The sequence below is a fragment of the Mustelus asterias genome, chromosome 4, assembly GCF_964213995.1.
Source record: "Mustelus asterias chromosome 4, sMusAst1.hap1.1, whole genome shotgun sequence".
Classification (NCBI taxonomy): Eukaryota; Metazoa; Chordata; class Chondrichthyes; order Carcharhiniformes; family Triakidae; genus Mustelus; species Mustelus asterias.
The window spans coordinates 33,850,379-33,994,557 of NC_135804.1; the positions used below are offsets into that span (position 1 = coordinate 33,850,379).

The 144,179-nt window shown below is 43.7% G+C and overlaps 4 protein-coding genes across 17 annotated transcripts in view; 1 reads left to right on the plus strand and 3 right to left on the minus strand.

Annotated features, from left to right (window-relative positions):
• Positions 1 to 3,430, plus strand: part of LOC144492258 (protein C19orf12 homolog) — a 7,889-nt gene extending 4,459 nt beyond the window's left edge. Inside the window, exon 3 of the mRNA XM_078210244.1 lies at positions 3,165 to 3,430. Within this exon, the coding sequence (XP_078066370.1) occupies positions 3,165 to 3,430 (266 nt within the window). The remainder of the gene's footprint in view (positions 1 to 3,164) is intronic.
• Positions 3,431 to 30,863: 27,433 nt separating this feature from the next.
• Positions 30,864 to 43,194, minus strand: plekhf1 (pleckstrin homology domain containing, family F (with FYVE domain) member 1). Of its 7 annotated transcripts, XM_078210794.1 has the most exons (4): positions 41,810 to 42,111; positions 35,456 to 35,643; positions 33,543 to 33,637; positions 30,867 to 31,948 (listed from the first exon to the last, which is right to left on the minus strand). In XM_078210794.1, the coding sequence occupies exon 4, from the start codon at positions 31,913 to 31,915 to the stop codon at positions 31,097 to 31,099; it is 819 nt and encodes a 272-aa protein (XP_078066920.1). In that variant the 5' UTR covers positions 31,916 to 31,948; positions 33,543 to 33,637; positions 35,456 to 35,643; positions 41,810 to 42,111; the 3' UTR covers positions 30,867 to 31,096. The 7 variants fall into 7 exon arrangements, with proteins under 7 accessions (XP_078066923.1, XP_078066922.1, XP_078066921.1 ...); XM_078210796.1 differs by lacking the exon at positions 33,543 to 33,637 and having other exon boundaries at positions 30,865 to 31,948; XM_078210795.1 differs by lacking the exons at positions 33,543 to 33,637; positions 35,456 to 35,643 and adding an exon at positions 39,021 to 39,121 and having other exon boundaries at positions 30,866 to 31,948; positions 41,806 to 42,111.
• A 4,927-nt stretch (positions 43,195 to 48,121) lies between these two features.
• On the minus strand, positions 48,122 to 96,654 carry LOC144492602 (nucleotide-binding oligomerization domain-containing protein 1-like). 8 transcript variants are annotated; one of them, XM_078210803.1, is made up of 14 exons: positions 96,488 to 96,654; positions 89,784 to 90,122; positions 85,235 to 85,564; positions 82,706 to 82,810; positions 80,534 to 80,962; positions 77,962 to 78,399; positions 71,160 to 72,897; positions 68,242 to 68,328; positions 67,317 to 67,400; positions 66,204 to 66,287; positions 64,951 to 65,034; positions 55,920 to 56,003; positions 53,772 to 53,878; positions 48,122 to 49,311 (listed from the first exon to the last, which is right to left on the minus strand). In XM_078210803.1, exons 1-13 carry the CDS (start codon positions 96,537 to 96,539, stop codon positions 53,794 to 53,796), a joined length of 3,939 nt encoding a protein of 1,312 aa, XP_078066929.1. In that variant the 5' UTR covers positions 96,540 to 96,654; the 3' UTR covers positions 48,122 to 49,311; positions 53,772 to 53,793. The 8 variants fall into 8 exon arrangements, 7 of the variants coding, with proteins under 7 accessions (XP_078066929.1, XP_078066928.1, XP_078066927.1 ...); XM_078210802.1 differs by having other exon boundaries at positions 77,962 to 78,402; XM_078210801.1 differs by having other exon boundaries at positions 80,534 to 81,064.
• A 43-nt stretch (positions 96,655 to 96,697) lies between these two features.
• Positions 96,698 to 119,002, minus strand: pop4 (POP4 homolog, ribonuclease P/MRP subunit). The gene is made up of 8 exons (XM_078210806.1): positions 118,977 to 119,002; positions 114,150 to 114,202; positions 113,479 to 113,699; positions 109,232 to 109,309; positions 105,498 to 105,559; positions 102,124 to 102,225; positions 98,560 to 99,434; positions 96,698 to 98,516 (listed from the first exon to the last, which is right to left on the minus strand). The coding sequence occupies exons 1-7, from the start codon at positions 118,981 to 118,983 to the stop codon at positions 99,298 to 99,300; spliced, it is 660 nt and encodes a 219-aa protein (XP_078066932.1). The 5' UTR covers positions 118,984 to 119,002; the 3' UTR covers positions 96,698 to 98,516; positions 98,560 to 99,297.
• Between the last annotated feature and the right edge of the window lie 25,177 nt (positions 119,003 to 144,179).

The following is a 144,179-nucleotide window of genomic DNA, read 5'->3' on the forward strand; positions in this document are numbered from 1 at the left end:
ACAGACCGGGACTGTGATGCCATGGAAATTGTCTGTTTGGCAGGGAGAACCCGGAGTCCACACCTTTTAGCAGTTTCAGGGTGTATGAAACTTTCGGTGCTCCCACTGTCAAACAGACAATTCACAGTTCTGCCACTAACCTTTACCTCCATCATAGAATGTTCCAGTCTGTAATGCCTGGTCTGATCCAGAGAGATCGACGCCACCGTTGGCCCCTGGGCGTCACTGCATGCTGCCGATGTGGATGCTGAGGACCCCTGCTGGTCGCTGCTGCATGCTGCCGATGTGGATGCTGAGGACCCCTGCTGGTCGCTCCTAGTCGTCGTGGACCATGATGGCCGCCCCCATGAATCGCACGTGGGCGAGGGCGCCAAGCGCAGCGACTTCTGGTGGTCTTCCTCCTCCTCTGTCTGCCACGATGGCGCCGTCCTGAGATCGCACGTGGTCGGACCTCGTGGGTACTGCGACGCCGAAAGAGATGGTCTCCGTTCTGGAGGGTTACAAGCTGCACTGCCGTTTTTAGGTTTGGACCTGCAGACTTTGCCGTAGTGGCCTTTTTTACCGCACTGGCTGCAGATTGCCGTTCTTGCCGGACACTGTTGCCGTGGATGCTTGGCCCCACCGCAAAAATAGCATCGCTGGCCACCTGGAGCTGCCGCCGTCGTCGAATCGATCTGGGAGCGCGGGTTCGCGGGGCGAGGAGGGAGCAGAGCTTGCTCCAACCACGTTGACTGCACGTGGTCCTCGGGGTACAGCGCCAAGCTCTTCGACGCCGCCTCCAACCTCACGGCCATCCCCATTGCCTGGGTCAAGTTGAGTTTCCCCTTTTCTAGTAATTTAAGCCTGATGTACGAGGACCCTACCCCTGCTACGAACGCGTCTCGGGCGAGGTCGTACATATACTGCTCGGCGGAGACGTCCTTACAGTCGCAACCCCTGGCAAGCTGCAGGAGCTCATTGGCATAATCCTCTATGGTTTCGCCCGACTGCCGACGTCGTGTAGCGAGGAGGTAACGAGCATGTATCTCATTGGGTGGCGTAATGTACCTATTCTTTAGGAGCTCGACGGCACCCTGGTAAGTGGGAGCTGCACGAATGGCTAGGTAAATCGTGTCGCTTACCCTCGCGTGGAGGACCTGGAGTCTATCACTGTCCGTAGTGATAGCTACCGAGGCTGCCAGGTAGTCCTCAAAGCACTTCCACCAATGGTCGAATGTGTTAGCTGCACCGACCGCACGTGGGTCCAGTGTCAGACGATCCGGTTTTAGGATCTGTTCCATACTCTCTGTTTACTGTATTAAATTGATGCGCGTCAATGAGCACATGGAATCAAGGCTTTGGTATTGAAGGCTTTAATACAGTAACAATGGAACTACTAACACGAATACACCAGTTCAGACTGAAGGGGTCCTGCCGGAGCAGGGGGTCTTATACCCTGCCACCGGAGGCGGGACCCCACTGGAATGTGCCATGATAACACTTATAACAGGTAAACACCCTAACCCAACAACATAGTACAACCCCCACAGTAATAACACCCTAGCCCAACAGTAACATGGTAACAAACCCCAGTGGTGAACCAACGATGGTTCACCACACAGGGCCTGGGTGGGATTGTTGTCAGTGCAGGCTTGATGGGCCGAATGGCCTCCTCCTGCATTGTAGAGATTCTATAGGCTCCTATACTGTTCATTTTAGAAGGAAACTATTGGAAGCATGCACTGTATGCAGCCTAACTATAGTTAAGTGCATATTTATATATATACAAAATTATCTTAACTTTCCTCTCATTTTTTCTTATAACTAACCCCTCTATACTTTGGATCATTCTTGTTGCCTATCTCTGCATTTTTCTAATGCAGACAAATCCCTCTTAATATCCTAACATTTTAAGTGTTGCATTGAATATCACTCCCAGGTTCCTTCCCAAATTTCCCTGTGCTAATTCTGTTATCTTCAATGTGTCTTTGTGATTTAATCTTTTTCCAATAGGCAATCCTTCACATTTGGCAGCCTTGCATTTCATTTGTCATTTTTCTATCCAACTGCATGAAGGACCCGAGTCCTTCTGCAAAACCTCAACTATTGTTCCCAGTTTTGTTCCTGATTCAAACCCCCACTGTTAATTTAACAAGCTTATGTTTGTATTCTGTATCCCGGTGTGATGGGGCACAGTACATTCACAATCGCTATCTGTGGTTTGACACAGACAATGTGGACCTCCCCCAGAACCTTAGATGGTACCAGAGGGAGATAATGTGAGCTTCTACCACACAGTGCAAAGAGATGATGAACATGTCAGAATTGAGTGACAAGAGTGTTTGTGAGTTAGAAAGGGATGTAGCTGAAAAGAGTCCTACGTTTTGCAGATATTCGCGGCATTCCCTTTATATAAATATCCTGCAGCATTTAAATGCATGTGGCTTCTGATCATTGTGAAACAAATTTGAAGTTGAAATTGGATAAACTCCCTGCCGTGGTTCAGTAATAAATCCACCATTTGAAAAGAGATTGAATCGCATGGGCCAGGAAGAATTTGATCACTGGTTCGTGCTCAGCTGACTGATTTTAGGTGCGTTGTTTTGAACATTTCAATTGCCTTCTGCAGTACAAGCAAGGGAGAGAAAAAGCATACTCTTGCAGAGTTATTGATAAAGAGCAGGGAGGGGACTGATTGGAAAAAGTTCTTTCAATAAGTTGGTGCAGGTAAAATGGGCTGAATGGTATCCTTCTGTGCTCTATTATTCTTCAAACTATGTCGCAACCTTCTGATGTGTGGATGTTTGATGAGAATATGATTGGGCCTGGATGGGAGATCGTTCATGATTTAATCACCTCCAGATATTCTGGCCGAATGTTATGGCCATTCACGCCGGTGGGATTTTCCCATCCCGCTGCAGTGAACGGAGACTTGGCTGGGCGCCAAATTCTCTGACTTTGCTGCAGCAGGAGCGTGGCGTGAATGGCCGACAAGATCACGCCCATAGTGTCCTGGCTCCAGTCTAAATAAAAGCTCATTGGTCAAAGAATTTGAGGACTGCTGGAACTCAGAAGAATGCAGCCAAATATGAATCAACATCTTCAGGAAAAGAAGAGAAATGCATTTTAAACAGTAGAAAATAAACAGTTTTCAAATGTATTCTTTTGGTTTTTATTCTCCCTAGGTGGTGCAGTCGGTGCGTGCCTAGGTGCCTGGATGACTAGTGGACAGTTTAAACCATTGCCTCAGATTATTATGGAACTGCCACCGAATCAACAACAGATATTGTCTAATGCTGTGCACGATTTCATTCAACGTTTGGACTGGACTGATGTGGCACAACTGACATCATTAGTGATGGGAAACGCTGATCTGAAGAGGATGGTGGTGGCAGAAATGAAAGCGTTTTTTCTAAAGCAGCTCAATGCTGAGGTGTGTCACATTGACTGAAACTTACATAAATGACACCTTTTCTAGAAATCTAAATTGGGTTGCAAATGCTGGAACATTAAAAAAAAATTCACTTTTCTGACAGAAATTCAAAGATCTATGGAGGATGTAATTTGGATTATGCTACAATGGCACCGGGGAATCGACGCGGTGAATTCTACTGGCTAAATGTTCATGTATACAATATCTAACTGACTTCACAATTAGGACCTTTTTTTAAAATTTGTTTTAATTTTTCGATGGCCATATCTCTTGCTGTTGAACTGTCAGCAGTCATTTTGAATTAAGTCTGCTTCATCAGCAAAGAATCATTCTATTGGTTATATGGGAAAATTTAATATAATTGGACCTGATTTTCAAAGGCTTGTGATGTAGGAATTGAGTTAACATGATTGCGCTGTATTGTAAAATGAGTTATACTTAAGAATACTGTTCATTTTGCTGTATTTTTCAGTAACCCTTAGCTTTTTTTTCTTGACTTGCATTGCCAGAGGGAAGTGGTGGCCTAGTGGTACTGTCACTGGGCTAGTAATCTCAATACCCAGGTTAATCCTCTGGGGACTTGGGTTCAAATGGCAGATGGTGGAATTTCAATTCAATAAAAATCTGGAATTTAAAATGTCTAATGATGATCATGTAACTGTTGTTGTAAAAACCCATCTGGAAAGGAAATCAGCCCCCCCTTACCTAGTCAAGCCTACTTGTGAGTCCAGATCCACAACAATGGGGTTGGCTCTTAAATGACTCAGTTCAAGGTCTGGCCCAATCAGTAACACCCACATTCCATGAAGGAAAAAGGGATAAAGTTACAGCAGTCGATGTTTTACATTTCTTGCTTTCCTAGTAGTTTGCTTTGTGACAATACAAGATATGCTTGGCAGGGGCACACTGAAGGCCATGGCCAGTCAAAATAAGCTGGGGTATATAGTCAGCTGACATTGTTTTTTGTATAACTGTACGCTATTGTAATTGCTCTTTGAGAGATTCTGGAGCTTGAATCTTTTCCCAGCATACTTGTAATAAAACTTTTCTCTTTAATCATCTCCAGACTCCGAGTGGCATTGTCTCACGACAGTTTGTTATTATAGAATTATATAAACCCTACAGTGCAGAAGGAGGCCATTCGGCCCATCGAGTCTGCACCGACCACAATCCCACCCAGGCCCTACCCCCACATATTTTACCCGCTAATCCCTCTAACCTACGCATCAGGACTCTAAGGGGCAATTTTTAACCTGGCCAATCAACCTAACCCGCACATCTTTGGACTGTTAATGCTGTTTCAGTTATATTGCAATTGGAGAGCAATGAATTAAATTGGTAATGCGTCACAAGCTTGGTTTTTATATCTGTGGTGAACCATAGATGGTTACCACTATGGGTACTTGTACATATGTTACTCTTGTTACTGTTGGGGTTAGGGTTTGGGTGTTCCACCTGTTATTATTGTTTATGTGGTACACTCCGTTCGGCTCCGCCTTCTTTCAGGAGTATAAAGGTCACTGCTACTTCCTAGTAGCCTTTAGTCTGGGATAATATTGTTAAGTAGTGTGCTCCTATTTTGTCGTGAATAAAAGCCTTTATTCCCGGGTACGTCCTAGCCTCCCGTGTGAATCAATCGCGCATCAATATCAAACTGTGATCATTTCAACCACAGTGGATGGATACAGGCTGGAATTCTAGAAGAAAGGATATAATCGAGCCCAGAGTCACTCTGAAATATTGAACTAATGATTCCTCTGACTAAAGATGATGCAAAGACAAGGAAATGTAGATTCTGACCTGAAATCTTAGAGAGCAAAATGTAATTTAAGAACAATATACTGAGTGAGGTATTCCATGTTGCACCAATGCAATTTTAAACAAAAAGTTGCAGGGAAGATGATGCTGACCTTGAAACCAATATCTTCAAGGAAATGAAAGAGTTCAAAGGGCCAATGGAAATTGTTAGTAGAAGCACATTGTTAATGCAGATTTTAAAAATGGGGTTATAACAGAATATCAGGTTACAGTATGAACCAGACAATCAAGTATAACCAGCCAGAGCCACCAATGGCTACTGAATAACAACAGCTTCTAATATTTTTCTGGGTCAGTTGTATATAATACACTGAAAATTTAACCTGAGTTAACAGCAAGGGGCGGGGAGGCTATCATAACAGAAATAAGACAGGATCATATTGAACTCTTACTGAAATTGTAGACAGCGAGAGAGGAAGGTAAAGAGCAGAGAGCACACTCAATACGGAAAATCCTCTTCTCTTTAACACAGAGTTAATGCTGTGGAAATGGAAGTCACATGGAACTTCAATCCAAAGTAGCATTGCTTTCTGGATAGAATTTGGATAAACACAACTAATAAAATGTTCATTGCTTTTGTGATAACTAACATGGAGGTTTGGAAAGTTACAGAATGAGATCTTTTGGCTGTTTTTTCAGTATTTTTTCCTGCCATTTATCTGCCCCATGCTATACGTACTGATACCCGGCTGACACAAGAAGTGGCCTCTGTTTGCGCTGCTCTTTAGTTCACTAGGAGTTAAGGAAACAAGGGCTGGATTTTCAATGCAGGGTTGGTGAATTCTGGTTCCTAACCCCACATCCAAGTTCTGTAGCTCTCGTAACATTATGTTTAAATTCAAATGGCCCAAGGGCAAGCTTGATGCTCAATTAGTGACACCAGGAAGTGGGAACTTTCAGTTGACACCAACAGCAAAAGAAGGTGGCAACTATGTTGGTGGCTGCTGCTGCATTGTGGAAGAGAGCAGGCAGCTGCATAGAGACCAGCAGAATCCATGATGAGGGAGGGACAATGCAGGCTAGTTGACGGTAAAGCATTGGAAGAAGTTCAGCAAAGGTCAATAAATGGTGAGAAGTTTTCAGATGGCCTTGCAACGAACTCAACAGCTGCCCACTAACATGCACCAGAACCTTTGCATTCAGAAAATTAAATATGGACAAATTCTAATTTGGAACACACAGGCCCCTAAACCTCATTAAGGAGTTTTAAATAATTGGCAGCATGTGGGTTGCCTGCTCTCCTCTCCACAATGGCGGTTTGAAATTTCAAATCTATCCTGGAGGATTAGTTGGTTGTCCCAAGACAACCTCTGGGTCTGCGATTAATAAATTCTACCCATACCGAGTTTCAACTCCATGGGTGTTTTGAAAATCCAGCCCAAAGTGTATCTCCTTATACTATTTTTCTGGCCCTTCAATGAGAAATCATTGAGCTGCTAACTTGACTTGTTGCTGTTGTTACATTGTCAAGATTCCCACCTTTGGTCACTGTCTGTGTGGTGTCTGTACTTTCTCCCCGTGTCTGTGGGTTTCCTCTGGGTGCTCCGGTTTCCTCCCACAGTCTGAAAGATGTGCTCGTTCGGTGGAGTGATCATGTTAAATTCTCCCTCAGTATACTAGAACAGCCTACAGAGTGTGGTGACTAGGGGATTTTTACAGTAACTTCATTACAGTGTTAACGTAAGCCTACTTGTGATACTAATAACTAAACTTTAAAACTTAAACTTTAAAATCAGGCACTCATTATGTAGGAGAAATACCCTAAGAATTACCTTAAATTTGTACTCAAAATGTAGTCAACAGTTAGACTGAATGATAGGAAAGGAAATGGTTATTGCTAATTAACCATGAAGGTCTGGATCAACAAAATATTTCTTATCGATGGTAAGGGACTATCATCAGGTCCACCCCCCTGCGATCAGGGGGCGGCATGGTGGCACAGTGGTTAGCGCTGCTGTCCCACGGTGCCAGGGACCCGGGTTCAATTCCTGGCTTAGGTCACTGTCTGTGCGGAGTCTGCACGTTCTCCCCGTGTCTGCATGGATTTCCTCCAGGTGCTCCGGTTTCCTCCCACAGTTCAAAGGGGTGCGAGTTAGGTGGATTGGCCATGCTAAATTGCCCCTTAGTGTCAGGGGGACTAGCTAGGGTAAATGGATGGGGTTATGGGGATAGGGCATGGGCGGGATTGTGATCGGTGCAGACTCGATGGGCCGAATGGTCGCCTTTTGCACCATAGGATTCTATGGATTCTATAAAGATGCCTCTCCTTATATGGATCTGTGTATGGTCCCTTTGTGAGTAAAAACCTGAGAAGTTGGGACTAAAGGGCAGAATTTTCCCATGCCCCTGTTGGGGGGTTCAATGGTGGGCTGGGGGTGGCGAAGAATTTGGCGGGAGCCCAAAAATCAGTTTCATGCCAACGTGAATTTCCCACGGAATCTTCGGCTGGGATGTTATGTTGAGTTTATCTCAGTAGGTAGGCCTCAGCTGGGACATCCAATTCTGGGCACTGCACTTCAGAAAGGATAAAAGCAAAGTAAAGTTTATTTATTAGTCACAAGTAAGGCTTACATTAACATTGCAATGAAGTTACTGTGAAATTCTCCTAGTCGCCACAGACGGCGCCTGTTCGGGTCAAAGCACCTAAGCAGCACGTCTTTCAGAATGTGAAGACATTACAGAGAGTGCAGAAGAGTTTCATGAGAATGATTCCAGGGATGAAGAACTAGATTGGAGAAGTTGCCATTGCTTTCCTTAGAGAAAAGTAGGCCGAGAGGAAAAGTATTCAAAGTCATGAAGGGTCTAGACAGAACAGAGAGGGAGAAACTGTTCCCATTATGGAAAGGATCATGAATGAAATGGCACAAATTTAAAATAATAAGCAAAAGAAGCAAAAGTGGTACAAGCAGAAAGCTTTTTCCGCAGCAAGTGGTTAGGGTTTGGAATGCACTGACTGGGAGTGTGGTCGAGGCATGTTTGAAGCGTTGACAAGAAAATTAAAGTGTTTTCTGAACAGAAAGAATATGTAGGGTTATGGGAAGAAGCAGGGGACTACAATAGGTGAGTTGTCCATGTGGAGAGCCAGCGCAAACATGATGGGTCAAATGGCCTCTTTCTGTGTTACAACTGGCTAGCTCAGCATTTATTGCCCATCCCCAAGTGCTCTCGAGCTGCTGGTGCTGAGCCACCTACCTGAATCGCTGCAGTCCATGCAGTGTAGGTACACCCACTGTGCTGTTAGGAAGGGAGTTCCAGGATTTTGTATGTTTGCATAACAATGGAAATCCTGGGGCCACATAAAGCAGCTGAAGATTTGATGTCTTCAATTCCTATCCCTGAACTCTGCACCAGGGGAAAATAGCTACTATGTATTTGATACAGAATTTCTACAAGCGTTTTGGTAATATTTTCAAATCTGAAACCCAAGTCAGAAACTCTGATCTGTGGGGGCAAAACGTTCACAAACCGTGCAGAATATTTAATGGCCTTTTAATAGTAACAAACTCGTTATTCAAAACAAATTGCTACTTTGATATAGAGGAAATACAATGAACTTGGAGCACTTTCAAGAAACAAATAGTAAAGCATTGTTAATAGACTTATTCAAAGAGACATGGTTTCTTTGATGTGGTCTATTTTTAACATAGCAATACAGGGGAATTAATATAGGTAATAGCATAGAACCTTTATCTGATGGAAATGTATTCTTTTGTACTCAGGTTTTGGATTTGTGTGTTCCTAAAATTCAATCTCTACGATTAAGAACCATGTACTTGTAGATGGCCATAGAGACATAGAAACATTGAACCATAGGAAATAGATGCAGGAGTAGGCCATTCAGCTCTTCAAGCCTGCCCCACCATTCATTATGATCATGGCTGATCATCAAATTCAATATCCAATTCCTGCCTTCCCCACGTAATGCAGATTCCTAAACATGCTTTAAAAGAACAGCAAGCAAGACATATACCAAGCAAATGGCTTATTTTATTTATTTATCGCATTTATCTAATCTTCTGTCGGGTAGCACAGTGGTTAGAACTGCTGCCTCACAGTGCCAGGGGCTCAGGTTTGATTCCTGGCTTGGGTCACTGTCTGTGTGGAATCTGCATGTTCTCCCCTCCAGCTACCTCCCACAGTCCGAAAGACATGCTGGTTAGGTGCATTGGCCATGCTAAATTGCCCCTCAGTGTACCCAAACAGGCACTGGAATTTGGCAACTAGGGGATTTTCACAGTAACTTCATTGCAGTGTTAATGTAAGCCTACTTGTGACACTAATTAAAAATAATTTATGATATGTATGCAAAACAAATCTGATTAAATTCGAGCGCCTTTACCTTTTTCCTCTAGAGATAGCCATGACTGATGTTTTATTCCCAGCCTGTCATCCCTATATCATCCAATTCTTATTCAGTTCCATTTACCTTTGTCAACTGCATTTTATTGTCACCTTCACAACAGTAACATCTGTCTTCCTTCTTATGGTTTCCTTTTGCTTCTCTCTATTTGTCTTGGAATGAATATGTTTATTGTGCAACAACCTTTTTGTCTCTATTTTTCATTTGGTGATATCACAGTTGTATGTTATACCTCTGATCATTTTTAATCTGCATGTGAATGATTTATGCAGCATTGCAAAAGCCTATAAGAGAAGAATGTTTCATTCAAGGTAATCATTCTATAAGCGAAGGGTTGGGCGGAATCTTGAACCCAGACTCTCTGAGGGTTCTCAGATTGGGCAACACTCCAGGTGGCTGTGCCCACTCACACCTCTTATACTTGAGTTGCCCTGCAATGAGACATATTTGGAGAATGTAGGCGGGAGTCCTGCCAGTGCAGATGGTGCGGAGGTTTGGATGGGTGGGACTTGAGTGGGAGTGGGAATGTAAGGAGCAGAACAGTTACAGGGGAAGACAAAGGGGACTGGGGGGAGAGTGCCACGTGATAAGTGTTGGCATCCCAAGAGGTGGCTGGGTGAGAGATCAACTTGGAAGTGCGAGGGATGTGCGAGGAGTTTCACCGGGAGACCGGAGGAAGCAGACTTACCCTGGCTACGCGAAGAAGGTTATTCATCTTCTTGGGGCACTGCTACCCCATCCTCTTCTGCAGCAAGCCAGCACTGACTGAAGCTGCCACTGCCTCCCATCACTTTGCTGGAAGGATGTCTGTGCAATCATGGATAGAAGTTACACCATCCAAGAGTTTGGTCAGGTCTCTCACTGAGAAGCGTGTTGCTGGCCTCCTGGCCGCCATTCACACTAATGGATCTGGAACAACTGCTGGAGAGGCATTAATATGGAGCTCCCCACTGATCGCAGAGATTAGGCTTCCCTGGGGTGAGCAAATCAGCAGGAGGCTACCACGAGTGCAGTTTGAATCAAGTCGGGAAAAAGAAAGTTGTTAAAGAGGGTCAAAATGCCGTGAGAAATCCTGCCAGCACCGTAATCAAGCTTATACCACGTCACTAATATATCTGTGGTATGTTCATTTGATAACATGGCTGGGATTTGTGTGCATTTCTTTTCAACCTATCTTCAAATCAGATAGTCAATTTCACTAAGCCTTTTTGCTTTCTGATATTTTAAAGCCTGAGTGGGACAATTGGTTGTCTGTTCTGTAGCATTTTTTACCTCTTTCCAGTATTTTAATGGCTGTTTACAGGATATTAAATCTATTACCTACTTCTTTGTAGGAGAAGTTAATAAAACTATACTCTTGCCCATGATAGGCTGTTCTACTCATTCTCTTTGCCTTGGCCAGTTCTACAATGAGGTTGCCCTACCAGGCTGAGGAGGTCTTGTGGAGCAGTGGGTAGCGTCTCAGGCTCTGAGTCGGAAGCTCTGGGTTTGAGTCCTACGTCCTAGGCAGATCCAAGGCAGATCTCCCACTCCACCTGACGAAGGAGCAGCACACTCCGAAAGCTAGTGGCGTTTGCTACCAAATAAACCCGTTGGACTTTAACCTGGTGTTGTTAGACTTCTTACTTTGAGACCTACCCCAGGACATGATGGTCAATGATGGTATGCGCATAATATGGCCAAACTGGTTGATAATCAACTGCAAATCCTTCCAACACGTGCCATTGGAAGACAGTAAGAGTGGGAAAGATACCTGATCAGTGACAAAAAAATTAAAGTCGCTCGGTGGCATGGTGGCACAGTGGTTAGCTCTGCTGCCTCACAGTGCCAGGGACCTGGATTCAATACTGGCCTTGGGTGGTGTTTGAATGCTCTCCCTGTGTCTTCTTGGGTTTCCTCCAGGTGCTCCAGTTTCCTCCCACAGTCCCAAGATGTGTAGGTTAGGGGAATTAGTGGGGCAAATATGTGGGGCAACAGGGGTACGGCCTGGGGTAAGAGGCTCTGTCAGAGAGTCGGTGCAGACTCGATGAGCCGAACGGCCTCCTCCTCCACTGTAGGGATTCTATGATCACTATCCATAGCTCCAACCTACAATGTGCATGTGAAAGAACATGTTGCCATAGCAATTCGGACTTCCTGAGTGGTCTGTAATGCACTACCATCTACCAGGCTACATCACTTCAGACAAACCACATCAGATTTTTCTTTCTCTGATGCTAACAGATCATACCAAAAATTCTAAATTATTTTATTTCATATTCTCACACCAACTGTACTTTTTATCTTTTGGGTCTTTCTGACTAAATATTGATACTTTCTCAATATTTTTTAAGGTCAGGTCGTCGGTATCATTTGGAACTCTGAAAACATCCCGACGACAGGACTTTCCATGGGCTGTGAAATCTGATTAGTGCTATTTATAATCCAGTTGTCCAGTGTGAAATGTAATACAGAAAAATACAGGGTATAAATATAGGCACTAAATTGAAAAATACGCATATCATGTGCAGTATGTGTCTATATTTAGTTCTTAACAAGTAAATATCTTTCGAGTCTCATTCAGCAATAATAGATTTGACCTCAGAGGCATTGAGACGTTTCACAAGCGTTGAACTGGTCTTCCATAAGTGCAGCCAGGGGAGGGAAGGACGGGGTGACGGAGACCTTAGGAGAATGAAGGCAATAGTTAAAAATAGCCTTTGCTGCCATTTTCTGGGAAAATGGCAGCGAAAACTATTCATTCATCCTTTCATCCATGAGCCTTAATGTGGGAGGCCAATGTTATGTATTTTATATATCTTCTATAATTGATGTATCTCAGAGCAATGCAGAGATTACACTGGTCCCAAAATTTGCAACAGGTTTATTTAAAATACTTTAAAGCATCTCAGGACTTACATGATTTTCCACATACAATGTCAGGCAAAACACTGGTCTTTTCTCTGTCTAATCTTATTCTGTCTAATCTGTCTAATTGACTCTCTAACCACACCCACAGATTTAAGCAATCAATCACAGGTACATAGAGGTCATTCAGCACATTGAGTCTGCACTGACTTTCTGAAAAAAAATCTTACCCAGGCCCACCCTATCCCCTGCCCTATCCCCCAAAACCCTGTGCATTTACCATGGCTAATACACCTAACCTACACATCTTTGGACAGTAAGTGGCAATTTAGCATGGCGAATCCACCTGACCAGTACAACTTTGTAAAGTGAGAGGAAACTGGAGCACCCAGAGGAAATCCATGCAGAGAAAGAACAAAGAACAAAGAAAAGTACAGCCTAGGAACAGGCCATTTGACCCTCCAAGCCTGTGTCAGTTATTATGCCCTAACTAAACTAAAAAAAATCATTCTGCCCTTAGTCCATATCCCTCTATTCCCTCCCTATTCATGAACCCATCCAGATGCCTCCTAAATGTTGCTAATGTGCCTGCTTCCACCACCTCCACTGGCAGCGAGTTCCAGGCACCTACCACTCTCTACGTGAAAGACTTCCTCTTAAACTTTCCCCCTCTCACCTTGAACCTGTGCCTCCTTGTAATTGACACTTCCACCCTTGGAAAAAGCCTTTGATATCCACCCTGTCTATGCCTCTCATAATTTTGTAGCCCTCTATAAGGTCTCCCCTCAGCATCTGTCTTTCCAGTGAAAACGATCCTAGTCAATTCAATCTCTTCTCATAGCCAACACCCTCAAGACCAGGCAACATCCTGGTGAACCTTCTTTGCACTCTCTCCAAAGCTTCCACATCCTTCTGGTAGTGTGGTGACCAGAGCTGCACATAATACTCCAAATGCGGCCTAACCAAGATTTTATATAGTTGCAACATGATTTCCCAACACTTCTACTCAATTCCCTGGCTGATGAAGGCAAGCATGCCATATGCTTTCTTAGTCACCTTGGTCACCTGTGTTGCCACTTTTAGGGAACTATGGACCTGCCAGATCCCTCTGTATGTTAATGTTCCTAAGGGTTCTGCCATTTACAGTATAATTCACACCTAAGTTTGATCCTCCAAAATGTGTCACCTCGCATTTGTCTGGATTAAACTCCATCTGCCATTTCTGTGCCCAAGTCTCCAATCTATCTATATCCCGTTGTATCCTTCGAAAATCCCCGGCACTATCAGCCCAATCACTATCGTCAAAGCAACTCGGATGAAGGATGATCCAGACTCGAATCGTTGGCTCTATTCTCTCCGCACAGATGTTGTCAGACTTGCTGAGAGTTTCTAGCATTTTCTGGTTTTGTTTTATGACATAGACACACTTTGCTTCTGCTACGAGAATCAGTTCCCCTTGTAAGGCTATATTTACTCATCTGATTGCCGCTAACTTTCGAAAAAGCTTGTTTTTCCACCAGTTATAAAATGAAACTAGTTCATATGGACTGTGGGCCTGCTGAGTTGAAAGGCCTGTTCCTGTGCTGCAAATACCACAATTAATTTCCAGAGAGACAGGAAGTAGGTAAGCTGATCCTGACCGCCCCATTACCAGCTCTCAACATTGAGGATTGGCTCATTGCACTGTCAATCAAAACTCCACCCCCCCGCCCCCCACCCTGCCACCAATCCTCCCTTTGATGGGGCAGTTATGTAGGCATTCTGTAGTTTCCTCTCCATTAAAGCCCATCCTTCAAAAGGTTCTCATTGCATTATAAACTACACAAGTAGTTTGTCAATTTCATCTGAGTCCATAGCTCATTTATTCTCTTGAAATATCTGCACATGTATTTTTTAAAACCTTTCCGTATGTGTACAACAGGTGGTGCAGTGAGTTAGTTCAGCATGCAGGATTTCAATCTGACCCAGCTAACGGATGAAGTATTGGACACCTTCTTTCCCTATTCAGTATTGGGATGTAAATCGCCCAGAAAAATTGGAAGAATGGCTGGTGCGAAAATGGACATGCCTCATTGGTATTGAAAGGGCATTCTTGTAAAGCCAGGTCAGTGTAATTAGAGATATTTAGGAAACATTTATGTGCTTTGCCTGTCCTGGAAGTCCTTGAAACTTGGCCAAAACTAGAAAACTTCTCCTTCTAGGAGGAAATGAGTTGAGAATGTCAGCTATTATTAGCATTTGCATTTGGTCTCATGGCTGAAGTTGAGCACTGTATTGCTTTAACTTCCTGCTTTCAGGTCCAAACTGGTATTCTCAGAGTATATATAACAATGGTGGCACAGTGGTTAGCACTGCTGCCTCACAGCACCAGGGATCCAGGTTCAAATCCCGACTTGGGTCACTGCCTGTGTGGAGTTTGCACGTTTCCCCGTGCCTGTGTGGGTTTCCTCTGGGTGCTCCGTTTTCCTCCCACAGTCTGAAAAACATGCTGGTTAGGTGCATTGGCCATGCTAAATTCTACTTCAGTGTACCTGTGGTGAACCATCGTTGGTTCCCACTGGATAGTACTGAGCCAGGGTCTGGCCAGTACTACAAAGATGTACATATGTTACTGTTGGGTTGTGTTACTTGTTGCTGTTGGGGTTAGGGTGGGGTTGTTACACCTTTGTACTGTAGTGTTGTGGTACATCCCAGTCGGGCTCCGCCTCCTGGGAAAGGTATAAAAGTCCCTGCTCTGGCTGGGACCCCTCAGTCTGGGATCGTGTATATAATTATTGGCTGCTTCATTACAGTAAATAAAAGCCTTTTATTTCCCGAGCATCTAGCCTCGTGTTTGATAACGTGCATCAATTTTATTTACTGTTGTTAAACTCTCGTCGATGAGAAAAAAAAAGGAGAGTATGGAGCAGATACTGAAGCCGGAATGCCTTACACTAGATCCACGTGCGGTGGGCGCCTCTAACACCTTCGACCACTGGCTGAAGTGCTTCGAAGACTACCTGGCAGCCTCCGCAGTGGTCACCACAGATGATGACAGACTCCGGGTCCTCCATGCGAGGGTAAGCGACACTGTCTACCTCGCGATCCAGGCGGCCACCGATTATACTAAGGCCCTCGAGCTTCTGAAGAAGCGTTATATCAAACCGCCCAATGAAATACACGCTCGTTACCTCTTAGCCACTCGACGACGGCAGTCTGGCGAAACGATGGAGGAATATGCGAACGAGCTCCTACAGCTAGCCAGGGGCTGTAACTGCAAAGCTGTGTCGGCTGAGCAGAGCATGAACGACCTTGCCCGAGATGCGTTTGTGGCGGGAGTCGGATCGTCGTACATTCGACTTAAACTATTGGAGAAAGGTAACCTTAACCTTACCCAAGCAATCGAGCTAGCAGAGATGCTCGAGACGGCCTCCAAAAGCTTAGTATTGTATCCGGAGGACCATGTGGAGACAACGTGGCAGGAGCAGTCGCCAATCCCTCCTCATCCCTCGGGTTCGAAATGCTGCGTAATGGCGTGCTCACACTTGGGCCAGACGACGGCAGCAGCTCTGGGCGGCCCGCGGTGCTACTTCTGTGGGGGAGCGAAGCATACTCGGCAACAGTGTCCCGCTAAGGCTGTGTTGTGCTCCGCCTGCGGTAAGAAAGGGCACTATTCGAAAGTGTGCCGATCTAAACCTAGGAACGGCAGTGCGGCCTGCGATTCTTCAGAGCTCGGGTCTTCGTCGTCGAAATCATCGAGGGGTTCGTCCACGTGCGAGGCCAGGACGACGCCATTACGGTCGACGGAGTCAGAGGTGTGTGACCACCAGGGGTCGCTGAGTTTGGCGCCATCACCCACGTGCGACTTATAGGAGCAGCCATGTTGGTCGGCACCGACCGCGAACGACCAGCAGGGGTCCTCCTCGTCGATTTCAGCTGCCTGCAGTGGCGCTCATGAACCAACGGTGGCGTCGATCATCCTGGACCAGGCCAAGCCTCATAGACTTGACAAATCTATGATGAACATACAGGTAAATGACCACGTGATTTATTGTCTGTTTGACAGCGGGAGCACTGAGAGCTTTATCCACCCAGATACTGTGAAGCGGTGTGGACTCCAGATTCAACCTGCCAAACAGACAATCTCTATGGCATCGAGGTCCCGGTCTGTCACCGTGCTAGGGAGTTGCGTGGTAACTCTGAAGGTGCAAGGCACAGTTTACGAGTGTTTCAAGCTCCTAGTGTTGCCGTACCTTTGCGCGCCAATACTTCTCGGACTAAACTTCATGGTCCACTTGAGGAGTGTAACCCTACAGTATGGTGGGCCACTCCCTTCACTGGCAGTGGGAAAACAGCAGCAGCCTCCAAATTGCCCAACGCGCCCCGCCTGTAGCCTCTCGACGCTGAAGATCACCACACCCTCCCTGTTCCAGAATCTTGTGCCAGGCTGCAAGCCCATCGCGACTAAAAGTAGGCGTTACAGCGCTGAGGATCGGATCTTCATTAGATCTGAGGTTCAGCGGCTCCTCAAGGAAAGGATCATACAACCTAGCGCTAGTCTGTGGAGAGCGCAGGTCGTGGTGGTCAAGAGCGGGAACAAACCCCGGATGGTCATTGACTATAGTCAGACCATTAATCGATATACGCAGCTGGATGCGTATCCTCTCCTGAGCATATCTGATATGGTCAATCAGATTGCGCAGTACCGGGTGTTCTCCACCATAGACCTCAAGTCTGCCTACCACCAACTCCCCATTCGCCCAGAGGACCGACAATACATGGCTTTTGAGGCGGATGGTCGCTTGTATCACTTTCTCAGGGTTCCCTTTGGTGTCACCAATGGGGTCTCGGTCTTCCAGCGTGCTATGGACCGAATGGTGGACCAGAACGGGCTGCAGGCTACCTTCCCGTACCTGGATAATGTCACCATCTGCGGCCATGACCAGCAGGACCACGACACGAATCTCCTGAATTTCCTACGCACTGCATCTCGCCTGAACTTGACCTACAACAGGGAGAAGTGTGTGTTTCGTACGCGCCGTTTAGCCATCCTAGGATACGTGGTGGAAAATGGGGTCATTGGCCCTGATCCAGACCGTATGCGCCCCCTTTCTGAACTTCCCTTGCCTGCTAGTGCAAAAGCACTGAGAAGATGCTTAGGCTTCCTCTCTTATTATGCGCAGTGGGTTCCCAATTACGCGGACAAAGCCCGTCCGCTCATTAAGTCCACGACTTTTCCCCTAATGCCAGAGGCCCGATTGGCCTTCGATAAATTAAAAGCCGACATCGCGAAAGCTACGATGCACGCTGTTGACGAGTCCATCCCCTTTCAGGTGGAGAGTGATGCATCTGATTTCGCCCTGGTCGCCACACTTAACCAGGCGGGCAGGCCCGTCGCATTTTTTTCCCGCACCCTCCAAGGCCCCGAAATCCGGCATTCAGCGGTGGAAAAGGAGGCCCAGGCCATTGTGGAGGCCGTCAGGCACTGGCGCCATTACTTGGCGGGAAAACGGTTCACCCTGATCACGGACCAGCGGTCCGTGGCGTTCATGTTTAACAACACGCAGAGGGGCAAGATCAAGAATGACAAGATCTTGCGGTGGAGAATTGAACTCTCCACCTATAACTACGACATCATGTACCGTCCAGGGAAACTCAATGAGCCCTCGGATGCCGTCTCGCGTGGAACATGTGCCAGTATACAGGAGGACCGTTTGCAGGCTCTCCATAATGACCTATGCCATCCTGGGGTCACTCGGCTCTACCACTTTATAAAAGCCCGCAACCTGCCTTACTCGGTGGAGGACGTCAGGTCAGTAACAAAAAGCTGTCGGGTTTGCACGGAATGCAAACCGCACTTTTACCGACCTGATCGGGCACATTTAGTCAAGGCCACTCGTCCCTTCGAGAGACTGAGTGTCGATTTTAAGGGCCCCCTTCCCTCAACAGATCGGAATGTGTACTTCCTCAATATCATTGACGAGTACTCTCGATTCTCTTTTGTTGTTCCCTGCTCTGATACATCCGCTGCCACGGTTATCAAGGCATTCTGTGATCTCTTTACCCTGTTTGGGTACTCCGGCTACATCCATAGCGACAGGGGCTCGTCGTTCATGAGCGATGACTTGAGGCAATTCCTGCTCTCATACGGGATTGCCTCTAGTAGGACCACGAGCTACAACCCTAGGGGTAACGGACAGGTGGAACGCGAGAATGCTACAGTCTGGAAGGCTGTCTTACTGGCGTTGAAGTCAAAAAGTCTTCCAGTCTCCTGTTGGCAAGAGGTGCTCCCTGATGCGCTCCATTCTATTCGCTCCCTCCTGTGTACGGCAACCAATGCTACTCCCCACGAAAGGATGTTTTCATTCCCTCGGAAGTCTTCCTCGGGGACCTCATTACCGTCTTCGTTGACGTACTCAGGACCCGTCCTCCTACGGCGACATCTAAGGGCCCGCAAGTCCGACCCGTTGGTCGAACAGGTCCATCTCCTCCACGCCAACCCTCAGTATGCCTATGTGGCATACCCTGACGGGCGAGAGGACACGGTCTCGATCTGAGACCTGGCGCCAGCAGGGGACGTAGCAACCCCTGTCGCTCCCATACCCCCTGTTACAAAACCTTTAACTTTTGTTTCTCCCCCGGACACGGCACGGGCAGCATCGGGACCATTGCTTAACCCTTTTACTCCCGTGTACAGCTTGCCTGAGCCCAGAAGATGGTCGCCACTGCAGGGCATGTCAGGATCCCATGGACTACCGTCACCTCAGGGTCAACCGGCCTGTGAGTCCGTGGAAGAACAGCTGGACGCCGCCTTGGGGTGAACGCCACCGCAAGTGCCTACTCCGGTGTCACCGCCGGTCTTGAGGAGGTCACAACGATGGTGCGGTCCCCCGGACCGTCTGAACTTATAGACTGATGACACTTTATTCTGTTTTTGTACCCCGCCGGCCTTTGTTCTCAAAGGAGGGGTGAATGTGGTGAACCATCGTTGGTTCCCACTGTATAGTACTGAGCCAGGGTCTGGCCAGTACTACAAGGATGTACATATATTACTGTTGGGTTGTGCTACTTGTTGCTGTTGGGGTTAGGGTGGGGTTGTTACACCTTTGTACTGTAGTGTTGTGGTACATCCCAGTCGGGCTCCGCCTCCTGGGAGAGGTATAAAAGTCCCTGCTCTGGCTGGGACCCCTTCAGTCTGGGATAGTGTATATAATTATTGGCTGCTTCATTACAGTAAACAAAAGCTTTTTATTTCCCGAGCATCTAGCCTTGTGTTTGATAACGCGCATCAGTACCCAAACAGGTGCTGGAATGTGTTGACTGGGGGATTTTCACAGTAACTTCATTGCAGTGTTAATGTAAGCCTACTTGTGACACTAATAAATAAACTTTAAGAAAAATTTAAACTAATTGGCAATCCAGTAAAATATGAACGGCAAGAATTCCTGCATTTTCACATCTAACAATCTGAGGAGTCACAAAAATTACTTTTTCCAACATTTTGATCAGGATTAAAAATAATCTCCCAGCTTCCCCCAGGCAGAGCAAGTGTATTAATGCTGGAAAAAAATAAGTAGGATTCGTTGGTCATCGGAATCTTTGCCTGCAAGTCTATATTCTAGATTTACATCTTGATCACTCAGAGTCAGGGATAAATATTGACATTGAATATAGCTTCATAGTTGAATCTGTATCAAATTGTCATCTTATTTTTAGCTCTCCTGTATATACTCTATGAATGTAGCAGTGTCGTGGGGACTAATAGCATTTGGTACATCTCTGAGAAATGAAGAATTGTGGCCATCTTTGAAGTTTTCTACAGTTAATTTAAAGAGAGGATTTTTGGTCATGCATGAATCTTCCCATAGATTATTTCCCTTTGAGTGGAGGAATTCTTGCAATGATGTGCTTATTTAAACACATTGGGTGGACTTTTCCCGTCCCACCCACCATGGAAATCGTAAAGTGGGGCATGAAGTGATGAGTGCAATTAGAGCCCGTTTTCGCGACCGGTGCCATTTTATGACAATAGGATTTCTGGTGCTGTCAGCCTCTCGCCGGAAATTGCCGAGAGGCAGGTTATTTATCTAAATTTATTTAAGTATGAATTTCCTTGTGATTAGCAAGCCCGGTGCGCAATCGTCCGGATTCACTTGCCTTTATGGCCTCGCTGGGAGAGGTTCCCACCAGTAAGGAATACACCTGCTCCCCATGAATGGGGAGCGGTCGTGTTGGCCTCGCTGGTGGAACTGGAGGCCATTGAGGCCCCCCATGAAGGCCAAGGTGAAGGCAGGGTGCACCTTAGGCAGTGTCATCCTGGCAGTGCCACCCTGGCATCTTGGCAATGCCCACTGGGCACCTGGGCAATGCCCACCGCGCAGTGCCAGGGGGCAGAGCCAGTAGGGGCATGACCTTTGGGGAGGGGCAAGTTGGGGGCAGGGCTAATGGGGGAAGGGGGCCTGCTGTCACTCTACATAGATCGGTGGGGCACTTGAGGCAGCCTACAGTAGCAGGGGCCTCACAGCGCTCTTTATCTGTCGGACCCCTGCTACTGTTAATGCGCATGTGCAGCATTAGAGGTCTGCACATGCGCAATACCTCCCTCTACAGGCTGTCGAGTGCATAAGCCCTGCCCACAGGCTTCTGCAGTGAGCAATGAACTTGCTTAAAGTTTTGCACCCAGAGTGCGTATAGGGGGGGACCTGAGAACACACTCAAAAAATGGATCTGGAACTTTCCCAGTTCCACTTCCACCCGACACTTAGACACAAAGTCGTAAAATACCGCCCAGTATATCCAACACTCTCATGTCAGGTGTAGCACAGCCAGCTATAAAATAAAGCTTCCTCTGCCCAATAATGGGCCTGATTCTCTGAAATCACCCTTGACTGTGATTATCCAGTCCTGCTGCAGTGAATGGAGATTTGGCTGAGTGCCCAATCCCCCATTCTTGCTGGCAGTGGCAGCTTGGGGCGAAGGGCTGGAGACGGGCGGCACGGTAGTGCAGTGGTTAGCACTGCTGCTTCACAGCTCCAGGGTCCCAGGTTCAATTCCTGGCTCGGGTCACTGTCTGTGTGGAGTTTGCACACTCTCCTCGTGTCTGCGTGGGTTTCCTCCGGGTGCTCCGGTTTCCTCCCACAGTCCAAAGATGTGTGGGTTAGGTTGATTGGCCAGGTTAAAAATTGCCCCTTAGAGTCCAGAGATGCGTAGGTTAGAGGGATTAGCAGGTAAAATATGTGGGGGTAGGCCCTGGGTGGGATTGTGGTCGGTGCAGACTCGATGGGCCGAATGGCCTCCTTCTGCACTGTAGGGTTTCTATGATTCTATGATAATTAGAGCTTGTACATTTTGAGGTGTCACAGTGGCTCAGTGGTTAGCAGTGGTGCCTCACAGTGCTAGGGATGTGGGTTTAATTACAGTCTTGGGTGTCTGTCTGTGTGGAGTTTGCACATTCTCCTTATGTCTGCGTGGGTTTCTTCCGGGTGCTCCAGTTTCCTCCCACAGTCCAAAGATGTACAGGTTAGGTGGATTGGCCATGCTAAATTGTCCCTTCGCATTCCCTTAATTAGGGCAATTAGCAGGGTAAAAATGTGGGGTTACAGGGATAGGGTGGAGGGGAAGGCCTGGGTGAGATGCTCTGTCAGAGAGCTGGTGCAGACCTGATGGGCTGAATGGCCTCCTTCAGCACCGTAGGGATTCTATGATTCTTCTATGATTCTATGTTTTAACCTCAGCATCATGAGAGCTCTCAGGAGAACTGCAGAATTATGACTTTTCTTCACACTTCTCACTTTATACTCTCAGTTTTTTAAGGCTGTTTTAATGGCTGGGATTTTCGGGGCCTGCACCAGTGGGACCTGCCATGATGGATGCGATGAGTCAGCCAAATGCTCACTGACTTTCGGCGGGATTGGAAGATATGGTGATGGACGGGGCTGGAAAATCCCAGCCTTTAAACTGGCAGAAAGAAAGGTGTGACATCACACCTCATTGTGCCCATTTTCCGAGTCAGAAGGGGTACATAGCTCAATTTAGAGGTCAAACTCTCATGCCCGAATTGTGTTAGAAACATATACGATGCCACATTTTTCAGGATCTGATGTCTGCTTGAAAAGATTGAAAAAAATAGAGCAGCTGCCAGACTAAGGTGTTAACAGTTGGTTTAAGATCCATTCAGGAAATTGTTCTTTTGTAAAAATGCGTTATTTAATGTGTAGTTACCTGGAGATGGAACTCTACAGTACTCCTGCCAGTTTCCTTCCAGCCTCTTTCTGATTGCCCCACCTCTGCCAGGCCTATTCACAAGCTGCTGCTGGCCCTTCAGTTGCCTAATATTCATCTTAGTTCCATGCTAGGCAGCTTGCTTGTCTGATTAAAATGAGGCCCAAGGCCCAATGCTGATCCAACCTTGGGCCCACCAGCTCCAGAAGAAGAGTGCCATCAGTAGAACCCCAGGTAGCATTTGAGAATTAAGATCTCTGCGACTTTTATCAATAAGGAAGCATCCATTAAACTCCAAAATATCTGGGGTCCGGGTGGTTTTCTCAGAAGTAAATAGCTGGGGTTTTACCTGCCATCCCTATCAATTTCATAGAATCATAGAATCAGGTCAAATTCAAAGAAATAAACCAAATGAGCAAAATTCTACTCCAAAATGTCTTGCAGATGTTCTGGGCTGGGTTTTAGCCCAAGACAGTAAGAAGTCTCACAACACCAGGTTAAAGGTTTTAGCCCAAGAGCCAGAGATGAACACATCAACCCAAGACACAGGTTTCCCCTGGCATTTAATTTGAGCATAATATCCTGAGCGGCACATGGGCAGCACGGCGGCACAGTGGTTAATTCTGCTGCCTCACAGCGTTAGGGACGGGGGTAAAATCTGGCCTTGGGCGATTGTCTGTGTGGAGTTTGCACATTCTCCCTGTGTCTGCGGGGGTTTCCACTGGGTGCTCCGGTTTCCTCCCACAGTCCAAAGATGTGCAGGTTAGGTTGACTGGCCATGCTCAATTGCCCCTTAGTGTCAGGGAGATTAGCAGGATAAATACGCGGGGTTACGGGGATAGGGCCTGGGTGGGATTGTTGTTGGTGCAGGTGTGATGAGCCGAATGGCCTCTTCCCACACTGTAGTGATTCTATGAACTTAAAAATAAAATCATTCAATTTAATTAAAGATGTGAAGTAAAACTCTCTCTCTTGTGGCTGGTGTCCAATCTGGACACTAATGAGCATATGTTTCAATTAAAATTAGCATTTTTATCTCTTATTTTATTAGAAAATCAAAGTGTTATTAAAAGTTATTTTTTGCACTATTTACTTCATTTCATATCAGCTCATTTAAAAGACTTTGATTGAAGAGTCAGTGCAGATGCCAGTTTGAAGACCATTAGCAGTGAGATTCCATATAGAGTGTAATTGGATTGAATTGCATTGTGGCAATGACACACTCAAACTGCCTCAGTAATGAGGTAAGTTTCAATTCAGCCCATTGTCAGAATAGCAATCCCTCTCATCCACAATGATCATTGGTATCACTATTTAAACACAAGGTGATCATTATTCTAAAAGTTTACTTTTTAAATGTGATGCTAATATTGGGATGTTCACTTCAAATATATTCTGCTGTAGTCGCTGAAGTATGCTTCTTTGCATATTTATGATCAAATTGCAATCACAGTTGTGGAATTGGCCATCGCAGTTGGCTTGTTAGCCAGAGCGTGATGCAGAATTGCATCAATGGTGGGGTTTAATACCCATGCCAGCCATGGTAGTTCATGGAGGTCTGCCTCCTCATCTTGCCTCATGTTTGTGGACTGTGTCTCTCAAGCAGCTTTGTGGTCGGTTTAGCTCAGTTGGTTGGTTGGCTGGTTTGTGATGCAGAGTGATACCAACAGCGAGGATTCAATTCCTGTACTGGCTGATGTTATTCACGAAGTCCTCGAATTTTACCCCTTGTCTGAGGTGTGGTGATCCTCAGGTTAAATCACCACCAGTCAGGGGGAGAGAGCCTATGATCATCTGGGACTATGGTAACTTTACCTAGGGTGGCCTGGTGGCACTACTGCCTCACAGCAGGTTCTATTCCGGCCTCAGGAAACTGTCTGTGTAGAATTTGCATGTTCTCCCCATGTCTGCATGGATTTCTTCTGGGTGCTCTGGTTTTCTCCCCCAGTCCAAAGATGTGTGGGTTAAGTTGATAGGCCATGCTAAATTGACCCTAGTGTCAGGGGGATAAGCAGGGTAAATACGTGGGACTAAGTGGGATTGTTGTCGATGCAGGCTCAGTGGGTCGAATGACCTCCTTTTGCACTGTCGGGACTCTATGATTCCAAGCCACATATACAAGACCAGTGGTCTTTCTCTCCAGTGGCGAGAGATGCCTTTGTGGACTATGGCTAATTTCTTTACCTCACAATCAGTTTTTAAAAATATTTTAATGAATTTGTTAAAGGTTTGTGTCCTTCATTTTCTTTATTGAAAATAGATGACAGGAGCAGCATGTTGGCACGGTGGTTACCACTGCTTCCTCACAGTGCCAGGGACCCGGGCTTGATTCCCAGCTTGGGTCACTGTCTGTGTGGAGTTTGCACATTCTCCCTGTGTCTGTGTGGGTTTCCTCCGGGTGCTCCGGTTTCCTCCCTCAGTCCGAAAGACGTACTAGTTAGGTGCATTTGCCACGCTAAATTCTCCCTCAGTGTACCGAGCAGGCGCCGGAGTGTGGCGACTAGGAGAATTTCACAGTAACTTCAATGCAGCGTTAATGTAAGCCTACTTGTGACAGTAATAAATAAGCTTTTAAAAAAAAGATAGCCATAAGACTGAATGGGCCACTCAGTTACAACATGGTCTTCGAATCACACATGACGAAAACACAATGGCCCATCAGCATAAACTTGTACTTACATTTACTAGATCCAATAAATCATCCGTCACAGTGACACTTGTCTTTCTGTATTTCATTGGCTGATTAGAGCACCCTGATGTTGTGAAAGGTGTTATTTGAATGCGAGTACTTTATTGTTGCATCATGATTCCCTCTGCCCTTATCTAAACTAAATATTATTCAATGCCAAGTTAAAGGAACACGAAACAGAAAGGACATGAAAGGACATTGGCAATGATTGTCATTTAAACCACTTTATTAGTTCTTTCCTCTGAGCATCCTACTCACCTTAGTTCTGCAGCTTGATCAAAGGACAAATGTTGAGTTTTAGTTAGTTTCGAATCATGGATATGTTTATTGCTGTCTTGCCAATTTCTGCAGGCACTCATGTGGTGTTCATCCTTAAGCACTGTGCTTTGAAATGTACTTCCCAGAGTGTGAATTGGGTGAACGCAGACCTGATAAATATGAGTTCTGTTAACATTGAACCTTCAATGTCAGTGAAAGTCTTTTCTTTATAGTTTCTGGCCTATTCCACCAGTGTTGCTGATCAGTTTGTCTGGAGTGGTGACGGCTTTGTTTCTCTTATGGGTCAAACGCTTCTTACTGTGATAATCCCAGCTCCACTAAAATTCTTAAATAGTGTTTATTAAAGGGCTGCTCAGAGCAAATGAAGATTTCCATGTTTGTATGTTGTTAGTCTTACTTGTACAATTCCTCTGATAAAGGCTTTAATGGTAGACACTTGGTTAAAGAATTAAGTTTGTAAGATTGTTACGTTTTGGGAATGTCTTTTTCATTTAGCTAAAATGTTTACAATGTGCAGAGGTATGGCGAAAGGGAGGGGATTGTCACTAATTGAGGATGCTCATTTGGAGAACAGATGCAGACACTATGGACAAAATGGCCATATTTTTTTCAGTAACAATCCTGGATTCTGTGTTTCTGTAAAATGGAGGAATGAAAGGGGTATTGTGTAACTTGTTCTGAATTTTGCCTGGCAACAAACATGGATGACTTGGTTCTTAGTCATTAAAGAGGCACTCAAGTTATCTTATTTGGAAGAGGGTGTAAGATCTTTTCATCTGTAAACTATGACCAGGGCAGCTGTGCTGGTGGTAGTAGACTGTTAGTCTCCAAGTCACAAAGAGGTTTTAGCAATATCAGGTTTTGTAAAAGCGTATGCTTTAAACTATCTATTTAACTTCAATACAGAATGGAATTGGGGTTCTAAAGGAAAGCAAATTAGTATTTCTGCTTGGATACAAGGCTTATGTGATTCCAATTGGCACGGAGATGGGCTCTGAGAAGGGAAGAGTCCATTACAGGCAATTATAGTATTGGGTTACAAGAACATTTCTTAAGACATCCCTGACACTCACAGGTAGGTTAGTGTACAGGAATCTGGGAGAGAGAGAGAAAAAGAGAGAGCAGAAACATAGGGGCAGCTATCCTGTACCTTAAGCAGATAAATGCTGGCTCTGTGGATCAACATGGATGAGAGCTGGGGCTCAGATTGAAGAGACTGATTTTGTGAATAAGTTTGAAAGATTTGCCTAGCTGGTCTATAGGGAAAAATCTCCAATCCATTCTTCACCAAGAGAATCAGTTTGGCAATTAGAACAAGCCATTGGGAGATGAGAATTACTTTATACTGGTTCCTGGAGAATGAAGTGTCCACTTCCATGACAGAGTGAAGTATAACTGTGGAGGGAGATTTTAAGTCAGAAGATATAGGACGATGTAGAGGGCTTGGGTAAGATATTCTGTCAGAGAGTTGATGCAGACTCAATGGGGCTGAATGGTCTCCTTCTGCACTGTAGGGATTCTATGATTCTATTCTATGAAAAAGAACAAAGACTGAAAAAAGTTACAGCACAGGAACAGGCCCTTCTGCCCTCCAAGCCTGCACCGACCATGCTGCCCGTGTGAACTAAAACCCCTTACCCTTCTGGGGACCATATCCCTCTATTCCCATCCTATTCATGTATTTGTCAAGACCCCACTTAAAACTCACTATCGTATCTGCTTTCACTACTTCCCCGGGCAGCGGGTTCCAGGCACCCACCACCCTCTGTGTAAAAAGCTTGCCTCTCTCCTACAAACCTTGCCCCTCGCACCTTAAACCTATACCCCCTAGTAATTGACTTTTCCACCCTGGGAAAAAGCTTCTGACCATCCACTTTTTCCATACCCCTCATAATCTTGTAGACTTCTATCAGGTCGCCCCTCAACCTCCGTCGTTCCAGTGAGAACAAACCAAGTTTCTCCAACCTTTCCTCGTAACTAGTGCCCTCCATACCAGGCAACATCCTGGTGAATCTTTTCTGTACCCTCTCCAAAGCCTCCACATCCTTCTGGTAGTGTGGCGGCCAGAATTGAACACTAGTGCAGCCCAACTAAGGTTCTATAAAGCTGCAACATGACTTGCCAATTTTTAAACTCAATGCCCTGGCTGATGAAGGCAAGCATGCCGTATGCCTTCTTGACTACCTTCTCCACCTGCGTTGCCACTTTCAATGACCTGTGTACCTGTATGCCCAGATCCCTTTGCCTATCAATACTCTTAAGGGTTCTGCCATTTACTCTATATTTTCCATCTGTTTTAGACCTTCCAAAATGCATTACCTCACATTTGTCTGGATTGAACTCCATCTGTCATCTCTCCGCCCAAGTCTCCAACCAATCTACATCCTGCTGTATCCTTTGACGGTCCTCATCGCTATCTGCAATTCCACCAATTTTGTGTTATCTGAAAACTTACTAATCAAACCAGTTACATTTTCCTCCAAATAATTTATATATATTACAAACAGAAAAGACGCCAGCATTGATCCCTGAGGAACGCCACTTGTCACAACCCTCCATTCAGAAACACACCCTTCCATGGCTACCCTCTGTCTTCTATGACCAGGCCAGTTCTGTATCCATTTTGCCAGCTCACCTCTGCTCCCATGTGACTTCACCTTCTGTAACAGTCTGCCATGAGGGACCTTGTCAAAGGCCTTACTGAAGTCCATGTAGACAACATCCGCTGCCCTACCATCATCAATCATCCCCATCTACCTCCATAGACCGCAAATAACCTCCTACACCCCCAATTGACCATCTGACAATGCTGGCTCATCCTGCCACCCCTGATCCACCACATGCCCTTGATTTATCCTACCCTCAATCCATCATAACCCCTAGACCCATCCTACCCCTTGACCTATCCTACCCCTCTCAACCTATCCTGCTCCCCAGCGCAATCCTCTCTGTTTACTTTACACACTTAATTTCTCCCTGGCTTATCAAATTGGCTGAGGCCTTTAAACTTACCTTCTTTACGATAACTAGTGCAGTAAAAAGGGGGTGTGCTGTCACACCCCTGATACTGCTACACTGCATTAGATGAGTTCCAGGAGCCGATACGCTGCACATTTCTCACCAGATCCAAGTAGGGAGGTTGGGAGAGAAATCTGCAGCTCCAGACTCAGCTAAGTAAAAATGAGCAGAGTGACAATCTGACTGTGATTGTTACTCAATGGAAGTTCTATCCCTCAATCAACATGGGCAGCACGGTGGCACAGTGGTTAGCACTGCTGCCTCACAGCACCAGGGACCCAGGTTCAATTTCGGCCTCAGGTAGCTGTCTGTGTGGAGTTTGCACATTCTCTTCATGTCTGCGTGGATTTCCTCCGGGTGCTCCGGTTTCCTCCCAAAGTCCAAAGATGTGTGGGCTAGGTTGATTGGCCATGGAAAATTGCCCCTTAGTGTCAGGGGATTAGCAGGGTAAATATGTGGGGTTACAAGGATGTATAGTGCTTCAGTGGGATTGTTGTCAGTGTGGGCTCGATAGGTCGAATGACCTCTTTCTGCACTGTATTCGATGATTCTATGAACATTGCCATATTTAGAACAAAAAATAAGAATCTTTCTGTAGAAAACTGTTAAAAAAGATCTCAAAATATGTCGAGTATTTTTTAAAAGCTAATCTTATCAAATTCTCTCTACTTACAGCAAAATGTCATTTCCTCTATCATGTCATACTTCTGGTAAATACTGCTCTTATCGCTGTAATCATTCTTTTACAGCTGTGTGATGCACTCGCACTATTCAAACTCATCAACAAGATCACAGGGGTGTGGTAGCGCAATGAAAAGCAGTCACTCCAAATGAATATGGAACATGATATCATTTAATCTTTTGATTCGGCCCTTTATATCCTTCTGAGTTCTGCATCGAAATGAACAGTTTCCGATCATAATCACTGCTCCCATTTTTTTCAAACAAGTGTGGGTAAAATGTTATCATTTATACCTCTTGACCCATCTTTTGCTACTTTTCGTGTTGCATTACAATGCCTGTCTATAGCCTTGTAACATCTTCCCTTTAGTTACTCAACCTCTCCCATCACCCATCCTTTCACAGATCTTCCTTTTTGTTCTTTCCTTCCCTCCTTCCACCTTTCCCTACCTCTGAGCCTGCTCAAAACCTGTTATATCTCGAGCTTTTACCAGTTCTAATGAAATGTCATAGACCTGAACTTCTAACTCTGTTTCTTTAGCCACAGATTCTGGGGTTTCCTGTTTTTTTAATTTCTGATTTTCAGCATCTTCAGCATGATACTCTTGTATTAGTGTTTAATGTGTTGTGTCCTCACTCCTCCTCCAGGTATACTCACCTTTTTCCGTCGGGCAAAAGATACAAAAGTCTGATGTCAGTATCAACTGACTCAAGAACAGCTTCTTCCCTGCTGCTATCAGACTTTTGAATGGATCTACGGCTGTAACACTACATTCTGCACCCTTTCCTGTCCTTCTCTATGTACAGTATGCTTTGTCTACATAGCGCGCAAGAAACAATTCTTATCATTGTGTACTAAATACACGTGACAATAATAATAAATCAAATCAAATTAAATCAAAATGTTCTGCTCTTCTCTGTGATGGGATTTCCAATTCCGCGTTTCAACCCGTGTACCTTCATTGCTTTTATTTTCCCTTTCTGCGTTTGAACATTTCCCTACTGGAACTCAGTTTCAGTTTCTTCACCAACTGTCTCCAGCTCTGACTTTTTCCAAATAGATTCCAGCTGGAATTCCACTCTTCTTGTTTCTGATCCATCCCTGATTACAGATATTACCAGGGTATTCAATGGCTCCTCAAACTACTGCTGTTCACCTCATCCTGAGATCCACACTCTATGCCATGCACTGCCGTACGTATGTTCTCTACCTTGCTGTCCTGTGTGACTCACCCGATCTCAAAGTTGTCCTGACCTGCAGTTCCATATCATCCTTTGCCTAGCTCACTGAAACTTTTCACAACAAAACTTTCTCCTCCTTCTGAGTGTCAAGAATTTCAAGTTTCAACAACTCAGGGATGCCAACACTTCTCTGGATTCTTTCTTCCCCTCACCTTCCTCTGACTGAATTTCTCCTTCTAATCACAAGGTCATGTGTCTTCCTGCTCCAGACTTAATGAAGGCAGAGGCGACTGGGCATTGGCCCTCCACCAGGCACTCTCTCACCTCAGGGATGGACATTTATTCCACCTAGGAAATACAAATTGCCTAATTTCCCTCATGGTAACTCAGTCAAATTCCCTGGTTCGCATGGAATCCAACAGTGAAATAAAACAAAAACACTGCAGGGTAAAACTCAAGATTAATTTTATTCAGGTTCACATAAGTGAAATTAGCATTTGAAGTGATACATATTTTTCTGCAAAATTACTTGAAGAGACTTATTTAATTATTGTTGCTCTGTATTTTTCCTCGATAGTGTTATGGTTGAGTTAGTTGGCTGAATACATGATTAGGTATGGAAAGAGGACCAAGAGAGATCTGTTGAAAAAAACTGATCTGGTCCCGGCCACTGCTCTTGTTTCTCCTCATCACTGGATTTGTCACTGTCTTCATCATCGCAAGAAATCATTGTATTCGGACCAGTGATCTCATCTGCTTTTCCCTCCGATGTTGATCCTTCGTTCTTCTCTTTCACCAGTATATTGTAACATAATGTGCATACCCTTAAAGGCTTTGAGGACAACTTAGGCATGAGAAATTTGTGTTTTGAACAAGAATGGCACACCACAAAGCCACATTTGCGACAATGATGTCTGCGGATTAATGTATTGAACTTCCTTTGAGTGCATCGCATACAGATTTCAGTCATCCTGTCTGGTATCCAAGGGGCTGCATGTTCAGTTGAAGGTCTCCTTCCGGTCTTTTCCAGCAGCTGTTTGACACAGTTGTTAATATGCCTCATCCAGTCCTCTTTTTCAAGGAGGGTTGCAGCACACACAATGAATGATTTTCGTGAGGTTTTTATCATCCATTGATTCTTCAGACAGTCATCATCTTCACGGTCTTCAACAGTGACATTTTCCAGTGGGATTATCTGTTGATTGGTGTACTTCCTCTTGAGGATGACAACAGTTCCATATACCAGGATGTCATTGAACAGGAAAAACATTCGGGGCTTTGTCTTCTTGCGGCAGACTTTTGTCAATAATCCTTCACCCACAAGTACTCGTCCTTGCAGGGCCAGGGGTTGACCGGTTGCTCTGAAGCAATTTTCGACCGCGAGAATTCGTTGCGCATTGATTTCTGTGTTTAGCAGGCGGTCCACCATCCTATTCACAGGCCCGTTCTGCCAAGCTTATTCCTGTTGTTCAAGAAAGGGAGAAATAAAAAGCTATTGGTGATTCACTTCTCAATTTGTTTTGCAGATGTTACAGGCATAACGCTGCACACATATGAAGACAAAAATGCTGAATATTTATCCAGTAAACATTCTTGTTACCAAAAGGCTCTGAAGAATTTCATAGAACCATAGAATCCTACAGTGCAGAAGGAGCTCACTTGGCCCATCGAGCCTGCACTGACAACAATCCCACCCAGGACCTATCCCCGTAACCCCATGTATTTACCCTGCTAAGCCTCCTGATGCTAAGTATCAAATTTATCATGGCCAATCAACCTAACCCATACATCTCGTGTTCCTCGTTAGTATAGTGGTTAGTATCCCTGCCTGTCACACGGGAGACCAGGGTTCAATTCCCCAATGGGGAGACGTTTAATTTTGGGGCAGCACGGTGGCACATTGGTTAGCACTGAGTTCAATTACCGGCTTGGGTCACTGCCTGTGTGGAGTTTGCACGTTCTCCCTGTGTCTGTGTGGGTTTCCTCCGAGTGCTCCGGTTTCTGCCTACACTCCAAAGAAGTGCAGGTTAGGTGCATTGGCAATGATAAATTGCCCCCTCATGTCCTGGGATGCGTAGGCTAAAGAGATTAGCGGAGTAAATACGTGGATACAAGGGATAGGGCCTAGGTGGAATTGTTGTTGATACAGACTAGATGGGCCGAATGGCCTCCTTCTGCACTGTAGGGTTTCTATGATACTATCATTTCTATGATCTTTGGATTGTGGGAGGAAACCAAAGCACCTGGAGGAAACCCACGCAAACACGGGAAGAACGTGCAAACTCCATACAGATAGTGACGTGAGGTTGGAATTGAACCCGGGTCCCTGGCGCTATGAGGCAGCAATGCTAACCACTGTGCCACCATGTTGCCATCCTTCTTTCATGAAAGAAGAAAAAAAGGTCTGAGTCTTTAAAGGTCCCACTCTCCCCTATATGGTTCCTGGTCACACACCATTCTTTGGCTGGCTTCAGTAAAGACTACCGAGTTTTAGTCTACTTTGTCAGACTGTGAAGAGCCAACTAGTTCTTTAACTTTCCTTTCCTCCGAGGAAGTATTTTATCTTCATTTCATTCCTCTTTGACAAGGCAGCTAAGACTAGCACCTTGTTATGTGAGTTAAATCATTTCCTGACATCAATGTGCTGTTGTCCCTTCTTTAAATGATTTCTATAAATGCCAAGTGATCATTGCTACTGAAGTGGGGAAAATTATAAAAATGGTTACCTGGCACACAAAATGGTTGCCTGGCACGCAAAATAGTTACCTGGGAAGACACATTAAACAGGCACTGGCTTTTAGCACAGACAGCTACTTAAAATTAAAACATGCAGTAACCAAAATGCTGCAGGAAGCTAGTCAGAGCTTGAGGCACTTTAAAGATAAGGGCAGACCAGGACAATAAAGACTGATAACAAGATCAGCCCTAGATGGGAACATAAATACATAAATGCAACAAAAAAATCAATCACTGTATGTAAAGATCAAAAGCAGCCATTGATAGTTGAAATGTATCCATTCTATGAACAGTGCAATGTTAAATGCCCATGTCTGTACCTGTCTGATTGTAACGATGTGTTAACTATCGATCACCATGATCCGTATCAACTGTAGCAATGTGTTAAATGGATAATGTCCGGACTAATTATTGTCTGAAAGGTATAAAAATGATCAACTGCTATTGTATGATTGAGAAGGTAGCTGCCAAGTATGCAGAGTCCCATTGCTTTCTCCCCGAATCTTCGTGTCTGAAATAAAACTGTATCATTGAACCTCCAGTCTGACTCTGGTGATAAATTTCCCACAACACTACAATTTGAGAAATGCACTGTTTTATTTGTAATGTACTCGGAGTTTAAAGATCTTTATGGTTTCTAATTTTATGCTGAATTCCTAATGTGATCATCAAAGGATTAGAAAAATTGATTTAAAAACAAATTATGGTTAAAAACAAAATGGTTAACTTTAGATTTTTTTTCAATTGTTTTAGTTTAGCTTTGGGAAGTAGTAGAATGTAATTACTAATAGAAATTAGTAATTGCATTAAAACAAGAATATCAGGTATTTAAATGTAATCACGTAGTGCGGTACAATTAATACAGATTATTATTTGCGAAGTACAACAAGTGGAAACTTTATTTCATTAATGTGTGAATGATACTTCAGTTCAAAAGATATTTCTTTGGACTTTACAAGTGCATACAGTTTTATCTTCCATCATTTACACTCCTGCACTCTCTCATTTTCTATGTAAATGCAATATTTACATGAGGTGGCACAATGGTTAGCACTGCTGCCTCACAGCGCCAGGGACCTGGGTTCAATTCCCGGCTTGGGTCACTGTCTGTGCAGAGTCTGCACATTTTCCCCGTGTCTGTGTGGGTTTCCTCCGGGTGCTCTGGTTTCCTCCCACAGTCCAAAAGATGTGTGGTTACGTGCATCAGCCATGCTAAATTCTCCCTCAGTATCCCCAAACAGGCGCCGGAGTGTGGCGACTAAGGGATTTTCCCAGTAACTTCATTGCAGTGTTAATGTAAGCCTACTTGTGACTAATAAATAAACTTTAAAACTTTACATTACTGATTCTTATCCAATCTTTCTCCTGTCAATAAGTTTCTAATTATTCCATCCATCTCAGAGAGACCTTCCACCATTTACACTGTTCCTGACTCTTTCATATGTCCTCTATTATCTATAATATGCCTCTCTTTCCATTACTGACACTGTTCCTGAATCTAAGTAAATATCCAAGTATTGGACCTCCTCTTTCATGTCTCTCTCTAATATTGTGTGTCTGAAATATTTACATTAATCTCCAGATTTCTCAGTCAGTTTACCACAAAAACTACCTTCAACTCTCTTAATTCAAGCTCAGACCACAGTGCTCCTGGATTTTTTTTTCAGTTGCCCATCTACATTGCAAACGACCTCAGTTAATCAATCACCTGGCACACAACTCCAGCCTCACTTCCCTCACTGGCTTGGCTTTCTGTCTTTCAGTGACCCAACTGTAGAACTGTAGTCCCCTCTCACTGTACAGTTGCTGCTATCAGTGCTGGATTTAGACTTGGTGAGACCCTAAGCTATCTAAAGCTTGGAGGCCCCTTGTTAAAAAGTTACACCAAAAGGTCTCACAAAGGTGCGGACCAAAACAGGACCTTGGGTCGCCACAAAAAAATTGAAAACATAATTATGCCTTTTAATTATTTAATAGCAAGGTATTTAAAGTGAAAAATATAAATTATTTTCAAATGAATGCATTTACTGATTACATATTTATCATTTGGCTGGCTTGATGTCTCTCATAGATTATAATATAGTATACCCTGGAAACAATACTTAAATGTAATTTTAAAAATAATTTTAAGATACATTTTTAGTTGATTTAGAAGCTTCAGTTGACACTCTGAAGGACCCTTAAGGATCCAGTATGAGAGTTCATCCTCGGTTAAGACAGCTCATTGACCTACATCATTGAGTTTCGTGAATTTTGTTGTTTCAACTGTGGATGTCAGCTCTGCAACGCTCACATTTGCATCACATCCAGTGTTTTCCTCAGCTGAGATTCCAGACTCTGTTGTCTCAGTAGCAGAGGCACTAGGTTATGGTTGTTTTGGACTTTGCTGATCACCTTGGGTTTGTGGATCCTTATCTGTTTCTGGAGCAAAGTAACTGTCAACTTTTGGTAATTTTTTGAGTTGCTCTTCAAGCTGGTGCTTTCGTTTTCTTTTCTGGTATCTGCTCTTAAATGCTCTCTTCATTGTAAACCTTCTGAAATTTTGTGAGGCCCCTGCGGATTGTGAGGCCCTAAGCTGTAGCTTGTTTAGCTTATGCCTAAATCCGGCACTGGCTGCTATGCAGCTTTCAGCTTACTAATGATAGTTTTAGTTAACCCTCCTGCCAGTTCTTTGATAAGCAGATAGAGATTTAATTCGACAGTTAGCCAAAAGGCATTCATGAAAGTGCTGAGTTTGTTTTATATGGTGGCATGCTGAGATTTAAGAAAGAAAAAAAATCATATTTATATAGCACTGTTCACAACTTCAAGATGTACCACAACACAGCCAAAATGTGCAGGACAACAAACGTGCACACACCAATGTGATAATTACCAGATGATCTGAATTAGTGATGCTGGCTGAGTGAAAAATGTTGTGATGTGGAAACACCGGCGTTGGACTGGGGTAAACACAGTAAGGAGTCTAACAACACCAGGTTAAAGTCCAACAGGTTTATTGGGTAGCAAACACCACTAGTTTGCTACCAAATAAACCTGTTGGACTTTAACCTGGTGTTGTTAGACTCCTTACTGTGAAAAATGTTGGCCAGAACATTGGGAGAGCTCCCTTACTCATCTTCAAAAGGTGTCATGGGATCTTTTGTATCCATCTGAGAGGACAGATGGGACCTTGGTTTAATGTTTCACCTAATAGATAGCACTTTTTGCAATGCAGCACTCCTCCAGTAAATCTGTGTCAGTTCTAGATTATGTGCTTAAATGGGGCTTGAACCCACAACCTCTGACTCAAACGTAAGAGTGCATTCCTTCCGCATGCACAGCTGGTGCCTGACTCATGATGGGAAATTATTACCAAACTTATTGGGCAATGCTATGCGATTTTGCTTAATTGTCAACATTTAATAGTCGTTATGTATTTTGTGGCAGAAAATGCACGTGACATAACACTGCCTCATTCATACCATAGAAAGTATCCTTTCCGGATAAATCGCAGCTTGGTATGTCTCCTGCTCTGACCAAACCCTCAAGAAACTACAAAGGGTTGTGAACGTAGCCCCGTCCGTAATGCAAACCAACCTCCCACCCATTGACTCCATCAACACTTCCTGCTGCCTCAGAAAAGCAGCCAGCATAATCAAGGACCCCACGCACCCCGGACATACTCTCTTCCACGTTCTTTCATCAGGAAAAAGATACAAAAGTCTGAGAACACGTATCAACCGACTCAAGAACAGTTTCCTCCCTGCTGCCATCAGACTTTTGAATGGGCCTACCATATCGGTACTGGGGCCTCAACTATTTACCATTTATATAGACGATCTGGAGGAGGGGACTGAGTGTAGGGTAACAAAGTTTGCAGACGACACAAAGATAAGTGGAAAAGTGAATCGCGTGGAGGGCGTAGAAGGTCTGCAGAGAGATTTGGACAGGCTGAGTGAGTGGGCGAGGATCTGGCAGATGGAGTATAACGTTAACAAATGCGAGGTTATTCACTTCGGAAGAAATAATAGCAAATTGGATTATTATCTAAATGGAAAGAAATTACAACATGCTGCTGTGCAGAGGGACCTGGGGGTCCTTGTGCATGAGACGCAAAAACCCAGTCTGCAGGTGCAATACGTGATCAAGAAGACAAATGGGATGTTGGCCTATATCGCAAGGGGGATAGAATATAAAAGCAGAGATGTCTTGCTGCATCTGTACAGGGCATTGGTGAGGCCGCAGCTGGAATACTGTGTGCAGTATTGGTCCCCTTATTTGCAGAAGGATATATTGGCCTTGGAGGGAGTGCAGAGAAGGTTCACCAGGTTGATACCAGAGATGAGGGATGTTGAATATGAGGAGAGACTGAGCAGATTGGGTTTGTATTCGTTGGAATTTAGAAGGCTGAGGGGGGATCTTATAGAAACCTATAAGATAATGAAGGGGCTGGATAGGGTAGAGATGGAGAGATTCTTTCCACTTAGAAAGGAAACTAGAACTAAAGGGCACAGCCTCAAAATAAAGGGGGGTCAGTTTAGGACAGTGTTGAGGAGGAACTTCTCCTCTCAGAGGGTGGTGAATCTCTGGAATTCTCTGCCCACTGAAGTGGTGGAGGCTACCTCGTTGAATATGTTTAAATCATGGATAGATGGATTCCTGATCGGTAAGGGAATTAGGGGTTATAGGGATCAGGCGGGTAAGTGGAACTGATCCACTTCAGATCAGCCATGATCTTATTGAATGGCGGGGCAGGCTCGAGGGGCTAGATGGCCTACTCCTGCTCCTATTTCTTATGTTCTTATGTTCTCTTATGTTCTTATATACTAAGTTGATCTTTCTCTACATCTTATCTATGACTGCAATGCTATATTCTGCACCCTCTTCTTTCTTTCTCTCCTATCTACCCTATGAACGGTATGTTTTGTTTGTATTGTGCGCAAGAAACAATACTTTTCACAGTATGCCAATGCATGTGACAATAATAAATCAAATCAAAAGTCCCTTCAAGTTTGTCTGCAGGATAAACAAATATTTTGTTTTTAAAAGGAGAAATTATTTTCTTTTCAACAACAGGTGTAAAATAGTTGCACTTATATATACTGACTTTTTGTTTGGAGAGATAACTGCATAACTGCTGTCAAAAAGTTAAGGAGATATCAAAACCAACCTTGTTGAATTAGTTTATTCCTGTCAAGGCATCACCAAGTCAAAGTTGTTACCATCATTATCACTGCAGGGCAAGGGAAAGGAAAACTAACCAGGGGTTTATTGCTAACTAGTAATTGCTGTTGCAAGTGCCTCATGTAGATTTTGTGTTCAAAATAACGGGGTTAATATCAGTGCTGACTGTTATTAAATAATAAATTAGAGAACAACTTCTAGTGACCACACATACACAATTAAATGTGTCAATTAGAAAGTTGCTATATTCCCCTGTTCCCTTGAAGCTGTGCTATATACTACAACTCAGAGACTCGCCATTGAAGCACATAAAATGTATAAAGTTGCAATGCCTACCCAGTAGACAGCCACCAAACACACCAGAAAAAGTTCGGGCTCATCCAGTTAACTGTGAGTGAATACTTAACAGCACGATAAGTCTTAATTAAAGCCAAACAGTCTTTCTGATACTGAAAATATACTTTCACAAACTGACAGCTTGTTTTCCATTCCCCTGGAATCAAATTTTCATTGACTTCAGATGAACAACAACAGCAACAAATAACTTGAATTTATATAGTACTTTTAACTTAGTGAAATGTCTTCAGGAACTTCACAGGAGGTTTAAGAGATAAACAAGTTGTGACCCTTACCTCTGGTGCTGCCTTGCAATGTCATTTATTACAATTGGCTGCCTTTACGCTAAGTATCTTATACACTGACCAATTTTGGAATGTAGAACTAAAGGTGTGTACTTCCTGCAATGTAGTCAAACAGGTCTTTCAGAAAATAATCAACAGATCTGACTTGTGTCAGATGATATATTGTTGCTTTATGAAAAATATTCTTGCCAAGCTGGTTATTCCATTTATGTTATGCATACTTTTAGCAACAAGTCAGACCAGCTCAACAAACTTGATACACCTTGGTGGAGAATCTGACTTTCTGTTTGAACATTGATTCTGATTTCCCGATATTATGTCATATTTGTTCCAGTGTATGTTATATCTGTGTAATTATTCACATGTAGTAGAATAATTCTAATCAGAATTATTCAACATTGCAATTCTATGTTTTTTTAACTTAAAGAACTTCACTGGTTTTAATTGTATCAAGTATTCACTTTCTGTTTTTCGATATGGAGAAGCGATGAAGAAGATTTTTAGGAACAGGGTGTTCTCACATCTGGAAGAGAATAGGCTTATTAATGATAGGCAGCAGGGTTTTGTGAAGGGGAGGTCGTATCTCACAAACTTGATTGAGTTCTTTGAGGAAGTGACAAGAAAAATTGACCAGGACAGGACAGTGAATGTTGTATACATGGGCTTTAAGGTTCCTCATGGCAGGCTGATACAGAAGGGGAAGTCATATGGGATCCGAGGTGAGCTGGTAAGATAGATACAAAACTGACTTGGGTATAGAAAGCAGAGTGTAGCAGTGGAAGGGTACTTTTCTAACTGAAGGTCTGTGACAAGCGGTGTTGTACAAGGACCAGTGTTGGGACCTCTGTTGTTTGTAATATATAACTGATTTGCAGGAAAATGTAGATGGTCTGATTAGTAAATTTGCAGATGATTACAAAAATTGGGGGCAGTAGCGGATAGCGATTGTCAGAGGATACAGCAGGATATAAATTGGCTGGAGACCTGGGCCGAAAGATGGCAGATGGAATTTAACCCGGACAAATGTGAGGTGATGCGATTAGGAAGGTCTACTGCAAAGGAAAGTTTACAGTAAATGGTAGAGCCCTTAGAAATATTAGCATACAGAGGGATCTAGGCATGCAATCCACAGTTCCCTGAAGGTGGCAACTCAGTTGGACAAGGTGGTCAAGAAGGCGTATGGCGTGCTGGCCTTCATCGGTTGGGTTGTTGAGTATAGGAACTGGAAAATCATGTTGCAGCTGTATAAGACTTTGGTTAGGCTGCATTTGGAGTATTGTGTACAATTCTGGTCGCCACAGTACCAGAAGGATGTTGATCCTTTGGAAAGTGTGCAGAAGAGATTTGCCAGGATGTTGCCTGTTTGGAGGATATGGACTATGAAGAAAGGTTGAACAAACTTAAAATGTTTTCACTGGCGCGTCGGAGGATGAGGGGAGACCTGATAGAAGTTTACAAGATTATGACAGGCTTGGATAGAGTGGATAGTCAGAGTCTTTTTCCCAGTGTTGAAGAATCAATTGCTCGGGAGCATAGGTTGAAAGTGAGAGGGCAAAAGTTTAAAAGGGATGTAAGGGGCCAGTTTTTCACACAGAGGGTGGTGAATGCCTGGAACGTGCTGCCGGAGGAGGTGGTGGAAGCAGATTCTATAACAATGTTCATCTGAATAGATACACGAATAGGCAGGGAATAGAGGGATATGGACCATGTAGAGACAAGATAATATTAGATTAGAGAGGCATCTGTGTCGGTACAGACTTGGTGGGCCTAAGGGCCTGTTCCTGTGCTGTATTGTTCTTTGTTCTTTGATATGCCTTGGGAGGATGCTTTTTTGTTGTAAATGCTGATAAAATGTTTGGATGTCTACTTATTCAACAATAACCTACTTGATAATGAGTTCCCTCCTTATTCTGGGGACACTGGGTCAGGCTTAACCCTTGATCTTGTGTGAAATTGGCTAACTCAGCATGTGTTCTAATTTGGTACGCTGTGGTGTCTCGATGATGAGATCTTGCAGAGTTCTATGTTTAAACATGAACCCTTTATTAGTAGTCTAAAAAACTAATTAATAAAGAAGGCCATTGGAGTGTGAGAGGGTCAGAGTGTGTGTGTCAGGTACACTCCCAGTTTAAGGATGCTCACTCACTCACCCCTACCCAATGGCCTGAATTTTCCACTAGTTTCTGCCAGTGGGATCTTCTGGCGGCAGGGGCGCATACAATGGGAAACCCTATTGATAGCGGCGGGACCAGAAGAGCCCACTGCAGGCCAATAGTGGGCTACCTCCACTGTCATGATGCACACCACAGGGGGCATGGAAAATCCCACCCACTGTGTGGGTACATGTGGGTATCTTGGTGTGTGGGGATAAGGAAGAGGGAGAAGTCCGAGACTCTCTGACACACTTTCACTCTCCCTTGCACCCACTCACTCTCCCTCGCACCCACTCACTCTCTCTCGCACCCACTCACTCTCTCTCGCACCCACTCACTCTCTCTCGCACCCACTCACTCTCTCTCGCACCCACTCACTCTCTCTCGCACCCACTCACTTTCACTTTGTCCCCTTATATTCCAACCGAATAAAAAGACCATTCTTTTTGAGTGCAAATTAATTCAGCATTAGTCGAGATGGCAGAGAAGCTATTCCACAAATTCTCTACTCTGTTGGAAAGAAATCTCTGATCATAAGTTTAACACAAAAGAATCTCCAGTTCTACATTGTGTTTTCCTCTATCACATAAAGGTACATAGCCAAGGCACTTCTTGGTAGATACTTACAAGACTCAGTCAATCTTCTTTTCTCGTGTGCTTTTTAACGTGCAGCAGACTCCAGACACCCAGGCTGATCTATAGTTCTATGTTGTACAACGTTTGCACAAAGACCTTATTATTTTGAAGGGTTATTTTCCGTTCAGATAATTTTAATGTGGCAAAGCCAAACATTCCTCAGGACTAAAGCTGCCTCGGCCAAGCTTTTAAACTGTATGAGGCTTAGCCAGTGACTGAACTGAAATTCTGAACGAATGTCTGATTTTAGCAGCACTCGGTTAACACGGCCTGAACTAAAATATATTTAACAGCACGTACCTCCTTTGTGTCGTAACAGTCCTGACTGTTCCTGATATTGTTCCAGATACCGCAGCAGACGGTGAAGGTTGATTGAGTAATGTTTGCCTTACTGGCGCATTTCTGTTAAAGTGAACATGCTCAGGAAGGAAATGCAAAACTGGATTTATTTTTACATTAAATAGCCCGATCCTCTCTTCCTCTTGTATGTAGTTTGTAACAGTAGAGTTGTAGAGAAAAGTAAAGGTCGATTTAATCTGCTGACTACAGTTGTCACCCTGCCAGGATTATGAAAGCACATCTGTAACAAGGTTTAAAGTGGGAATTAAAGAGGACTGTTTCTTTATAAAATGGACCGGGCTACTTAAAAAGTTACACGTTGACAAAACCATCCCGACTGTATCTTCAAATGGGCCATGATTTCCTCCTGTTCCCCAAAGTTTCCGTTGCATTGCCAAGGTTTCATAGTAGCTGTACATGGATTGGACCCTGCCCTCCAAACCACTCAAGCTGTTCGCAGGATTTATTTACCTTGAGTGAATTAAGGGACAAAAGTGAAGTATTTTCAAGTTAAATATGATGTGTGAAAATGGAGCTTTAATTAGATATCATCAATTGATGTATCTTTGACATCTTTGCAAAAAAACATTTGAAGTGAGCCTGTCGAAAGTGGATGGGGTTAAGATTTTATTTTGTTTGCTGATTTTTAGTATTCAAAATGCTCAAATTCAGACAGTAAGGCCTCAGACTGTTAACCAGATTGAATGGCAGACCTACCCTATGTTTGTAACTGCATTACAATATTTATGCATTCAAGCTTAGAAAAAACATTTCCTGAGGAAATCTCCACAACAGATGGTTAAAAGCTCCAGTATTGGCATCTCAGTGAAGGCTGCAAGATATTTTTAAAAGCTAAAATTACAAGCAAAGTGCATTTTTTTTAATGAATGGGGGGAAAGCCATATTCACTTTTAATGTTCAGGTCTAAAAATATAGTTTTAGTTTAGTTTTTTTTTCAGAATAAGAAACAGGAGAGAGACCAAAGAATATTAAAGAAGACAAAACAAAAGCAAAGACAACCGAGAAATGGAAAGACTGAGAAAAGACCCTGTAAGGAAAGCAGACTATAATGTAATGTTGTTGTGACTGTGACACCAATTAATTGTAACTGAATGATGATGACTTTGATAATCCTGTATACTTGTAATCATTTGTTAAGAAAATAAAGTAGTGACTGAGCTGCAATTGTACCCCTATTTATTTCTCTCAAAAAACAGGTTTTAAATGGTTATGAACAAGTGCCATATTCTACTTCTTTTGCAGAATATTTTAAAGTAAAGGTAAAGTTTACTGATTAGTCACAAGTAGGCTTACATTCATGCTGCAATGAAGTTACTGTGAAAACCCCCTTGTTCATTAATGTTATTCAAGTTGGTCAACTTTAGTAGGACAATTTAAGTAGGACAACTTAAACAAACCAAATCTAGCTTAAATCCTGGTTATGCAAAGGTTTAAATTCCAAATGTCAAGGATTTGGCCTTGTTTGGATTTTGAATCTCAGGGTAGCCCTGGTTTGAGACACCCTTTATTCATTCTAACAGGTTATCTGTTAAGTGGATGTAAATGGGAACTTCTAAAATAAACACGTTGACAAGTGTTTTAAAATAGCACAGCAAACAACACGATGCTGGTGGAGAGTTCCCATGACATTTCTCGTGGTTAGTCTGCAGCACGGCTATGATGGTTAGCTGCAAAGGCAGAGCATGCGTACCTCCTGAAGACGGCTGTTCTATAAGTTATTCTTGATCAAATAGAGACCAATTTTATTGCTTATTAATTTCTGATTTCAAATCAGAAGCATCACTGTCTATCTTTTATACTTTCAGTTTTTATTTTTCACAGATAATGAATGTTTAACTCTGCAAAATGATTAAGATATAAAATGTACATCTAGCTCAAAGTGAAACATAGGGTGATATTTTACATCCCATTGCAGTGGGGGGCAGGGCTGGAAAATGTGGTGAGCCGTTCAAAAGCTCATTGACTTTGGCAGGAACAGAAAGTCCTGCCAGTGGGAGGGGCTTTAAAATCCTACCCTTTCAGGGGATTAGTAAATTCCTGGTGAAAACCTCAGTCCAGAGAAATGCGCATTGCATGTGACTTCAGGTTGCCATGAGGTTGGACACTGAGCAAGCAGAGAAATTCAAATAGAAACCCTCAAAGTGTTTGCTTACAAAACTTGCTGCTGTGAGGCAAGGAGAAGAGAATCAGAACACTCCCTGGAACTTCTCTGTCCTGGATGAAAGGATGGGGAGCTCAAGTTAAACTCTCTATGGGGGAATCAATTTTGGCAGAACCAACCAACCTGTTTAAAAGAGTTGGATACAAGAACTTCTGTAATTCATTTTCATCAGAACTGTCATGGTACCTGAGCGAGAGGGGAATTTGTCGAAGCACGCCTTCCTGCTAATAATTAGATCTGAGAAACTCAGGTGGAGTGGAGCTACTGTCAAAGGACACTGGAAGTTTTGACCTGGCATTGTGGGAGTGCTGCAGAATGACTAGGAATGACTTTGAGACTATCCTTTCAAGACTACGTATCTGCTAATAGTGTGGTGTAGAATAAAAGAGTCTCATACTGGCTGCGTTAGCTAATGGGAAACTTAACTTTTTTAAAAATTTGATGTATCTGTTGCCTCTTAACTAATATTGATCCATGTTGATTTTGGTTTGTTTGTTACAGTAAAAGTCGTAAAGTGTAGGTCCTTCAGTTATTTCTGTTGGTGTTGTGGGAATTCTTTTCTAAAGAGTTATTGGCTTCCATAGGGATGATAATTATATATCCATTTGACTGTAGTTCACTTTTCTTAGAACGTAATGGAGATAAGGATGAATCACCATTTATGTTTTGCTGAAGACATCTTTAAATCTCATGTTACATGGTCGTGAGCAGATTATATGCTTGCAATGTGGATATATGGTAGGGCCCATTATGCAAACGCATGTTCCGGGGAGGAGCCTCACACACGAGGGGCTCACATTGGGAAATTATGGTTATAACAGCATGATTTCCTCATGTGTGGTTCTGATGAGTGAGGCTTTCCATTGGGAGTACACTGTTGTGAATTCAGCCTGTTTTAAGTGCTGCACACTTTTGCCTGTGACCTGCCTGCGACTTCAATGGAAAAGCAGATCAGGCAGAGTCTGAAACAAATTGGGGGTTCACTATCAACTGCTTTTTGTTATGAACCCACCAAAGCCAAATTTCAGCAGGAAGTTACTGCGATATTTACTTATAGAGTTTTGTGTTAAATTGCTGTATTTTCATCATGCCGCACATCATTCATTAACTTCACTGGGGAGTGTTATTGTCACTACTGCTATGAATACAGTTATTCAAGGAAACGTCAGACTTTGGATACATGGCACAATTGTATACCTAGTTCCCAACAATAATTAATTTTTAATCTTGCACCCAAAGAAAAACAGAAAGTAAATGATTTCAGATAACAGACGCCCATAAATGTCAGTTACATTGTTTCAGTATTATTGCACTGTTTTGTATGTAGCACTCCTGGGTTTGTTGTTCAAATCTGGACTGATTTTCAGATCTTCTCTATTAAAACACCAATTATTTGTACCTTGCAACGTCATCTGCCTCTCTTGCCTACCCTCCATTCCTTCTGTATGGAATTCCTTACCCTTGCCATGTTCTGGTCCGGTATTCCAAAGCTTCACTCTGCTCTCCATAAATATTAATTTGCCCAACCTCCACCTGTATCTTGCTCCCTGCTCACCCATCAGTACCATCCTACCATGTCCCTATATATTCCACTTAAAATCTTCATCCTCTTCTTTCAAAGCCTCCATCCCCCATCTTACCTTGTAAATTTAAGTCGATTTATTAGTGTCACAAGTAGGCTTATGTTAACACTGCAGTGAAGTCAGTGAAAATCCCCTAGTCGCCACACTCCGGCACCTGTTTGGGTACACTGAGGAAGAATTTAGCGTGGCCAATGCACCTAACCAGCACGTCTTTCAGACTATGGGAGGAAACCGGAGCACCCAGAGGAAACCCACGCAGACACGAGAAGAACGTGCACAGTGACCCAAGTCGGGAATCAAACCCACGTCCCTGGAACTGTGAGGCCATCCTGTGAAACTCTCCGTTCATCTAACTCTGGTCTTTGTGCAATTCCCCCACCCTTCGCACCACCATTGGATGTGAGGGATCACAAAATTTACTCTTAAATACCAAGTTAGGTTCATTCGATGGTTAATAAAATTTAAAGCATGGTATTGAGCTATGTAGACCAGAAAGGTCTCTGTGATTTGAGTCTGCGATGATTTAGCTGATTTTGAATTGAAAAGGTGATGACATGCAGCAATTGATTCTGTTTCCAGGGCTAGGTGCCCTAATGAATGTTAATAAATTGGTGAGAGGTCAGGATAGGGCATTCCCTGACTTCAGTAAATCTAGCCTCAAGCATTAACTGTGTTCTGGAGCTGAGAAGACATCTTGAGAAAGAGAAATACGGGCCCACCAGCCAAAATATTACAGCCAGGCAGGAAGCAGCCCTTCAGAGGCCAGTTAAGGGTCTTAATTGTTGCGATGGCAGGTGGCCCAGCTGGGACCTCACCTGCTGCTGTTACATCACAGACAGGTAGGGGGCAGGCAGGTAGGTGGTAAGAAAGGCACCCACTGAATGTTACGGGACAAACACCACCCATGGGTGACTGTAAAATTCTGTCCGTTGTTTCATAAAATTGGTCAGTAACTTTGCAAAAGAGCAAGTTACTCTGTGTTAACAGTGATGCTGAATTTCAAGTACACGGAAGTCCTTAATGTCAAATACTTGGCAGTAAGCATCATCTGGTGCTAATGACGTCTCCACAGCAATCAGTGGCTACTGTCAAAAAGTGAAAATAATTACACTGATGATTATCTTTCGCGTTTTGCTGAACTGAGTAAAACGAATTAGTTAGTAACTAGATCTTTGAAGGGTGAAATTATTTTGCATTTGCAGGCAAGGGGTAGGGCTCAACTCTGCTGGAAAATAGTCCCAGGCACCACCACAGCTATTTGCTCCTATTAGTGAGAAAACATTATTTTAAACATGCTGAAATGATGCTGGAGGGGAAAGGAAGAGAGAAGGAGGGGATTCAATTAGATGGATCATCTGTGAAAGACGTTGGCAGACTTGCTGTTTCTATGCTATAGAACGCAAAGTATTGCCTCAAACCAACATTTCTTGGCACAAATTAATAACTTCAGGAACACAATGGACCAAGACACCTATTCTCCAATTTCACTCTCTTAAACTCTATATACGCTCTTCCAAAGGCATGGTGAGAAATGTTCTGTTTTAATAATGTGTGTTGATGAGTGATTGGTCTGTGTGGGCAGAAAAATGCATTTTACCAATACAGGATGCCAAAATCCACAGATCACAGGTTTGATAAATAAGAATTCTCTTTGCTACACAACGTAATACTTACAGAATTGAAACATCCTTCCAGTCTTTACCATGTAAGGTCATCAATATAGAACTCCCTTGGCAGAGATTAGCTTCTTATAACTTAATACAAAATGGGCAGGATAGAAGGGCAAGGTCCCAGCTAAGTTTCTGGTTTGCCCTGAGCCCGTTGATCACAGCTGAGCAATAGTGAGCCTCCCAGTACCAAGACTAGGCAGAAGAAAAAGAGCCATGTTTCCTGCTTACCAGATCACTAGTATGGGAATAGAAGTGTAGGGGCTGGTTAGAGAGCACATGCTCTGGATCTCAGCTTAAACAGCTTCTGTGCATTCCCTCCCTGAAGACGTTATCCATGAAAATGTCCGAGGATATATCGCTTGGATTCATATTAAATATAAATGACAGAAATTATACCACTGCTGTTCTAATAACATTTTAAGTACTACTGTTAAATTATTTCCTGCATTGTTTTAACCAAGGCAGTTTAACATCGACATTAAAATGTGCAGAGAGAAACGTGATGTAAATGTAGGTGAACACTAGAGTCGAGGTTTCTAACTTCATTTCAGCAATTCACAAAACACTTCAGTCAAACACTTCAAATCACAATAAAATGGTACACAATTAAATACATATTATTATTATTATTAATGCATATTATTTTAATAAACATTATCAGCAGGAAAATTGAATAAAACAGAAGGTCTCTTTTAAAACTAATATTCACTAACATCCTTCAGGCAACAATCTGGTCCATGAGGCCATAGTCCCGCAGTGTGTAGCTGACTCAAAATGTCCTCTGAAGTGTGCTCAAGGATGGGTTTGACACATCCTGAGAATCGATTTTAGGACAAAAATGCGATGCATATCAGCAATGAATAAAACATAAACTTTCAGCTCTTGGCACTTCAGCTAAAGGATACTGCCTTTGTTCAATGAAAAGCACAATTACTTCCACAGGTAAACTTTAATGTGAAATAAAAAACCAAGGCAATGCACCACCGCATAAACATGTCACCTTTATATATCCCTGCTTTAGTCTGTCTTTTTCCTAAGGAGGTTGCATTTCCTTAGAGAAGAAACACATCATGAAACTTGTTCTGCGTCGAGCATGTTGGGTGGCAGTGGTTAGCATTGCTGCCCCACAGCGCCAGGGGACCTGGGTTCGATTCCCAGCTTGGGTCACTGCCTGTGCAAAGTCTGCACGTTCTCCCCGTGTCTGCGTGGGTTTCCTCCGGGTGCTCCGGTTTCCTTCCAAAATATGTGCTGGTTAGGTGCATTGGCCATGTTAAATTCTCCCTCAGTTTACCCAAACAGGCGCTGGAGTGTGGCGACAAGGGGATTTTCACAGTAACTTCATTGCAGTGTTAATGTAAGCCTACTTGGGACACTAATAAATCAATGTTCTGTTTGTCAATGTTGCCTCCTGTATGTGCAGCTGGGTTCCAGTGGAGACAGTCAGACATATTCCCCATCGCTGTGAACTTGCTGGTCTTGGGCCACTCCAATAGTGTTCATGTTTAGCCCTGTTCAATTTGGAAAAACACCGAATGCTGTGACACATTTTAATTGTCCCTTAATGAAATCTTACCCTACAGCTCCTAAACATGAAGTAGAGCTACAGGTTAAAAGTTTCAGAAATGGAGGGAACAAATATCACTAAAAAGCAAAATACTGTGGATGCTGGAAATCTGAAAGTAACACTGCGTTGGGAATAGTCAGCAGACCAGGCAGCATCTGTGAAGAGAGAAACAGATGTTAATGTTTCATAGAAACATAGAAGTTAAGAGCAGGAATAGGCCATCTGGCCCACTCATAACGATCATGGCTGAGCATCCAATTCAATAGCCTAATCCTGCTTTCTCCCCATAACCTTTGATCCCATTCGCCCCAAGTGCTATATCCAGCCGCCTCTTGAATACATTCAATGTTTTGGCATCAACTACTTCCTGTGGTGATGAATTCCACAGGCTCACCACTCTTTGGGTGAAGAAATGTCTCCTCATCTCCATCCTAAATGGTCTACCCTGAATCCTCAGACTGTGACCCCTGGTTCTGGACTCCCCCACCATCGGGAACATCCTCCCTGCATCTATCCTGTCTAGACCTGTTAGAATTTTATAAGTGTCTATGAGATTCCCCCCTTATTCGTCTGAACTCCAGCGAAAACAATTCTAACCTAGTCAATCTCTCCTCATACATCAGTCCCGCCATCCCCGGAATCAGCCTGGTAAACCTTTGCTGTACTCCCTCGAGAGCAAGAACATCCTTCCTCAGAAAAGGAGACCAAAACTGCACACAATACTCTAGGTGTGGCTTCACCAAGGCCCTGTATAGTTGCAGCAACACATCCCTGTTCCTGTACTCGAAACCTCTCGCAATGAAGGCCAACATGCCATTTGCCTTCTTTACTGCCTGCTGCACCTGCATGCTTACCTTCAGTGACTGGTGCACAAGGACACCCAGGTCCTGCTGCACACTCCCCTCTCCCAATTTACAGCCATTCAGGTAGTAATCTGTCTTCGTGCTTTTGCTTCCAAAGTGAATAACCTCACACTTATCCAAATTATACTGCATCAGCCATTGATTAGCCCACTCACCCAACCTATCCAGATCATTCTGAAGGATCTCTGCATCCTCGTCACAGTTCACCCTCCCACCCAACTTGGTATCATCTGCAAACTTTGAGATGTTATATTTTGTTCCCTCATCCAAATCATTAATATATATTGTGAATAGCTGGGGTCCCAGCACCAGTCCCAGTCACACCCCACTAGTTACGACCTGCCAATTTGAAAAGCACACATTAATTCCTACTCTTTGTTTCCTCTCTATCAACCAATTTTCTGTCCATCTCAATATACTTCCTCCAATCCCATGCGCTTTAATCTTGCACGATAATCTCTTGTGTGGGACTTTGTCGAACGCTTTCTGAAAGTCCAAATATACCACATTGACTGGTTCCCCCTTGTCAACTCTCCTAGTTGCATCTTCAAAGAATTCCAACAGATTTGTCAAGCATAATTTCCCCTTCATAAATCCATGCTGACTCTGTCTGATCCTGCCACTGCTTTCTAAATGCTCTGTTATAAAGTCCTTGATAATGGATTCAAGAATTTTCCCCACTACCGACTTTAAGCTTACTGGTCTATAATTCCCTGTTTTCTCTCTACCTCCCTTTTTGAATATTGGAGTGACATTCGCTACCCTCCAATCTGCAGGGAGTGTTCCAGAGTCTATAGAATCCTGGAAGATGGCCACCAATACATCCACTATTTCTAGAGCCACTTCCTTAAGTACTCTGGGATGTAGATTATCAGGTCCTGGGGATTTATCCGCCTTCAATCCCATCAACTTTCCCAGCACCATTTCTCTACTAAAATTGATCTCCCTCAGTTCTTCCCTCTCACTAAATCTTGCATTCTCCAACATTTCTGGCATCTGATTTGTGTCCTCTTGTGAAGACAGAACCAAAATATGTATTCAGTTGCTCGGCCATTTCTTTGTCGCCTATTATACATTCCCCCGTTTGTCTGTAGGGGGCCTACATTTGTCTTCATCAACCTCTTTCTCGTCATGTATCTATTGAAACTCTTAGGGCCCGATTTTACCAAATCTTCGCGCCCGTTTTCTGGTCTCAGCAGAGCCAGTACAGAAAACCTCCTGCAGCACAGTCAGAATGATCTTCCTCTTAAGTTACATTTACAAAAATAAAGGAATCAGATCCAGTAATTGGATTGCACATTTGACTTTGAAATGTTCTGCATACATTTGACGTGCCATGAAATATCTACATGCTATGTTGAAATACAGTTGTATATCTCAATTCATGCCTTTAGTCCTGGGACATGAGGCCAGCACACAGCTATTTCTCTAGCGGAGGTGGCCTCACAGCACAAAATGGCTCCTACTTGGGTGTTTCGGGGTTATTTCTGTGATTTCTTACCCCACACAGATAGAAACTGCTGGTTAGTGTAGCTCCGTCTCTGAGTTGCAGTCTCTTCAACCTTGGCTTCCCTGCTTGGAACACATGTTTGGTATGGGAACTGGAAAATAGTCTTCAAAATTCAGACCAAGTGCATTGTTGAAGCAGAGTCGAAGTGAGTTTTACACTAAATTGCATTTAACCTGATCTGATTTGATAGCAGTTGTCGTAAATGGAAGATGTTCCATTCTTCGGAAGCAACCTTCTTTATGTTAGTACAAAAATTCACCAAACAGGGTGCAGCACATTTCTTACCGCATCTAATTTTAACCCTGGTCTCAAATTGTAGCATAAATAGTCTTTGCGTCATGTGACACAGTTTAAAACCAGAATAAATTCTAAATAAAACTGTACAATAAGGAGGTCTTCTGGCTCCGAGGAAAGTGCCCCTGCTCAGAGCCAGAAGCTCTAGATTCATGTCCCACTCGAGGACATGTTAGTCACGGAAGGAGCATTCACGATGCGGCCAAGCTGGTGGTTAATCAATCTACTAATCCTCCCAATTACCCATGGTGGGCGTTAAGAGGGGGAGAGATTCCTTGGTCAGCTTTGCTGGTTCATCAGCATATGGCAGAAATCCCTCATGAAAAAGCACGAGGAGGGCTGCATCCTACACTGACTGAACACAGTCAAAGAAGTAGAAAACCACCCACATCATTTTTAAAAATGGGTGGTTGTAAGAACATTAATGTTATAATATGTTCTCAGCTTTAGGTTTATGATGTTACTGCAATATCCTAATTTCAGATAAGGACTACAATTGGATCAACTAAGAAATATATACATACATAAGATGTTCTCAGCATTTTGTTCATGATATTGGCTGATCTCTTAAATATATTACAGTTTAATAATGTACTCATGGTCATTTTTGCTTCCTTTATCTGAACTGAGATTGTCGAGCAATTGCTTACGTAGATCATGCAAAACCTTTTAACATGTGAGGCAGAGGCTTACTGCTTTAGTTTGTGGTGGAGTGCTGAAACTATTTTTTGGGTTGGAATAGCGAGCCTTCTGTTTACTTTTTCCAGGAAGCAATCCATTAAGAGCCTCCATGTTGCAGCTGTACAAAACTCTGGTGCGACTGCACTTGGAGCATTGCGTACAGTTCTGGTCGCCGCATTATAGGAAGGATGTGGAAGCATTGGAAAAGGTGCAGAGGAGATTTACCAGGATGTTGCCTGGTCTGGTGGGAAGGTCTTATGAGGAAAGGATGAGTGACTTGAGCCTGTTTTCGTCAGAGGGAAGAAGGTTAAGAGGTGACTTAATAGAGGCATACAAGATGATCAGAGGATTAGATAGGGTGGACAGTGTGAGCCTTTTTCCTCGGATGGTGATGGCTAGCACAAGGGGACATAGCTGTAAATTGAGGGGTGATAGATATAGGACAGATGTCAGAGGTAGGTTCTTTACTCAGAGAGTAGTAAGGGCATGGAATGCCCTGCCTGCAACAGTAGTGGACTCATCAACATTAAGGGCATTTAAAGGGTCATTGGATAAACATATGGATGATATTGGAATAGTGTAGGTTAGATGGGCTTTAGATTTGTTTCACAGGTCGGCGCAACATCGAGGGTCGAAGGGCCTGTACTGCACTGTAATGTTCTACGTTCTCAAATGCCGCCTCCAGGTTGCCTGACTCATAAAGGCAGCATTTTGTCAGAGAAGGGATTTCTGCTTGAAGGGACCATTGGACGCTGTAGAGAAACCCACCAGCAGTTGGCATCCACAGGAATGGTGAGGAGGCTAGCCCCCAGCTCCCTCAATCGTAGCCGGTGCTCCAGCTGAGGGCAGGAGGAGGAGGAGGACAGCCTCTCCAACCTGACAGGCATGGATGAAAGTGGCCAAGGGAGTGAGCAACACTGATATGCTCCCTCCAGCCTGGAGCGGGTGCACAGAGAGAATCCAGAACCTCAGCAAGGCATGGTAGCTGAGTGAGAAAACACTTTACATCCTTCTTCTCCTGCAGCACTCCCCAGGGTAACACACCTTATAGCCCCACTCATTCCTCTCCCTGCAGGCACCTCATATCCCCAAACATTCACACTCACCCTTTGCGTAAAATTCCCCTTCATGTCACTCCGGAGTGTCCAAAGGACAATTATGTCTATTGGCTGGGCTTTACTCAGCAACCAGACTGTTTTTCAATTCTCAACACAAACACACAGCAGAAACTTCTATCTTCAGCTGTACACTCGTTTAAGATGCTTACCTGCGCACTTCATGTCTCGCAATTAATTCAGGCGAAGATTTGGGTTTTTGTGCCTGGCATTTTTTAATCTTTCCTTTCCATCATTTGAAATGTTGTTCACCAGAATCCTAAGAGAAAAAGACGTTAAAGAATTCCAAAACACAAAAATTGTACGTCAAAAGTCCTTGAGTTAGTAAAACAGTCAAATGGCAGAAAGAAGGACCATTTTGTCAAGGCTATTTTTGCCTGCAGTTCTTTCTTCATCCACCGGGATGGGTGATGCAACCTACTTTAAAAAAAATCAATTTCTCTCTTGTACTAATTGGGTATAAAGGATGTTTGGATGCAGAATCGAAAGGAAAACCAAGGGGGAAATCTCACATACATCATGGAACACACTCGATCTTCCCTCCAGCTGAAGTGGTGTCAGAGAAAACTCCACTCTAATACTTCAGCCCATGCATTTTTAAACTATTTTCTTTCGAGATGGGGACTGTAACATCTTTCGGACCATTACAACAGTCACAGCTACATGTCTACGCCAGCTTAAAAATGAGCCACCCCAGCCTAATCCCACTTTTCAGCATTTCACCCGTAGCTCTGAAGTTTACAGCACTTGAGGTGCATTCCTCGACACCTCCCTTTCTGTCTCCGCTATCCTTTCAGCGAGTTCCAAAACCCTTTGGGTGGAAAAACCTTTCCTCATCTCCCCTCCAGTATTTCTACTGATTACTTTAAGTCAATGCCCCCTGGTCACTGACTGACCTCTGCTAAAATAAATAGACCGTTTTTCCCCTTCACCCTATCCAGGCTGCTCACAACTTTGTAATGGCATGGACTGTAGTTATCAGTGAACCGTGTTGCATCCCCAAATTACACTCAATTCTGAGTCTTGAGCTGCTAAAGGAATTGGAGGTTAACCAGGAGGAGGAAACATTTACTACAGTCCCACTGGCAATGCCCAAGTCCAATTAGCTGAGTGCTGCCTTTGCTAGGGCTTGAGGGTTTGTGGACACGAGTGTCATGGCAGCAGCTGCTTTGGAAAGTGAAGGTTGGATGTGGTGATTCGTCACTCTGACACACTATAATGGACTGACAAAGGGGAAATAGGACCGAAAAAGCAGAGGATGTGCCCAGATCTGCAGGTGTAACTTCTCTCCTTTTTAGCCAGTTTCTCCTTCTTTCTATGAATGTTACTTCAAATTTCAAAATATATTGTTTACTGATCTGTATTTTGTCTTACAGGAATTGGGGGCGGGGGGTGGTGGTGCTATTTGTTCAGCACTTGTCAGGTTGGTTCAGTCACTGAGCTGGAAACTCCATTTGGGTCCTGGGTGATGAACCGTCGCTTCTGTCTTTCTCTTTATGCTTACTGTTCAGAGAAGCCCTTGAAGGAGACCTGCCAAATGTTTGAAACTTATTTGGGCTCTTCACTGGAGTTGTCAGTGATTGCAAGGTCCTCACTATCATTGCTATTGCCAGTTCCATCCTTTTCATTCTTCATAGAATCCCCACAGTGAAGAAGAGACCATTCGGTCCATTGAGTCTGCACCGACTCTCTGACAGAGTATCTTGCCCAGGCCCTCTCCCCCGTCCTATCCCCATAACCCGACGCAATTCCCATGGTTAATCCATCCATCCTACACATTTAAGGGGCCATTTAGCATGGCCAATGCACCTAATTTGCACACCTTTGGACTGTGGGAGGAAACCTCTACCCTGTGGCATTCTACTCCTTGAGATATAAAGACCAGCATTCGATTAGTCTATGAAATTATTTCTAAAAGTGTTCATGATATTTTAATATTCTGTCCACCTAGAACTCCGTTTACTAAATCTCTTTGGACAGCTGCTGTTTTTAGCAATCCACTCTTTAGAAAGTACTCTGTTCTATCCCTTTTAGGTCCAAAGCAGATGACCTTACATTTGCCCTTACATTAAAATCCATTTGCCACAGCTTTGCCCATTCACTTCATCAATATTTCTTTATAATTTTATGCTTCCATTTATGCTGCTTACAATGCTGCTTATCTTTGTTTCGTTGACAAGTTTGGATATGTGTCTTAAAAAGGCAATTTCCCAATAAAAAGACAACCTTCTATGTATGTTGGTAATTTGCCAATAAATTCTAAACAAACAACGTTTTAAAGACATGAAGAAAATTCTTACCACAACTCTTCCAGTGTGTCATTCACTCCTAAAGCACTTCTAAAGTAATCACTCCCCCTTTCAGTGATATCATTGTCTCCGAGCCTGCAAACAAGTATTATTCATGTTATCACTCAGCAATCGACACAGTAGAGGCAATATATAAAATGAAATCCTTTAAATGAGAAGGTTCTGAGTCACAGAATTATATACTGAACACAAAACAAAGCAACACCATTGCTTTAATGCAGTTGTTCTCTGTGGGGCGGCATGGTGGCATAGTGGTTAGCACTGCTGCCTCACAGCGCCAGGGACCAGGGTTAAATTTCAGCCTTGGGTCACTGTTAATGTCGAGTTTGGACATTCTCCCCGTGTCTGCGTGGGTTTCCTCTGGGTGCTCTGGTTTCCTCCCACAGTCTAAAGATGTGCAGGTTAGGTTGATTGGCCATGCTAAATTGACCCTAGTGTCAGGAGGATTAGCGGGGTATATCATAGAATCATAGAAACCCTACAGCACAGAAAGAGGCCATTCGGCCCATCGAGTCTGCACCGACCACAATCCCACCCAGGCCCTACATTTTACCCACTAATCCCTCTAACCTACGCATCTCAGGACACTAAGGGCAATTTTAGCATGGCCAATCAACCTAACCTGCACATCTTTGGACTGTGGGAGGAAACCGGAGCACCCGGAGGAAACCCACGCAGACACGAGGAGAATGTGCAAACTCCACACAGACAGTGACCCAAGCCGGGAATCGAACCCAGGTCCCTGGAGCTGTGAAGCAGCAGTGCTAACCACTAACCAGAGAGGATCGTGGCTGCTGTAGGAGAGGGCGGGGATAGGTACATCCATAAGGTTAAAGCCCACTCCAAGACAGAGCCACGGGGTGAGGGGAACCAGAGGGCAGACAGTCTGGCCAGAGAGGGGGCTAGGTACGGGGTAGAGTGGGATCCTTACGGGGAAGGACAGGTGGCAGCAGTCAGGGGACAGCCCCGGAGAGGGGATCCAAGAGTGACCTTGGCCCCAGACCTAGCCACTGTTCAGGCACAGGACCCCGAGTTGAAGACCGCCATAGCAGCCCTGGGTAGGCAGGAAAGGGTAGAGGGTCCTTATGGAGAGAAGGTCATGACCGTAAAGGAAGGCATGCTCTTTAGAGGGGACCAGTGGATAGTGCCTTCCCAGCATAGGAGGGAATTCATAGAGGTAGCTCATGAGAGCCCCGGAGCGGGGCACCCCGGTCCCGAGACCACCTGGCAGCGGGTAGAGAAGGTAGGATGGTGGCCTGGCCTCTGGGAGGACGTTCGTGACTTTTGTGCGAACTGTTTAGTGTGTGCCACGAATAACCCCGATCCCCAAAAGAGGAATGTTTCGCTGGAGCACGTCCGTAGGGTGGAGGGGCCCTGGCAGTTGGTACAGATCGACTATATTGGACCCCTTCCCACCGCCGCATGGGGATACAAGTACTGCCTTGTATTACTGGATGTGTTTTCGAAGTGGGTGGAAGCCTTCCCGTGCCGAACAGCCACCGCTGTAGGCACGGCCAAGATTCTAGTCAGGGAGGTGTTCTCCAGGTGGGGACTCCCGCAGTTTGTGGAGTCGGACCAGGGGAGTCATTTCACGGGGCAGGTCATGCAGTCCTGGGCATCAGGGCAAAATGGCATGTGGCCTATAACCCCCAGTCCTCGGGTCCTGTAGAGAGGTTGAACCGCACCATTAAAGAGAGGTTGCGGAAGGAGACCGGCAACTCTCCTAACCGGTGGGTGGAAGTTCTGCCCCTAGTACTCATGGGGATCCGGGCTAGTCAGTCCAGGAGTACAGGATATTCCCCACACGAGCTCATGACCGGGCGAGTCATGAGGACTCCGATTCATGTCATGGTACCTGCCCTGACAGAGGGACAGCTCAGGGAGGTCAATAGGGATAAGTTCGCAAAACAGCTGTTGGAACAGCTGAAGCAGGTTCACTGGCAGGCAGTAATATGGGGGCCCAGCACCGCAGAAACAGGCTGCTGCTGGACCCCCGCACAACTCACGAGTGGGCCATAGGAGAGCAGGTGATGGTCCGCAATTTTGCGCAGGTGGGGACCTTTGAGCCACTGTACGTGGGGCCGTACAGTACAGTGGACAAGGCCAGCCCCATGGTATATGCTGTTCAGCTCCCCCGCAAGGTGAAATGGTTTCATGTAAACCAATGCAAGCTCTTTGACCCCACCAGGGCCGGGAAGAGCAAGAAGGGAGTGAGGAAGGGGGTAGCAGTGAGGAAGCCCTGTAGAGGTGGAAACAGTAGGGGAAATACCTGACCCCACCGTTACCCAACAGGTGACAATGTGCTGTCCCAGCTGGGCAGCACCGGAGGTAGCGGCCGCAGTGAGGTTAACGGTGAGACAAGCACCCAGCCCGGGTAATTTTAAACCACCCGAGCATCAGCTCACCGGCTGGGTCAACTGCCTCAGTGAGACTGAAGTTAGGGAGGCAGAGGAGATGGAGGTATCACCGCTGGTATTGGAGTCAGGGAGGGGTCATCAGAGCAGCAGGGTCTCCAGACCCCCGGTAAGGTGGTCTCCTTCACACATGGCACTCGGGGCCCGACCCCGCAGCAAAAGGGCCCGGGTGGAAAGTAGAAGGCGTGGGGCACTACCAAGTGCGGCCACGGGTAGCCCAGTCTCCACAGGGAACGGAGAGGGATTCCGGAAACCCACTTTGGGGAAGGGGAGGCCAGAGGCAGTCAGGACCCTCGGCCCACGGAGGTCCGGACCGGACGATCGGGCCAGGCAGACAACTGGCCTCAGCAGGGTGAGGATCAGTTTTAAGTTGGCCACCCGGAGACGGGTGGCGGTGTAAATAGATATAGGATTCACGTTCTGGTTGTTTTAGTCGTTTTCCGTGTAGATTATTCTGTGTATGTGATGTTTTCCGAATTGGGAACAGTAGTGTGGAGGTCGGGAACTTCCACTGTTTAAGAATGGACGCAGGGCACTAGGACCCTGGGGAGCCGGGCTGCGAAATACAGTACCGCAGCCGGCAGCTTGTGAAATTGCACGGCGGCAATTTCAAAAGCGGTAACTGCAAACGAGGAATACAATGGCGCCCTTCCGTGTGAAGTGGTTTCAGGAAGGGTGGATGGCAATGTGGAGGCAAGGAGGTCTTCTGTTTTGTTTTACAGATGGGTCGTCCTGCCATATGGATACTGAGTATAACAATGTGCCTGGAGATGTGCGAGACCCGCAGAGGGGAAATGGAGGAGTCGTTGGTATATGGGTGCTCTGGCGGCAGGGCACCCCTCGTAACTACCGGTCAGGGAGACCTGGTGGCCTTGGAGCAGGCACGCTACTCCCACGTGGGGAGGTGGCCTGGATGGCTGGGGTCGAACTCGACCAGGTACCCCAGCCACCAGAGCTTCACATACGGAGAGGCCTCTGTACTCTGCAAAGAGCTACAGGTGGCGACTGACCGGGTTAGGGTGACTGAGGGCAGGCGGGTGTGTTTAACCTGTAAGGAGGATGTTCCTTTGGGGAGGTGGTGGTGACTCAGGAAGCTGAGCCCGGACATGAGGGATCGATCCTCGGACTGGGAACGACTGGACAATGATACCTACCGGACCATCACGGGGTCACCAGGAGGGATTACTGTATGTTGGGAGAAGTGGTGGGCTTATGACCAGGGGATATATTTGTGCCTGTGGGGGTCTGCCAGGGTATGTCCACAAGGGGAATCGATCACCTTCGTGAGGTGGTGGCAAGACTCCGGGGGCGGGATAAATTGGGACCGCAGTGGGAAGGGATGCGTAACTCCCTGGGCTGGGGTGACTGTGAAAGCTACCGAACTGCTGGTTCAGGTAAAGAGACCCCTGCCCACGGCCCAACCGATCGACCCCCACAACTGTCCGACAACCACCAAGGGGCCCGAGAATGGCCTAGTGCTCGTCCCCACCAAGAAGGTATTGTACCAGGGGGTACATTACGCTGTTGCCTCTGTTGTGTTAAATTTGACTGAAGTGCGTCTACCAGCATGGTGCCCTCGCGAGACAGAGCTATTATACCAGGCGTTGTTAAAAGAAAAACCGCTACTGTATCCCAATGCTGTGAAGTTTCTGTATATATATGCGGTAACCCCTAAGTTTGGGGGCCGCTGGTTTATTGCTGTACTTGTTGTATTTAATGTTTTTCCATCCCGCATATTACAAGGGATTGTTGTAATGTATCTACCTATGTCACCTTTCTCTGTGTTGCTGTATATAAAAGGGGTGTAGCTCAGATTAAGGGGACTCTTTGGGGTACATAGCTTCACGGAGCCGGCAGGGGTGCTTATAGCTCTTGAGCCTGGAGGAGTTGCCTACCAACTTTGAAACGATACAGTCCGCGCAAGTCTGGATGTATCGTAGGGGCATCTGTAAGTTTTAGGGCAAATCCTCCATGATTAAAAAACCCAGGGATAAGGAAAATGGCCGACTGGCTGTCAGGAACCTTTACAACCACATGAATATGCAAGAGGCTGGGAATAACGAGAAGGTCGAGACAGGGATAATCTAATCAACATGAAACAAAGGAGAAACCATGACCAGCAGACAAGAATAGCCCAGCAGCAAGACAATGAGAACAGAGATCATTCCATCCACAGACAACATCAATGACTCAGCTCGCTGATGGGATTCCAATCAGGATGATTCAGAGAACATTTAAAAGACATTAAAATGTCAATTAAGGGCGGTCTCGACAGTTCCGGCCCTTTTGGCCCAGTCAATCGAAACTATCAATGATCAGAAACTGTTTTTGTGTGAGAGAATCACTGGTTCAGGTTTTAAAAAGGGACAAGCAAGCTCTGGTCTCTCTCTTTTTTCTCTTCGGACCAGCATGGCAGCACCCTCCACTCTCTTCTCCTGTTCCTGCCTCTCGTTCGTCTCCAGCACGCAGCCCGAAGCCCACTGAGCAATTTAAACTAGGATTGTGAGTACCCTCCGGTAATTCGCAAAGTTCCCGAGATCATCATAGTGGATGAGGCTTTGGGGAAAGGGGGGGGCTTTTGCATGCACCTTTCATAGTTTAAGACACTGGTAAACTTGTGTAAAGTAAGCATTCTCGTTGTGTCCGTTTTAGTATTCCTTCCATAGCTATAGTCTTATAGAGCATAAGGCATTGTGTGTTGTTTTCCTGGTGTTTGGTGACCTTGACGTTTTAATAAATATATATATATCTTTGACTTCCATTGGAGTCCGTTTTGATCTTTTCAATTTCTCACCAATGATCTCTGACCAAGTCACAATATTAAATATCCCTTACCATAATTCCGGAGTCTAGAACTGAGGGTACCCTGGGCGCTTCAAAACCGCCCACTCAGGAAAGGCTGCCAGGTAGTGGATAGGCAGCAGTTTCCTTTTCTCTCTCTTGGGAGCGCTACTCTAGTGAAGTAGACGCAAGGTGGCCGTTGATCCATCGGCGAGAGAGAGAATCACTCGGGCATTGGTGGGGTTTGGGTAACGGAGAACCAAACGTAAAATAAGCCCAGTGGAGTTAAAAAGAGGGATCCCGCTACACAGGTGAGATACTCTCTACAGAATTCCCAGCCTCTCGCCTGTTCTGGTAGCCACAGTATTTAAATGGCTGGTCTAGTTCAATTCCTGTTTAATGGTAACCTCCAGGATGTTGATAGTAGTGTAATTTAATGTCAAAGGGAGATGGTTAGATTCTCTCTCTTGTTGGAGATGGTCATGGAGAAGTAGGGGAAGAGTGTAAAGAACTGCAAATCCAGTGGCGAGGGGGAACGAGGAAACCAAGTCCAGAGAAACAGTGAACATAATAGTATCGATCAAACATAAAGAAACAAAATATGTTACAATGGAAAGAGATAGAATGCAGGTTTGAGATGGTTGGATCATTTATCAGATGATAAGAAATGAGAGTAAGGTATCAGAGGAATCTTCCCAGGTATGGGAATAGTGTTCAAGTGGTTTAAATGAGAGTTGGAGGATTTTTGAGAGGAAGACAAATATTTAGCATGAAAGTGGAACCTAAAACTCATGGAGGCATCTTTAGCAATGGATAAGATGTGTAAATTCCATTTAAAGTCAGAGGAGATAGTAAGGCTCATCTGAGGAAGGAGCAGCGCTCCGAAAGCTTGTGATTCCAAATAAACCTGTTGGACTTTAACCTGGTGTTGTGAGACTTCTTACTATAGTAAGGCTAAGACGGTTGATAAAAAAGGAATATTATTACAGAAGACATGCAATCAGAAGGTAAATGATGAATAGAAGAGTGGAATCATCAGATGAATGTTGGATATTGACTGTAAAGTTCAATAATATGAAAAAGGAATTGAGTACCAGAGACAACAGGGATCTGGGGAGTCTCTGACTTAATGAAACAAAAAGTTAGACAATAAGGGGGCGATTCTCCCATCGTGACCCTCAAAGTTTCTGCCGGGTCAGGTCGGGAGATGCGCGTGTCAGCCATTTTGGAATGCATGGTCTCCCAGAGCCAGGGAACAGTCGCAGTTGGGACCGCGCTGGAAACCGGCGGGAAGAGAAGTAAGTGATTTTAATCTGTTTAAAATGTATTTTTAATCTATTTTAAATGTCATTATCGGGCCGGGCACGGAACATGCCGGGCTCGATAGCATCTCCCACCCTACTCCAGTGGGGTTTAGAGTAGCTCCTTACATTCGGAGAATGAGCAGAAGACCCCGCTGGAGTGAAGGGGGGCAATCGGGGCCCCCCAGGGGGTTGGGCGGTGGGGGTGGTGGCCCCTGGGCATGGGCACCCTGGCAGTGCCAGCCTGTGCTCCCTAGCACTGCCCAAGGGGCAAAGTGCCATTGCCCAGGGAGCACCTTGACACTGCCCAGTGGACAACGGGCAGTGCCAAGGGGGTGGGGTCTATTGTGGGCAGGGCCGAGGGGGCGATCGGTGGGGGTGGGGGTCCCGCTGCCACTCTGCATGGGGATCAGTCTGCTGAGGGGGGGGGGGGGGAGAAGATGGTCTGCTGTGGTGTGGGGGGATCGCCACTGCTGGGGAGGGGAGCCTGGAGATCGGGGCACTCCGGGACAGGGGGAGGGGTCGGGGCCGGCCCGGGAATTGTCATTGGATGCCACGATCGGGCAATTGAGCTGGCCAGCAAATGGGAAGACTGACAGATCGGGGCCACTGTGCATGCGCAGAGTTCCAGAGCTGTCAGCCTCTGTCCCCGCCTCCCCCCGGGTTTTTAATGATATTCACGACTGGGACCTCTGCATTGCACAGAGTGGGGAGATTCAGATCTGAAGTTGCACTGAAAAAACAGTCGTGATCTAGGCCAGTTTTCTCGCCAATTCAGCACTTTTGGGAGAATCGCCCACTAAGCTACCAACTACTGCACCAATGGAATGTTTTGAGAGGAAGTTATCTGGCCAAAAATGTATCATTGACACAAAGCCATGTGATGATAACTTAGAAGTGAACCTTGTCAAAAGTTTTGGAGATGTTCAAAGATCTTGTAAGCCACATTTTCAAAGATAAATTTGGAACTCTCAGAGCGATGGCTAAATTGAGATTAAACAACAGCTCACACAACATAACAAATCACATCAGTAAGGGAAAGAGAGTTGTACTTGGAAAGTAAGATTGGTTGCTATCTGAGGGAGAGGATGAACATGAGGAAATTTCCCAGAATGATGAATGGCGTGTGAGAGTTTATTTATTAGTGTCACAAGTAGCTTACGTTAACACTGTGGTGAAGTTACTGTGAAAATCCCCTCGTCGCGACATTCCGGCGCCTGTTCAGGTACCCTGAGGGAGAATTTAGCATGGCCAGTGCACCTAACCAGCACGTCTTTCGGACTTGAGGTTGGTGAGGTGGTGTCAAAGAGCAAAGATGAGTTTGGTGGCGCACATTTCGGGGAGACAGAGGAATACCCAACTCATATTGGAATCAAGAGAATGGAAGATCCAACTGACGTAGAAGAGTTTACAGACCGGAGTAATGGACAGGGGTTCTTCAGCAGAATCATCAAGACTTAGAGGAAAGTGAATCAAAAACCTGAATGTAATTTTAGAACAGTCAGCAATAAAATCATGAGCGTGGAAGAAAGTACACAATGAACCCAGTCACAACTCAGGCACAGAATTAAATCCTACTTGCAATTTATTCCATCCATGTGCAACCACTTAACTTCAATGGTCACCTTGTAAACCTTACTTTATTACACTGACTCTTCTTCCTTCCTGCAACTTCCTGCTCCTCTCTGGATAATTTCAAGGCCAGCTGCAGTAGTTGCTGGGAGCTTGGGTGGAATTTAATGTCCAACCCTTTGGTGAGTTTGGTTACGGGATAGCAGGGAGAGTGGGAGTTGGGGTTCCTGCCACCTGCGCCCTGATCGAGTCCATGGCAAGAAGGCTTGTGGATAGCGTTCCCTGCCCCACCATCAACTGAGGCCCTTAGTGGGCAAATAAATGCCCACTTTTAAAGGTTTTATCCCCCTGCTACTGGTATTCACCCACTGGTAGATCGGGCCTCGCCACGCAGGAAGTCTGGAAAGCAAACCCTTCGGGATTGTTTGTGGACATCCAGGAGGGTCCCTCTTTCAAAAGCAACGGTATCTGGCTGAGCCAGCCTCTTGCCCTTGCTCTCGCCCACTCCCTTGCACTCGCCCACCCACCATCACTTACCTTTGGCTGGAACCCTTGGTTGATCTTAGGTCTTGTTTGGGTGCAGTACCAGCAGCAGCCACCATCTCCCTGGTGGTGCTGCTGAACAATAGGTGTTGCTGGCCTCATATTGGCTGGCAGCTCTTGGCGGGCAGGACGTCTGCCCCTGGCATCCTTGACTGCAGGCACGGTCAAGTGCCTGACTGGCTCTCCAAGTGGTGGGTGAGACCCTTGCCACCTCCATTAAATACCAGCTGAAGCTCATTGCAAAAATCAGCCAAGGTCTGCTTATGAGCAGCCAGGCAACTGCTAATGCATTAACCACATAACACTATTTGTGAAATCAAACTCAAAAGTTCCAATATGAATATAATTGTGCATGGGGGGAGGTGGGATTGGAGAAAAGATTCTTTTGTGAGTTTAGATTTCAGCACTTACCTTAATTCAACCAAGCTGCGATTTGTTTTTATTGCTTGTGCCATGTACTTTGCACCTTCGTCCCCAATCTTGTTGAACTGTAAGCTGAAGTAGGACAAAGACTTATATTTTAATAACTGGATAAAAGCAAGTTACTGCGGATGGTGGAATCTGAAACCAAAAGAGAAAATGCTGGAAAATCTCAGCAGGTCTGGCAGCATCTGTAAGGAGAGAAAAGAGTTGACGTTACACTCTACTTGAGACTTAGCAGGAGATCATGGCACCTCATTGAAATGCATCGGTCTATTGTTAGAAGTCCAGATCGGGCCAGACTTTCTGTCACCAAGAGATCCTGTAGAAACCTTACCTGATAACAAGTTTAACAACATGGAGATGGACACCTGGGGGGTGGACCCTGGTGTCCTGTCAGGCAGACATCAAGAAACCCACTGGGTATTGGAACCCCCTCCTGGGACCTCATTGGCCAGAAGCCAGAGAAGTTTCTGGAAAGGCAAGCAGGCTGGGGATAAAGGGACACACTCAAAGGCACACAGCAGCGAAGACTTGACAGGGGAGACAGCCGTGATCATTCGGAAGACTGACCAGACAAGGAAGGAAGGAAGAAGCGGCCATCGAGACTCACCTTCGTGACGACAGACCAAGGGGACTCAGAGAATCGGGCCTGCAGTTTAACCAAACCATCTTTACGGGTAGTATACTTGAATCTGCTGGGGTATCCTCTGGTTTTATGTGGGTAATTTAAGGGTTAATAGTGTTATTTAATAAACTTGTTGAATCTTTACTTGTGTTTGTCCTTTGTCCACCTTGCAAATAAGGGCACCGGGGTAAAACCTTGGAGTAAGTAAACTGGTTGAAAGTATCTGAGATTAACAGGTACAACAGTGGGAACTGCTAGCCTATGGAAAGTTCAAGAATTGTTCCAGCAGTGGTTGTCATTTGCTTTGCAGCATGTTAAATCCATTACAAGGTGGTGACACAGCACACCTCACAGACCTTTTGTTTGTGAACAAATATGAGACGATTGTGTCTCTAGTTACAGCTGGGTGATATAAGTGTTTATCTTAGGTTTATTAAAATACAATTAATAAAATGCACAAGTAAAAATGTTAACACTTTAACGAGCATACAGATCCTGCTGATCAATATGAGGAACCACTGTGCAGACGTCAAAGCAAACAGTGCAACTCCGAGATTCAGTAATATAGCAAAGTACTGCTCAGAATTTGTTTTTATCCATAGGCTAAAGAACATACCCGAAAACTCGCAATGTTGTATTGATCTCCAGCGCTTTAGCTATTGAATGGGCACCTTTGGTTCTGATAGTATTTGCTCTTAATCTGGAGAAAATAAAGAGATTTATTTTAGGGAAGAGAACTAAGCATTGCAGTCATCACAACAGCAGTGTAGCAAAATCATTTTTTTCCTGCAAGTTTGATAAGCATTCTAATTTGCCAGATTAAGGAGAGCCTGTGGCACAGTGGTACTGTCACTGGACTAGTAATCCAGAGACCGAGGTTCGTAATCCCACCACGACAGATAGTGAAATTTGAATTCAATAAAAATTTGGAATTAAAAGTCTAAGATGAAAACAAGAAAGAGAAGCAGGACCAGGCCACCAGGCCCTTCAAGCTCTGCCCTGTCATTCAATATGATCATGGCTGATCTATGCCGGCCTCAACTCCTTTTCTGTGCCATTTCCCCATAGCCCTCTATTCCTTGATCTATCAAATATTTATTCATCTTCACTTAAAATATTTCTAATGATCCAGCCTCTACCACCCTTTGGGGCAGAGAATTCTGTTATATCTGCACGAAGAAATTTCTACACACCTCACTTTTAAATGACCAGCCCTTTATCTTGTAGCCATGTCCCCTTGTTTGAGACTCTCCCACTAGTGAAACCATCTACCCTGTCAAGCCCACTCAGGATCTTGTATGTTTGAATAAGTTCACTCCTCACTCTTCTAAACTCCAAGGAATACAGACCCAGACTATTTAATCTCTCTTGATAGGACAACCTCCTCATCCCAGGAACTAGCCTGGTGAATCTCCTTTGCTCTGCCTCCAATGCTACTATATCTGTTTTTAGATAAGGGAACCAAAACTGTACACCATATTCCAGGTGAGACCTCACCAACACCCTGTACAATTGCAACAAAACCTCCCTATTTTTAAACTCCAACCCCTTTGCAATAAAGGCCATGAAACCATTGTCGTAAAAACCCATCTGGTTTGCAAATGGAAGGAAATCAGCCATTCTTACCTGGTCTGGCTCTTAACTGTCCTCTGAAATGGCTTAGCAAGCCACTTAATTCAAGGGCAGGGACGGGCAACAAATAGTGCCCTGGCCAATGTAAAATACATACCCCAATGTTTTCAGACTGCTGTTTGTTTTCAACGCTTCAGCTATCTGGGCTGCTCCTTTCTCCCTTATGGAGTTGTGCTTCAACCTGTGAAGATTCCAGATATTCAGTCATTGTATCATATGTCTGGCCTTGAAGTTAGAGATAACCAGATATTATGTGCAGACACTCAATCATCTCAATTGTAGTTTCTGATTTAATGATAATTGGTTTGGAACTATTCCTGATTAGTTATCATTTTTGCATGGCTTATGGGGAATTATTTACTGCAGTAAATAAAATGCAGGTTCTTACAATAGAGACTGAATAGAAAGTAGCTATTTTCATGTGTTAAACAGAGTTCATTTCATTGCGTGTCATATATATTCCACTGCTTGTCATGAGCACCAGGAATACGATGCTGTTAGAAAACTGGCTTGGAATAGTTAGCACACCAAAACACACACACGATCGACATCGTAATCATTGAAAATTCTAGAATTTAATTACTACGTTTCTGCTACTCCACATATTTAGCATCATTAACTTTTAATGAGCCCCCTTTCCCCATTATGGTATTTGCAGTCAGTATATAAACAAAAAAAGCTAAATTAATTAACAACAGAAAATGATATTATTCATCATTTTTTTTTATCAGGTTGATTTTTCAGACAGTCACAGTAAAATACAATTTTCACAATTTTATAAAGTACAAACGTTATGAATCTTCAAACATCTTTGTATGATATAACAGTTGGAAGAAAGAGCTCATAACAAACTTTATCACTCTTGGGATGAGAATTTTAGCCCTAAAAATATTTTTTCAACCAAGTTTCAATCTTTTCTCTATATTTTTTGTACTTAACCAAAACTTGTAGTTCATCTTTAATCTTATTGCGATGCCAGTTTAATAATGTGGTGTACAAAAGTGGAGCAGTTGGAATTTTACCTTAAGATTTCTATTCTACACCTTTCGCTTTTGAGTGCATTTGCAATGATCTCTGCTCCTTCATCCTCCAGCATGTTCCCCTCTAAACTGTAAATTAAAACATATATCTTTTTGTTAGTTCTGCCTTTGTAAATGCCGAATGTATTTTTGAAGTTATTTGCAGAGCTATAATTATTCAATTTAAGTTGTGCTAGCATATTCTCACATACTAAACAGGTGATGTGGAGATGTCGGCATTGGACTGAGGTGGGCACAGTAAGAAGCCTCAAAACACCAGGTTAAAGTCCAACAGGTTTATTTGGAATCATGAGCTTTCGGAGCGCTGCTCCTTCCTGAAGAAGGAGCGAGACTAAACTAAACCAGAGTTTCGTATTGGGCGGAATGTACGGTTTTTAATGGAGTTTCCCACTGAATGTACCCCTCGCCACAATGAAATTCGGGGGGGGGGGGGGGGTGTGTGTCATTGGCAGGACTGGAAGATCCCGCCAGCAGGAATGGCCAAGAAGGTCTGGCCATTGTCTCTTATTCACACTTAACAACAACATGTATAGCAGCTTTAACATAGATGAATATTCAAATACACTTAACAAAGGCATAAGGGAAAACTCGATGATGAGCAAAAGGAGGCGATATTAGAGGGATGGCCAATGACTGGGTCCTGGAAGTAAGATTTTTTAGGAGAGGGGCTGGATAGGGCAAAGGGTTTAAGAACATTAATCCAAAACATGGGAGCTAAATGCACCTTTGCCAATGATGGGGTGAGGGAATGGAGAAATGCTCAAGAATTTAAAGGTAGAAGTATAGAATTTGCAGGAGGGCTTATAGGAAGTTTGAGAGGTTATGCTGAAAAAAGAAACATGTTGAAACTTTTTGTCTTGCATTCATCAGAACATTTTGTAAGAGTACCAGTATAAGGAGAGAACAACAATTTATACTGTATGAGAAGAGAGTACTGATTGGTTGGCAAGTGGACTCTGGCAAGAGTTGAGTGACAATCTTAAAATTGTCCATTTTGCTCGCAATGTGGTGCATTTGCATGTACTGAATGCTCCATATATTAACACACAGGACCCTGTTCTTTACAGACAGAAAGAACATGTAAACACATTGTGCCTGTTTCAGCTAGACACAATTAATGACAACCATTAGCTGATTCATTTCCCAGGACAATGCCTTGACCAATCAGGGTCAAGCTGCCTGTTTTAACTCTCAAACAATGCTCGTCAGTTATCTGTCAGTCACGGCCAACTAGTACATTCTCCATGACAATGCCTCAAGTTTTCCAGCCAATGAAGTGCTTTTCGAGTGTTGTAATGTAGAAAATGTGACAGCGAATTTGAACACATCAAGTTCCCACAGACAACAATACTAAGATAATGACCAGATAACTTGTTTTAGTAATGGTGGCTGAGAGATAATAATTGGCCAGAACGCCAATGAATATTTGATCATATATATGAGGTTAATTTGTAATAAATCACAGCATTAGTGAAAAATGAGCCAATTTAGGTCAAAGAGCAGGAGGATAATGGCTGACATGTCAGTCACATGCCTGACACCAGACTCTTGAAGTAACTGCTCCATCTCCATGATAAACAATAATCTCCCAGGACCAAAACAGAAACGCTTTAAAGCCATACTATCCTCTAAATAGTATGATGGGTCATCAACATCCACTTGAGATTGTTGACAGGCCCCTAGTTTAACATCCGATCCAGAAGATAGCACCTCCAACAGTGCATGATTCTGTCAGTACTGTAGCAGAATGCCATCCTGAAATGCGTGCTCAAATCAAATCTCACTCAGAGGTGACAGTGCCAACTCCTAGCAACAGCTGACATCACATTGAGTGGCCAACATCACTGTGCTGGAAAAAAATATCTTAGGCAAGACCCAAACTTTCAATAGCTAGTCATAGCAAGTAACTACAATAACTATCTAAGCATTTTAAACTAAAGGTGTTCATGTGGCCTGCTGGTGAGTGACCTGCTAGCAAATCATAGAGTCTTACAGCATAGAAAAGGTCCTTCGGCCCATTGAGTCTGCACCGATAATAACTACCAATAAAGGCGCACTAATCCCAGGCTTTAACGCGTTTCTGTTTTGGTCCTGGGAGATTATTGTTCATCATGGAGATGGAGCAGTTACTTCGAGAGTCTGGTGTCAGGCATGTGACTGACATGTCAGCCATTATCCTCCTGCTCTTTGACTTACATTGGCTCATTTTTCTCTAATGCTGTGATTAATTACAAATTAAACTCATATATATGATCAAATATTCATTTTCTCATGTTCAGTGTTTTTGCTGTTTTAATAAAGTTCAGGCTAAAATATATGAATTATAAGTAAAGATTTGAAATATTAGCCACAGTATAAATGAATCACTTACCAGACAACTCCACTTGAAAGTCAAAAAGTAACCTTAAGATATATTATAGCCATGTGTGCAGATAGTATCATAGGGTGGCACGGTGGCTCAGCGGTTAGCGCTGCTGCCTCACAGTGCCAAGGACCCGGGTTCAATTCCCGGCTTGAGTCACTGTCTGTGTGGAGTCTGCACGTCCTCCCCATGTCAGCATGGGTTTCCTCCAGTTTCCTCCCACAGTCCGAAAGACTCGCTGGTTAGGTGCATTGGCCATGCTAAATTCTCCTTCAGTGTACCCGAACAGGCGCCGGAGTGTGGCGACTAGGGGATTTTCACAGTAACTTCATTGCAGTGTTAACGTAAGACTACTTGTGACACTAATAAGTAATATTTAAGTGCAAAGCATAAGACTCATCTGTCTGACTGACAGTCTATAGGGGAATAAATATATTTACATCAGTAGATTTATCTTTAAAAGGCACGGTTGCTGATCCACCAAAATTCCAGAGCATTTCTGTAACTTCTAATTCATGTCTAAAAATAGTTTTAATACCTCAATATCTTGACTCTTGAGAAAATACACTCCAGTCTTTGGAAGCCAGAAGCTCCGGCTTTACATCCATCTAATTCCAATGTTTCAATAGTTGGATAGTAAGAAAGAAGGTTTGCGATTGCTGTGCAGTCAGTCACATTCAAAGAAATGTAAGAAAAATTTACTACATCACTGGTTTGGGAGGTAACAAGTTGCGTTAAACTTTCATTTGCTGCTTCATAGAGACAATGCGAGGCAGTTAGCTTTTGTCTTTTGTGAACGGTATATTTTGTAATATTTTCAGGAGTTATCGTGTCTTCTTTTGGAACTTCGACTGCAGCCACATTCTTGATGGCATCGAGGACTTCCGCTTCTTTCAGTTGATGTTGAGGCATCAACTGTTTCACAAGTTTCCTGTTGCTGTGAGAGACCAGGCCAGCAGTGAATCTCAGCACAATCTCAAACACATTGCTCTTTGAACTGAAGGCTTTATGCACATGATCCATACCGGGCTCATTTGCAGAAACGCAATAGAGTGCGGCAAAAAACTCCTGATGTGTCAGATGGAAAAACTGCCAAATGTGGGATTGCATCATCTTCAGACTCTCTTTGGTGAGAATTTTCTTCCAGAAGGATTTTTTATCCGGGGGGTTTTGGGCGAGGTTCCTTTCAATGTCTTTTGCTGAGAATATTATTGTTTTATTGATGATTCCGTCCCACGCAATTTGTGCCAATTTAATGATTTCATTCTTGTCTTTGTCGTCTTCAATGCAGAAGGACTCAGGGTCTTCTTCCTCACCACTGCCACAGACCAGCAAACACTTGGTGAATCTGAGGAACAAATCCGTGATTGTCCTTGGAAAGGAAGAGATCTGAGACCACTTGCCTTTACAGTGGAAGGACTTGTGGAGGTAGAAACACAGGATGTCACAGAATGCAGGAACATAGCAAAGTCCAAACAAAGAATCGATGCTCTTCACTGTTCGAAAGACATAATCAGCAACTTTTTTATCTTTGAGGCACTTCAAAAAGTATGCATCAATTTCCTTTGTGGAAAATCCTAAAATCTCAGCACATCGATTAAAATATGTTTTGTGATCTAAATCAATAGTGGTTGGGCGAGATGTAATAAGGACAGTTGCCTCAGGAAGTAGGTTTCCCTTTATGATATTTACAATTAAACTGTTAATATGTTGAGCAATGGACCGGTCGACAACTGAGCGACTGTTAAATTCAAGAGGCAATTTGAATTCATCCAATCCGTCAAATAAAAACAGGATCCTGCGAGGAAATTCCAGTATCTTATCGCACGACGCTCTCAGATGAGGGTAGCTCTGTACTATAAGTTCAGTCAGGCTAATTTTTTCCTTGATTGTGTTTAACTCCCGAAAACTGAAATAAAGCAGTACATAAAATCCAGTATAAATCATTCCACAGGCCCAACTGTGAGCAAGCTTCTGCATCGTAACGCTTTTGCCGATGCCTGCCACTCCTTGCACGAGAGTGACTCGGGGCGGCTTTTCCCCAGGTGCAGATGGCGACAGAAGCTGTTTTATGTCTATCCGCTCACATGCCGTGTAGTCTCTGTGTTGCAGGAGTTCATGTTCAGTTTTATTCCTTTCTCGCACATTGAGAATGACGAGGCTGGTGAAACGTTCCTGCAGCAATGGTCTGCTGTTATCAAATACAAAGTACGGTTTGATTCTCTCCATCTGTGCTTGCAATGTGCATTTATGTGTGGCCACCGCTTCAGAGATTTCTGTAATTACAAGAGGAAAGTAATGAGCCACAGTGGAGCCCACATTTTCTACCATCATGAGCAGGGCTCCTCAGTGAATTACACAGCATGACACATACCCCTGTGCCACCAGATTTGGGACGTTACACATGTGATAAATTAATACAACAGGCACAAAATGAAAACAAGTACGATCCAAATCACAGAAAACAAATGTAATGTTTCTTTGGTCTATGAGATTGATTTATATCAAACCCAGGAGAATGGCGTTTGTGTTCGATGAAATGGGACATCTGTTGTAAGGCTTTGCCCCATGACAATAAAGGCTTATCTGGAAGGCAAATACTAAGAACCTGGGCAATGGAGGTTTCACTGTGTATATAAAGGAATATGAGCCATCTGAGAAAGTGCAGTTCATTTTAAGAATTCAAATGTCTCTTGTAAAAATACATGAAGGTAACAACAGCAGGCAGATTCAAATTTTAATTTATTCCATTCTACTAAGTAGTAAATATAGCATATTATTAAAATCAGCTGGCAGGAGTATTTGACAGCTTGATTGTCCCATAATATTGCCAAGGCACAAAATGCAGTTGCGTGATCACCTGTAAAGTAGCACAACCTCTGGATGCTTCCTGAATGTAGCAAACATGTAATGTTTTGCATGACTTAAAAATTATTATACTTAGAATAGTATGATTAATTTCACCTCGCACCACAGTTCACATATCATTCATGAAGTTAAACCTGCTTTGCCTTCAAGAAAAATAAAAATTCCACTTTGTTCAAATTCCTTGCAAGATTCTGAGAGTGTCAAGGCTTTAAATAAAAATGAAATCTCTGCCTAATATCTTGGATATAATTATGGGTTCATTTTTAATGCACATTCTGCAAATCTGGTGTAAAACCTATTCTTTAAGGTATATTTTTATTTTTAACAAATGAGTTAACAATGCTACATGAACCATTATAGAAAGGATGTGATTGCACTGGAGGGGATGCAGAGGAGATTCACCAGGATGATGCCTGGGATGGAACATTTATGTTATGAAGAGAAGTTGGATAGGCTTGGGCTGTTTTCATTGGAGCAGAGAAGACTGAGGGGCGACCTGATCGAGGTGTACAAGATTATGAGGGGCATGGACAGGGTGGTTAAGGAGTAGCAGTTCCCCTTATTTGAAGGGTTAGTCATGAGGGGACATAGGTTCAAGATGAGGACAGGAGGTTTAGGGGGGGGATGTGAGGAGAAACTTTTTTTTACCCAGAGGGTGGTGATGGTCTAGAATGCGCTACCTGGGAGGGTGCTAGAGGTGGGTTGCCTCACATCCTTTTAAAAAGTATCTGGATGGTACCAAGAGTGGCACGGTGGCACAGTGGTTAGCCCTGCTGCCTCCTGGCTTTGGTCACTGTGTGTGTGGACATGATGTGGAGTTGCTGGTGTGGGACTGGGATAGGCACAGTAAGTAGTCTCACAACACCAGGTTAAAGTCCAACAGGTTTATTTGGCAGCTACCAAATAAAACTGTTGGACTTTAACCTGTTGCTGTGAGACTACTTACTGTGCCCTATTTTACCATTGTGCGGCGCCCGAATGTGGTAAAGTCGGGTGTGAGGCCATTAACACAATCCGTGCCCGCGCAGATGGTCACTTTACCAAAATCCAGGAATGGCCACGATCCGCTTCGCGGCCGAAACGGGCGCAACGGCGATTTAAATGTATTTGCATGTATTTCAATTGAATTAATGAACTGCCCGCTCAACTTTATCAGCATTTCCCCCTTTACCACCATGTTCGCCGATCCGGAATCGCGCCGAAATGAACCTGCTAAATAAAAGTCTGTTTTGGACGTTCCAGCTGCTGAAGAGCGAGTTCAGAGTTTCCAACGGCGGCGGGTCAGATGTATCTCTTGGGGGAGGGAGGCCCGGTCGTTGTCTGGTGGGGGGCTAGGGCCGATCGTTGCCTGGTTTGGGGGGTGGGGCGATCATTGTCTGGTGGGAGGGCGGGGAGGCCTGATCGTTGTCTGGTGGGGGGGGGAGGGCCAATCGTTGTCTGGTGGTGGGGGAGAGCGGATGGATAAGGGCGGCACGGTAGCACAGTAGTTAGCACTGCTGCTTCACAGCTCCAGGGTCCCGGGTTCAATTCCCGGCTCGGGTCACTGTCTGTGTGGAGTTTGCACATTCTCCTCGTGTCTGCGTGGGTTTCCTCCGGGTGCTCCGGTTTCCTCCCACAGTCCAAAGATGTGCAGGTTAGGTTGATTGGCCAGGTTAAAAATTGCCCCTTAGAGTCCTGAGATGCGTAGGTTAGAGGGATTAGCGGGTAAATATGTGGGGGTAGGGCCTGGGTGGGATTGTGGTCGGTGCAGACTCGATGGGCCGAATGGCCTCCTTCTGCACTGTAGGGATTCTATGATTCTATGATAAGGGGGACAATGATATCTGTGGGGACCATCGCTCCCGCTTTTCGCTCCCGGGCCGCTTTCTCCGCTTTTGCGGCCCGGGAGCGATTTGACACGGGCACGTTTTTTCAAATTTTTTTCTAACTGCGCATGCGCAGTTCAGAGCTCCGATTGTTTCGGGTGCAATCGGGTGCCCACAGCGTGAATGGGACCCACAATTTTTTTTCCAGGCTGATTGCTAATGGGGGCGCCTGAAAGCAGATTTCCAAGTCAGATCTGAATTACGCCCAGATTCAGCACTTAGAATGAAAATGGTAACATCAGGCCCACTGTGTCTGTGTGGAGTTTGCACATTCTTCCGTGTCCACGTGGGTTTCCTCCGGGTACTCTGGTTTCCTCACACAGCTCAAAGATGTGCGGGTTAGGTGGATCGGCCATGCTAAATTGCCCCTTAGTGTCAGGGGGACTAGCTAGAGTAACTACATGGTGTTATGGGAGTAGGGCCTGGGTGGGATTGTGGTCAGTGCAGACTCGCTCGGCCAAATGGCCTCCTTCTGCATCATAGGAGTCTATAATTCGAGGATTCTATGAGCACTTGGCACGTCATAAGATTCAAGGTCAAGTGCTAATAAATGGGATTAGGTGGGATGTCAGGTGTTTCCTATGTGTCAGTGCAGACTTAATGTGCTGTAGGGCCTCTTTTGCACTGTATGGTCCTATGATTCAAACATTATAGCTGGAATATTCCAACCCCTCCAGCCAGTCATGCCACAGCCAATGGATGTGTAAATGCTTGACCGTATCCTCCCCAGGGGAACCCGCCACAGGGATGGGGGGGGGATTGGAGGGGGTTGCAGGGGGCTGAAAAATTCTGGCCTCTGGGTGGGAATTTCCAGTCCTGACGCCACGAGAATCACCGTGTGCAGGATGGAAAATTTTAACAGGCCAGCAAAAGGTGCATTGACTTTGGGCAGGAATTTCGTCCCAAGGTGGACAGCACCGGAAAATGGCACCCACTGTGACGTATATATTAGTGTAAGTTCTCTACAGCAGAGAAAGTGAACTGTTGCATCCTGAGTACAGCAACATAATAAATCATGGAATTAGAAGGAGTCTGCTCTCTAAGAGGTTCATTGACTCCAACGTATCATGTACTGTCATGGATTCTATGTAACCCAGAAATACCTCAGGAAGGCAAACTAATTCAGCTAAGACTGAAAACCAAAGACAGAAACATCTATAGACACAACTGTGGCCTCGCTAAAACGAGGTGACACACATGTCAATAAAGTTGATGGGGTGGGAAATTTGTTACTGGTGAGTGGATGATCCAGATCAGATGGTGAACCAGATGGGGAGTTGAAAGGCTGTTGGGGAATATGAAGAAATGTGACATTTGATGTTCAATGAATTATTTGCATGCAACTCTGGCTGGAGGCTGATGTTGGAGGCCTCCTGAAATGGCTGCTCCTTCCAAAATGGGGATGAAAATCACCCCCTTTATTTGTGAAGATGTTAAACCAAGCATGATCATTGCAGACCCAACAACAGATACTCACCTCGGAGTCTCACCTCACCTCAGGAAAACTGAAACATGAAGAATCTGCTCCAATATCAATACAGAGGGGGTCGATCGCTGGGAATGCTGGTGGGGCCTCAAGATCCACAAGTCACAGATCTCGCCGGTGAGATCGTGATCTCGGATCTTCCCCACCCCTCATCGGCCGATGTCATCAGGTTCTCGTCCATAAGGGGTGTGAACCTGCTTTACGTGATTTAAATAAATTTCAATATGATTAACCCACTCCCTCGCTAGATATTGACACCGTGCTGACATTTACAAGAGTTTCACCTAGACATGAATCTGTCCTGGGGGTCTCCCTGGGGGTGCAAAGGTAAGTATAGCCTCTGGGGCAGATATCCACCCCATCTGACGAAGGAGCTGTGCTCCGAAAGCTTATGGTATTTGCTACCAAATAAACCTGTTGGACTTTAACCTGGTGTTGTGAGACTTCTTAGAGGGACATGACCAGACAGTGCCCTGGCAATGCCCTCTGGCACTGCCCCTTGACACTGGCTGGCACTGCCAGGTTTGCAAGATGCCACCCTGGCAGTGCTAGCCTGGTGGGTACTAGCTCTGACTTGGGGGAGGCGGTGGGGGGGGGGGGGGTGGTTTGAAAGAGGCCAATGATCGGGGGGTGGGGGCAGTGATCTGGGAGGGGGGAGTTGTGTCGACTTCGATCAGCGCTGGGGAGGGGAGCCCCTGATACCTCTGTGGTGGGCTGGGGGTGGGGGGGAGATTTATTCAGGTCATGATCGGGGCACCCTTTAAAGATGGTACTCTGATCTCTGTGCAACCAGGCTTTGCTGGTGTGTTGAGGCCCCGTCCTCCTGTATGGTGGTGTGATTTTTTTTGGCAGAGTGTCGTAAAATCTGGAGAGAAAACTGACCAGTTTCTCTGGAGATAAACATGCCGGTTTTCTCAGCGGAAACAACACTCTACCATTGTTTGGTAAGATTTCACCCAGAGTTTACATTATCTGTATCAGGGTTTAAACTGTCTTTCCATCCATCAGTATTAAAGAACTTCCAAATCAATAGGTCCAAACTATTAATGATACTGAAATCTTAAACATAGAGATGCCTATTCATTACATGGAGGAGATTTTCTTTGACAAATCACATTTACCTTCAGGGAAGTTGGTTATTTGGATTTTTTCACTGATGTCCTCAAATGAAACAGTTGGTAGGTTTTCATTGAGAAGATCAATAAGTGGTCTGCCATCTTTGTCAATGTAGGATTCCAGCAGTGTTGTTACAAACTTCCTTAAGCCAGGATAAAGATCTTTGGTGTCCTGCAACACCTCGAGAAACTCCGCACATGATTGCTGACCTTTGTGGTTCATTATGTCGAGAAGGGTTCGCCCTTTATCAACGTCTGGTTTCTCTTGTATTATGTCATGGTCATCTTCAGAGATTATTCTCTTACACATTAAAAGCTTTAGGAGTGGAAGTATGTTGGGACTGATGTAATTCACCACAGTTCGACGGCCTTCTTCGATTGCATGGATTGCCCAGTCTGCGCGCTTCATTTGTGGTGGAAAATACTTAGTACTGTCACAAGCTCCTGCTAAGAATGATAAGAAATCATTTAAAATCAAAAGTGACTGTCAATCAAACAAAACTGTCTAAAAGATTTGAAATTTTGTAGCTAATAAGATGGTATAAGCAAAAAAATAAATGGCTTAATTCAACTGCTGTAGAGTTTTGCAATAGTTGTGTCTGGCAAGTTTATATCATGGTTTGAAATACGAATGATTTTCTCCTTTTTTACAGGTTAAGTAATGCACATTCCAAAACAACTTTTTCCCAGCAATCTTATAAGGGTAGTATTATTGTTGATTTTACCAACTCCTACTTGTCTTTGTTCTAATGAACATTTCACGCACTGACTGAAGTTACTGCTAAGAGCTAAAATGCTAAATGTTAGTGCAGATCAAAGTAGGAATGTCCGTTCTTTTTGAGTGATACCTCCAATTCTGAGCAATGTAACGAGTATGGTAACGCCAAAAGTTGGTCATACCCACATTTGTTAGTTTAGGACTTTATACACACGGGTCTGGAATTTTTACTGGGTTCTCCAGGAGAGAGTAGGTGAAACTCAAGGAAAAATTGTGCTAATCATTAATAAATAGCCACTTCTGCCATATCTCCAAATATCCCACAGCAGGAAAATTGGAGGAACCCTGTGGAATATCGGCGCCATAACTGGTAGCGGGAGAAGAAATAATATTTTACCCTTTTCTTCTACCATGTTTCTTTCCTCTTCCTTTTTAAAAGACAGTATTGACAATGGATTTTTTTATTCATTCGTAGATGGTGGACAGGCTTTGGGGAGTTAGGAGATGAGTTACTCACCACAGTATTCCTAGCCTCTGACCTGCTCTTGTAGCCATTGTGTTAGTGTGGTGAGTCCAGTTGAATTTTTGGTCAATGGTAACCCTAAGGAGATTGACAGTGGGGGATTCAGTGATGGTAACACCATTGAATGTCACGGGTCAGTGGTAAGAGCGTCTCTTCCCGGTGATGGTCACTGCCTGGCATTTGTGTGGCACCAATGTTGTCTGTTGCTCTATTTCTTATGTATGAGCAGACAGTGTGGTAGTTGAGGCTGATCCTGTCCTATCTGACATTCACACGTGCTGACTTTCAGCAAGGGTTTTAAGACAACTCAGATGCTGAGGTTGAATTTGGTACACCCACCCCCACCAGACCATAGATAAACTAATTCTGAAGACAACAGGAATTGAACCTGGAATCCGCTTAGTCAAGAAGTAACCATTTACAGGGTATATTTTGTTGTTTGGAAAGTTAAAGAGAAAGCTTCCAGAATACCTAGACTATTTGGGTAATATGGTCCCATTGCACTGTAGACATCTAGAATTTCAGGTGTAAGGCATTCTAAAATTCATGCACAATTCCAGCAGAATTGGCTGCAGACAGAAGACCCTGCCTTTCACAGAGTGCTATATGTTTACTAGTAAAAGGATAATAAGAGCAAAAGCCGCTGTCTCAAAAATTCCATCATTTATATCAGAATTACACTTCATTTGCCTCAAAGTGGTAGAAACATGAATTTAGTTGCCTGATTAACAATTTCTGTTTGAAACATCGATGTTAAATAAAGAAATCAGAAGAATCTATTGCAGTTGGATAATGTAAAAATGATTGTACAAACTTCTGATCAGCACTTTAGGCAGGAAATGTTTCTTTCCCACCCTCCTGTTATGGAGTCTTTATCATGGGGTTCGCGATGCGCGGTCCTGCATAATGGTCTTATTGAGGGGCAGAAGGGAGCTGGAAGAAGAAGAAATAATGGAGGCTTACAGAATGGCTGCACCATTTAGAGAAGATGACCAACTAGGAGGGATACTTCCAACAGTATTAACAAACCACTTCACTCTAGGTAGTGCTGCATTCTTGTCAAATCCTGTGAAGTGCTTTGGAAAATGTTACTAAATATGTAGTTGTTCCTGTAGTTATTAAAATAATAAGAAGAATTCAAATAAATTTGCTTAATCTGATATACTAACATTGGACACAATAAAGCATAGTCTATGATATACACAACTGTGTACTGTCAAATGATCTCTCTTTTATTATTTAATCATGCCCCATCATTTTGGCACAGATTAAAACAATTCTAGTTTTCTTTAATTTCTTTTCTGATCTTATCGTGCAGTAGAATAACAGCAACTCACCTTTGATTTCTAAAAAAACTACTTTTGAAACTCTTTGTTTTATAGCATTATGCTGAACTTCAAAAGAATACACCAGCTTCTTGTTTGTAGCTTCTGTAGTTCTGATGGTAAGCTGAGATATTAAGCTGTATGCCCCACTCCCTTGGTGTTCTTTCAAAGTCATGGCAATGTCATGTTCTCCTTCCAGTGTTTTGTCTTGTTCCTGCTCACTCTGATAATCTTCTATTCTACTGAATTCACGTTGTCTTATAGATGATGAAGTGCTGTTCCATTTACTGACGAGAACTCTCTGGGATTTACCTTCTTCTTCTCTGTACCAAGAGGCACTGATAGCTTTTGGTTTGAACCAGAGAACCGCACAAACCAGAGAGAGGGGATCATCCATATGGAGGTGGTTTGATTTAACAATGTCTGTCACTTTGGGAGCAACTGAAAAACAAAGAGAAACAGAATCAACCGCACAAACCAGAGAGAGGGGATCATCCATATGGAGGTGGTTTGATTTAACAATGTCTGTCACTTTGGGAGCAACTGAAAAACAAAGAGAAACAGAATCACCCAGTTACGCATCTTTCAGGACTCAACATTGAGTTCAACAACTTTAGACTGTGACCTTTCTCCTCCTTCTTATATCTCAAACGTTTTTTGTTCCTTTGTAAAAACCCTCTCTTCCCCGGGTCAATGGTCACTTTTTCTTAAGTTTTGCTGCATTGTTCTTGCAATCTCTCCCAGCTCCTAATAGTCATTAGTACAGAAACGGTGTTGGAGAAATTGATGGATTTGAAGACTGCTAAATCCCCAGGGGTTGATAATCTCCATCCCACACTACATAAAGAAGTGGCCCTAGAAATAGTGGATGCATTGGTGGTCATCTTCCAAGATTCTATAGACTCTGGAACAGTTCCTATGGATTGGAGGGTAGCTAATGTAACCCCTTTATTTAAAAAGGAAGTAAAGAGAAAACAGGGAATAATAGACCAATCAGTAGTGAGTAAATGCTAGAGTCCATTATAAAAGATTTACTAGCAGAGCACTTGGAAAACAGTGGCAGGATTAGACAGAGTCAGCATGGATTGACGAAAGGGAAATCACCACAAATCTACTGGAATTATTTGAGGATGTAACTAGTTGAGTTGATGAAGGGGAGCCAGTGAATGTGGGGTATTTGGACTTTCGGAAGGCTTTCAACAAAGTCCCACATAAGAGATTAGCATGTAAAATTAAATGTCCCCGCCATTTTAAATTTATTTTCATGTTCCATAATCTTTGAATAGAAGCTAGGTGATGTCCTGTGACTGATCCGATTGGGTGGCAATAGTCAATCCCCATGGACAGAAGCTGATTTCTCTCCTGGAATGCTGGCACATGGGTTGAGAAAACTGATGGGTTCAGGAACCTGATGAATAATTTCCGGGTTCAACCCAACATCTCAGCTATCTCACTACCAGGTGCCACTTTTAAATGCACTCAATGTAAACAGATGTTCAGGTCTCCCCACTTTGTACTCGACAGTTGTGTGCTTACATGCACTAGGCCCTTCAGGATTGTGAAATTCCCTTTTGAAAAGTTTAGGCCTACACTCTCTGGAATTTAGAAGAATGAGGGGAGATCAAATTGAGGTATATAAGATGATAAAAGGTATGGATACGGTAGACGTGGAGCGGATGCTTCCTCTTGTGGGGCATTCTAGGATGAGTGGTCATAGTCTTAGGATAAGGGGTAGAAAATTTAAAGGAGAGTTGAGAAGAAACTACTTCTCCCAAAGGGTTGTGAATCTGTGGAATTCACTACCCCAAAGTGCGGTGGATGATGGAACAGTGAGTAAATTTGAGGAGTTAGACAGATTTTTAATTGGTAATGGATTGAAGGGTTATGGGGAGAAGGCAGGAAAATGGGTCGAGGAGCTTATCAGCCATGATCGAATGGCGGAGCGAACTCAATGGGCCAAATGGCCTAATTCTGCTCCTATATCTTATGAACTTACGAAAAAGTGCAGCTTGTACAGCACAAGGTCAATACCCTGAAATACTCCACCTTACGACAGCCTCACAACCACATAAAATACTGTGCTTCAAGGACACAGACCACCACTGTCTTTTCAGGGCAATAAATGAAGCCTTGCCAAAGTCACCAGCATTTCGAAAACAAGCTGACAAAAGAGTGATTATTCACCTTTTCTGTTACTGCTGTACAAAAGAAGTGTTGCAACGCAAACAGCTGTGGTGATCACAGAAGTTAGGAGAAAAGTGAGCAATATTCTTGATCTTGCCCTGGATCCTGTACAAATGCAAAACCAGAGAGGCATTATTGATTGTTCACTGCTCTTTCTCTGTGCTTAAAACAAAAGTTTTAAATTTACTTGCAGGGCAGCATCGCGCCTGAATAATTGAAAGAACCTTTCAATGACAAATGACGCAGTAACTCCTGCTTCATTCACAATGAAGTGAAACGACCAACACATTAGCTGGAAAATCAAGTGGTCTCCATCTTAAAGAATATTCTTTGACATTTTAAAACAAACCTGTATTTCACTACTTCATAAATGGAATTCTTTCAACTAGAGTGGAAACGTGAAACTTGTGACAGTTCAGTGTGTGCCATAACCATTTAGATTGTGAGGTCAAGATGAAAATAATTATTTATTGATCCAATATTCTACCCAGTCCCACTCTGCACCCAGGATATGCTACACCTGACACTCCAGGCCCTCATTTAGATTGTAGTACTTTTTTCCTTTTCTACCTTAAGGACCTTAAGGCAAGATATTAAAAATGGGATATGGTGATAAAAATAAAAGTCAGATGTTGACAAGTAGCACTACAACATGAGAATATATTATAAAAGAACAGCTTTGGGAACATTTTTAAAACCTTACATTTATACGCTTACACCTAGGCATACAACAGATCGGCTTCCTATGGCTTGTGTGTAAGATCCAAGACCAAACCCTGTAACGGTCAAAGAGGCACCAAAGAGAAATGCTCCAGCTTACACCGATTTGTCATTGAAAACCATGGAGGATAAGTCACTATAATGCTGACATTCTTCTTTGATAAAGTCACTCAAATACACACAAAGCAATTGGGACCTGGGACAATTAGAAGACCAAGGTGTGTGGCATGACACAAGCCACTCTAAGTAGGTTCTTCCACCAAGCTGGAGGCTGAAGTCTGTCTAATAGCTTCTGATAAAACTGGGACTTGTGATGACTAATGCTGGAAGATGTGAAATGGAAGCAATGCTCTATGTTTCCAAGGCTCAGTACCCAAGATGATTGGCTTGCCAAGAGTTACTCTCAAGTTATATAATCATATATAGTGTGACATATGATGTGTGCCAATGTTGTGGTCAGGAAGATAATGGCAATGTACTTGTACGTTTTAATGTCCGTTCTAATGCTTACTTCACCATTTTGAGCAGCACTTGCTCTTGCTAAGCACTGGGCACAACCTGTATTTTTTAATTGTTTATTGGCAAAATAACGACAGTCTCCTTCAGGCGGAGGAAGTAATCAGATCCCTTTGGGATCAAGGGGGTTCCACAATGATACAAGTGATGGTAGAAATTCAGAACTAATGAGTGAAATGGATTCCAAGCACCGAGAGAAATGACTCCTCATCTAGCCTGGCTCACTAATTGATCCTAGATGGCGTAGACTTGTCACTGGAGGCTGGAAATGTTCCCACTGGTTTGTAGAATTATCTGGAGTCAATGGCCAGAATTTTACCACCTCGCCCTCTACAAGAATTGGAACGGGCGAGAGGCGGACAATAGGAAAGTCTGTTGCACCTCGGGCTGGATTTTACGGTTTCGGGACGAACAAGGTCGTAAACTCCCGCCCATTGAGTGTGCTTTAACTGCAAGGCACTTCTATGTACACTTGGGGGTAACAAAACCCTGGCTCCGTTGACCTAAACTTTCTGGACTTAGGGGGATGAGTTGTGCTCCAAAGGGGAATGTGTGTGAGTTCTGTATTGAAATTCTATCTGTCGTTTCACTCAGATATTCTCAAACATGTTCACAAATCTTTGAGTCTGCTGATAGCTGAACAATCAAAAAATAGATTATTTGGTTGAATACTCACTCAGGCTAATTAAAAAAGAACTTTTTGTTCCTAATAGTAAAATAATTGTTCCCTTGCAAATTTTGACATGGGGTACAACAGAATCCACTTAGAAATTCCATATCATTCAGATATAATATTGAAATTGCTTTGTTGTCTTTTCATTTCTAATAAATTCATATGAAAGTTCATCAGTATTTCTATCCCTGTGTGTTGTGAAAAACATTCACAAATACATTTCAATGAACAGATGAGCAATGAACAATTTGAACAATGAAGAAAAACTGGGCCTAAATGTAAATATGGCAAGGCTCATTGGAAAGAATAGGGGATTTTAAGGCCTCACTCGTCCCAAAACCGTAAAATCCCACTCGAGGTCAACGGACCTTTCCATTGTCTGCCCCCTCGCTCCAATTCCCGTGGCGGGTGGGATGGTAAAATTCCGGCCTAGATGTCTACATGTGCAGGAACCAAATAATGTCCTTAATTTGTAATGATCCATTTGTGTGGCTCAGTTACACAAATTCAAGCCAAGGTTTCCTAAGTGAAAGTAAATTCCAATTCATACCACATTAGATTCGAAAAATGAAATATTTCTCGCCATTTACTAGATACCATTCTCCTTTATTATTACTCACCCTTGATGGTCAAACTAACAACTCTTTGTAAAGGTGTCTCTAAAGCTTCATGACTAATTTTGCAGACATAAGATGCTCCATCATCTGCCTGGGTGCCTTTGACAATCAGGAATGAAAGCTGATTAAACGTTCCATCTTGATTTTGCTGAGGTTTTCCCGCAATCGCTCTTGATGTGAGGTCAACTTGGTTTTCGCTGTCCTTTGAGCCACGTTTAAACCAAGAGATAGAGTGGTTTTCTGGATAAAAATGTTTCATCTCACAAATGATTGTTTTATCTTCCCCAAGTTCAACGTCTATGTTTACGGTGTTTACTGAAACCGTAGGAGGTACTACCAAGAAAAAAAGGAATTAAAATAAATTTTATGTTCCTTTTATTAGATATCTCCTTAAAAATGCAACATGGTCATGTTAGCCATGCATAGAAATGGGTGCAGGCAATTTAACCCCTCAAGCCTGTTTTGCCATTGAATGTGCTTATGGTTGATCTGAGACCTTATTTCATGTACCCACCTGAGCCCCATATGCATTAATACTTATGGCCAACAAAAATTAGGTTATAATAAAAAAAAATGCTGGATAAATGAAGTAGGCTGGCAAAGTAACATGGACTCGAAATGTTAACTCTGTTTCTCTCGCCACATCCAGCATTTTCTTTATGTATTTCAGAATTCCAACATCCACAGTATTTTTTTTTTAAATATAAAAATTAGGCTATCTCAGGTTTAAATTTACAATTGATCTTGCGTTAATTACTTTCTTCAAAAGAGATTTCCAAACCTATTTTGTTTATTTATTAGTGTCACAAGTAGGCTTACATTAACACTACAATGAAGTTTCTGTGAAAATCCCCTAGTTGCCACACTCCGGTGCCTGCTCGGGTAGACTGAGGGAGAATTTAGCAAGGCCAATGCACCTAACCAGCATGTGTTTCGGACTGTGGGAGGAAACCGGAGCACCCGGAGGAAACCCACGCAGACACGGGGAGAACATGCAGACTCCACACAGACAGTGACCCAAGCCGGGAATTGAACCCAGGTCCCTGGCACTGTGAGGCAGCAATGCTAACCACTGTACCACCTGTGGTACCTCTACCACCATGTGCATAAAGAAGTGCTTTCCTATTTCACTTCTGTAAGCTCTGGCTCTAATTTTAGACTATGCCCCTCCACCCGCCCTCCACTCCCCCTTTCCCCACATTGTATACTCAACCAGTGAATTTAATTCCCCTCTATCTAAATCCCCTTAGTACAGTGTCTTGGAATTCATAAATTATTAAATTTCTGTCAGAAGAGGATATTCTGACCTGTTGACATGTCCACTCAGAATGAAACTGCAACTGCTCAGTTGCAGTTTCATTCATAACTATCCCAAGTATCCCTACAATTCTATGGAAGTTTCTATAATTGACTATCAGATGGAGTAGATGTTTTGCCCAGCTGTTCATGTTTGCTGAGGATAAACAACGTTACCCCAGCTCACATTGCTGTTTCTGGTTTTTTATACTTCCTAAAAGATGTAATTTTCCATGGATACTGCACAGTTGTAACAGTATCACATAGCCAATTAAAATACCTACTCTGTGAGTCATGAAATATACCATTCCCACAGTTCTATCCACATCCATAACTATTCCTAGTATTCCTACAATTCTATCTGTAACCATAACTATTCTTAGTATTCCTACAATTCTACCTGTATCCATAACTATTCCTAATATTCCTACAATTCTATATTTATCCATAACTATTCCTAATATTCCTACAATTCTATATTTATCCATAACTATTCCTAATATTCCTACAATTCTATATTTATCCATAACTATTCCTAATATTCCTACAATTCTATCTATATCCATAACAGGCACTGTTATACCCAATACCCAAACAGGCACTGGAGTGTGGCCACGAGGGGATTTTCATAGTAACTTCATTGCAGTGTTAATGTAAGCATACTTGGAACACTAATAAACTTAGCTTAAGAGTGGAAGCTTTTGTTAATTCAATTTTACTGCATCCTGTGGGTACTGCATATCCTATGGGAAAGCATTGAATTGCTTACAGCAATTTCTGGATATCTGCATTTAATTGCGCATGTGTAGACTTCAGATGTGTAATTATGGTGAATGCTAACATGGTTCATTGTCATAACGACCAACAATTTAGTGCCTTTAACGTCCCAAAGTACTTCACAGGTGCATTATAACACAAAATATTAAAACTGAGCCAGACCTCTGTAAGGTCATATCAGGTCAGATAACAACTATTTGATCAAAGAGGTAGGTTTTAAGAAGTGTAGATGTTTTGAAGATGGAAATTGAGGTGGTGAGGTGAGAGGTGAGTGCAGATATCTGAAAGGGCTGTGGGGCAGGAAGGAAAAGGTTACAAAGATAGGAGGGGTTGAGGCCATGGAGAGATTTGAAAACAAGATCAAAAATTTTAAAATCAAGATGTTGTTTTAACTGGAACCAACACAAGTCAGCGAGCACAGGGGTGATAGGTTAACTGGATTTGCTGAGTTAATATATGGACAGCAGATAGGTTTACGTAAGGTAGAATATGGAAGGCCAACCTGTAAAGCATTGTCAGGTTTAGCGATAACAAAGGCATGAATGAGCCTTTTTTTAAAGCAGAAATTGAGCTGTGATGGGGCAAAATCGGGAAATACTATGGAGGTAGAAATAGGCAGTCTTTGTGACTGTGCAAATATGTGCTCATCTCAGGCACAAATTCCAGGAAGGTGAATGGGACACCGATTGCAGGTCAGGTAGAATACTGATTAGAGCTTCCTCCAAATGGCACAACAACATGGTTACGCCCAATGTTCTGAGGTCACTCCCATACAACCTAACAAACCTCATGGGAAATGCAGACACGGTTCACTTTAACAGATTGAATGATTGAAACAAAAGAAATGGAAATCACATTTATATAGTGTTTTTAAAGACGACTGGACATCTCAAAGCATTTTACAGCCAATTAATTTCTTTTAAAACTGTAGCTCCTGCTGCAATGTAGGAAGCGACTTTCACACAGCAAACTCCCACAAACAATAATCTTTCACCTATTTTTCATGACACAAAGCTGCAACTGAAATTTTCCAATCAATAAATTGTAATTAGATCCATTACATTTGGATTACGTATATGAACGTAAGAATTAGGAGCTGGAGGAGGCCATTCGGCCCCTCGGGCCTTCTCCGTCATTCAATAAGATCATGGCTGATCTGATTGTGACCTCAACTTCACATTCCCACCTACCCCTTATATCCTTTGACTCCCTCTGCCTTAAAAAAACATTCAATGACCCTGCTACCCCTGAGGCCAAACGGGCCATCTAAAATGGCGATTTGTAAAGCACTCTGGGACAATTAGGCAAGAGCTAAAACGACAGGCTGCAACCTAAAAGACAGAGATAAACAGGCTGCAACCCAGACGGGTGAATACACAGGATATGGGTTATCTCCAGGACAAAAGAGACTTTCTGGTCAAACTGGGTTGTTTACCAGACATTAGGGCGCCGTAACCCCTTATTTGGGAGGGAGGTGTGAACCCTACGTGCCCCCAGCACCTGCAGACTTGGCCATTGGGGACACACCCAGAGATTGGTGTGGCAGCACCCGATTGGACTTTATCGATCAGGGTGATCAAGTCCTGATCGAGTGATTGGCATTGGCCAAAAGGAGCGCGAAACCCAACGGGGTATAAAGGGTGCTGCACAACCAAGAATGTCTCTCTCTCTCTGACCCCACGAACGAGCTACAACACCGGTGACCATCGCCGGCGACGACCAGCACGAAGAGAGCCACCACAGCTGAGAAGGAAGGAAGACCAGAGCCAGAGTGCCAGACCAGACCAAAGGACCAGACTATGCAGAGGACGACCAAGACCAACGCACAGATAAAGGCCAATACCTGCTTGGGTACTTCCAGTCACGCAAAGTTAAGTCAAGGTCTTGCATTGGACTTGAACTTTAGTATTTTCTGTAAGATAACTTATTGTTGGTTGGGTGGGTGATTATTGATTGTGTGTCTTAAACAAATATTGGTTGTACTAACAAGACGTCTACTCGCAGTTAATTGTCCACCGTATAAGGATTAAAACAGACTGTGTAGCAGGCACAACACCCCTGACACGATGAGCTCTTATTCCGTGTAGCAACCTTTGACGTGGCACCTTGTCAAATGCCTCTCAAATCACAGAATCAATCCAGATGGATGTTTCAATGTGCAGAAATGTACCTTCACAACTAAGATAAAAGTTTAAGTTAATTTAACCTGATTGTGGAAGTGCTTTTCTCTCAGAAATTTCTAGACACTTTTATTTTAGCTCATTTAGGTGAAGGCAAATGATTTGCCTTTTTACGGTAAACTCGGAGTTCAATTGAGAATATTTGCATCTCTGCACTTTTCTCATCAGTACATTTTTACACTTCCCAAAGTCAGCTGGAATTCTTAATTTACATTCACATTTCCGGTGAATATAGTGAATAAAAACTCCACACACACAGTTCCTGAAGGATCATACTTCAGGCATTATTCCTCACTCACCTGTTATTGCCAGAGTAACGGTCCCCGTTGCTTTATCAGAAAATACTGTAACTGTGCAGGAGTATGATCCAACATCTTGAATTGTAACATTTTTTAGAAGTAAAGAAGCATTTGCTTTGCTTATTTCATTTATGGAGAGACTCGATCCTGGTCTATAGCTTTCATATTCTCCAAACTCGAACAAGCAAACTGCTTTGTTATCGGTGCCCACTCTGTGATTCCATTCAATCACAATGTAGCTCAATTTCAATTCAACTGTGCGTGTAAATAGGCAGCCCAGCACGACATCATCACCGATTGTGGCATTGATAGCTGGGATGACCATCACCTCGAGGGAAGCTGCATTAAAAAATACACAACAAAAGTTCAAAACATGGTTCATAAATAATTCATTACAATCATTCTTTGCTTCACGAAAATTCTGTGGAAGGAGAAATGGCGAACAGAGGCAAAATATAACAGGGGCGTGTGGGACACCACTCAGCCACTTTTAAATATCTATTTCCTTCATTACAACAGTAGCGGCTATTCTTTAAAAAAGTACTTCATTGGCTGGAAAGCATTTTAATATATCCATTGGTCGTGAAAATGCAATTTAAATGCAAGTCTATCTTTTTGTTTCCCAGCCTGCAGCCAGCAACCAGAGAGGTGTGTGTGGTGGGAAGGGAAAGATATGGGGGAGCAGGAGGAATGACCCACGACTGGGAGGGGAGAGGTTGGTGATTGTGGGGTGGGGGGGAATAGATCTGTGATTGGGTGGGGAGGGGGAAAAAAACTTTGTTTATGAAAGGCGATGGAGGATCCTGATCAGGTTGTGGGGATAAAAAGCCATTGGTTGGGATGGCTGGGATCAGAATATCAGGACCTAGGGGCCAGTGTTCTTGCAAACTGCATAACTAGAGAAGTAAAGAGCGCTTTAAACAAAATAAGGGGAGGGGGATGATTCTGGAGGGGGCCTATTTAGGCATATAAAGGAAAAGGATGTGGCAGCTTTACAAGGCAGATGTTTAGGTAATGATACCCAGAGTGTGACAGGAAGGGACAGAGTGTACAAACATAAAAATATAGCAGCAAATGGGATAAAAAGGGAAAAAAATGTTAACAAAGCAAAGTGAATGGCTCTTTACTTAAATACACATAGTATTCAGCACAAAATAAATGAATTGATGGCAAAAATTGGGGTTAATGGGTATGACCTTATAGCCATTATAGAGATGGGGTTACAAGGAGATGAAAACTGGGAACTAAATAATTAGGGATATGTGACTTTTTGTAAGGACAGGCAGGAAGGAAAGGGTAGTGGGGTAGCTTTGTTGGTATGAGATGGAATAAGTATGATAGGAAGAAATGATCTTCAATCAGAAGATGTAGAATCCATGTGGGTGGAGGTAAGAAATAACAAATGGAAAGAAGATACCAGTGGCAGTAGTCTGTAGGCCCCCTAACAGTAGCTGTACTGTAGGACAGAGAATAAACAGCAGATAATGAGGGTATGGAGCACTTTAATCATGAGTGACTTTAATCCTCATGTAGATTGGGAAAATCAAATTGGTAGAGGCAGCCAAGAGGAAGAATTTATAGAATGTTTTTGGGACAGAATAATATGTTGTGGATCCAATCAGAGATCAGACTATTTTAGATCTGGTAATGTGTAACGAGCAGGTTTAATAAACAATTTCAGAGTAAAAGATTCCTGAGGAAACAGTGACCATAACATAGTAGAATTTAGCATTCAGTTTGAGAGTGAGAAACTTGCTAAACTTCTATGCTAAACGTAAATAAGAGTAATTCTACAGCAACAAGGGCAGAGATGGCTGGAATGGACAGGGGAAGGAATGCAGCAGGAAGGATGGTTAATCAGCAATGACAGATGTTTATGAAAATAGTCCATGACTCAACAGACATATATCTCAGTGAGGAAAAAGAATTCTAGGAAGGGGATAAATCAACCATGGTTAACCCAAGGAAGTTAAGGGTAGTATTAAACTGAAAGAAAAAATCATATAATGCGGCAAAGATTAGTGGTAAGGCAGAGGATTAGGAATGTTTCAAAAACCAACAAAAGATGACTGAAAAAAATAATAAAAAGGGGGAAGGTAAACTATGAGGGTGAACTAGCAAGTAATATAAAAATGGACAGCGAGAGTTTCTTTAACTATATAAAAAGAGAGGCCAAAGTAAACATAGGCTCCTCAGAAAATGAGACTGGGGAAATAATAATGGGGAGCCAGGAAATGGCCGTGGAGTTAAATAAATACTTTACTTCAGTGTTCACGGTGGAAGACTCTAATAGCATTCCAAAAATTCTAACTAATCAAGGAGCAAAAGGGTGGGAAAGGAAATAAATGCAATAACTGTCACCAGAGAAAAAGTACCAGGGAAAGTAAAAAGGCAAAAGGACGATAAGACCCCTGGCCCTAATGGGTTGCATCCAAGGATATTAAAGGAAGTAACTACAGAGAAAGTGGATGCACTGGTAGTGACCTTCCAACAATCCTTAAATTCTGGAAAAGTCCTAGAGGATTGAAAAACTGCCAATGTAACAACCTTATTCAAAATGGGAAGGAGACAAAAACAGGTAACTATAGACCAATTAGCTTGACATCTGTCTTTGGGAAAATATTAGAATTCATTATAAAGGATACAATAGCAGAGCATATAGAAATGTATAATATAATCAAGCAGAGTCAATATGGCTTCATGAAGAGGAAATCATGCCTGACAAATTTATTAGAATTCTTTGAGGTGGTAATTTGCAGGATAGATGGAGTAGATGTAACCAATAGATGTAATGTAATGTAACATACTTGGATTTCCAAAAAACGCTTGAAAAGGTCTTGCACAAAAGACTACTTAATAAGATGAGAGCCCATGGTTTTGAGGTAGAATATTAGCATGGATAGAGGATTGGCTAACTGATAGAAGACAGCGAGTTCGGGGATAAGATGGGCATTTTCTGGAACTAGTGGAGTTCTTCAGGGTTAGTGCTGGGGCCACTATAGTGAATGTACTGTTGCCAAGTTTGCAAATGGCACAAAAATAGATGGGAAGATGTTAAGAATGTAGGAAGTTAATGAGGTTAACAGTTGAACTTGACATGAAAACAAAGTATCAAACAAGTAACAAGATTAGCATGCGTTCAGAGGAATAATGAGATATGATATACCCAGTAACAAGATTAACATAAGAAATAGGAGCAGGAGTAGGCCATCCAGCCCCTCGAGCCTGCTCCACCATTCAATAAGATCATGGCTGATCTTTTCGTGGACTCAGCTCCACTTACCCGCCCACTCACCATAACCCTTAATTCCTTTACTGTTCAAACATTTACCTATCCTACCTTTAAACACATTCAATGAGGTAGCCTCAACTGCTTCACTTGACAGGGAATTCCATAGATTCACAACCCTTTGTGTGAAGAAGTTCCTCCTCAACTCAGTCCTAAATCTGCTCCCCCTTATTTTGAGGCCATGCATGCTCCCTAGTTCTATTTTCACCCGCCACTGGAAACAACTTCCCTGCTTCTACCTTATCTATTCCCTTCATAAACTTATATGTTTCTATAAAGTCTCCCCGCATTCTTCTGAATTCCAATGAATATAGCCCCAGTCTACTCAGTCTCTCCTCATAGGCCAACCCTCTCAACTCCGGAATCAACCTAGTGAATCTCCTGTGCCTGTGTTTAATGTTCCCTCCACCCACATTGTCTGTACCGTAAGACCTGGCTGGTTGTAGGATTCGCATTCTAATCAGTATTCTGCAACTTGATTTTGTCTGTTTGTACTGTTTGAGAGCACATTTCCACTCCATCTGACGAAGGAGCAGTGCTCCGAAAGCTTATGGTATTTGCTACCAAATAAACCTGTTGGACTTTAACCTGGTGTTGTGAGACTTCTTACCTCATCTAGTGTCAGTATATCCTTTCTCAAGTAAGGAGACCAAAACTGTACACAGTACTCCAGGTGTGGCTTCACCAGCACCTTATACAGCTGCAACATGACCTCGCTGTTTTGAAACTCCATCCCTCTAGCAATGAAGGACAAAATTCCATTTGCCTTCTTAATTACCTGCTGCACCTGCAAACCAACCCCTTGTGATTCTTGCACAAGGACACCCAGGTCCCTTTGCACAGCAGCATGCTGCAATTTTTTACCATTTAATAGTCCATTTTGCTGTTATTCCTACCATAATGGATGACCTCACATTTCCCAACATTGTACTCCATCTGCTAGACCCTCGCCCAATCACTTAGACTATCTATATCCCTTTGCAGACTGTCAGCGTCCTCTGCATGCTTTGCTCTGCCACTCATCTTAGTGTCATCTGCAAATTCTGACACACTACACTTGGTCTCCAACTCCAAGTCATCTATGTAAATTGTAAACAATTGCGGTCCCAACACTGATCCCTGAAGCATACCACGAGTCACTGATCGCCAACCAGAAAAACCACCATTTACCCCCACTCTTTGCTTTCTGTTAGTTAACTAATCCTCTATCCATGCTAATACATTACCTGTAACACCATGCACCTTTATCTTATGCGTATGTGCAGTTGCCCCAAACAGTCAGCCTTCAGTTTATTGGTCAGCTCGATCGCTGGCCAGCCTGGGACACTCGCACTGCTGCCCCACAGTTCTCACCAGCATTCCCGGGCCAGCCCCAACACCCCCCACCCCACTCCGGCCAGAGCACCCCAATCTCCGGCACCCCCCTATCAGTGACAATCCCACCCCAATTACTGCCCTCCTTCCAGCCTTGACCGGATCCCAATGCAGAATGGCAGCGGGACCCCCCCATTCCCACCAATTGCCCCGAGTCCCTGCCCCCTCAGCCCCACCACCTTGGCACTGTCCCTTGCCCAATGGGCAGTACCAAGGCACCCCCTGGACATGGGCACTTTGCCCCTTGGGCAAATGGTATGATGGCCTTTGTTGAAAGAGGATTTGAGTATAGGGATAGGGATGTTTTGCTGCTATTGTACAAGGCCTTGGTGAGGCCACATCTGGAATATTGCGGCAATTTTGATGTCCTTATCTGAGGAAGGATGTTCCTGCTATAGAGGGAGTACAGCGAAGGTTTACCAGGCTAATTCCTGGGATGGCAGGTCTGTCATATATGAGGAAAGACAAAGTCATAGAGTCATAGAAGTTTACAGCGTGCATTTAGGATTATATTCAAAGAACAAAGAAAATTACAGCTCAGGAACAGGCTCTTCAGCCCTCCTAGCCGAATTCATTGGACTTTAGAAGAGTGAGGGGGGATCTCATAGAAAGTTATAAAATTCTAACAGGGTTAGACGGGTAGATTCAGAAAGAATGTTCCTGATGGTGGGGGAGTCCAGAACTAGGGGTCATCGTTTGAGGCTAAGGGATAAACCTTTTAGAATTGAGGTGAGGAGAAATTTCTTCATCCAGAGAGTGGTGAATGAGTGGAATTCACTGCACAGAAAGTAGTTGAGGTCAAAATGTTGTGTGATTTCAACGGCACGGCACGGTAGCACAGTGGTTAGCACTGCTGCTTCACAGCTCCAGGGACCTGGGTTCGATTCCCGGCTTGGGTCACTGTCTGTGTGGAGTTTGCACATTCTCCTCGTGTCTGCGTGGGTTTCCTCCGGGTGCTCCGGTTTCCTCCCACAGTCCAAAGATGTGCGGGTTAGGTTCATTGGCCATGCTACAAATTGCGCTTAGTGTCCTGAGATGCGTAGGTTGGAGGGATTAGTGGGGAGATATGGGGGTAGGGCCTGGGTGGGATTGTGGTCGGTGCAGACTCGATGGGCCGAATGGCCTCTTTCTGTACTGTAGGGTTTCTATGATATAGCTCTTGGGGCTAAAGGGAACAACTCCTAGCAGTGCTTGATTCATAACATAGAACACAACTACTTTATAATATCATGGGACATCCAGAAAGCATAACCATGTTTCAATGTTTCTTTGATTGTCCTTGAATCTTCCCACCACACTTGCCATCCTCTCGCGCCGCACCCTTTGGGAACCACTGGAATATAATGATCAGCCATGGTCGTAATGAATGGTGGAGCAGGCTTGAAGGACTGAATAGACTACTCCTGCTTCTAGTTTCTATGACAAATCATAGAAATCATAGAAACCCTACAGTGCAGAAGGAGGCCATTCGGCCCATCGAGTCTGCACCGACCACAATCCCACCAGGCCCTACCCCCACATATTTACCTGCTAATCCCTCTAACCTACACATCCCAGGACTCTAAGGGGCAATTTTTAACCTGGCCAATCAACCTAACCCGCACATCTTTGGACTGTGGGAGGAAACCGGAGCACCCGGAGGAAACCCACGCAGACACGAGGAGAATGTGCAAACTCCACACAGACAGTGACCCGAGCCGGGAATCGAACCCGGGACCCTGGAGCTGTGAAGCAGCAGTGCTAACCACTGTGCTACCGTGCCGCCCTGTATGTACACGTCACAGTCATTTATTGTTTTCCATCTTCTGATGGTAGTTCAGCTGAAAAAAAACCTGTTAAATCTTCAGGAAAGCAATTGTTTTGGCAATACTGTAATATACCAAGTATTAGGGTTTATTGTATTATTAATAATAACTTTAACCAGAATAATTAACTATCGTTCCACTTTCTGTCGATTGAATCCCTGGCATGAAGGCTGAATTTAACTCGTCCAGAGGGAATTGACTTCCTTGTTCATAGTCACAAAGGCTTCTTCACTTACCTGCTACGGAAACAAAGCAAAACGTTGTGAATTTTGTTAGAAAGCAGCTCATTGTTCCGTTTGTCTTGCTTCAAAACGGATTGTGAAGGAAATACATGATTTCCAGGCGAATAAACCAAACACCGCAACGGTTTGGCTTGAACAGAAACGGAAATGAAAGCAATTTTGGAGGCGGAACTACACATTTAGAAAGTGTTTATCTCAAAGCCCAGAGGGTCACAGGGTGCAATTGAAGAACGATGTGTCACTTCATTGCGACTTCGTAAACAAATGCTAATTGGAACAAAAACAGAAAACGCAGAGAAGAAACCTGCCGAGGTTTTTCCGCCAGCAGTTTGAGTTTTCATTTCAGATTTGCAGCATTGTGCTTTAGAAAATGAAAATAAAAGAGCTTTGTCAAACTGCTCATGAAGACCCCCGCAAAGAAGAACAGGGCAAGTAAACTAAAGGGTGGGTGAGTGTAAAATTTGGGCCTTGGAATCTCCAGCAGAAGATCTGTTTTAAACCCCAGGATCACTGCATGAGCTGGGCTGGACACTGTGGAGATCTCTCCAGCAGACCAAATGGCAGGCAGGCAGGCTTGGAGAATTGCACAGGAAGCGATGCATCTGACTCCCAGCAGCAGGAGTTTAAAGGGGAACATTACGATGTAGAGGTGGAAGAGGGAGAGAATTTGAATTTTTTTTAAATTCATTTCTTAAAGTTACAGAACCAATGGGCTGAATGGACAGCCGGGCAAGTCCTTAATCCCTCTCCTAGCTTGCTCCAAAAAACAATTCAAATTGAATCCAATTTATGGTCCCCACTAGAGAGACGGGTGGTTGGGGGGGGGGGGGGCACGTTGCTGAGCCTTGCTGCCTCAGCGCCAGGTACCCAGGTTCAATTCAGGCCTTGGATGACTGTTTGGAGTTTGCAAGTTCACCCAGTGTCTCTGTTGGTTTCCTCCCACAGTCCAAAGGTGTGCAGGGTAGGTTGATTGGCTATGCTCCAAGATGAGTGGGTTAGGGGGATTAGTGGCCTAAATAAGTGGGGTTACGGGGGTAGGGTCTGGGTAAGATGCTCTATCGGAGTGAGCCGGTGCAGACTTGATGGGCCAAATGGCCTCTTCTGCACTGTAGTGATTCTATGATCTATACAAGATCCAAGTTGACAAAAACAGGCATTGCACCTGATCTTGGGCTTGATCTGATACTCCATCTTACCCAAATGGTTGAGAAGTGATGCTTAGTTTATTCAAAGAGGATTACTAAGCCAAGTCTCAGAATCATAGGATCCATACAATGCAGGCCATTCAGCCCATCGAGTCTGCACCGACAACAATCACACCCAGGCACTATCCCTGTAACCCCATGGATTTACCCTGCTAACCCCCCCGACACCAAGGGGCAATTTAGCATGGCTAATCAACCTAACCCACACATCTTTGGACTGGGAGGAAACCAGAGCATCTTGGGGAAACCCATGCAGACACAGGGAGAACGTGCAAACTCCACACAGTGACCTGAGGTTGGAATTGAACCCGGGTCCATGGCACAGTGAGGCAGCAGTGCCACCCTCTTACCTTGTTCTTACCCAACCAGTGTATATGCAACCATTGCTCTCACCCAGTGCCTTTATTTCTTCAGAATCAGGAATGACAAACCATATTACAGTGCAAATATCAGGGTTCTGTTTCTGAAGCAGAATCTAACACCATCCCCCTCTCTGGTCACAGTCTCAGGTTGAAACAGATGGTTCTGTACCTTGGCATCCTGTTTAAACCTGAGTTCAACTTCATATTGTATGAACCCGATTTCAATTCTATGCAAGTGGGTGGGCTTTTGAGTTAAAATCTCATCCTATTTCCTCTCCACCACAAAGACTACCTACTTCCATATCTGTCACATTGCCTCCATCCTTGTCACTGCAAGACAAATGTGCTCTAATGTCCATTCTAGCTATCCTGCTGCCTCTGTATGCAGAACAATTAATGGACTCTGCTGCCCATAAACTGGCACCAAAGACCACTCACTCAACGTTCCTGCCTTTACTGGCCAGCATTGGTTCCCACTCCTACTAGTTCCTGCCTTTACTGGCCAGCATTGGTTCCCACTCCTACTAATCTTTATGCTCCCAAATTTAAATTCTTCCTAGCCCTTGTCCCTCAACTCTATAATCGCCTCCAGCTTTACAATCTGACTTGAACTGTTCTTTGGATTCTAGCCTCTGTGCAACACCTCTTTTCACCGCACAATCAGCGGTTTATGCCTTCAACCAAGTGGACCTCACGCAATGGAAGTCTCTCGGCTTCCCACTCCTTTTTTTAACCAACCTCCTTAAAATTCACCTATTTGACCAAACTTTTGATCAGCCACCACCCTGAATGTCTCCTTTATTGCCTCAGTTCTTCTTATACCTCTGTGAAAGGCACTGGGCCATATTTCTATGTTAAACGTACGTAGATGCAAGTTGTTGGTGCTTTCAACATAAATGATTTATTTTTGGCTTTTATGTTTTAATGAACTTTAACAAAAGCAGATAGTAAACAAAAATTATTTTCAGTATGTGGTAATTCACTGTGAAAAGATAATGTACATGAGGGCACATTTACTAAATGCTGTGCGAATCCTTTCATTGCTCAGCAATGAGTGTAAGGAATCTGATAGGATTTTTAAATTAAACTTCCTGCGCAATTCCCTAACAGACAAGACGATCAATACATGTTTCCACTGATAGAACTGAACACGCAAGGCTACATCTCTTCCAGTGAAGCTGTGTCGAGAAACCAATGACTTCAGTAGTTATTGGACATCAGCTGCACCGCCCTGGATTTAAAGGTCTATGCTTCCTTTCCCTTTAAACTTCTTCGCGGAACGTTCACTCGATCTCAACTGAAACTTGCTGCCGTAAATGTAGGAAACAAAGCCATCGATTTCCACGCTGAAGACGCTGTTTTGCTTGGGAATGACTGGGTTGGAGAAGGAAGATAAAATGAAGCATGTGGCACGATGTACAGAATAACAATTTCAAAGCTGCTTCAATTCTTTTGTACTTGAATACTTTACAACGCAAGTTATACTTCAATAAAAATATGCTGGGGACAGTGATGCCACGACCACAGAATGAATGTTTTAAGGAATAACAACACAATTTACACATCTTAGATGTAAAAGAAAGAATAAATAAATATCTGGGAATGATTAAAAAGCACTAATTTGAAGAATCTATACAAGCCCAGAACCATTAAATTGATGGTATTACAATCCACCAATTATCCACATATGGCTTCCAGCTAACTGCCTTTGGCTGAAATTATGGGCTACAAAACTTGGAAGTTCAAAGGGGGTTTAGTTCCATTTGTGAAGCTAACACTGCACTAAGTGCAAGTTACTGTATATAACAGGTTAAGCAGAATTTTATTTTAGCTGAGCTATTCTTCAGTTATCTCTACCAAAATTAAATTGGTCACAGAGGGTCCTATTTTGAACTCTATTTTGTCACAGAAGGACTGTGGTTTGATTTTCAATAAAATGCTACATTAAACTTTTACTCAGTAGGGTCTAAATTCCCTTGCAGCTGAGGGGAGTATGGAAAGGATGTGGTATTAAAATGAAACAAACCAGCTTCAAAAAGGGCGGCACAGTAGCACAGTGGTTAGCACTGCTACTTCACAGCTCCAGGGACCTGGGTTCGAATCCCGGCTGGGCTCACTGTCTGTGTGGAGTTTGCACATTCTCCTCATGTCTGCATGGGTTTCCTCCCGGTGCTCCGGTTTCCTCCCACAGTCCAAAGATGTGCGGGCTAGGTTGATTGGCCATTCTAAATTGCCGTTAGTGTCCCAGGGTGCATAGGTTAGAGGGATTAGTGGGTAAATATGTGGGGATATGGGGATAGGGCCTGGGTGGGATTGTGGGTTGGTGCAGACTCGATGGGCTGAATGGCCTCTTTCTGCACTGTAGGATTCTATGATTTCTATGACTGTTTCTACTTACATTCCACTTTAACTGCAACAATAGATGTAAATTCATTCCCCCAGCTAGGCTAAGATAAAAACAAAAGACTGCGATGCTGGAAATCTGAAATCGAAACAGAAAGTGCTGAAAAAACTCAGCAGGTCTGGCGGAGAGCCAAACAATTAGTTTTTCAAGTATAACATGACTCTCCTTTGGAACTAAAGGGAGGGAGAAATCAGTGCAGAAGAGGAGTCAAATTGGACTAGAAACGTTACGCAACTCCACAAACGTTGTCAGACCTGCTAAGTTTTCAGGAACTTTCTGGTTTTACCTCAGATAGACTTATTTATTTGGTAAACATCAGGAGATAGTTGCTAGGATCCTTCACTGTTGTCTGGTTTAGTTGCCCAATCCCAAGACATTAAATGGGTCAGCAATCAAACTGCTGTTTATTCGTTCAGTGAGGAAATGTGAACAAAGAAACACAAGGCCAGTCAATTTTGTAAAAGAGCCAGACATAGCAAGAATAAATACTCTAATTATTAAGCTCATAACTGGTCGGAAACTATCTGCCACAGGTGACTCAGTTGGCTGCACTCTTACCTCTGGGGCATCTCCACATCCAAATCCTGACCCAGGACTTGAGCATAAAAATCAAGGTTGATACCTCAGAGCAGTGCTGAGGGAGTGCTGTGCTGTTGAAGGTGTGGTCTTTCGGATGAGATTTTAAACAGAGGCCCTGTCTGCTGCAAAAGATTTCATGGCACTAGTTTGAAACGGGGCAGAGGACCCTTAGTTCTGGCTAATACTTATTCCTCAATAAACCAAGTCAAAACGACAATGAGGTAATATACCAGAAAGTCTTTAAAAAATTGAAAAAATATGGAAACATGCAAGAATCATAGAAACCCTACAGTACAGAAAGAGGCCATTCGGCCCATCGAGTCTGCATCGACCAGAATCCCACCCAGGCCCTACCCCCATATCCCTACATATTTTACCCACTAATCCCTCTATTCTACGCATCCCAGGGCACTAAGGGGCAATTTTAGCATGGCCAATCAACCTAACCCGCACATCTTTGGACTGTGGGAGGAAACCGGAGCACCTGAAGGAAACCCACGCAGACACGAGGAGAATGTGCAAACTCCACACAGACAGTGACCCAAGCCGGGAATCGAACCCAGGTCCCTGGAGCTGTGAAGCAGCAGTGCTAACCACTGTGCTACCGTGCCGCCCCCAAGAGTTTATGCTGTTCATTTATTCCAGTGTTTAATTGTTATGACTCAATGTCATATTATGATGTGACTTGGGCAGCACGGTGGCACAGTGGTTAGCACTGCTGCCTCACAGCACCAGGGTCCCAGGGTTCAATTCCGGCTTCGGGTCACTGTGTGTGTGGAGTTTACACATTCTTCCTGTGTCTGTGTGTGTTTCCTCCGGGTGCTCCGGTTTCCTCCCACACTCCAAAGATGTGCGGGTTAGGTTGATTGGCCATTCTAAATTGACCCTAGTGTCAGGGGACTAGCTAGGGTAAATGCATACGGGGATAGGGCCTGTGTGGGATTGTCGTCGGTGCAGACTCGATAGGCCGAATGGCCTCCTTCTGCACTGTAGCGATTCTATGATATAGGGCAGTAAAAATAACATTTTCACTAAAGGTTGTGGAATAAAATTATGGGACAGATCCGAAATTTACAGTACCTTTGAGTTTATTTTCTTTTGTGATAATCTTGAATATGTGTTTCATTTCCTGAAGAATAATTCCTGTGGCCCCTACATAGGAGGGACATTTGGATTTCATCACTGTAATGTAAACACATATTTTTAATACAAATCTGATCTCACTGAAATGTTTTAGCTGAAGTTTTCTTTATGCTTATAGAATGATAAGTTAGAATCGGTGCTAGCACATATGCACTTGGCAAAAAAAAGTTCATTTTACATTTCAGAAAACTGTTGGATCTAATAATTTATCTAGGGAAAATGAAATGGATCTTGGGGGCAGAGTTATGTTTGCTGGTAACAGACATGTCAAACTCACCATCTCATAAATCAATAGACAAACTTTAAAAAAAAAATCAATAAATTTAGTGTAAGAATCATGAGTTGCTATTTCTTTGCAAACATTAACCAGTTGGTTGACAGCTGGTTTATAAATCTCATTACTAGTTTATTTAATCTCTAATAGGTCAGACACCTTCCCAGAAAATATAACACTGCATCTAAAAATGGTTTACAAAAGCTTTTTCAAAAATTCTACCTGTTAGAAAGGATCCATCCTCCCACTAGTGCGTATGATAGGGCACAGGAGGCGGCCATTTGGCCTTCTGTCCCTGATGATAACATCCCTAAGGCAGTCCTGCATTCACAACTTAACACTGTCTGTCACGTAGGCCAAAATTATGGTTCAACGACTCCTTGAAGGCGAAGCTCAAGAAATGGGCGGCAAGGTGGCACAGTGGTTAGCATAGCTGCCTCACAGCACCAGGGACCCGGGTTCAATTCCCGACTTGGGTCACTGTCTGTGTGGAGTTTGCACATTCTCCACGTGTCTGCGTGGGTTTCCTCCGGGTGCTCCGGTTTCCTCCCACAGTCTGAAAGACGTGCTGGTTCGGTGCATTGGCCCGAACAGGCGCCGGAGTGTGGTGACTAGAGGAATTTCACGGTAACTTCAATAAGCCTTACTTGTGACTAATAAATAAGCTTTAACTTTTACTTTTATGTTGTATGCCTACCAGACAAGGAGAATATTCACAAGAGACAACTACCTAGGGAGCAATCTCCAGTAGTGATATTGTTTCCTTTGACCAGCGAAGAATACAGGCAGCAAAGGGCAGAAGGCAAGCTAGAGAGACTGGGCATACAGTCTTAGCAAAATTAGACATCCTTTCACTGGGAAAAGTCATGATGGTTTGCAATTGGGCTCCACAACCACATTACAATGCACAAAGGGCTTATCGATACACACGAGCAATGGTCATCTTTGATAATTGATGGTGACGTCTGTGCCTGCTTGTTCTAAGAGGTATACAATCAATCCTATTCCTGGGCTTTTTTCCTTAGACTTTGATTATTTTTTCCTTTCATGTATTTATCCAATTCCTTTTGAAGGTTACTGCTGAATCTGCTTCCATCGTCACTTCAGGCAAAATATTCCACATCGTAACTGTAATTCACGACGGAGAAATGAATAGAAGAGATGCTAATAGGGTTGGATGAAATAAGGTACAAGTAGGATTACAATTCAGAGCTGTGCAACCCAAATTATGCCTCCCAATATTGGCTTCCTAGGATCACTGTAGGGATTATTTTCCATAATATATATTCTATGTACAAATCTTTTCAATAGCACATTAAAAGGGCAACATTTAAAAACAAACTGTGTCAAGAGGGTAGGCTGTAATGTCCTTTGTACTTTTGCTCTAAAAAAAATCAAAGGGAACATTCTTTGATCTTTTATAACTTATTCTGTTTCCTTCTCAGCAGCCTCTGGAACTTACTAAGGTACTGTGTAGTTCAACAGTAGCAGGAATCAACACACAGGGCAGAGAAAGAAACTAATGTTTCTTTGAGAAAGTCAGAAATATTGTTTGCAGCTGAAATCCGAAACCTGAAATAGTACAACACAGAAACAGGCTATACAACCTACTGAGTCTGTGTCCGATCTTTCAAATAGTAATTCAGTCGCCCCACTCCCCTGTTTTTCTCCATATTAAGAACATAAGAAATAGGAGCAGGAGTAGGCCATCTCGCCCCTCGAGCCTGCCCCGTCATTCAATAAGATCATGGCTGATCTGATAGTGGTTTAGTTCCACTTACCCGCCCGCTCACCATAATCCTTAATTCCCTTATTGATCAGAAATCTATCTACCTGTGACTTAGACATATTTAATGAGGTAGCCTCCACTGCTTCAATGGGCAGAGAATTCCAGAGATTCACTACCCTCTGAGAGAAGAAGTTCCTCAACTCTGTCCTAAACTGACTCCCCCTTATTTTGAGGCTGTGTCCTCTAGTTCTTATTTCCTTTCTAAGTGGAAAGAATCTCTCTGCCTCTACCCTGTCTCGCCCCTTCATTACCTTATATGTCTCTATAAGATCTCCCCTCAGCCTTCTAAACTCCAACGAGTACAGGCCCAACCTACTCAATCTCTCCTCATAAGCTAACCCCCTCATCTCTGGTATCAACCTGGTGAACCTTCTCTGTACTCCCTCCAAGGCCAATACATCCTTCCGCAAATAAGGGGACCAAAATTGCACACAGTACTCTAGTTGCGGCCTCACCAGTACCTTGTACAATTGCAGCAAGACCTCCCTGCTTTTATACTCCATCCCCTTTGCGATAAAGGCCAACATTCCATTTGCCTTCTTGATCACCTGCTGCACCTGCAAACTGAGTTTTTGCGATTCATGCACAAGGACCCCCAGGTCCCTCTGCACAGCAGCATGTTGTAATTTTTCACCATTTAAATAATAGTCCATCTTACTATTATTCCTTCCAAAGTGGATAACCTCACACTTGTCAATGTTATACTCCAACTGCAGATCCTTGCCCACTCACTTAGCTTATCCAAATCTCTGTGCAGACTTTCCGCATCCTCCACGCAATTCGCTTTCCCACTCATCTTTGTATCATCCTGTACATCCTGTATATTGCTGTACATTTTCCTCCTTCAATTATTTATCCAATTCCCTTTTGAAGGTTACTATTGCATCTGTATTTATCAGTTTGGCAATGCATTCCAAACCTGAACCACTCATATATACGTTTTTCCTCAAGTCGCCTCTGGTCCTTTTGAGATAATTACTTCAAATCTGCACCATCTGACTATTGACCAACAACTGGAAGCAGTTTCGCTTTACTTACTCAATCTAAACCTTTTATGATTTTAAACATCTGCGTCAAATCTCCTCTTAGCCTTTTCTGCTTTAAGGCAAAGAACCTCAGTCTAATTCGTACAAGTTAGATGCGTTGAACACTATCGCTGTGATGTTACCTACGTCAAAAATGGATCTACGTTCTGCATATTCGGGTTTATCTTCCTTGCTACTGATTTGGCAGAATTTACTCATGTACCTGTCACAATGGCTCCATGGAAATCTGCCTTTAGCAGTTTGGTCTGGATCATTTGCGTCTGCCTGCAAACGTGAGAAGAAAGCACAGAAATCAAGGAGGCAGCTTGCCAATGAATTGCACAATAAATCAATTGTTATTCTGTGGGATTTACCAGGATCTTGAAATGCAATTAATAACATTTCTTTGAATTCTACATTTACCTCAGCCAAAATGAACCTTTGAAAATAAAAAAAAACAATATGTTTTGAAGGATTTCAGTATTTAAGAAATGCAAGATGTGATTATCAAATTCTACCCAACCTCCTTCACACAGCTGTCAGTGCTTTCTGACCACTTACATATTTGTTACAATCCTTTTTAGAGAGAGAGTGAAATACCAAGTGATTGATTTGAAGGATTACACAAGTATTCAAGTTCTAAGAATTTTACTGTAATAAACAAACTAAAAGGAACATTGCCTAGACACTATTCAGTCGGCAACTTGTAAGTACAGAAATGATTCCTCATTTAACTTTTAAAATGATAGAAAATCCCCTTCCATGGTTATATTTTATTCTGTTCCTTGGGTTATATTCTTTGAGAGCCAGTCCAAAGGTATTCACATCTTTAATAATTTTTGCAAACTGGAGGTGGGAATAGAACCAGTAGCAGCAAAATATAAATTGCCATCTCATTAAAAGGGCGTCATGTAGAACATATTTAAAATTTTAGGTCTGCAAACACCATGATAATTTTTTTCCATTACAAATTCTACTCTCCACGTCTATAAGGGAAACGTTTTTAATGTAATTTCTCTCACTACTGATTTTCTGGCACATCTCAGTTTTGCACCCCACCTTTTAAAGTGGTGAAACTGGGCTGCAATCAATGCTACTTCTCTGCTTCCCAAAGTGCGGTATATTCTGCTAACCTATTATAAATAAATATTAAATGAATGCAAAAGGAAAGTAAGGTAAGAATAGTTCAGCTTTTAAAATTGAGGCTGGATCACTTGATATTGCCCTGTCCTCTAATTCAGTTCACCTCAAGACCACACTTGATCTCAATACACCCTGTGCTAGAAGAGATTAATTAGTAAATTATTAAAAATCTTATATACAATTCCTTCCAATGCTTTCCATTATAAACTTGGGTGTCTTCAATTATAATGAAAATTGTCCATGTAAATCTGACGTACTGTTATTATATCTTCCACCCAGTGGATGCTACAATGCCATCAGTGGTATGATGGCACAATAATAATGTGTCAAGCTTACAACGATAATTTCCATTATAAATGTGGATATGAAATGCAAATGTAGATAAATCCTCAGGACCTGACGAAGTGTATCCCAGGACATTGTGGGAGGCTAGGGAGGAAATTGTGGGTCCCCTAGCCGAGATATTTGAATCATCGATAGTCACGGGTGAGGTGCCCGAAGGTTGGAGAGTGGCAAATGTTGTGCCTTTGTTTAAAAAGGGCTGCAGGGAAAAGCCTGGGAACTACAGGCCAGTGAGCCTCACATCTGTGGTGGGTAAGTTGTTGGAAGGTATTTTGAGACAGGATCTACAGGCATTTAGAGACGCAAGGACTGATTAGGGACAGTCAGCATGGCTTTGTGTGTGGAAAATCATGTCTCACAAATTTGATTGAGTTTTTTGATGGGGTAACCAAGCAGGTAGATGAGGGCAGTGCAGTTGATGTTGTCTACATGGACTTTAGCAAGGCCTTTGACAAGGTACCGCATGGTAGGTTGTTGCATAAGGTTAAATCTCACAGGATCCAGGGTGACGTATCTAAATGGATACAAAATTGGCTTCTTGACAGAAGTCAGAGGGTGGTTGTAGAGGGTTGTTTTTTAAACTGGAGGCCTGTGACCAGCGGTGTGCCTCAGGGATCAGTGCTGGGTCCACTGTTATTTGTCCTTTATATTAATGATTTGGATCAGAATATATGAGGCATGGTTAGTAAGTTTGCAGATGACACCAAGATTGCTGGCATAGTGGAAATTGAAGAAAGTTATCTCCAATTGCAAAGGGATCTTGATCAATTGGGCCAGTGGGCTGATGAATGGCAGATGGAGTTTAATTTAGACAAATGCGAGGTGATGCATTTTTGGTAGATTGAACTAGAGCAGGACTTACTCAGTTAATGGTAGGGTGTTGGGGAGAGTTACAGAACAAAGAGATCTAGGGGTACATGTTCATAGCTCCTTGAAAGTGGAGTCACAGGTGGACAGAGTGGTGAAGATGGCATGCTTGGTTTCATCAGTCAGAACATTGAATACAGGAGTTGGGACGTCTTGTTGAAGTTGTACAAGACATTGATAAGGTTACACTTGGTATACTTTGTGCAGTTCTGGTCACCCTATTATAGAAAGGATATTATTAAACTAGACAGAGTGCAGAAAAGATTTACTAGGATGCTACCGGGACTTGATGGTTTGAGTTATAAGGAGAGGCTGGATAGACTGGGACTTTTTTCTCTGGAGCGTAGGAGGCTGAGGGGTGATCTTATAGAGGTCTATAAAATAATGAGGGGCACAGATCAGCTAGACAGTCAATATCTTTTCCCAAAGGTAGAGGAGTCTAAAACTAGAGGGCATAGGTTTAAGGTGAGAGGGGAGAGATACAAAAGTGTCCAGAGGGGCAATTTTTTCACACAGAGGGTGGTGAGTGTCTGGAACAAGCTGCCAGATAGTAGAGGCGGGTACAATTTTGTCTTTTAAAAAGCATTTAGATAGTTACATGGGTAAGATGGGTATAGAGGGATATGGGCCAAACGTGGGCAATTGGGGTTAGCTTAGGGGTTTAAAAAAAAAAGGCGGCATGGACAAGTTGGGCCGAAGGGCCTGTTTCTATGCTGTAAACCTCTATAACTCTAATAAGGACAGAAAGTAGGGACTGAATGAAGTTAGTGCATCCTGGTCCAATCATCCTTTCAATAACCCTAATTTGCCTGAATGCCACACACACCAAGTATTAATTTTTTAAAAGTTTGACAAAGAAATTGTTGATACATACGTGATGCAATAATGTAAATTATAAACCACTGAGATAATATCTTAAATGTAGACAATGTCTCATAAAGCTTCATGAGGGGAAATAGATTGAGCAGAATGAGTCTAATGAATTACTGCATTATTAATGTATGATTTTGCTGTAACAATTAATAAACCAGTCTTGTGTGAATCAACTGCCTCGCAAATATTAACTTTGGTAAACACATCTGCAATGAAGACAAAGCCTCAAAAATTAATGAAATTTATATCATTTCATTTTATCTGCAATATTATTAGAGATGCCCTTCCTGATCTAGAAACCATCTAAATTTACATGTAAAACTTGCCCCCAAACACTGCTAGCAACAATGAGCAAAACAAAAACAACATTTTACCACCTTCCCATCAGTAAAGTGAGCAATAACGTGGGTTCACTGCCACATTGCTGCTTAATATTTTTGTAAGACTTCCACAACTCAATGAGAAGCAACAGTTAAAGGCTGGAGCAAAATTAATCTGCTGTGTTCTGTGAAACAACAATATTTGTATTTTGACCACAAAATAGTTCAATCAATTTAAGAATCAGTGCTGCAGACACTAGTTGAACTTTGTGTGATCACTGGGATTTCCCAAACAGTCCCAGTATCTCCTGCATTGTATGTAATAAAGGGGTTTTTCGCATGTACAGTGTAATCTTTCAGCAGCCAGTTAACAGTGAATCTGTCCATTCTATAGTGCAAGTACTGTACTTACATGTCAGGTTTTAAACCATTACACAAGTCTCGAATGTATTGCTTCCACAACTCATGCAAAGGGAGAAACAATTCATATCTGGAAACAATGAAATTATTCCGATTAGCATTTTAACATCTATGGATTGGAAATGTCTGAATGATGCCAATCTAATAGGCAAGAATGAACTTTTCATTGAAACCCCCTTGGTACAGAGGTGACAAAGTACCTGACGCAGGAAGTTTGATCAGTTCACAATGCAGAACAAACTTCACAACCACATTTCAAAGATTATAGCGAATGTGGTACCATTATAGAAACATAGAAAAACTACAGCACAAAACAGGCCCTTCAGCCCCACAAGTTGTGCCGAACATATCCCTACATTTTAGGCCTACCTATAACCCTCCATCCTATTAAGTCCCATGTACTCATCCAGGAGTCTCTTAAAAGACCCTATTGAGTATGCCTCCACCACCATTGACGGCAGCCAATTCCACTCGCCCACCACCCTGTGTGTAAAAACCTTCCCCCTAACATTTCCCCTGTACCTACCCCCCAGCACCTTAAACCTGTGTCCTCTCGTAGCAGCCATTTCCACCTGGGAAAAAGCCTCTGAGAGTCCACCCAATCTATGCCTCTCAACATCTTATATATCTATTTAAGAAGGGTAGCAGGGATAACCCGGTTAATTATAGGCCAGTGAGCTTAACGTCCGTGGTAGGGAAGTTGTTGGAGAGGATTCTTAGAGACAGGATGTATGCGCATTTAGAACGGAACAATCTCATTAGTGACAGACAGCATGGTTTTGTAAGAGGGAGGTCGTGCCTTACAAATTTGGTGGAGTTTTTTGAGGAAGTGACAAAAATGGTTGACAAAGGAAGGGCCGTGGATGTCATCTATATGGATTTCAGTAAGGCATTTGACAAAGTCCCTCATGGCAGGTTGGTTAAGAAGGTTAAGGCTCATGGGATACAAGGAGAGGTGGCTAGATTGTTAGAAAACTGGCTTGGCCACAGGAGACAGAGGGTAGCAGTCGAAGGGTCTTTTTCCGGCTGGAGGTTTGTGACCAGTGGTGTTCTGCAGGGCTCTGTACTGGGACCTCTGCTATTTGTGATATATATAAATGATTTGGAAGAAGGTGTAACTGGTGTTATCAGCAAGTTTGCGGATGACACGAAGATGGCTGGATTTGCGGATAGCGATGAACATTGTCGGACAATACAGCAGGATATAGATAGGCTGGAAAATTGGGCGGAGAAATGGCAGATGGAATTTAATCCAGATAAATGCGAAGTGATGCATTTTGGAAGAACTAATTAGGGGGGAGTGGTATACAATAAATGGCAGAGCCATCATGAGTATAGAAACACAGAGGGACCTAGGTGTGCAAGTCCACAAATCCTTGAAGGTGGCAGCACAGATGGAGAAGGCGGTGAAGAAGGCATATGGTATGCTTGCCTTTATAGGATGGGGTATAGAGTATAAAAGCTGGAGTCTGATGTTGCTGCTGTATAGAACGCTGGTTAGGCCACATTTGGAGTACTGCGTCCAGTTCTGGTCGCCGCACTACCAGAAGGATGTGGAGGCTTTAGAGAGAATGCAGAGAAGGTTTACCAGGATGTTGCCTGGTATGGAGGGTCTTAGCTATGAGGAGAGATTGGGTAAACTGGGCTTGGTCTCCCTGGAAAGACGGAGAATGAGGGGAGACCTAATAGACGTGTCCAAAATTATGAAGGGTATAGATCGGGTGAACAGTGGGAAGCTTTTTCCCAGGTCGGAGGTGACGATCACGAGGGGTCACGGGCTCAAGGTGAGAGGGGCGAGGCATGACTCAGATATCAGAGGGACGTTTTTTTACACAGAGAGTGGTGGGGGCCTGGAATGCGCTGCCAAGTAGGGTGGTGGAGGCAGACACGCTGGCATCGTTTGAGACTTACCTGGATAGTCACATGAACAGTCTGGGAATGGAGGGATACAAACGAATGGTCTAGTTGGACCAATGAGCGGCACAGGCTTGGAGGGCCAAAGGGCCTGTTTTCTGTGCTGTACTGTTCTTTGTATATTAAATTGCAATGCTACAAAATTGAGAATTGTCACTCAAAATAGGTATACAATTGTATATCCTATCTAGACAAAGACAGAATTACTGCAGAGATTGGGCTATATCTGCCGAGCACATGCTTAAGATGATCTTTGAACAAATCCTGATGAAATGATATAGAAATGCTGTTTGTTCAATTACACACTACAGTAAATGATCAATGAGAATTTTCAAAGCCCCAAGTTACAAAGAAATGCCATTACCACAAGTTTGATTACAATTTATTTGTGTATAATTACCACCAACCTCCAATCCAGCAGTTTATGTTTTAACTTGTAATTCTTCCATGTGTTTAAAAAAAAATCAATTTTCTGGTTTCTCAGCTTTATGTGATCTTCAGGTTGGAAAGCAGATCTGATTAAGGATTCTATCACATGCGTCAATTCAGATCATTATCAAAGGGTGGAAGGACATGTTCAGAATGAAATGTGTACTCCAAGAATCTCCGAGGTGGTGCTCACCACTAACCAGAGGCATCGTACCTTGTAGCTGAGATAAAGTTCATTGAAAGGCAAAATCTGAATGAGTGCAGAAACTGGGACTCAATGCATGTCCATAAGACCATAAGACATAGGAGCGGAAGTAAGGCCATTCGGCCCATCGAGTCCACTCCACCATTCAATCATGGTTGATTTCAACTCCATTTACCCGCTCTCTCCCCATAGCCCTTAATTCCTCGAGAAATCAAGAATTTATCAATTTCTGTCTTGAAGACGCTCAACGTCTCGGCCTCCACAGCCCTCTGTGGCAATGAATTCCACAGACCTACCACTCTCTGGCTGAAGAAATTTCTCCTCATCTCTGTTCTAAAGTGACTCCCTTTTATTCTAAGGCTGTGCCCCCGCGTCCTAGTCTCCCCTGCTAATGGAAACAACTTCCCTACGTCCATCCTATCTAAGCCGTTCATTATCTTGTAAGTTTCTATCAGATCTCCCCTTAACCTCCTAAACTCCAATGAATATAATCCCACGATCCTCAGACGTTCATCGTATGTCAGGCCTACCATTCCTGGGATCATCCGTGTGAATCTCCGCTGGACCCGCTCCAGTGCCAGTATGTCCTTCCTGAGGTGTGGGGCCCAAAATTGCTCACAGTACTCCAAATGGGGCCTAACCAGTGCTTTATAAAGCCTCAGAAGTACATCCCTGCTTTTGTATTCCAAGCCTCTTGAGATAAATGACAACATTACATTTGCTTTCTTAATTACGGACTCAACCTGCAAGTTTACCTTTAGAGAATCCTGGACTAGGACTCCCAAGTCCCTTTGCACTTTAGCATTATGAATTTTGTCACCGTTTAGAAAATAGTCCATGCCTCTATTCTTTTTTCCAAAGTGCACGACCTCGCACTTGCCCACGTTGAATTTCATCAGCCACTTCTTGGACCACTCTCCTAAACTGTCTAAATCTTTCTGCAGCCTCCCACCTCCTCAATACTACCTGTCCCTCCACCTATCTTTGTATCATCGGCAAACTTGGCCAGAATGCCCCCAGTCCCGTCATCTAGATCGTTAATATATAAAGAGAACAGCTGTGGCCCCAACACTGAACCCTGCGGGACACCACTTGTCACCGGTTGCCATTCTGAGAAAGAACCTTTTATCCCAACTGCCTTCTGTCTGACAGCCAATCGTCAATCCATGTTAGTACCTTGCCTCGAATACCATGGGCCCTTATTTTACTCAGCAGTCTCCCGTGAAGCACCTTGTCAAAGGCCTTTTGGAAGTCAAGATAGATAACATCCATTGGCTCTCCTTGGTCTAACCTATTTGTTATCTCTTCAAAGAACTCTAACAGGTTTGTCAGGCACGACCTCCCCTTACTAAATCCATGCTGACTTGTCCTAATCCGACCCTGCACTTCCAAGAATTTAGAAATCTCATCCTTAACGATGGATTCTAGAATTTTGCCAACAACTGAGGTTAGGCTAATTGGCCTATAATTTTCCATCTTTTTTCTTGTTCCCTTCTTGAACAGTGGGGTTACAACAGCGATTTTCCAATCCTCTGGGACTTTCCCTGACTCCAGTGTCTTGTGCACTTATTTTGTTTTTCCTTTGTAACTGTACCAACACAGAAAACCACCATCAGAGGATTGAAAAAAGTCTCAACACAAATATCTGATTGAGCTAGAGGGAATCACTTTTCTTCATATGGTTTGCCTACCTTTGTTGTTCTGGTTTGAGCTCAAATATTCTCAATTCTCGCCTTTCTTTGGCAGACAGACACTTTGCTTTTCTCTTTGTTTTCTTGTGCTTCTTTAAGAGATGCTCGAGAATCACAGCCTTTCTGTTCAAATGTGAGTGAATCTGCTCAGCGCCCAACCGAGGTAAACTGCGCTTGAGAAAGGCATTGACAAATGCTTCAGCCTGTTTGGATCCCTGAGGCTGTCAGAAGGAATTTATAAATTACTTAGACGTTTCAGACAACTTTGTACATGGTGGGTAACTGCAATGCACAAAACAAATGCCGTTCGACTTCAATGACTATGATTTTGCTCTAAACACAAAATCATTCCTGTCTTAAATCCACGATTGCAAATAGGTTGGCATAAAACTACACATTTCTCATGTAGTGTGTACATTTATACCAAATCACAAGATAAAAGGCATAAGCAACAAAAGAAATGTAAGCTTTGCACCTAGGCAATCAATATACCATGGAAATAAGAGGAATATGATTTCCAAAAATAGTAATATTTAAGGTCTGTTGTATGTTATAGTCATTATGAATGTGTCTTCATCAAAAAATTGCTCAATTCACATTGTGTTCATACTGTTCTCAGGACCGCCAACAAAGAAACACCAGAGGGCAGCAGCAACCAGAAAGTAGCATACCTGAATGTCCAAGTGATCTGTCTCTTTCGCAGAAATCGTACGGTAAACAATATCTTTAACAGAGAAACAAAGAACCTCAATTAGACCGGGCGAAAAGATGGCGACAAGAATAAGACAAGATAGACGGGTCTGTTATTCAATCATGTTAAAGCACGGTTATTTCAAACAGAAAGACAAATTATACAAAAGGCAAGCCACACATTTATTCCACTAATCAAAGATATCCTGCTGGGATATATGGCAAATGTGGCAAGCAGTGTAGAAACCTATAAATAAAACATTACCAAAGCTACAAAACAAAACCTTTCTTTCTATAAAGATCAGAGGTAGAGTGACTTACTGAAATTCATGGACAAGACAGCAAATCTGCTGGGTTGGCAATAAATATTTTCCATTACTTCCACCCCTGAAGTCCTGTCAAACCCAAGCTAAGTTGCTTAACTCAGCACCGATCAGAGGCTGAACCTGGCCCTGCTTTGTCTGTTTGACTTAGTACCACAGTGGGCAGTAAACGCACCAGCTGAGTCATCAGGAAGATGTTATTGCATTTCTAAGGATTCATGACATTTTCAGGGGCTTGGCGCTAGATAAAGTAAATTATTTGTCTACTCCAGACCAGACAGAAACCTTTTTTTTTGTAAACGCTGGTGTGGAAAGAGGAAGAAAATAACCACAGGCTCGGATTTATACCAACGGCAGTATTTTGGCAAGCTGCACGCTACAACATTTTTATATTCCTTTTTCCAAAATGGATTTAAAACATTCCACAAAATTTAGGTGATATTTGATTTACTTGGTGGATCCTGCATTTGACTCTTCTCTGCACAAGTCTCTTTGAAGCTTTCGCTTCAGTCATCGGCCTAGCGGATCTGCGCTGGTTTAGATTAAATTGTCCAATTTGCAAAACACAGCAAGGTCGGCAATTCACAAAACATGGCAAACAACTCCTTTAATGCTCTGCTGGACTCTGAGCAAATCAAAAATCAATTCAAAGCCACGGAGAGTAATTTAAAGCCTAATTTTATTGCCTAACGAGTTTGCCATCAAATAAAAAGTGTAAAGCACTAATTACAGAAGATAATTCCAGAATTAATGGTGTTTTGCCCAGATTCAATCTATGACTACATCGATCACTGACTGGACAGAGCCAATTGGGTTTCTTCTACATCAGCACATTTTCCAGCCTTAATTTCCAAGTGTAAATGTAAGCATTTGAAGAACTTATTTTTAAAAACTTTATTAGACCAGTCAGACTTCAGCACTTCAATTAAAAGAGCATGAAATAATAAGTGGTACATTTATTAGCACGAATCAACAGTTAACGTCAGTGTTGCGCCCCTCATACCTGCCACACTAAGAAATCAAAATATAAAAAAGTGCATTTAGTGCATTCATGGACGTAAGTATTGATATTCGCAAATCCCAAACAAAATCTGTTTGGGAAGAGGGATAAGGAGAATGGGAAAAAAAATTAAATGAGTGGTTTACCCAGTATTAAATATGGACCATGTAGACAAGTGATTTGTTCACATTACATCATACGAATATGCTTCAAGCCCAACCTTCCTTCACAAATGAGCTCCTAGGCAAAAATCTTTACAAAGCTTTGGAAGACAAATGCAACCAAATGAACCACACTGTTGTTCTTGCATTCAATACTGACATTTCTGACAGAATGAATGCGGCGAGGGAAGATCACCGAACTGTTTGTTTGATATCTTCAGCATTGGAAAGGGAGAAGCCCATCTACTTGATTAATTTGCCAGACGTTTTCCTAGCATTTTAATTAGAGAGAATCAGGTTTTCGTTGATCACTCACTTTAATTTTATTCCAAGATTAAAATTCTAACTAAACTGCAATCCATGACGTTAGGGATATTGAGTGCTAAATGTATGTTTCATTAATGAACCATGGGCCTAACAGCAAAGACTCCATAAGCACTGCAAGTGCTAAAATATCATTAACATTTGCACTTGATTGTAATTCAAAAACAAATGTGTCGGTTTGCCCCAAGTGCACAATACAGTGGTGTACTACAAATTGGTACTGAGCTGTTGTTCACCCACACATTTCAAGGGAAATAAGGTAAATCCCTCACCACTTCTTCTTGCTGTGTCCCTTTAATTATGATGTGGAGATGCCGGCGTTGGACTGGGGTAAACACAGTAAGAGTTTTAACAACATCAGGTTAACGTCCAGCAGGTTTATTTGGTAGCAAATACTATTAGCTTTTGGAGCGCTGCTCCTTCGTCAGATGGAGTGGAAATCTGCTCTCAAACAGGGCACAGAGATCACACTACAGAGATCACCAGGCGAGACTGTTCTCTTCCTGTGGGGGAGCACTTCAGCGGTCAAGGGCATTCAGCCTCTGATCTTCAGGTAAGCATTCTCCAAGGCGGCCTTCACGACACACGACAGCGCAGAGTCGCTGAGCAGAAACTGATAGCCAAGTTCCGCACACAAGGACGACCTAAACCGGGATGTTGGGTTTATGTCACATAATCAGTAACCCCCACAGCTTGCCTGCTGGACTTGCAGAATCTCACTGGCTGTCCTGTCTGGAGACAATACACATCTCTTTAACCTGTGCTTAATGCTCCCTCCACTCACATTGTCTGTATCTTTAAGACCTGGTTGGCTGTAGAGATTCGCATTCTAATCAGTATTCTGTAACTTGATTTTGTGTCTCTGTGCCCTGTTTGAGAGCAGATTTCCACTCCATCTGACGAAGGAGCAGCGCTCCGAAAGCTAATGGTATTTGCTACCAAATAAACCTGTTGGACTTTAACCTGGTGTTGTTAAAACTCTTACTCCCTTTAATTAGCCATTGGTAACTGGATTATTGAATCCTTAGGTTTTCACTTGCTGGGAAAGCACACATTGCTTTGACAGGAGAACCTTCATTTTAAAAACAGACCTAATTGCCATAGCTTGGTCAACACCTGCCTACTACTAATAAAACAAATATTACAGCAAAAATAATGTTTTGCTTTAAGGAGAGTTAAGAGATCAGTGATTTCTTTCTATAACAGCACTGAAAACTGGCATATTTCTTATAAGAATCAGGCACAAAATCATAAAGGCTTATTTACAGAATGAGAATACTTCAGAGATATACATAAATGCATGACAGAAAATATATGATGGAGTGAACTATGACTGCAGCAGTTACATGAAATTAATTGTAATTCATGTAATCTTCCTTGGTTTAATTACACTGTTGAGTTTTAAAGATTATTCTACTTATAGGCATGTGGCTATTGATTAATAAATGGCCATCTCAAAGTAGGAGAGAGGTGAGGATGTTTAAGGAGGAACTTCCAGAGCTAGGACTTGGGCAACAGAATGCTACCAAGGATGGAGTGCAGTAAATTTGGGAGGTGTAATGGAAGTATAAATAAATGGCACAAGTTTTTAAAAAATCATGGCATTGCTGGATCAGGAGACAATATTTGATTCTGTCCTTTTGCCAGTGGAAACAGTTTCTCCCTATCCACACTTGTGTACATTTGATTTTAACCTTGCTCCAAGGAGAACTAGTTCATCCACATAATAGAAATATCTCTCTGGTAAATCTGCTCTGTATGCTCTCCAAGGCCTGACATCCTTCCTAAAGTGTGCTGCGTCCAGTATTTTTACTTTATTCAATCAGCAATTTTACAACTCAGGAAAAACATGGGCCTCAATTTATTTTGGGTTGAAGCCTGCACATTTACCAAAACACTATGGAAAGGGGCCCAATAGCAGCTGGAACACAGAGGCTGATGGAAGGACAGATTATAACTTACATTTCTTCTGTGCTATTGCAAAGAAAAATGTGCACGCTTTATCGGATGTTGGAAAAGGTGAGCCAAGTAGGAGATCAAAAGAAATTGGGATGAGGCAAGATCAGTGAAAAATGTTTTAAGGAGGCATTGTGAAACGAGGGGAGATTAAGGAGGTTACTGAAGGGAAATAAATAGTAGCTACAGGAAGAGTGGAACAGGGAATGAAGAGTACTCCACTGTTGAACACAACACAAAGTAAAGATATACAATTAACAGATCACTGAGCTAGTGGAGTCAAACCACAAGTTTTAAGGATAGGGTCTTTAAGTTAAGTTGAATGGGGAGATAGGAATGCAGAAGAGTGAATGGGTCAGAACACTTTGGCTATAGTTGTGGACAGTGGAAGCTTCAACATTGGGCCTCAAAATAACAGGAATTTCAGAGAGAAACAGGTGTGAAGGTTGAGGCAAGCAAACGTTTGGGAGGTGATAGAAAACAACAGACCAGACAGAGAAAAGAAAGCCAAAAACGTTGGAACGTTCTACCTTTTGGGTTTGGGGGCTCAGATTGTAGCTAGGAAAGTTGCAATTAAGGCCACAGCCATATACATATATACATACATATATATATACATATATATATAAACTAGAACTGAACAGCATAGTTTCGAATAGGCTGCTTTGGAGGAAACATTCATCTCATCCATCTCTAAATGTCAGATAAGCAAGTGGCGATTACAGAAACGGAAGAAATGTGGATTTAGGTAAAGGGGGGGGGGGGGGGGGGGGGGAGAAAGAGTGGGGATGAAGAGTGAAGCTGTGGCCCGTCAGAGAGATGGGGAGAGGCTGAGATTAGGTTTCCATTCACGCAGGACCTATGTCATTGGGTCTGTTGACCGCTTCGATATAACAATAAGCCGTGTGCTGAAAATGGGGGTGGGGAGGGTTCATTAACTCCCCACCCTCTCTGTAAAGCACCCAGCGAGTCGCTACCGTTCCCGGGCCTGAAAGGAATAAAGAGGCGCACTCCAGCAAGGCCCGCGGCACTAAAGTTACCTACTGTCCATGGCGCGGCGCGATGACCTCACCCGCGGCGCATTGAAATGACGTCAGGGAGCCGAGCGACCAATGGCGTTCTCGGTGCGCGGCGGCCGGGACACGATGACGCAGCGCGTGCGCCGGGGGACAAAGGAAACCATGGTTACCGGACGTCACAATGGAGACCTTTGTTCCTGGGTGACAGGCAGACTCCACTGGAACATCATCCCAGGACACAACCTGACCCTGTGTCTGGCCAACTGGGAAAAAACCCTCCCACCCTCAGACACATGTATCTCTGGTGGGGGGTGTTGGGGGAGGACAGATCATTCTCTGGGGGTGGGGGGAGTTAATTCTATCCCATCACATTTCTAATTCTGATCATTCCTGTTATAAATGCTACTTAGATTATATTTCACTTGCCATGAATGTTGCTTTCCCCCCCGCCCCCCCGACACCAGCAAGTTCAGAAGAAGTAGAAATTATCTTATTACCATTTTCCAAATTATCTTCTAAACTTGGAAACGCAGCTCTTAGAAAGTACTGCAAGTTGGCTGTTGCTAAACACAATTGCAAAGGTTGTTGAATCGAGCAATGGTTATTTGTATATGTTTCATTACACAACTTCAATAAAGGCCTGGATATGTACCTCAGTGGATTTGGGAAGTACGGGCAGCAGAGAGAAGGGATTCCACAGCTATAATAGTGCACGTGCACTTAATTAGTGAAACTGTCAAAGTACTCGGCTGTGAGTGTGTGAAACATACTGGGAGGGAGGCCCGATCATTCTCTGGGGGGTCGGGGGGAGGTGGGGAGGAAGGCCAGATAGATCTCTGGTGCGGGGGTGGGGCAGGGGGGTCCACTGCCAATCTGTGGGCGATCGGTGGGGAAAAGGGGCAGAGGGTCGGGATCGGTCTGGGTAGCGGGGGTGGGGTGGGTGGACAAGGGGGAAAGTTATGTTGTAGGGGTGGGGGTGATGTCTGTGGGGATCATCGCTCCCAGGCCGCTTTCCCCGCTTTTTGAGGCCCGGGAGCGCTGTGACAGCGGCGCGATTTTCAATATTTTTTTTCTAACTGTGCATGCACAGTTCAGAGCTCCGATCGTTTCGGGTGCACTAAGCCCCACCCACAGCGCAATTCAGATCTGTGATTTTTTTTCAGGTTGAGTGCGTATGGGGGCCTCTGAAAGCAGATTTCCAAGTCGGATCTGAATTGCGCCCAGATTCAGCACTTAGAATGAAAATGGTAAAATTGGGCCCAGAGTACTGTGTATAATTTTGGGCCCCTTATTTGAAAAAAGATATGGGGCGATATTCCCCCCAAAATTTTAAGTGTTGAATTTGCGTAAAAACTGGAGTTTTTTTTCAACGGGAGTTTCAAAATGAATCTCCCACACAATGTGCACTGCAGAGAACATTAACGTGAATCCTATTGAAAATCAGTGGGCGTTGAAGAAGCCGGCAGCATAGTGGTGAGTGGGCCACTGCACATGGCCGATCTGTCAGCGCCAAGATTAGCGCATGTGCAGTAGCCCCACATTACTGGCCTCCCGATCACCAACCAGCCTCACTACCTCTGCATCACCAGTTGGGCAACCCACCCACGTCCCGATCGCTGACCCCCACAGGTGTATCCGGTCCAACCTCCACCCCCCTCACCCCAGGCCGCTTGATCTTCATCCCCCCCGCAGCTCCAATCTCAAGATCCCCCCACCGGCAGCCCCGACCCCCCAGCAGGCTGACCCCCGATGCCCAGCCCCAATCGCTGGCCTCCCTCCCTCTGTCATTCAACCCGAGTGCAGAGTGGCAGCGGGACCCCGCACCCGCACCAATCGCTCCCCCCCCCCCCCCCCCCCCCAGAGGCAGTGCCAACGTGCCCCCGGGCATTACGACTTTGCCCTTTGGGCAGTGCTAGGGGCCCAGGGAGCACCCTTCCTGGCACTCGACATTCTGGGGGGCCTCAATTGCCCCTCTCCACTCCAGTGGGGTTGGGCCGCCAGCTTCTCGCAAGTGAGGAACTATACTAAACCCCACTGGAGTGCAACATTCCTGGTGGGGCGGGAGGTGGGGGGGAGGGTGGGGGGTGGGGGGGGAGGTGGAGACACTAAATCAGCATTTTATCAGCAAGTGATATTTAAAATTTATGGTAATGAAGCTTACCATAATTTATGCAGCTCCATCGATTTCTGGTACCGGAAGTCCGGCTGCCGGAGACTCACGGAGGCCGTGGCGCCCAGCGGGGAGCCCGCAAAACGTCTTCTGCTCGAGTTTCCTGGCCCACTGCGCTGCAAGAGCAGTGCAGCGGGATGGGAGAATTGCCCCCATGATTGCTTCAGAAGCAGTTCAGAGGAGGTTCACTCAACTCATTTCTGGATGAAGGGCTGATCTTATGAAGAAAGGTTGAATATGTTAGGCTTATACCCATTGGAGTTTAGAAGAATGAGAAATGATCTTATTGAAACATATAAGATTTTGAGGAGAATGGATAGGACGGGTATCGGGAGAATATTTCCTCGTGTGAGGAAACTAGAATGCGGAGACATAGTTTAAGAATCAGAAGTCTTCCTTTGAACACGGAGATGAGGAAAATTTGTTTTCTCTCAGAGGGTCATTAGATTGTGAAATTCTCTTCCCCAGAAACTAGTGGAGGCTGGGTCTTTAAATTTACTCAAGGCTGAGTTAGATAGATTTTGCATAGGAGATAAAGGAGTCAAAAGTTATGGGAGCCAGACAGGAAAAAGGAGTTGAAACCACAATCAGATTGACCACGATCTGACTGAATGGTGAAGCAGTCTTGATGAGCCGAATGGCCTACACCTAAATCCATCCTCCAAGAATTATTTTATTTCAGAGTCCATAATACTGACAACCTTCATTCCTGATCTTAAATAAATGTTTATACAGCTTTTAAAAAAAAGAGGGAATGGAGACAGTGTAAGCTGGAGTTGCTGGAAACCCGTATCTGGTAGTCACTGATCTGTCACATCATTTTCAGGAAACTGGCAAACCCTGAATGCATTCTGACGAACAAAAGAAAATGGCGTCACTGTGAGGCACCAGGACAATCAATGAATCAAAGGTGGATTTTAATTTGGATGTGTAAAAAGCACTAAACAATGGCTTACAAACAAAATGGAAAAATCATTAGATTTTGTGCAATTAACCACCTTTTTGCAAATAGAATATAAAATTGTTTATAACAGTGACAATCAGGTGCTAGAATGTCTCTGAGAAAAAAACATATTTCAAAACAGGCTATTTTAATCCAGGGTAATTATTTGATAGTGTACACAATCATCTAAATATGAACAAAGAACAAAGAAAATTACAGCACAGGAACAGGCCCTTCGGCCCTCCAAGCCTGCACCAACCATGCTGCCCGACTTAACTAAAACCCCCTACCCTTCCGGGGACCATATCCCTCTATTCCCATCTCATTCATGTACTTGTCAAAACGCCCCTTGAAAGTCACTACCGTATCCGCTTCCCCCGGCAAGGAGTTCCAGGCACCCATCACTCTCTGTGTAAAAAATCTGCCTCGTACATCTCTTTTGAACCTTGCCCCTCGCACCTTAAACCTGTGCCCCCTAGTAATTGACTCTTCCACCCTGGGAAAAAGCTTCTGAATATCCACTCTGTCCATGCCTTTCATAATCTGATAGACTTCTATCAGATCTCCTCTCAACCTTCGTCACTCCAGTGAGAACAAACCAAATTTCTCCAACCTCTCATAGCTAATGCCCTCCATACCAGGCAACATCCTGGTAAATCTTTTCTGTACCCTCTCCAAAGCCTCCATCTTTCTGGTAGTGTGGCGACCAGAATTGAACACTATATTCCAAGTGCGGCCTAACTAAGGTTCTATAAAGCTGCAACATGACTTGCCAATTTTTAAACTCAATACCCCGGCCGATGAATGCAAGCATGCTGTATGCCTTCTTGACTACCTTCTCCACCTGCATTGCCACTTTCAGTGACATGTGTATCTGTACACTCAGATCCCTTTGCCTATCAATACTCCTGAGGGTTCTGCCATTTACTGTATATTTCCTATCTGTATTAGACCTTCCAAAATGCATTACCTCACATTTGTCCGGATTAAACTCCATCTGCCATCTCTCCGCCCAAGTCTCCAACTGATCTGTATCCTGCTGTACCCTCTGATAGTCCTCATCGCTATCCGCAAATCCACCAACCTTTGTGTCGTCCGCAAATTTACTAATCAACCCAGTTACATTTTCCTCCAAATCATTTATATATATTACAAACAGCAAAGTTCCCAGCACTGATCCCTGAGGAACGCCACTTGTCACAGCCCTCCATTCAGAAACGCATCCTTCCACTGCTACCCTCTGTCTTCTTTGACCGAGCCAGTTTTGTATCCACCTTGCCAGCTCACCTCTGATCCCATGCGACTTCACCTTCTGCACCAGTCTGCCATGAGGGACCTTGTCAAAGGCCTTGATTCTATCTTCAAATATGATTCTATCTACAAAAGGACATTGGGGAATGTTTACAGAAGAACAATTAAAATGATTCTAAAACTTAGGGAGCAAAGCTTGTCTACATTAACAGTGGGAAGCAAGCTCAGAGCGAATATAACCAATCAGCGGCTGAGTTTTCACTGTGGTCAATCTTCTTTCCATTCAAGTTCACAGCCCAATAGTTCCAACTCTTTTTGGAGACTAATTTCCTGGACTCACTGTGTCTTTCCCTTAGCTTGAGACTGGAAATCTTAATGATATTTTCTAGGTCGCTGGAAAATAAAAACTGGCAGAGTGAAAAATTGGCTGAAGATTCACACACACTGCTGGTGTGAACAAAGAACAAAGAAAAGAACAGTACAGAACAGACCCTTCGGCCCTCCAAGCCTGTGCCGATCATGATGCCCTAACTAAGCTAATGAAAAAACCTTCTGCCCTTACTTGGACTGCATCCCTCTATTTCCTCCCTATTCATGCACCCATCCAGATGCCTCTTAAATGTTGCTAATGTGCCTGCTTCCACCACATCCTCTGGCAGCACATTTCAGGCACCCACCACTTTCTGCATGGAAAAACTTCCCCTGCACATCTCATAGAAACGTTGAAAATAGGTGCAGGAGTAAGCCATTCTGCCCTTTGAGCCTGCACCAACATTCAATATGAACATGACTGATCATGCACTTTCAGTATCCCACTCCCACTTTCTCCCCATATGTGGACCAGGTTCACCACCTTAGTATTTTCTGAAGACAGCTTACAATTGAATGTCTAAATTGAAGGGTAACTCATCTCCATACAAAGCAAAATAATATGGGGCAGAATTTTACATTCCCCAGCCAGCGGGTTTATAGGCTGGGTGTGGCCATAAAACTATTCAGATTGCCTTCCCACTGGGCTCTCACCTGCCCTGACCTCCCTGCAATTTTACAGAGGGATGGATGAGGCCTGGATTGCTCTCCCCACCTCAGCCCTTTCCCCAGTAGTGGAAAAGACCTGGCCAGTCTCCTATGTGGTGGAGGCACAGAGCTGTAGGGTGAAGAAGCAGGTCGACCAATTGCGTTAGAGAGTAGAGGCAGCTGTGGGAGACAAGCCAGTGAGTTCTCTATCGGTTTCATCTGTACCAGTTTCTGAACTCGAGATTTCAACGTTTTCTTTAATTTCTTTTTGTATGCAATAAGTGTAATGATTTTATTTGAAAATGTGAAATCTAGTGATGTGGTTCTGTCAGTTATTTACTGGGTGTTTGGATTTCTCTTTAACCATTAATAGTCCCCAGCAGGATTGTAACAGTAGTCATTGTTGCTAAGTATCCACCCTCTGGTTTGATGCAGTAGTTACAGCGTTTTGTGGCAGGTTATCGGCATGTGACCTGCCTGATGCACTGAGTGTGGGTGAGCAGTAACTGAAAGATAAGCAGGTGGAAGCTCTTCCGGTTATGATGCATCTCAATAGTTGACATGTGGTATCCACAGAGCAGCATAATGGTGAAACCCAAAATCCTCCTGAGGCTATAGCGCACAGTCTGCTTGCTTCTCTCTGGCAAAAGAGAATGAAATGTATTCATAGCCCTTGGAATACAATGCCTCAGTGATTTCTCTGAAGCAAAGGTGGATGGTAAACTGCGAGATGTTGCAAATATCACCTACTCCAACTCGGAAGAGGTCAGAGGAATAACAGTTTGTGCCATTGTAATTTTCACATCACCAATAGCGTCAAACCTGTACGACACATTGGCTGGCATCACAATCTGCCTATCTGTGTTGTCAAATGTATGTGTATATTTGTATTTATATTGCTGGATGTTAGAAATATGGGATTAGATTTAAGTGAGTTTAATTTGGTGTTTCTGTGCAAGAAAGGTTAAAACTCTAGTTAAATTCATGTTGAACAAAGGTGTTTCCATGTTTGGGTTTTTTTGATTTCAGTTCAATCTGTGGCTGTATTGTGCTAAGACAGTGTACGATAGGAAAATAAACACAAGCTTGTGGAAAGAATGTGATATTGCTTAGCAACCAGTGGCCACTTTAAACTAAAGTTTATTTATTAGTCACAAGTTGGCTTACATTAACACTGCAATGAGGTTACTGTGAAAATCCTCTAGTCGCCACACTCTTGCGCCTGTTCGGGTACACTGAGGAAGAATTTAGCATGGCCAATGCACTTAACCAGCATGTCCTTTGGACTGTGGGAGGAAACTGGAGCACCCGGAGGAAACCCACACAGACACGAGGAGAATGTGCAGATTCCGGACAGACAGTGGCCAATGCTGGGAATTGACCCCAAGTCCCTGGCGCTGTGAGGCAGCAATTCTAACCACTGTACCACCATACTGCCCAGGAAAGACAAACCTAGGAAGATAGAGAGAGAGAACAGCTTTCAGCTCTGCCAGCAGAAGGGCAAGGCACCTATGAAAAGGCAGACTTCCCAAAAAGCACACTAGAAATTAAAGAACAGCTGGTTATGGAAATTAGAGAATGAAAAGGTGTTTCAGGAAATTTGAAGTCAAAGGAACAAATAGAAACTGGAACTGGAACACGGTACTGTTCATTGAAGTCACAGACAGAGCTGAGAGGAAATTGACTACTAAGAAGCCAAAGATATCTAAAGAGGTTATAAGGCTTGTGATATCATACTGCAGATTGATAACTGAAGTAATTGTGGAGCAATTGGTGGCTTGATCTCAGAGTATGTGTAAAAGCTTAAAAGCATTTAAGCCAAAGGAATACTGAAAGGAGAGTTGGAAAACCTGGAAGTGGATCCAAGTTAGGAACATTGGAAAGAAAGCATTACTTGAAAGAAGATTCTAACGTGTATCTTTTTGAGAGTGGAGTTTGGAATCACTTGTGTGAAAGCCAGAATCTGGTGAGATAAGTTGGCTCGAGGTGTAAGAATTATCTGGGGGAATTTGAGAATAAATCCACTGAAGTTCAATTGGGTGGCATCGGCCAATTGGTTTCAGAGTGGTGTGTCTGACCATAGTCAACTTGTGGGTTTAAAGAGACTGTGTGTTTACAGAGAACATTATAACATAAGCCAAATTTTGAACCTGTATTAGCCTTGAAATTTGTGAACATTTATGAAGGTAAATGCGAATGAAAGAAAAGTATTATAGTCAAACATTTCATGTTTAATATTTTTTTGCTGTTGTTAGAAAGCTAATTGTCCTGTACCTCTTTTCATCCATGTTTTCTATAAAACTAATGTTATAGTCTTGTGTGCCAGAATTCCATTCGGGGATCTTTCCGTCCAGTAGTAACATCAATTGTGATCCTGACAGTATATTTGACATATACACTCTGTGCCCACACTAATGCCTTGGCTCTATCTGCACCAGAAGTGTACATGCCCCAGGTGACTACCAACTTGGACCTAGAATGGCATCCATATTTCTGAAAATGCAGGGGTCTGCACCCCATCCTGAAGTGGTTCGTCTGCTCTGAGTGTGAAAGGAATTCACTCAGTCATTCCACTTGCTAAGATACAAGCGGGTTCTTAAGTGAGGGGTTGGATTCTGCTGGAATTGCTGGTGGGAATCACATCCAGGACTGAACCATGCAGTTTGGGCTGACAGATTGCAATAAGCGCCTCCTTGGTGAAGTGGAGACAGCGAACACATTGGCCGGAATTTTACTGTCCGACCCGCCACGGGAATCGGAGTGGGCAAGGGGTGGACCATGGAAAGATCCGTTGACCTCGGGCGGGATTTTACCGTTTTGGGACATGCGAGACCGTAAAATCCCGCCCACTGTTCCTTGTTGAGGTTGTGATAGGAAAATCGGTCCATGGCCCCAACTGAGAGCTGTTCTCCTCCTCCTTCTACGAAGAGTTTGTTCTCTTCTGTGCCATTTCTGCTCATGCTGCAGGACAAGGATGAGAGAAACTAGTACAACAATGACCGAGAGAAGTAGTGAACAAATTCCTTGAAGTCAGAAGACCAAGGCTTTCGTGACATGCTCTCTAATGGTGGCACGGTGGTTAGCACTGCTGCCTCACAGCGCTAGGGACCTAGGTTTGATTCCCGGCTTGGGTCATTTCTGTGTGGAGTTTGCACATTCTCCTCGTGTCTGCGTGGGTTTCCTCCGGGTGCTCCGGCTTCCTCCTACAGTCTGAAAGACATGCTGGTTCAGTGCATTGACCTGAACAGGCACCGTAGTGTGGTGACTAGGGGAATTTCACAGTAACTTCATTGCAGTGTTAATGTAAGCCTTACTTGTGACTAATAAATAAACTTTACTGTTGGCATCAGCATCTTTAAATAGCAACAGAAAGCACCAGGCACCCCTACTAACTTGCAACAGGCAGAAGAAATTAATCAACAACTAATTTGAAAGTGGTTGATGATCCTTTTAACTAGCATGGAATGTGGGGTCAGGAGAAGGGTTTCCTTCTTGCTACTGACTGCATGTTTAGCTGTGTGAGGTTATGTGTGGAAGCTAGTTGGGACATTCAGTTTGAAAATGGCACAACTAGAGTCAAATCAATATTATACGCTAATTGGCGTCAAGGTCTACCTACACTTTGTACCTCTGGACCATGCTCACTGCACCCACACTGATGCCCTTACCAAGATGGCATCTGGCATGACCTGTAGTAGAGGTGTGAACACCTGGTGCAAGTGCCACTTTGCACCTGAAACAGCACCCCTAATGCCAGTAATGCAAGCACAATGCAACTGAATTTTGCAAGCAGTGTGTTGTTCAATAGTTACCACCCGTATTAAGTCAGCCTGATATTTGAATATCAAGGGCTTTGAGGAGGATCTGCCTTTGCTTTAACATGGCATGGGGGATGATCTGCTTTTTCACAGCTCCAGTGTCACTTGAGGCTGCTGCACATTGAACTGAAAATACGTTTGAAAACAAAAGCAGCTTAAGGGATTTCAAAGTCATTCATTACAAACACCATCTGGCATCACAGGAACAAAATGACGTTCAATGCTACAGACAGCTATTTTATCAAATATTGTCTTCTGCCAAGAAGTGGTAGAAAAGGTCATGGTCAGTTCGCTGAATTTCTCCAATAAAATGGAATACCGTCACTAACACAGCTTGAAAAATACACTGATTGATCGGAACAGCAACTTGAATGCTATTAATTTTCAACTTATCTAAACAAGTCAAATAATTTTGGACTGGGCTGATCTGTCAGACAGCCCCATTCACACTTTTATTAATAGCTAGATGCAGATTGGCAACCTGTATAACTCTTGCAGCCTTGGTTAGAAGAGCTTGAAAATTACATTTGTACTTCAGATAGGCAAGTCTGCATTTAACAAAAAAATGTTCACTTTAATATCACAGTCAATAGGCTCTGTATTTTTCATGTTAGTGCTTATGTAATCATCTATTCTTTGTACTGACTGACATTTTTAATTTTATTAATTATATTATTCCACCAACTAACTTATCTCGTCTCCAAGAGGACTGTGTCTAACATTCTTACTGTCCAAGCACATCAATTGTGATTCCTTATGGGGATGTACTAGGGCCATTCGAGTTCACATTCGGTACTATTGTCATTTAATTATGATAAGACTAAATGTTTTTCTTTCGGTATTATTCCTTCATTCACTTCTAAAGTGTGCCATTTATTTTGACAGGACATAATGAATCCCAGAACAGCCTGCACCCTATTACAACAGTGCATGATGTGAAATGAAATTCTGTATATTGGTACTGAGTGTGAAGTCTACACAGGAAAACAGAGAGACATCTGCATTCAGTTGGGATCATCTATCCTCAGGCAGATTGTCTCATCTGATTAATAGGATAATGTGAGACATCCACAGAGATCTCTAGAAATCACTGACTAATCACACAGCAGAGGTCTTAGCAGCATACTGCCAGGAAAAACAGCGGATCTGAAGGCAAAATGATTACAACCAACTGCAACACAAGTGCAACATGTTGTGGAGAATGTTGGCTAAAGGGAGAATTACATTCATATATAGGAAAGATAACATAAAACTCATACAAAGTTGAGTAGTTTACAGAAAGGATTCCACAACACGGCTAACGGAGCTAAAGAATGATGCTGAAAGAATGTTAATATTTCATACCAGAGGAAATGAAGATATGTACAAAAGAAAAATCAATCACGGAATATAGCCTTTGCACTTCAGTGACTTTACCAGATTAATTATCAACAGAGTCACAGTAGGGATGTCCAGACTCTCTCATCCAGGCAGTTACAGACCAGGTCAATTCATGGATGGAAAACATCACCACAGTTTACATTTAGGCTAGATTTGATACAATGTCACAGACAATGCAGGAACTATGCTCTGCGAGCTTTGCACACTAAGAAGTCTCACAACACCAGGTTAAAGTCCAACAGGTTTATTTGGTAGCAAATACCATAAGCTTTCGGAGCACAGCTCCTTCGTCAGATGGAGTGAATATCTGTTCTCCAACAGTGCACAGACACAGAAATCAAGTTACAGAATACTAATTAGAATGCAAATCTCTACAGCCAGCCAGGTCTTAAAGGTACAGATAATGTGGGTGCAGGGAGCATTCAACACAGGTTAAAGAGATGTGTATTGTCTCCAGACAGAACAGCTAGTGAGATTCTACAAGCCCAGGAGGCAAGCTGTGGGGGTTACTGATAATGTGACATAAATCCAACATCCCGGTTTAAGCCGTCCTCATGTGTGCGGAACTTGGCTATCAGTTTCTGCTCAGCGACTCTGCGCTGTCGTGTGTCGTGAAGGCCGCCTTGGAGAACGCTTACCTGAAGATCCAAGGCTGAATGCCCGTGACTGCTGAAGTGCTCCCCCACAGGAAGAGAACAGTCTTGCCTGGTGATTGTCGAGCGGTGTTCATTCATCCGTTGTCGTAGCGTCTGCATGGTTTCCCCAATGTACCATGCCTCGGGACATCATTTCCTGCAGCGTATCAGGTAGACAACGTTGGCCGAGTTGCAAGAGTAGGTACCGTGTACCTGGTAGATGGTGTTCTCACGTGAGATGATGGCATCCGTGTCGATGATCCGGCACGTCTTGCAGAGGTTGCTGTGGCAGGGTTGTGTGGTGTCGTGGTCACTGTTCTCCTGAAGGCTGGGTAGTTTGCTGCGGACAATGGTCTGTTTGAAGTTGCGTGGTTGTTTGAAGGCAAGAAGTGGGGGTGTGGGGATGGCCTTGGCAAGATGTTCGTCTTCATCAATGACATGTTGAAGGCTCCGGAGGAGATGCCGTAGCTTCTCCGCTCCGGGGAAGTACTGGACGACGAAGGGTACTCTGTCCACTGTGTCCCATGTTTGTCTTCTGAGGAGGTCGGTGCGGTTTTTCGCTGTGGCGCGTCGGAACTGTTGATCGATGAGTCGAGCGCCATATCCTGTTCTTATGAGGGCATCTTTCAGCGTCTGGAGGTGTCTGTTGCCATACGAAGGTGCCCCCTGGCCATGGGCACTTTGTCCCTTGGGCAGTGTCAGGGGGCACAGTCGGGCACTGCCAGGGTACGCTTGCCCAGGGGACACAATCTCCCCGCTGCCTGGCCCTTGGGGGGCCCGACTGCCCCCCCCTTCACTCCAGTGGGGTCATCCCACTATTTCCCTGAAAGCGGGGAGCTTGTCTGAACCCCGCTGGAGTGAAATACCCCTGACGGGGTGGGGGATGCCAGCAGGCCCGGAGAATGGAGTCCCGGGCCTACTAATCACATTAAAATAAGATTAAAAATAGATGCAAAGTACTTACCTGCCGGTTTCCAGTGCCGCTCAGATGGCGCTGGATATCCGGCACTGGGAGATGCGCACGCGGCGGGACCACATACATGAATCCCGCGAATCGGCCGACACGCCCCCAGGATATCTAATGCAGTTGTGGCCATTTAAAGGGATAAGGTTTATTTTCCCAGTCATTTACAGCTCAATTTAACGATGGAGCTTCAATTCAACCTAAACAGTAGAGTTGCAAACAGGATCAACCTGGACTCAAATAACTCCCATGAGGCCGTGTCCCTTCACCAAATATAGATTTGTTTACAAGTGTTAGTAATGCTCAGACAGGTACTTCACAGTACAGAGTATACACCCAAAATGCCAGTAACACCCACACTCCACATTATATACCTCAGCAGGGCTCCTGAACTGGACAGCCATAACTGCCTCAATCAGGAGCTCACATTCTAAAAGGTCCACCCCTTGTTAAAGCCATTACATGGACCATGCTAGGAGCTGATTTCTGTTATGACAATGGAGTGATTGTGATAGTGGACCCCAGTATAAGATAGAGTATGGTACACTCTGTACTTCGCCTGGGGTCGAAGGTCAGATAGCAGATCTGGGACAAGATTGGGACAAGGCTGCAGATGCTGTGTAGTTGTGTGTTCACGTTCTGAAAATGTGTTAGTCATAAAGTTAGTTGGCAGCAATGGTGTTGGTCATCCTGCAACATTACAACAAGACATGCTGTCAGAAGTGAACTAAGTGTAACAATGGCGGTTCTGAAACCGCCGACAGAGCTTGGTTTGGAGGACAATCTCACCACAAGTTGGAGGCGATTCCAGCAGCGATTCAGCGATGGGCAGTGATAAGAAGGACCTGCAGATAGTCTTCCATCATTCTTCGTGTAGCAGGGGAAGAAGGCTGAGAGGTTTATAACACACTCACATTTAAAAGTGATCAGAAACAAAATGACTTGAAAGAAATAAGGGCAAAAATTTGAAGCTTACTGCGGCCCTAAGAAAAACATCATGTATGAAGGATACAAATGTTTTATGTGCATGCAAGGCAGTGACAACATTAGTCAGTACGTAACTGAACTGAGAAAACAAGCTAAATCGTGTGAATTTGGAGAATCACACATCAGAGGTAGAATAATTTGCAGGATCGCAAATGATTCTTTGAGAGAATGGCTTTTGAGAGAAGTGGATCTCAGACTGGAGAAAGCAGTAAATATCTGCAGAGCAACAGGGACAATAAAATGTCAGAATAAACAGTTCATGGAAGAAGCTGCACATGATTGAGCAGTTAAACTGAAACAGCACTGGGGAAAACATCAGCAGCTTGAATGTAAAAAGAACAAAACTGCTATTAAAACATTCAAATACACTCAATGCAGAATAGAGCACTTACCACACAGTTGGCCAACTTATGGAAAACAGTGTAAGAATTGCAATGAACTAAATCACTCTACTGAGATGTGTAAATTAAAGAAAGGGAACACGGAAAGCGGCACGGTGGCGCAGTGGTTAGTACTGCTGCTTCACAGCTCCAGGGTTCCGGGTTCGATTCCCGGCTCGGGTCACTGTCTGTGTGGAGTTTGCACATTCTCCTCGTGTCTGCGTGGGTTTCCTCCGGGTGCTCCGGTTTCCTCCCACAGTCCAAAAATGTGCGGGTTAGGTTGATTGGCCAGGTTAAAAATTGCCCCTTAGAGTCCTGGGATGCGTAGGTTAGAGGGATTAGCGGGTAAAATATGTGGGGGTAGGGCCTGGGTGGGATTGTGGTCAGTGCAGACTCGATGGGCCGAATGGCCTCCTTCTGCACTGTAGGGATTCTATGATTTCTATGAAAACACTGGAAATTGCTGATGATGAATCTGACATTGAATCTGAAGTTTTCATTGGTGCAGTAATAGCAAATTCAAAACAAGATGAATGGAATGTTGGTTTAAAAATTGCCAACGTGATGGTGAATTTCAGCTTGACACAATGCGCAAGCAAATATCATTCCCATAAGCCTGTATAGTAAGATAAGTAAACAACTAATCAAAACCAAAGTGAAACTGTCTCCTTCCACAGATGAATACATTGCTGCAGAAAGCCAATGCACACTGACAAAGAACAGTTTCTAGCACTTCCATCTGTAATGGTGAGAAATGATGTGACACCCATTTTGTACTCAAAGCTTGTGAAAATCTGAAGCTAATCAAGAGAACAATGACTGTCACCTCTGATGACATCCTGAGTGAGTACAAAGATGTGTTCAAGGGGATTGGTTGCCTAAAGGGAGAAAACACCATCAAGATTGACAGAACTGTGACACCCAAAGTACACCCACCCAGGATGGTACCAGTAATGCTGAGAGACCGGCTGAAAGCAGAATTGGACGGAATGGAGAAACTTCATATCACCAAGAAAACTGAAGAACCGACAAAGTGGGTTAACCCAGTTGTAATTGTAGAAAAATCAGATGGGAATCTGTGAGTCTGTCTGGATCTCAGAGATCTAAACCAGGCAGTACAGAGAGATCAGCTGCCCACAGTGGAATAGATCACATGTAAGCTAGTTGGTGCTAAATGCTATTCTGTCTCCAGGCGTCTGGCAGGTCGAGCTGGATGAATGCACCTCCTATCTCTGTGCCAGCAACACACCAGTTCAGCTCAACAGGTTTTTACGTTAACCTTTCAGTATTCAGTCAGCAGCTGTTTGAAAGGTTAGAAGGTGTGGAAACCTATATCGATAATGTGCTGATCTGGGGAATCACACAAGAAGAACATGATCACAGACTAAGGCAGGTGCTGGCAAGAGCTAGAGAAAGGAACTTCAAGTTGCAGAGGAAAAGTGCAACATAGGTCTTAATGAAATCATGTACTCGGGACATAGGAACATAGGAACAGGGGTAGGCCATTCAGCCCATCAAGCCTCCTCTGTTATTTAATACAATCATGGCTGATCAGACACTTCAATGCCTTTTACACTCACTATCCCCATAATCCTTTACGTTATTGTGAATCAGAAATCTATCAATCTCTGCTTTAAACATACTCAATGACTGAGCTGCCACAACCCTCTGGGAAAGTGAATCCCAAAGATTCACAACCCTCTGTGTAAATAAATTTCTCCTTATTTTGATCCTTCATGGCATCCCCCTCATTTTGAAATTGTGCCCCTGGTTCTAGACCCCCCAATCAAGGGAAACATTTTACCCTGCTTACTCCTTTAAGTATTTTGTAAGTTTCAATCAGATCACCTCACACTCTTTGAAACTCTGGAGAATACAGGCCCTGTTGTCCAATCTCTCTACACATGACAGTCCCCTCATCCCTGGAACAAGTCTGGCACTCCCTCTATGATAATAATATCCTTTCTGAGGTATGGGCACCAAAAAGGTGCACAATACTCCAGGTGCAGTCTAACCAAGCTCCAATACAACTGAAGCAAAACCTCACTACTCCTGCACTCAAATCCTCTTTATGATAAAAGCTAATATCCCATTAGCCTTCCTAATAGATTGCTGCTCCTGCATGTTAGCCTTCACTGACTTATTGATGAGGATGCTCACATCCTTTAGTATATCTACGCTTTCTGATTTCTCACCGTTTATGAAATACTCTGCGCATCTGCTCCTTCTACCAACATAGATGACCTACATTTTCCACATTATGTTCTATCTGCCATGTTCTTGCCCACTCATTAAATCTGTCCAAATCCTCCTGTAGCTGCTTTACATCTTCCTCACGACACATATTTCTGCCAGCTTTACATCATCTGTGAACTTGGAAATATTACATTTGGTCCCCACATCCAAGTCATTGATATATATTGTAAACAGCTGGGGTAACATGGTGAGCATGCATTAACAAGTGAGGGACTGAGGCCAGGCCACAGTAAAACTGAAGCAGTCATGAACATGCCAGCTCCTCGAATGTAAGAAAGAGTTGGAGAGATTTTTGGACATGGTGACCTATCTTGATAAATTCATTGCACACATGTCAGATCTGACAGCACTTGTCAGAGAGCATCTACAAAATGATGTGGAATGGCACTGCAAATAAAGTCACCAAGAAGCTTTGAGAAACCTAAAGAGACCACTGACCAAACCCCAGTGTTAAATTATTACAATGTCAGTTAGCTGGTTAAGATATCAGTGGCCCTTCACCTGGCGAAATCAGCTTTAGCAGGGCAGTAATAGCCTCAAAGTGAGCCCGCTAAAATTATTCCTCCCTTATTCTGGACTCTAGGCGGTCTTGCGGTGCAGTGGGTACTGTCCCTGCCTCTGAGCCTGAAGTTCCGGTTTCAAGTCCCACCTCAGGACTTGATGGTGAAGGAAGATGCATTCATAACACAGTCAACAGCTTGAGTATCAACCTGCAAAATCCTCTGAGCATGCCAATGGCAGGCAGCAAGAGTGGGTGAGACTCCTTGTCAGCCACGCTTGGTGTGGAATGGCGCCCCTCAAGCTATAAACCCCTGACGACTAGTGACCTGTCCCAGGTTAAACTCTCAATGAAATCATATGAAAGTCCTGTTCACCACTTGGTGTGGGAAGAGAGGAAAAAACAAATAATAATGCTGGATTCCGGCTAGCATTTTATTCAAGGAGCCTTCTCTTGGGAGAGCAGTGAGCAGCTATTCAGATTATAGGCCCTTGGCTGTGCAAATCAGAGTCCTGTCATGTTGTTGGGATTGCAGTTTAAATGAACGTGTGAAGCATATCCCCTGCTTACTTTACCCATGCTTACTGATATTGAGTGGCCTAACCAAGATGCCTTAAAAAGGGCAGCTGTCGGTTTCTCTAAAAACATTTTATTTTATATTTTTGCGGAACCAGGAGGATCGGAAATGCTCCTCTTGTTTCCAGAATAGTACTTGCTTTGCCTCGGGTCCGGACTTGCCCCTGCCTGCTGGTTATATGAGTTTCCCATATTGTGTCAACCGGTGGAGATGCAACATGATGCCCATTTAGGGTGTGCAGCTCACCAGTGAGATCACGGAAACCCTACAGTGCAGAAGGAGGACATTCAGCCCATCGAGTCTGCACCGACAACAATCCCACCCCCCGCCCTATCCCCACAACCCCACACATTTACCTCGCTAATCCCTCTAACCTACACATCCCGGGACACTAAGGGGTAATTTAGCATGTCCAATCAACCTATCCCGCGCATCTTTGGATCGAAGTGAAAGCTGAGGTCAAATAGCTGTGGTCTCAGTGGACTTCTGATGGTTAGTTGACTGCTCTAGAGCCAGAAGTGAAAATCAGCACCATTTCACATTGCTCCCATTGCATTTGAGGTGTTTTGTACCTTTTTGGAGAGTGAATGTAGATGATGCCATTTGGAAGCCAGCTAATGGGAATTATATGTTTAACGGAGCGAAGGCTGTATTAACATGCACAGTTGACTTGTTAAGCTCATTGAGGCACACTGTGATAATGACTATCTTCACTGATGTTAGTTCAACTCCATCACACAATTAAGCGCAGTAATTCTTCCAGTCATTTCACTTGATGGCATTTATCACCTATTGTTTAAACATAAATATCCCAAAATATCAACAGGAATGAGCAGAAAGGAAACTAAAATAAATCGCACTAAAATGAAAGCAAAATACTGTGGATGCTGGAATCTGAAACAAGAACAGAAAATGCTGGAAAAACTCAGCAGGTCTGGCAGCAACTGTGGAGAGAGAAAATCGAGTTAATGTTTCAAGTCTGCATGACCCTACTCTAGAGCTAAAAAGAGGGAGAAATGTGATGGATCACAGACTGCAAAGAAAATGGGTGGAGCAGCTGGAACAGAATACCTTCTCCTTGTGTCTGTGTGGGTTTCCTCCGAGTGCTCTGGTTTCCTCCCACGGTCCAAAGATATGTGGATTAGGTGGATTGGCCATGCTAAATTGCCCCTTAGTGTCAGGGGGCCCAGCAAGGTAAATACATGGGGTTACAGGGGTGGGGTCTGGGTGGGATTGTTGTCGGTGCAGGCTTGATGGGCCGAATGGCCTCCTTCTGCACTGCAGAGATTCTATGATGCTAAGAGTAGAAGGTCAGTGATTGGGGGGGTGCTAGGGTGGATAGTAACAAATAAGTGTGGGTCATGGGACAGAAGCAGCATCAATGGCAGGAAAAGGTGCGAGTAAAATATCAGAATTGCACTAGAAAGGGTGCAGAGGAGATTTACCCCAGGATGTTACGTGTGCTGGAGTCTTACAGCTATGAAGATAGGCTGGATAGACTGGAATTGTTTTGCTTAGAGCAGAGAAGGCTGAAGGGGGGACCTCATTGAGGTATAGAAAATTATGAGGGATATATAGATAGGGTAGATAGGAAGAAACGTCTCCCCTTACTAGTGAGGTCAATAACCAGGGGCATAGATTTTAAGGTAAGAAGCAGGATTTGAGGAAAACCTTTACACCCAGAGCAGGAACATTTCAGAGGCATTTAGATGAGCACTTGGATCAAGTGCTAGAAAATGGGATTCAAGCAGATAGGTGTTTGATGGCCAGAACAGACACAATGGGAGAAAGGGCCTCTTTCTGTGCTGTAAAACTCCATGACTCTATGTGTTAATGGGAGAATAAATGTTAGTGCTCAGTGAAAGCAAAACTTAAGAACAAGTGACAGATGGCCCAGTTGGAGGAGGTAGGAGGGTTTTTGAGATTGCAAGGGAGGGAAGGGGATGGGAGTTGGGTGAGTTGGAGTAATGAATGAGAGGGTCACAGAGGGAATGGTCCCTGCAGAATGCTGATGGAGGGTAAGAGGAAGACGTATTTTGTGGTAGCATCATGCTGGGGTTGGCAGAAATGGCAGAGGATGATCCTTTGAATGTAGAATCTCGGAATGGAAAGTAAGGACAAGGGAGACCTTATCATGGTTTTGAGGGGGAGGGGAAATGGTGAGGGCAGAGGTGCAGGAAATGGGTTGAGTACCCTGTCAGCCACAGTGACGGGGGGAGCCTCAGTTAACAAAAAAAGGCAGATGTATTAGAAGCATCATTTTTGAAGGTGGCATCATCAGATCTGATCCGATGGCGGCAGAGAAACTGGGAGAATGGGATGGAGTCCTTATGGGAAACAGAGTGTGAGAAGCTGCAGTTGAGGTAGCTGTGGGAGTCGGTGGGTTTCTCAAAAAGTTTTTCTGTCGTTGTTGTTCAATCATCTTGCAACCTACACTCTGCTTCCCAGCAATGTTGCTGAAGTGTTGTCTTATTCTGCAGATGATGATGTTCTACCTGATGTAGAAGAAAGTTCTTTTGTCTCCAAGTTGTCTTCCTTAGGACTAAGAATACTGAGTGAGATTGAATACCCCAGGACCATGACTAGGGAAGAGAAAGATTTGGAGTTGGTTAGAATCTATAGTTTTATAAAGGGATTAACGGAAATGTAATATAAATAGTTAAAGACATAGGATGAGATTTTCTGGCCCTTCCCATTGGTGAGATTTTCCAGTCTTACCAAAGGATACTCCTCGCGCAGGTTCCCTGGCAGCTGGATGGTTGAGGCATGCAAAATGTCAAAGATATTGGCGGGACTGGAATATCTTGCTGGTGGCCAATGATGAGCTGCCTCCTCCACCAGAAAACACGCCTCGGGGAGGCCGCAAAATCCCACCCATATTTTTATGTTGTCAAAAAGTAAGTTAGTATACTTGGGATGGAGGGTGGCGGGGGTGGAGATGTAGAACAAAGGGTTAACAGATGGGATATGCTAATGTATCAGGTAGGTGGTGATGAATTACTGATAGAAGTTGGGATCACGTCTAGGAGCAACATGCCTACACTGTATTCTGTCTAGATGTAACACTAATCAACAAATGTTAAGCAGATATCAGAGGATGTTTACAGTCTGTCTACAAACTAAGTCCCACACCTGGAGCCCAAGGTAGAAGAACACATCTCAGAACATCAGAGGTGAAACTAGAAAAAGATGTAAATTTTGAAAGGTAGATGGTGATGTACAGGGAACTATACTTTAAAATACTGAGGGATGAATGCTAAATGATGTCATACTATTTTGTACAACCAGGTTTTGCATTTGGATAAGAACATAAGAACATAAGAAATAGGAGCAGGAGTAGGCCATCTAGCCCCTCGAGCCTGCCCCGTCATTCAATAAGATCATGGCTCTGATCAGAAGTGAATCAGTTCCACTTACCCGCCTGCTCCCCATAAACCTTAATTCCCCTACTGATCAGAAATCCATCTATCCGTGACTTAAACATATTCAACAAGGTAGCCTCCACCACTTCAGTGGGCAGAGAATTCCAGAGATTCACCACCCTCTGAAAGAAGAAGTTCCTCCTCAACTCTGTCCTAAACTGACTTTATTTTGAGGCTGTGCCCTCTAGTTCTGGTTTCCTTTCTAAGTGGAAAGAATCTCTCCACTTCTACCCTATCCAGCCTCTTCATTATCTTATATGCCTCTATAAGATCATCCCTCAGCCTTCTAAACTCCAACGAGTACAAACCTAATCTGCTCAATCTCTCCTCATAATCTACACCCCTCATCTCCGGTATCAACCCGGTGAACCTTCTCTGCACTCCCTCCAAGGCCAATATATTATTTCGCAAGTAAGGGGACCAAAACTGCACACAGTATTCCAGCTGCAGCCTCACCAATGCCTTGTACAGATGCAGCAAGACTTCTCTGCTTATATATTCTATCCCCCTCGCGATAAATGCCAATATCCCATTTGCCTTCTTGATCACCTATTGTACTTGCAGACTGAGTTTTTGCGACTCATGCACAAGGACCCCCAGGTCCCTTTGCACAGTAGCATGTTGTAATTTTTTTCTATTTAAATAATAATCCAATTTGGGGCATATTTGGGGTAAATAGTTAAAAAATTAATTGCTTAATTTACAACTTGATTTTTTATATAAAAAATTAGAAACTTGTCTTCTATGCACAAAAGTATGTTATATAAAACATTCACTTATAGTAAACTTGCAGGTATGTCATGGCATTTCTTCACTTAAGTTTTCCTGCAGAAGCCAGTACAATTTTTGTAAATATCATTATCTTTGCTTTCCAGTTGGCTGACTACATGGCTATAAAAAAGAGTCACAAACTGGAATGTGATGGCTGCTGAAGTTAAGTGTCTGAATTTGAAAGGGCACGCGTGAAGTCTAATTCACATGTCACTAGCTACATTCTCTGGCCATATTAACCTACAGGTTGTCTTGACCTTTCTCCTCCTGTTCCCAAGGGCCATGAATTGACTGATACGCAGCAAAAATATGGATGTCTGACAAAACATTGATCTTTATTAGCGTCTTTCAAAATCCAGTAACCTTAAAGGATGTTTTGAATCATGACACGTGTATAAATTGAAGAAACTCTGACATTACATCCTGACAGAAAACATTATTGTAAAAGAATATTTTTGTAATTCTTGGCCAAGTGGTGCAATGTAAGTTCAGTGCAACTTACAGCTCTGAATTTCCTGGACAATATACCGTTATTCCTCTGAAAATGTAACTTGACTGTCCTGGAGCATTTTCTGGGACAATTAATTTAAATATTTTTGCTGCAATTCTGAGGTAATTTGGGTGCAGAAATTGTGTAACAATGGCAAAACTTTTTTTTTCATTCAGCATCTATTGCCCATCCCTAACTGCCTTTGACCTGAGTGGCATTTCAGAAGGCAATTAAGAATCAACCAGATTATGAATCTGGATTCACACTTAGGCAGGTTTCCTTCCCCAAAGAACATTTGTGAACCAAATAGATTTTTACAACAATGGTTTCATGGTCATCATTAGATTTTTAATTCCAGATCTTTATTGAATTCAAATTTGACCATCTGTCATGGTGAGATTCAATTCCAGGTCCCCAAAGCATTACCCTGGGTCTCTGGATTACCAGTTACAATGCCACAACACCACCTTGTTGGGTGCTGAGAAAAAGGTGAGGCTGTGGTGCTGCCACTGTAGTTGAGTAGCTAAGGAAGTCACCCTGCAGAATTTATCCTCTGACACTCCTTGCAGTGGTGAGAGTGAGAATATGACCTGTTTTGCATTAAAGAGAAGCTGGGTCTTCTAGAAATGGAATGGCTTCCTACTCACGTACATTGGCTGCTAGATTGGTGTTTGGGATGCCACATGTGTGCTATTGCTGCATCTTGGGAAATTCAGCCATCTTATTGTGGTCTCTGGCTCTTTTATCTGCTGTTTGAGAGTGATGCCCGCATAGGTGAATTGGGCTGCTTCGTAAAAGATGACTGTCTCTGACCCAATATAAACCCTGACAACTGCCTGGTTAATTTGCACAAATCTTCTGGGACAATCTGGAAGGATTCAAAGTTGTAAAGATTAAAAATGGTTGTCAGTTCAATTATCATGGATGGAGCTGTTGGTCCGTAATTTCCGACTTGAATGCCGGCTTAAGCAGATTGTGCCCTGCACATACGCGTGGCGACAACACAAAAGTGTTGTATGTTGTTCAGCATTGTTGTTGTACAGCATTGGCGCTGAGATCCTGAAAGCTGCTGGTATTGAAGCTCTGAGCTGCAATCTCGCCCTAACTTCTGTCACTCGCGCAGATGATAGGTGAGTTTTTGCCCTTATTTATTTTGGTCCACCAGTGAGTAGAGGCAGCAGAAATTCTTTCAGTGGTTTTTCTTCGTAAATGTTTTAAAAAGATGTTTGACATACATGTAATTCACAGAAAGTGAAAGAAAGATTTTGTTTTTAAATTTACAACTTTGTCATGACAACTAATTCCAGTAAAAAGATATGTTCATATATAACAAGGTGGATGTTTGCGTCGGGAATGGATTTCAGCTGAAGTGCATTTGGGTTTTTCTATGGTGTTTAACCCCATTTTAAGAGTCTTCCTCATGCAAAGTTGATCCTTGTGTAACTTGGCTAGTTCAAATGCTTTAGGAAAGTGTATTCCTTAAGATGACAAATGCAAGTCTCCTGTAATATTTATCCCAATTTTTAGAGTCTCCCTGATGCAACATTGATCCTGATGCAACTTGGCTAGTTCAAATGCTTTAGAAAAGTGTATTCCTTAAATTGACAGACGCAAGTCTCCTGTAAGCTGATGTGAACTATCTTTCTGATAGGTATTACAGAATCCAGTGCAGATTAGAATGTTTCTGCAAATCTTTGTGATTATGTTGTCAGAGATGCTCAGTACTATCCACTGAGAAACACAGCCATCTGATGCACAACTCCATGGAGAGGCACAGCCTCTCTTTGGAAAGACTCCTTGGAAAGGTCCTTGTAGGATCGATGCAGCCTGTAAATCAGTTGGGGAGAGGCTGTACCTGAACAGTGTAGCTGGTCAAATGAGAAGCAAGGGCCTTATGTGAGCATATGATCTACACTGTTAAAAAGATTGAAGGCATTGCAGAATAATGGCACAGAATGGTGGTACTGTGCATTACACAAATTATTGTGATCTTTGTCACAATAATAAAGTAAAAGTAAAGTTTATTGACTATTCACAAGTAAGGCTTACATTAAAACTGCAATGAAGTTACTGTGAAATTCACCTAGTTCCCCTAGTCACCACAGTCCGGCACATATTCGCATCGATGCACCCAACCAGCACGTCTTCCAGAACGTGGGAGGAAAGTGGAGCACCCGGAGGAAACTCACGCAGACACAGGGAGAATGTGCAAACTCCACACAGCCAGTGACCCAAGCCAGGAATCAAACCTGGGTCCATGGCGCTGTGAGGCAGCAGTGCTAACCACTGTGCCACCGTGCCGCCCATGATGTAACAACAGCACAAATGCTGAAAATTACAGGGAAATTCGATATCTACTCCCTTCACTGGGAAACATTCCTATCCATAGGATAGTTGAGATTTCTTTAGTCTGCAGCTCTTTGCCCACTCTGAGCGTGTGAGAGTAAAAACAACATTAATTAGTATCACAAATGCACGTTATTTGTGTTTACCATATACCTATCATTAAGAAAGTTAAATGTGTATTATATTCAACATTTTGGCCGGGATTATATTGGCACGATTCCAGGGCAGGCGAGGCTTGGAGAACGGCATTCTCCGTTGGCCTTGGGTGGGATTGTACAAACCTCGGGTGGACGTGCTGGCAAAATTCTGCCCAAATTAAAACATTGATCTTTAGCTATTTGTAAGAAGTAGTACTCACACATTTTTGTGTTTCTTTTACTTGGTAGTTAAAGTTGAAAATTGGCAAAATAAATTTTAATTTTACATAATTGTAATGTTTAGTGTGTCATTTTAAAGCAAGATACTCAATCCATTCACATTATTCGCAGGTAGGAAGGTCACGATTATTTCCTGAGGCTCAAGTCATGGAAAGGATAACCTTTGGTGGGACTTACAACCATTTTTAACATACAGAAACAATAGAATATTTAGAGACAGAAGTCTAAAACATTCCCTCTGCTGCAGTTGATTTATTGAAAATGGTATATTTTTCCAGCATTAACCTAGCTGACTATAAACAAATGCAGGATTATGCTACAGAGTAGACTATATGGTTCTGTTCACTGGATATACAGATTGTGTGGATGTGGAGACTGGCAGAGAGGGCTCTTGCCCCTTTCCACTTCATTAGAATTCAAGAGTCTGTTTTGTTTGCTACAGTGCTGGCAGGTGGTCCCTTTCACCTTCGCATAGCAGCACGGTGGCACAATGGTTAGCACTGCTGCCTCACAGCACCAGGGACCCGGGTTCAACTCTGGCCTTGGCTGACTGCATAGAATTTGCATATTCTCCCCGTGCCTGCCTGGGTTTGCTCCGGGTGCTCCAGTTTCTTCCCACAGTCCAAAGATGTGCAGGTTAGGTGGACTGGCCATGCTATATTGCGCCTTAGTGTCCAGAGATGTGTAGGTTAGGTGGCATAGCCAAAGTAAATATGTGGGAATATGGGGATAAGACGGGGGTTGGATCTGGGTAAGAGGCTCTGTCGGAAAGTCAGTGCAGACTTGATGGGCCAAATGGTCTTTTTCTGCAATAGGGATTGTATGATGTGAGGGTTAATATAGGGATGCATTGGAAAGCAGTGGGATTGGAATGGGAGTAAGCTACAGTGGCCATTTTAACTACCCAGTTGTTAAAACTCACCAGTCTCAGTTGGTAATCAAGGG

Bases quoted from the DNA above. Each gene is read 5' to 3' on its own strand.
- plekhf1 (XM_078210797.1), bottom strand. From the start codon at position 31,915: ATGGTGGACCGCCTGCTAAACACAGAAATCAATGCGCAACGAATTCTC.
- LOC144492602 (XM_078210798.1), bottom strand. From the start codon at position 96,539: ATGAGCTGCTTTCTAACAAAATTCACAACGTTTTGCTTTGTTTCCGTA. The intron at 78,403-80,533 runs GTGAGTTGCTGT...TATCATTCTTAG, and splicing joins AGTTTTTTTAGAAATCAAAG to CAGGAGCTTGTGACAGTACT. The intron at 65,035-66,203 runs GTATGTTCTTTA...GTCCTACTTCAG, and splicing joins ACAACATTGCGAGTTTTCGG to CTTACAGTTCAACAAGATTG.
- pop4 (XM_078210806.1), bottom strand. The intron at 105,560-109,231 runs GTAAGTACAGTA...TCACGTTTGCAG, and splicing joins AATGGTTTAAAACCTGACAT to GCAGACGCAAATGATCCAGA. The intron at 99,435-102,123 runs GTACTGTAAATT...TCTCCAACCCAG, and splicing joins AAAAGAAAATAAACTCAAAG to TCATTCCCAAGCAAAACAGC.